The sequence below is a fragment of the Anser cygnoides genome, chromosome 2 (genome assembly GCF_040182565.1).
Source record: "Anser cygnoides isolate HZ-2024a breed goose chromosome 2, Taihu_goose_T2T_genome, whole genome shotgun sequence".
NCBI classification, from domain to species: Eukaryota; Metazoa; Chordata; class Aves; order Anseriformes; family Anatidae; genus Anser; species Anser cygnoides.
Window position 1 is genome coordinate 10,800,109 of NC_089874.1, and position 144,179 is coordinate 10,944,287.

Sequence of the window (144,179 nt, forward strand, 5' to 3'; positions counted from 1 at the left end):
ATCAAGGATGTACGTATTTGTATATATTTGCCAACTGACTATTTAAGGCCGAGAACTCAGGGTTAAATTTTATCTCTGAAGTCTAATGACAACAACTGTTGAACTTCAGGATTGTTTCTCACATGCCTTTCTCAAACGCCTTTTGCCCCCCCCTCGATAATCAGCTTTCTACAAATGTTAATAACAAATACTTCAGTAAACTCATTCCCCCCTTTCATGTAGTTACAATTTTATTTTTTTCCCCAATAAAAAGAAAAAAAAACACAAAAAACAAACTTCAAGCGCCCAGGGGAGTTCTCAGTCAGCCTGTTAAATCGCGCAGCACGTTAGCAGGGTGCAAATATTCGCCGTGCAAGCAGCGCCCGCCTTCCCCGCAGGCCGTCCCTTGCTCCCTGCTGCAGAAAATAGCTCCGATGCTATTTATGAGATTATTATTATTTTACATTTGCAGCTCTTTACACGTGTTGCTGAGGCGCCGCCGTTTCTCCTCACGCCGACGCCGGAGGCAGGGGAGCGCAGCCGCCCGCCATTTCACACCGCCCTCCCCTTCTCTTCCCTTCACGCCGTGCGGCCGCAGCACCGCCCGCTCCGGGGCGGGCTCCCCGCTTTCTCCCCGCCCGGCCCACCGCCGCCGGTCGCTAGGCGAGCCCAGACGCCCTCCCGCCGCCGTTTCGTGCCCTCCCGGTGGCGGCTCCCCGCCGCCCCCGACCATGGAGGGCGATAAGGTGAGGGGCCGGCCAGCGGCGGGCGGGGCTGCGGGAGAGGCGTGAGGGGACCGCGGTGGGGCCGGCCCGCCTCGCCCCCGTGCCCCTCAGGAGGGCCCGCAGCCGGAGGGGAGGAGGCGGGGCCGGCAGCCGGGCTCCTCCGCTGCTGGTCGAGGCCGCTCCTCGCCAGGCTCGGCCCTAGGCGTGAAGGGGCGCAGCCAGCTGGCGGCCCCAGCGCTTCTGCTGCTGCCCTGGGGCTCAAGTCTCACGATTTTGTCACTGCAACGATGAAACCCTCACCCACGTAGCATGAGGAAGCCCTTATTCCTTATATCCCCTAGAGGAATAAGGATTATTCCGCTAGAGGAGTAACTCTTCTCGTTGGTGTGGCTGCATCAGCTGCAGACCTCCCTGCTGAAGGGACGTGGTCGTTGATGAAAACACCCAAAGCTGTTCCTGATTCAGATCATAAATGAAAAGTCTTGGATAGTTGCTACTTCTGTAACGGCTGAGGCTTATTGCTTTAGGGACCCACATAACTTTTGCGTGGTGCTGTTGTGTTATGAAAAGTTCTTAGAGCTCCAAAATAAAGGGACAAAAAACATACTGCAACGTATCAGTGTGCAGTTATGTTACATCTTCACTTGGAAAAGGAATGGTATCATATCACTTTTTTGGAAAAATGATTTTTTTTGCCAAAATTTGTAAAAAAAAATATATATATATATATATATAAATCGTACTATAAGTTTTAGAAAAAATATTTTAGGAAAAACACTTATTATTACTATTTTTTTCAATCTGGATTTTACAATTAATTAGTGAATATAGAGAACAAAGTACTGTGAAAAAAAGTGTGGCAAGGTTTGTGATACTTCATTACATTAGATACACTCTAAAAGCTTTCATTTTGACACTGTTTCCCTACCTGTAGTGCATCACAAACCTCTTTATTGAAAAGAGATGGATGAGTGAATTGTGATGGAATGCTAAACTTTGATCTAATTTTATTCAGGTGTGCTGGCATGTTTTAAGGCTGTCAAAGATCCAGAGGCATTTGTACAGCTACAGTGTTTGAGAAAGCCTCCTTCTATTGTTTCTGTCAAATCAAGGCTCTCATTCATGCTGTTTGAGCTCTCAGATAGGTAACTGATACTGGAAATGAGAGAGAGAAATATTTACATGTAAATAATAAAGTACTTTTCTCTGGCTTTAAGACTGCAGAAATATATCATACTGCTTTTGTTTCTTTTTCTTTAGAATCACAGTTAAAGAGAATCATAAAATTCTTAACAACATTAAGAATAACATTTTAAACAGAATTTAAGATTAAGTTCTGAAAAACTCCAGTCTTTCTAGGTTATGAGTGAAGAGCCCCCTCTTGGTATCTTAAATAATTGTCTGAGGTAGCAAGGATACTTAGTTTGCGGACTTCATAAGGCAACAAACTTGACATTTAGTTTAGGGGACAGATGCTTAAAAGTCAAATTGTTTCACAGAACTTCTTGAGTTCAGTAAATTGTGGCACTTAATATCTTTTGACAGATCTTTTGACCCTGTGTTGTCAGGTGCATGAATTGAGTTAAACTCGAGTGTGGCTTAAATAACTAATCTTAATTTGGATTTAAATGAGTGTATAGGACTTTTAAATTAGTAGACAGGTGAGCAACTTAGATAAATCCTTTTAAAGTTTGTCCTAAACATTTATTTCTGTGTGTACAGCAATTCCTCTGACACTTTTGTACTCATTGATGGAGGGACGGTGCTCTCAAAAGTATTACATTTCATCAAGCTTTAAAAAGGGTCCCTCTCTATTTGTTAGTCTCCTGCAATAGCAGAGAATGAAGTGGGAAATCATCATATATAAAAAGCATCATATTCTGGTGGTGGTGGTGAGATGAAAACTGTTGACCTCAGAAAAGTGGCAGATGTACTTTTTTGGGCACTGGAAAATCAAGTCTAAATGTTGGCTACATTTTTTTTTTGTCTGTTTTAAAATAAATCTCAAACTACATTATCTAATATCTATTGACTATGCTCTTTTTAGGCTATTAGCATCATTAATGTTCTTACTTTGTTTTCTAATATGTACCTAAATTTTCTCTAAAAAAAATTAACAATCATGTATTATATGTTTGGGATTTTATATAGGATACTGTACTACTTGCCATACATAGCTTGATCCTTTCCTTTGAAAAAATATTCTTTGTTAAATGATTTCTTACTGCAAATTCATTACTGCCTTTTGCTGTCTTTTCTGTTCTAGAGAAGAACCAAAGAAGATACTTGGAAATCAGAAGAACTTCAGAAACATCTTAGGGTAATTTTATTTTATTTTTATTATTTTTGATACTAAGTTACCTTACAGAAATCACAGAATCATTAAGGCTGGAAAAGACCTCCAAGACCATCTGGTCTCACCATCACCCTACTACCAATGTCACCCACTAAACCATGCCCCTAAGCACCACGCACAACCTTTCCTTGATCACCCCCAGGGACAGTAGTGCCACCACCTCCCTGGGCAACCCATCCCAGTGCCTGACTGCTCTTTCTGAGAAGAAATGTCTCCTCATTTCCAACCTAAACCTCCCCTGGTGCAACTGTCATTTATTGACAGTCTAAACAGAGAAGATTGACTGCTTGTTCCACTAGACGCTATGCCTTGTCCATCCTCTTTAATATCTTTATTGATGATTTGGATGAGGGAATTGAGTGCACCCTCAGTAAGTTTGCAGATGACACCAAGATGGGGGGAAGTGTCGATCTGCTGGAGGGTAGGCCCCGCAGAGGGACCTGGATGGGTTGGGTTGGTGGGCAGAGGCCAATGGGCTGAGGTTCAACATGGCTAAGTGCCACGTCCTGCACTTTGGCCACAACAACCCCATGAAGCGCTACAGGCTTGGGGCAGAGTGGCTGGAGAGCTGTGCAGAGGAAAAGGATCTCGGGGTGCTGATTGATGCTCGCCTGAACATGAGCCAGCAGTGTGCCCAGGTGGCCAAGAAGGCCAACGGCATCCTGGCTGGTATCAGGAACAGTGTGGCCAGCAGGACCAGGGAGGTGATCGTCCCCCTGTACTCTGCACTGTCTGGTGAGGCCGCACCTCGAGTGCTGTGTTCAGCTTTGGGTCCCTCACTACAAGGACATCAAGGCCCTGGAGCGTGTCCAGAGCAGGGCTACGAAGCTGGTGAAGGGCCTGGAGCACAAGTCCTGTGAGGAGCGGCTGAGGGAACTGGGGTTGTTTAGTCTGGGGAAGAGGAGGCTCAGGGGAGACCTCATTGCTCTCTACAGCTACCTGAAAGGAAGCTGCGGGGAGCTGGGGGTCGGCCTCTTCTCACAGGTAACTAGTGATAGGACTAGAGGGAAGGGCCTCAAGTTGTGCCAGGGGAGGTTCGGGTTGGAAATGAGGAGACATTTCTTCTCAGAAAGAGTGGCCACATAAAACAATGGGATCTGATTTGCCTACTGCCCAAATCCAAGTTACAGCTCTACTTTATATATACTTACTCAGTTTCCTACATGCGTATTATATATTGTAATTGCTGTCATTATCTATTATGTTTGTCATGTGCTTTTAAGCTGGTTAATTACTTTCTCCAAAGGCATTTGGCCAAATGTGTATTCAGTCTCCAGTTAGTAACACCATTTATATTCATCTTGTGCTGTATTTTTTTAAGAGGTATTTTCCAATATGTGTATTTCTTTCTGTGTCTTGTGCAGATCCTCATTAATTCTTTGATAAAAGGTATCCTACTTGTTCATCTTGTCCACTTAGCTTTCTGCCAATTACATTTCAAAGCTCCCCATTGCTTTAATGCCAGTGCTACAGTATAAGTACTTTGTACTTTTTAGATACTCAGTAACATTTCCTCTACTTCCACATAGGCTAAAGCAAACAAATTTGAGACAAAATGTTTTGGTTCCAACAGAAGTAGTGTGGTTGGGCTTTCATTTCTGTGAAACAGATGGATAAAGTTTAATTCAGTGTACTCATTGACTGCAATCAAAGAAAGTTCTGTTTGTTCTGCATTAAATAAATAGCTAAAATCGTGGATGTAGTGAAACTAGTGGGAGTTTTGATACTTGATTCAAGAAGGTTCAAATATAATCTGTTATAATGTTAAAAATAAAAATAAAGATAGGAATAGTAGCATCATCATGGGATCTAGGCCAAAAATTTTCTTTCACAACTTTTATATGCTGTATTTTGCTTTCTCTTCAAGTAAAAGCAAATCTTCTATTCTAAAGGCAGTTACGGGATGCCCCAGTTATCTATCATTGCTCTTTGATTCTGTTACGTATTTTACAAGATGGCACATTTTCTGTCTACGTGAGCTAACAGCTTTAAGATGCTCTGATAATTTTTTGACCTAACTCTAAACAGGATGCGCAGTTCTACACTGTTTGTTCTACCAAATTCTTTCCACATACATTGAAAACGCAGCTTATGAATCTCACTTAACTAGTTCTCTTTACAATAAATACATGCATGGTGTTAGCTATTTTACATACAAAGTAAGCCTAGAGATATATCAGCATTTTAAGACAGCTAGGGAAATTAAATTCAGTTAGCAATCCTGAAATTGATTTTTTTTTCACGTGTATATACTATATCTAAATAGATTGCTAAATTAATTAATATATTACTATTATTATTTGTGCTCCAGGCATCACAACCAGAGGGTCAGAATGAAGACAAAAAGCACAGAGAAAAGAAACTGCGGAAAGAGAAGGCTGTTCATGACGCAGGCACTCATAAAGATGAACGCAAAGACAGAGGAAAGAGCAAGGAAAGAACAAGAGAGAGAGAGAGATTTAAATCTGTTGAAAGAGACAGAGATAAAATGAGAGAGAGAGAAAGGGGAAAAGAACATCACAGAGAACGTGACAGAGAGAGACACCAAGTTAAGCTTCGAGAGCAGAGTTTGGATAAGGAAAGATACAGTGTACCGAAAGATAAAGACAGGGAGAGTGATAGAGAACGTGATAAAAAGCATAAAAGACATGAGATAAAGCAAACAGACCTGCAAAATAATCTGAAACCATCTGAAGGAAGAGAGAAAGAACATTATAGAAAAAGAGAAAAAAGCCGACATCGTTTGGGTATGTTACTTTGTGTTGCTCTTTTACTTTGAAATATTTGATATTTAGGTAGAAGTACTGTGCAGCCATACAGAGAGGATGAACACAGGCAGGTTGGAGTAACTACTGAAATATAAATCTTTACAGAATCCTGTCATAACTTAGTTTTATTTTGGTGCTTTTTTGAATTTTGATGCTGGTTTCCTTTCCTCTGAAGAGATTTAATTGCTTTTGTTGGTCAGTTGACTTGGAAAGAAGTCCTGCCCTGGCACTCTGTACTGAGTGATCAGTTTGAATCCCGAAGTTGTAGGGTTATTGCCGAAGTTAGTAGCATGTGTCATTTCTCTTACCATTACAAAAGACAATTGAGAACAGATGGGTTCATCAGGAAGGAAACAGGAATAACCAGCTTTGGAGGGAGAATTTCAAATGAATGATCTGTTATTGTAGAAGGCTATTATGTTTTAGAAATCAATATCCTTGAAATGCTTTCTTCTAGTCTAGAGTTAATTACGTACAGAGTTTGAGTATAATAAAGTCTGCTCATCAATTTTTACATATATTTTTCAGAAGAGGAGAAAACAAGAGATGAAGAGCGAGAAAGAAGACATACAGGAAAGAAGGTAAAGAAAGAGAAAGGAATGAAGTGTTTTGTAATGAAGTAAGATAAAATTGCAAAATAATGAAGAAATCAGACCCCGCTCTCTAGAAATTCAAGAGTGCCATGTATAGTAAGGTTCTCACAGGCGTACGAAATACATAACAAAATATATCAGAACCATTCTGTTTTAAGGAAATACTTCACTTTTTTTTTTTTAAAGTAAAATGAAATTTGGATAGCAAACAGCTTTATTTTTGTACAGCTTCATCATTTTTTTTCTGTCTGCTATATATGCCTTTATTTCAAGCATATTGGTAAGTAGGCATCCTATTTTACAATAGATCACCTAGTAAATAAAGAATTAAATTATTGTGTAAAGATTACCTAACCCAAAGACGTTTCTGTAGCCAAGTACGCAATGTTTCTGAAGAACTATTCAGAATCTCAAGTTATGTGATAATTTGTCAGTTGCTTCGCCATCATATTTGATAAAAAATTTGGCTGGAAGATCCACGCTGGAAGAAAGAGATTTGGTACTTAACAAATCTGTCTATTTTTGACCATTAAAATGATGGATTTGTAAAATAAAACAGTTTTGTAGAACTTTCGAACTCTTAAATGTTATTTTTTCATTGCAGGATAACAATACCAAAAAGAGCATAGACAAATTTTTAGCAATCGAAGTTGAAGAAAGTGAACGGGGACACAAGTTACAGAAATATCAAGAGCTGGATAAAGAAGAAAAGAGGAGATACAGGGAAAAACAAGAACATTCTTTTAGGCCAGGAAAAGAGAGACTTTCAAAAGAGAGAAGTCATAAACCTTATGACAAGGAAGAGGAAGAAAAGCACAAGTCAAAGGGATATAAAGAGGCATCTTCCCATGGAGACAGACGACATCCAACAGAAGCTAATAAAAGAGTAAAAAGTGGAGAAAATGAAAGAAAGAAGCATGATCTTAGGGTTAGTTTTTAACATTTAAATTCATTAACTTATCACTCTAATTGTTGATATGTTGTTTTTAATGAAAATACTAGGATCATATGTCAACATTTTCTGAACTTTGAGGCTAAGGTTGTAGATTAACATACTACATATGCATTTAAGTGTCCTAAACCAGAGCCGATTCTACCCATGAAATCTAAATGGGAAACTTGTGTATGTTAGAAATTTCTTTTTTCATAAAATTCTTGATTGCTATGACTTTGAAAATTTTCATTAACACTGTGAAGTAGAGATTAGGCTAAAGGTCCATTAAAGTGTAGTGAATGCCTGAAAAAAATCAGGATTTTTTTAGAGGCTATTTTGATGTTTCTTATAAAGGGAGCGTGTCCATCTAACTCACAATTAGGCATATGAGTATAGATCCCTTTATGTTGTCTCTACTTCTGAAGCCATTAAATATGTTTTATATATAAATACAGAGCATGATGATGTATCATAGAGATTTAATCAGAAACTTGGAAATGTTACTGTTTTCTGTAAGTTCTCATTGTACTAGAATGAGAGAAGAAATCTGTAGCAATTTTTAACTCTTAAAATCTGAGATGAGTTTTATGGCACGAAGAACCACTCAGGTAGTCTAGGGTAGTTTCTTCTACTTATTAAAGAGTGAGTATGTACATGCTTCTCAAAGAAAAGGTCAGAAACATGTTCTAGTGAAAATACTAGGCATCTTCAATGTAGGGACCCACCACAAATAGTTCCTGTAACTGACTTTCTGCACCAGAATTCAAAAGTCTATCAGCAGCTTGCTTGGGGATTGACTTCCTTGGAAATTTACTAAAGTAGCTGTTACAAATAATAGTCGCCTATGCTGATGTTTCTCTTTCAAAGTTCCTTTTTTGATAAAAGCAACTTTATCTTGAATCACCTATTTAGTGCATTTCCAAACACAGACAAAGCCATCATAATATAGAGTTTAAGAGGCAAGTCATATACTGGGAATTAGAAGTGCATGAGACTATTCTTTGTCCTTGGATCCAACAGATGTGAATTTTTGCAGTCTCTACTGTTAAAATACCATTCTTTGAAGCAGTATAGCCACATTCAGATGCCTATGGAGGAGGATAGCCCTTTTCCCTACCAGTTTTTCAGCCATATCTGGGGATTATTTAGGAAAATGCTTAGGAAATTTGGCCTGTGGCAAAACAGGACCAATAACTGGGCTAACAATTCACGTGTAGACAAGCAGTTTACAGTGGGCCCAGAGCATTCTTTAGCCATTGTTACTAATATAGTGACACGAAGATATCCTATAAAAATTGTGAATGTGTGACTTCTTTTACAGAACAGTGACTACAAAAAAGAAGAGGAGAATCAACAAGAAGAAAAAATGAGCCATCAGCATGTAAGGTAAGTTCAGAGATTTAAAATAAATGTATATTATATGGCATCTACTAAGATACAGTCACAACCGAAACATTAAGCATGAGCTCTTGTTATCATAATATCTAGGGCTTTTCCTCCAAGATGATTTATTTAAAAATGTGTATATTTTTATTCCATTTAATTCTTTTTCTACACCAGGGTAATATTAGACATTTTGCAGTCCTTGCAAACCAGAGGTATGTTGATGTAGGCACTTAGTTTGGGAGATAGAAATGCTGTGCTCTACCACCTGAAATTCACTATGCAGTCATGTGGACAAACGTATGGTTCATGACAACCTATGTAGAACCTTCTTAAACTGTTTATTTCAATTTGAATATCTCTACTTAGCTGCTCCACTGGATGATATCTACAGTACTACTGTTGTTGTAAAAGGGAAAGGTCGAGGTTGTCCTGATTAGGAAGAGTAAAATTTCAGGGTAATATTTCCAAATTTTTTTATTAGCAAATGGAAAATCTCTTTTAGAAGTTTTCTATACATTCTAGTTCTCTTTGCATTCTTTAATGTTTCAGCCTTGTGAAATTCCTATACAGCTTTCTGGAGTATAACTCTCTGTGGATGTCATGTCACAATTCTCATTCCTGAATCCTAGTTTAGCTTCCTAGCTCAAAAGAAGACTGCCATGCTGGTGTCTAGGGACACCGACAGAGACACTGAAGTCCCTACTGCTGTTGGCTAAGTATAATAACAGTTTCTTAAGAATGGGACAAATCACTTCCGTATTAGTCAGTTTATCATTGTGGAAGTGTATTCCTGTAAAAAGAAAACCAAAATAAGCCCTGTATGTTCGGATGGTTCCTAGCAGCAGTACTCAGCTGTGTCAAGCAGCGCAGACTACAGAAGGTTGGATTTTGCAGCTGTTGCTGATGGGGTGTTGCGGGGTAGACATTGGTTGTGCATAGCTGGTAAAAAGGAGTTAGCTATTTCTGAATGGCAAGGAAAGCATTATAGCACATAGGAATGTCCCTAAATCCCAGTTCAGTGTCAAGCAAATTTTTGTTGTTGCCTTTTCATGTTCATCAGTACAATCATCTGTCCAACCACCAGTATATATGAACACTCACTCACTTCTTAAGAACTCAGAACGTTCCCTTCTTGAAGTCTGATACTCAGCTTCTGAAATAATCAAACAAATCACTACAGGGCAGATGTGGTTGCTGATTTACTCCTCCTCTCTGGCCCTGATTGCATTGTCCTCATAAATAAAACCCCTCAATGAAACACCAGGTTTGAATGTCAGTCCGATTTACAGCTTTAGAGCACATTACACCAATCTGATCTTGATCTACAGTTGGCTGCAGCTATTAATAAAACTCAAAGACGTGTAGGTTTCATATTTTTTTCTCTTTAATTTTTCTTTTGTATTGATGCAATTATAGGTGTTGAACAAGTTTTTTTGCAATTCTCGGCTAATTAATCACTTGCTTTTTCATTATCATTTTATATCGTAAACAGATCTATAAAAGTATTTGTAGAAATTTTTTTTTTGGAAAGTTTCATTTTTTTCATTTTCAGGAAGAAAGAGCAATTTTTTCTTAAAGCAAACAAACAAAATAACCCCAGTGCTTTCTTCTGAGTTAACAAATGAAATTGTCATTCTCTTTTTCAATAGGACTGCAAAAGATAAAGGAAAAATCAGTGAAAAAGAGAGAAGGGACACAAGACAAGAGGTAAAACTATTTAGTTTTGGATCTTAGAATGTTGTGATTTTCTTGCGATTAATGAATAAGAATTTCAATACAATGCTATTCCAAGATAAAATAATGTTTATGTATATTGATTGATCTTCAGATATTTATTACTCTCTCTTTTTGGATACAGCATTAGAAAATAGACTTATTCTGTATAAATTTGCCAAGCATTAAAAGTAGACATCTACTCAACTTTATTTCAGTATCTTCTACACATGAAAAGTAATTCTCAGTAGGTGGGAAAAGTTTACACATAAGTAATATAAAAGATGTACACATACTTATATCATTTCTTTTTATAAACAGCTGACATAGGCAGATAAAATGTAGTGCAAGCCAAATAAAATGCAGTTAGCAATGTAATTTGTATATGTTACTTAAAACAGTTGCCATAAGAGAGAGGAAAGTATTTTTATAAATGGACAGTTTTTAAAAATCATTACTTAACATAGGTTTTCGGCAAGTGTAGAATGCAAGCTGTTAGATTTGGGTTAATTTGGACCAGTCAGTGCAGATACAACCTAACTTTATCATAAAAAAAAAAAAAAAATTCTATATTTTGAACTGTTTGTAACCATCCTCAAAAATCTAAATTCTCTTTTGGAATATTGTAGGATTGTGGTCCTGATCTGAGAAAATGTGTTAGTACCGACTGAAGACATGCTTTTCTGTATTCTTGTGCTATGGGCAGATATTTATCTTTCATATATCCTTCAGCTGTATCTCTTTCAAAAACATACTATTAGTTTTCATGCCATGAATATGTCTGTTTCAAGGCTGTTCTAAGACCTCTGTTATCTGTTATTCTTTTCTTCTAATTTCCAATACATTTCTATTATTATTGCCTTAGGGTTAGCATTTAGTTCAAATACTTTTTTTGGGTTTTCTTCCCCTAACAAGTTTATACGAAGCAAGTTTTTTCTTTCTCTGACTTAATTTTGCTGACCTTTACAAGCCAAATTCTTCATTCCTCTCATCATCCTAGTATCTCTTTATTTCAGTTTGCATTGATTTTTCTTGAATATGGGTGGCCAGACTTGAACTCTGACTTTTCATCAGTGCTTCGCATGATACCGTACATGACATAAATACTTACATGTACTACTTCCTAAAAGAAGCCTTCCGATGTATTCTTTGACTTAATTTGTATGGCTCGGCTCTTATCCCTGTGGTGACTAATACATTCAAACTGTTCTCTTCCTCTATTGCTTCCAACTGCTGAGGCATCTCATCTTTAGGCATGAGTTGGCTGGTGAGAACCTAAATTGCCTCTGTAATTTGTGGGGAAAAAAAGCAGTTTGGATTTCTTTTCCATTAACTTCTCTTTCTTCACTGACAATGGGAGGCAAACTAGGAGGATGAGATCCTTACTTAGGAGCTAACTCAAAAGGAATAATTGTCAAATTCTATGGGTTTGCACTTTATGCTGTTTAATTTCGTCATATATTTGTTACTCCAAATGCCAGAGTCATTCAGGTAATCCAGCTTGTCTTCCTCATCTTGCTTTCTGTTGACAATATATTTTCCAGAGGCCTTTTAAAGTAGGAACCTAGCTGTGGTAGGGTGATTCTGATTTCCTATGAGAACTTAAGAGGCTCTTAGGAGGACAGTAGCATTTTGACAACTACTGACAGCTGGAGGTTTTTGCTGTTTAAAAACTACATGTGCATCTGTGCAATGTTATAAACGTACACATTAATAAAAATGAAAGTTCTGTATACAAAGATTCAGACATGTTAGTGTAACAAAGAGTATATTTATATGTGCATTACTACATTTATTTTCACTAAAAGGAATAAGGAAAAAAAACATTTCCATATGATCTAGTTACTGCTGGGTACCTGCAACCTTATAGGCAAAACAAATTGCGGAAATCTTGCCCAATTTTGGCCAGTTTTGCCCAGATGGCCAACCTGACTAATACAATCTATTCTTGATCCCAAGACTGATCTGGGAAATGACTCAAAGTGGCAGCCAGAATGACTGTATGAAGTACTGTAGTCCTAGGAGTCTGATATTAGACTCTGAAAAACAAGGTATCCGTGTAAGCTGCTTACGCCTGCATAATGTCTTTGCTACTTAGGAGAGGAAGGCACTACATTCTGTGAAATGGCTACTGATCATGCTGTAGTTGCAGTTGATAGGATGGGATTGCAGGTGTTGAGCTAGTCAAATTGCTGAAATACCCACAATGAATTTCATGAGTTTCCAATTTGTGGTCCTGGCAGGGAGTGGAAAGATAATGGGTTTTTAGACTGAAGCATATTATCTGAGACAGAAAGCTCTTGAACAGTCGTGAAAGTATCAAATGTGTGCCTAACTCGGTGTTTGACAACTAACTGCTATCCTTGGATTATAAATGAAGTAGGAAATAATAGGTGCTGCTGGAAAATTTTCATAAAAGCTTTCAAAACCTTTCTGTTTTGAAGTCTGCTGAAATCCCTTGCATGTAGATAATTTAATTTATTACTTGGAAGAGACTATTGAAGGAAAAGGCTGAGTAAGAATTTGATATATTGGTGTGTATTGTTTAAGCTCTTTATTTTTTGATCATGCTAGGGTAATTACTTGATGTTATTTTAATCAATAAGTTAGTGAAAGACAGCTTCTTTGAAGTTATTTCAGGGATGCCATAAATCTTACCACAAGAAAATATAGTAGAAAATTCAATGTTAACAAATTTATTTATGTATAAAACTTATTTTCTCATTGCATCCATGTATCTGTTTTCCTGGTTCCAACATCTGCACTCTTTTATTATCAGATAGGGTCCCTCAGTATTATTTAGGTATAGAGATATTTTGGTGTAATCCCCTAAAAAATTCAACAGTCTTATTTTGCTGTTACACCATCATGAAAGCTACTGTATACTATTGAATTTATAGGCAACACATCAGTTTTTGTGTCTTTTCTGGTAAAATTACAGGTGGGAAAATCAGGTGTTCCTCCCAATGTAGAGCTGAGTTCTCCTTTGTCATCTTAAATTGTTATTTTACATCAGTAATAATCACTGATACACCTTTCTTTGCATTTCTAAACTGAATTTGTTGCATATTTTTGTGAAAATGTAGAAATACTTGAATAGAACAACTATTAGTCTATCTTTATGCTAAGATTTAGCAGATTAAAAAACTAATTCTTGATAAGATTATATAACGGTTTCATTTATTACTTTTGTTTAGGAAATTAAAGATCCACACATCTATAATTCAGACACAGGGTTTGATAACTTTTCAGAAAATTATGAAGATGATTTTGAAGTAAGTAAAAACATACAATTGTCCTTTTTGAAATAATTCTCAGGTATCAAAATAACGGTTAATTTTATTAATAGAAATGAAAACTGTAGGTTGTTACATGGTTTTTACTTATACTTTCTGGGTAACAGTGACCTTAACTTGTCTAAATAATATGTAAATACACTGTTATGTTGAAACTCTCTGCTATATACTTAGATTTCATTGAAGGTTGGGAACTAACTTTCTCTTTTGTTGAAGTCTTCATAAAATTCTTTTTCTATCTTCCTGGATTTCAATTATTTAAATAGTTTACTGTGAAAAATGCTGAATATTTTAAATAATGGCATCAAATTATCAATTTAATGAGAGAGAAAAGGCCTCATTACTTTTCATTGAAAAAATACTTTGGAAAAGGTATTGATGCATGGCAATCCCTTCACTAATTTGTTTAATTGGATTCCCATTTTTAGCTCTCTTTTGTTTACTTTAAAGTTAAGATAGAAGAGTTTGCTGAGTGGGCTTTCATTGCTAGCTGAACCAACAACATTGTCCTCTTTGTTCAGCCAAGGTAGAATTCATCTCCACCTCGGTTATGTGTGGTGTCTGCCATTGAGACGTTAATTGCATTCCCTTTGCATTCAGTGGAGAGAAGAAAGCACTTTTAGGCTTCTTCATATCATTTGTTAGATGATTACTTCAGCATGAGAGGGATTGTTTTAGCTGTGCTCCAAAGAATTATTAAAGCATGTGTCTAAGCATGCACTTGCAAACAGGTAGAATGGAAGTTAGGTAAATTTGAGGGTGCCATTGAAGGGCAGCTTGAATTTAAACTAGCAAATAAACAACTTTCTATGTCTATGAATCATTTATGCTGCTGATCATTATGTTCTTTCTTTAAAGAACACATAACTCACCTGAGCATACAGTTCCTACTTTAGGATATTAAAAAAAAAAGTCTATTTTGGGCACTTGGGCACTGAAGGACAACACTGGGGTATTTTCTTCTCTCAGTTAAAAATGCTACGCAATCAACACGTCATTGTGTTTATATCAAATGGTTATTTTTAAGTGCCTTTCGGTCAGAGGATTTGTAGCCGTCTGTATGATACTTTTGTTTTACTGCTAGCGCATTTCATAATTTGTTAAAAAGATCCTGAAGAATACAATATCTGCAACCCATGTTTATTAGTACTATTACTTTTAAAGGATTATGAAGATGATTTTGATGATGATGATGAAGGCAAAAGTGGTGAAGAAGGAGATGAAAAAGAAAAACTAGGAGAGATTCCTTTTTCCAAAACATCAGAAATTGAAGAAATTCAAAGAGCAATTAATGCAGAAAATGATAGAATTTCTATTTCACTGCCAAAGAAAATCAAAAATGAAAAAGAGGAACCAATCATGGGTATGTGACTAGGCACCAGTCTTTTTTTTTACTAAATGTATGAGTAACACATACAACTTATGAGTAAACACGCCAGTTCTTCTGGAAGTCTGCTTAAAGGCAGAAATCTGGTCCTTTGGATGAGTCACTTGGGTTTGTGGGTAAGTGCTGTAACTTTTCACATTGCTAAAGAATGATTCAGAGGCATTACTAATCGTTTAAAATGTGAAGTATAAAAATTTACAGACTAACATTTCATATGTCTTATTTTCAGTAAAAGGAGAACGAGAGAATTTAGATTTTGAAAACTGGAGGAGTGCCAGGCAGTTTGGGTCTTCTAGTGATGTTAATTGGCCTTCTTTTAAGCAAGGTTGAAGCCACTGCTCTGGTTGTGAAAGTGAGAAAAATACATCTACTACTTAAATGTGTAGTTCTATGTCACTTCTAAGATGCAGGGTTTTTCTCTGAAAAGTGACTGTGGAATTGCAGTTTTACATTCAGTTGATCTGATACCTCTGAGTGCCCATCTGCTTATTTAACGAATTGCATCCTTTGCAATTCGTTAATCCCATTTGCTTATTTAATGAATTGTTCCCCTTTGCACTGTCTACTCATGTGAATGGCAGTACAGAATCATTGTGCAAAAGAATCTTAGACAGGTTTGTACTCCAGTTATCATGCAGTAAAGCAGAACTAACACAGTCACAGAAGAATATAGTATGGAGTTTCTCTAAGTCTTTACAGCATTAATACATATTCAGTTAAGTTGTCATTGCAAGTCAGAAACATTATATTGCAATATGGATTTCTTCTTGCAGAAGATTTATGCTATTCTTATTATTTTTCTAATAAAGAATATGGAATCAATAACAGAGTTGAAACTCTAGATCTAATAAACAGTATGGAATTTTAATAAATAATATATTAGAATATATAGAGAGAATATAAATTCTGAGCTATAGCCCTTACTGCTCTATTGTAAATTACACAACAATTTTTTTTGACAAAGTTTTGATTTGTTTTAGTGAAAATGTTTATTGATCATTCTAGTAATAATTTTTTGAAGGTTAGAGCACTTTAAAAATACTACCTAGTAAAAGCAATCTTCCTCAAAGGTAGTGAAACATCATCAATCCTAGCTGGAATTTAGATACTAAGGTCAATTGGCTACCGCCTGGCCAGGAAAGAGAGTAAAATCAAGATGACATCAGATACTTTACTTACTCTATTAACTGCTGCTTTTATAACAACAGTTTTCAATGTTTTGCTTATTCAACCAAGGGCATCGGTTATGTTTCTGTTGATGAGGTTCTCTGGTAGCTGTAGAGATGACTTCATATTTAGAGGTGTAGTATGTACCTGGTGTAGTGTGTGTGAATTTGATACGATTTTTAAATTGGTCATAGGGCATTTTACTGTATACAAGGTAACAAGGGACCTGCTAATGACAGAAGAAAGGAAGAGTCACTTTCTGCATCAAAGTCTTCTAAAAATGAAAATTACAATGGTCAGTCATCTTGATTGGCTGATAAAGGACCAAAATAAGGGAAAAAGACTGTCTCATCACTAAAGTTAAAAAGCTTACTGTACTGATAGTGTGCTAGAGGTTGTGTAATGTGCAAAGTAAATTTTTTGGTAGCTTTGTGGTAATAAATCTGTCGCTTTTTGTACTTGCTGCTTTACATTTTAGTGCAGTGTAAAGTGTGAATTATAACACTAACAACATTTTATAATATCACAGAAGGGCAATATCCTCCTGCCAGAAACTCGTTTTGTGGAATATTCATGGATTTTGAAAAGGCAAATCAGCGACAAAGTAGCAGAAGTGTGGCTAGTAAGCAAAAGTAAGTGTGTTTTAAATAATCCATATAAAATGTCACCTCAATATGTTAGATGCCATTTTTTTCATATTTGAAATACATGAAGTTTCCAAACTTGTGGGTTTTAGAGTCAAAATATAATTTTGCAACCTAAAAGCAATTAGTTAGTAGGCTTTGCTATATGTCATTTTACAATGGAAATTTATCTGTATATCAGTTTGTGTAGCATTTTATTACAGAGTGAGTTACCAGCATTGTCGTTTCTCTGTATGTTTCATCAGTCACTTAATTAGATACCAACTTGCAGTCCTAAAGAGCAAGCCTTTTAGCTGTTCTCAGGACTCTGCAGAACTATAATTTCTTGAAATATTCGACATGCTATACAGTACGTGCTGTTGCCAAAATAGCATATTCCCTTTTAGGGATAACACCAGTTGGTGTAAAAACATGTTATTACTGATTTAAAATTGATCTAGATTGGAGACTTCTAAGACATAAAAGAAACAAATTGATGCCTGTTTCTTCTGGAACTTGCCAGGAGTTCCTGATTTATATGAAGCTCTGTATGTCTCTCTGATTTTCAGTTAAATCACTTGGATGCATAAAACCAAGAACATTCAGTTTTATTGTTAATACTAGATTCCATTGCTTTTTGGCTGCTCATCAGTGGCTAATCTTCACATAAGGGAAATGTTATTGTCTAGGCTAGCTCATCTTGCTTAAATTTATATGTCCAGATTTTATACGAGTCCATTGCCTAGGCTTTCTCTCTCCGTAGTGGAGAAAGATTAGGAAATTCAGGAAGAGCTCTCTCGAAAAATTGCCTTCTGAAATATTTGTCACTCTCTCCTGATTATAGAGGGAATAGGGGCAAGCAGTTCAGATAAATAACTTCAGACAACTGAAGTTCAGTAGAGTGAATCTATCCATCATAGTCTGATTCAAACGCCTTTCACACAAATGTATACAGCACCACTGTATAGAACCTATATAGGTAACTATGTATATAACTTTGTGTACATGCTAACAACAGCTTGTGAAGGGTTTGTGGAGTTTAATACCATGCTAATACATTGCTGCCAATTAATAGACTGAAAAGATCCCTTAAATGAACTGTGGCACTCTGTACTCGTAACTATAATTATAAGGCTAATTCCTTTAATGTACGAATTTGTCTGAATGTGTCGTTAAGATTTGTAACTAGGAAGCAACTTGCATGAGTCTGAGTTATATCTCAGCAATCTGTTCCCACAGTGGTTGTGAAAAAGTAGTGTATGAAGTGTATGAATGGTGTGAAGGAGAATTAAAAATAATAACATAACATAATGACAGAGATTGATTGTTTTTTCATTATCCACACATCCATACAAGTGGAACAATAGGATTTCAGATAGATCAATGGATTTTTAAATATGCAGTACTGTACAAAATCAAGTTGTTTTTCCTGTGGAATAAAACATACTTGGTCTTAACTATTTTTGTGTTTCTTTCTTGTAATGCTTTCTAAAGAAAACGGATTGCAGAACTTCTGCCACTAATTGATCTGGACTTCTCGGTTACTTTTTCATTATTGGATTTGCCTCCTGTAAATGAGTATGACATGTATATTAGAAATTATGGTAAAATGAACACTAAACAGGTGAGTAACATAATAGTAATATTTAAATCCTATAAGTGCTTTTTATTGTTTTGGAAAACAGTTTTCTTTGCAAAACAAAGCTACTAACGCTAATAGGGTAGTTTATTAATAAATAGTTATGTTTCATGTGAAATCATTTCAATAAAGCAATAATATCAAAGTTTTTTTGGCCAGATACACCATTTCCTTTCTGTGTTAGAAAAGGAATTTCTTGTTTTCCTTCCCCATTTTATAAAGAACTTTCTGTATGTTTGTGGCTCACTGTCCCAGGTATCCTAGGTTTTGTCTTTACGTGTAATGGGAGAAGTTGTGTATTTTTTCAGTAGGGCTAGTACTCTTGTGCAAAATGTGGTTAAATGTGCATTCACAGAATGGTTACACTGTCTGTGTCAGTATGCTTAGGTCTGAATTTACAAATAGAAAAGGTTGAGCACATCAATTTTAAAATGAATATTTAAATTCTGTTCAATTACGTGCTGTCATTCTTCACCATGTTACCTATATCACTTTGTCTTTACCCATATCACTTTGTCTTTATACTTTAGGCATATGTTCAGTGTAATGAGGACAATCTTGAGAGAGATGTTCAGACTGAGGAAGTTGAGACATTGGAGAAGTGGACACAGCATCCAGGAGAAAGTGCCCTTGTATCTGGAGGTAAAGAATGATTTAATCTTAGTCAATTAGGGATGTATGCACATAAGCTTTCTCTTTTGAATCCTCCTAATGTCAGAATTCGTATCGTGGCAGGCTGCGTTGTAGCAACTTGCAGTTGACACTCTGAATCCCCTGATGGAGAGGGTGGGGAATAAGTGGCAGAAATAGTTTCTTCCTCCTGGATTGCTGTTTCTATTGGCAGTGGGTATCATTCCCCAACAGAACTTGTTATTCAGTACTGTAATTGCTGAGGAGAGGTTGATTCCTGCCGCTCTCCTCTTGTTTAAGAATTACATTTTTTTCATGGTTTTCTTGATTCCATTTTGAATCAAGCTTGAAGTTTGTTTTTTGTTGTTGTGTTTTTTTCATAGGTCCCATAAAAAGCGAGGAGATGTCAGCCAATGCAGCTCTAACACCTAAAATTGATTCACAAAGATTAGCAAATTTCCTCCGGTCTGCTGGCCAGGTACACTTATGTACTTGCTATCTTTTGTGAGTTGTGTGCAAGTATACTATACCATGTGGTAGATCACTCACAGTACTTGTTATGACTAATTTAAATAAATTACTTAAATAATACTCATTATCAGTGAGATTCATCTCTCTTCAAAGGCATGGAACCAGAGCTATGCATCTTTTACGTCTGTGTTAAGCTGTATTTGCAAAAGTATAAAATTAATAAAAAAGTTGATAAAGGTTTATTAAATTCATCCACATACTTTTGAAAGCTAGAAATAGCAAAGCTGAAAGATAAGACGACCCTTTTACTTCTGTAAATGTAATTATGTTTGAAAGGTGATTGCTGTTTTGCTAGAGGAAGATCAAGTTGCAACACAGCCCAGGTGGAAACTAAGATCTCGACAAACCAGTCTGTCTATTAGTGATAGCTGTTTCCAGTTAAATACTAACCAGCCATTCCTCCATGGTAAGGGAACTTTATTATACACCTTTTAGTATATAGTGTGAACTCTTCCTTAGACTAAGTACCATGCTCTTTGTCATAACTGAACTGCAAACAGCACATATCAGGATATAGGTGATGTAAAGCTCACTTTTGTTTTAATTGTTCTAATCTTGCTGTAACTCGGTACGGAATGGTTTCAAATGGGTTACATCAGAGCATCGTAGCTGCTGTGGAACCAGAAGTATAGCCAGTCATTCGCATGATATCAGGGTGTCCTGCATGTATTTTCTTGCCCCGGTTGCTGAAAAGCCATCCCACAAAGTGTCATTTCACCTAGGTTTCTTAGGCTGAAAGTAGGGCCAAAGTTACAAATAAAGCAAAGTCATTGAATGGGGATAATATAGCCTGATATATTTGAACTGCAGCTTCCCCATATAAACAGTGACAGTTCAGATGAAAAGAGAAATGAAAAATATCTGTAATTGTGTGAGGAAGACCTATTGTAATACAAAAACATACATATCCTAACATGAACACGTGAGATGAACCAGAAGCCTGGCCTGTGCTGTTTCCTGTTGGAGACTTAGCTTAATTTTCTGTGTATATACTAATATCAGATCAGACTCCTTTATTGGCTTGCTTATGCCCAGAATAATCATACTATTAACTTCCTGAATCTATTCCCTTTTGCTTTCTACTTTACTTCTAATTTTGTTGGATTCATTCTCCAGTCCTTCCTCTTTTCTTGTGTAGCTTCAAAAGCAATCTACTGTTAACAGAATTCATAATTATTCATAAGACATAATTATGTCTTAGGTTCTTTGGTTGTTGCTATAGCAGCTAATTATGCTTTTTCATCTGCAGTTAATTTACTTTTTATTTGTTTCTTTGCTTTCTTGATTTTTTTTTCAATGGTTTAGACCGGAAAATATCCTGCCTATATGTGTCTAACGTTCAGAGGCAGGCACTACTTTCAGTTCATGGATTACCTGAAAAAGCAGGTGTTGCTTTACTGGAAAGAAAGAGCATCATATGTGTTTGGAATGTCTGGCAGCCATCCAGTCCTCAGAAAGTTTTAATATGTGACTCAGAGGTATGTTTTAAAAACATTGTATAGTCACCCATTGAGTAAATGACTTTATTATGTGTGTGTGTATGTATGTATATATACATGGATATGTATTTGTCTTGCTGCAAGATATGTCATCTTCTAAAAACACATCTGAGCCTAGTGTGCAGAGTACTAACCTCATTCCATTTTATTCTCTAACAATAGAATTTAGAGAGAGTCTTTTTTTGTTGTTGTTGTTTTAATGTTGACTCCATTTCGTTGATCAGATGTTGTCGGAACTTCTTGCTACTCTTTTAAGTAAATCATCCTTCTGCAGCAAACATCTGTAATCTGTTTTTTCTGGGTTTGCATGCCTAGTAAGAACATATTTCAAGCTTATCAAACATTAGTCTATTTCATAATATCAACTATGTATATTTTTCCTACTCAACAGGTGTTATGTTGCTGCTTTAGTCCCAGTAAAACAACCTTAGTTTTTGCTGGAACAACAGATGGTTCGTTGTTGGTGTGGGATCTTCGAGAAGACTCAAGAATGCACCCTCGTATGACATTCGGTGAAACTGACTGGACATTTAGACTTCCGACTTTTTCCACTGGTTAGTATCATTCTGATACTGAATGTATTCTGATTAGTCACTTTGTGGGCAGTGAAACAATTCCACTACAAATTCTACTAACACTGATTCTCAGTAATCTAGTTTAGACAGTTCAGAGATGATATTTAGTCTAGTAAAAGATACTAATCAATAATAGCTGTAAAGAAATGTAAGCCAGTTAAACTATGCATCAAGCAATGAGAATTGGGAGATGAACCAGATGTAGAACCTAAGGATTGCTGTAATGTTAAAATGGAATACTCATCTACTAACTTATCTGAAACCACTAGATTAACCAATTTTCATCATTATCTGCCTTAATATGTTTCTTTTTTTATCTACATTTAAACCTACGTATTAATTTTGATTTTAAAAAAAATCAAAGTAATGTAAGACAAGCACACAGTTTTTTCAAACACCACTTAAAGGTCACAATCTATGCAAATTGTCACCTTGATGTTGATGTTTCTTCATGTGAGGTATGTAAAGCATATACATGCATAACTTCTGTTAAAATCAGTGCAATGCTACTCCATAGGATCTAGAAAGCTATTCATCTCATCCTAATTTAGATATCTGTGCATGGTTAACTGGATAGATTGTATAGATTAGATTTAGTTCACTTACAGATCTTCTACAGCTGATTTGTACGTAGATACTGTTATCTCAATCTTTGCTTTGAATCTCACCCTTATGCATTTCTGAAAATTACCCCTGTGTAACTTTATCATTTCTGAATTCAATGTAGATAATCTAAATGTTGAATCAGGTTTATGCTTGTTTATTGGCAATTTATCAATTATTGCAGCAATGTATAACCTAGTATTTGTTTAGGATATATGAGTAATTTTGGGGAATCATGTAATTGCAAACAAGTAGTGCATGAAGGCTGGGTGTCAGAGGTAACTTATGGAATGGACTACGTTGAATTCTAACTTCTATAGCCAAAAGTCCGTTACTTTCAGTCTTCTGTTGAAGGGATTCTGAAGCTGTGACTAAACTTTGTGGCCCAGTAGCTCTCTGGTATTAATCTCATGTTGGGCCAAAACCTTGCCATATGCTTTTCTGTCATCTGACTTGTCATATGAGTAAAATCTCTAACATTGGTGCCAATTGAGAGTCATGGCATGCTCCTTCAAGGTTCCTAATATACCACCACAGGAAGAAAAAATAATGTGGTAGTCATTTGTTCCATTATTTAGATACAACCTAAGTTAGCGTTACTTACATATTGGGAAGCCAGAAGAAAGTTTATTTTTCAAATTTTTTATTTTCAAGAAGTGTTTGTGGGTGACCTTTCATCCGTTGACATTTTCTTGTCATTGTATTTCTCTTTTTCTACACCTCTGGTCCCTTGGTCTATGATCCAAAATCTTTTCTAAACTTTTTCTTTATAATCCATAGGTGGCAAATTCAAAAGCTACAGAACTTTATTTACAGCATGTGACTGACATACTGACAGTCAGACAGTCAGTACAGACTGACATACTAGACCCAATCCTAAATACTTAACTCTGCATTTGAATTGGTGTATGAGATCCTCAGAGTTTATGAATCTGTTGGAAATAAATGGGTCTTTATGCCTATTATCATTGCTTTTCAGTTCAAATTTAAATAGAGGAGCAAGTCATTAATCTTAATGAAGTTTTCAGTATACGTAGTTGTATGTTGAGAGACTGGGAATGAGATGTACATTCCAGCAGTTTGACCCTTGATCCATCTCAATCTCATTTGTAAATTGGTGCCATTTTACTTGTGCCCTAGAATGAAGAATAACACACAACAATAAAGGTGTGTTTTTTCTCTCTTTTTCTTTTTTTTTTCTTTTTATAATGTTATTATTGCAAAATGAGACCCTCTATTTAATTTTCCTTTTCTTTGGTGCAGGAGACAAAAGAACACACATGGGACACAAGGATACACAAACACATACATGCCCAAAACTTGTTCACAAGCATATTTAATTGTAGTAGCCATGTTAAAGCAAACATTAGCTGGTTGTTGATGGACATTAAATTTCTTTCAGTAGATTGAAGACATTTGGTCTTGTGTTGCACAGCAGGCTAGTTGTCATATACATGTTTACAATTTCATGTAGTTGCTTAAGTGAGCAAGCAGATTTTAATGCTGTTTTCTTAAGAAGTGTTATGCCTTTAGTCTTAAATGAGATTAACTTCAGTGTGCAAATCCAGAAATCAGGAGTATCTGACAAAGAACACATATTGAAATAGCTCTAAATACACATTTATTTTAAAATGTTATTCAAGGGTAAATGCATACTTTTTCATGGTGAAATGTTTGTTTCAGGATAACTACTGTCTATTAAACAACACTTTATAAAAGCCATTTTCCTTCAATTTTGTCTTTCCTGTTTATTAAGCAGTGATTTATTTTTTCCTCTGTTACTGGTGGAGCATGAAATTAACATAGCTGTCTTCATGCTAGCTCTGAAATGGCAAATTTTAATGAAATGCATTGTACAGTGGCATAAATGATGCAGCAGTAATTTGGAAAATAAAAAGTAGAAACAGAAAGTGAAACATTGATTTGTCTAGTAGTGGTTTATTAATTTAGGAAAGAGTTTGCAATATGTACTTGAGACTTTTACAAACAAACTCATGAAGTTCATTATTTGCACATAGCTTTGTAATCATCATTCTTCTATAAGCTAGTAAGTGAGTAAGGTTTTGTTGTTTTTGATGAAAATAGTATAGTGTTTACTTTTAATTATTCTTAATTACAGATGGTGTTCTAAACTCAGTAAACCACACCTCTCCTATAGTAGCAGTGGAACCTGTCTCAACCTCTCTCTGCACTGATCAGAAATATGGGCTCTCAAGCTTCTCTTATCAGGAGGGTATGTAAACTGCTGTGCAAGGGATCAGTCTCAATCTCGGTCTTTAGGTACCCACTAAAACAACTATGTCATAGCCAAATTCCAGTTTATAATTGCATTCTGGCTTCTAAGTTCTATGTAGTATCAATTACAAATAACATTCACATTTACTTGCTGTTCTCATTTTCATGTAATGTTCATTCAGTGCAGTTTCATATCCGATGAGTGTTCTTGTCTGTTAAAATGTCTCTTTTTAAGATATTTTCTTCTTCCATGATAAAACAAGTTACCACCCAAAAACCGCCTTTAGAAAGCTCCTAGTCCTCCTGTAATGTCCAGAAATCCCTATCTATATCAGTGCAGCAATTTATGTGTATCTGACAGCACTGAAAATGTGTGACTGACATCTTCCTGTGTCTTTTGCCTAAATTTTCTTATGACCAACCTTTGCAAAGAAACTTTAATACTCATGCCTCCAAATTCTTAGGCAGCGTGCTAGAGGAGAGGTCATTAATGCCATTACAGATTTTCATTTTGAAAACCATAATTGTCCAAAGAAATGTTCTACACATTGCAGGTTTTACTAGATTTCATCTATTAACAGTTTAGGTTCTGTTCCAAAGTCCATGCAAAATCTAGACACTTTAAAAGATGTAGACAGAGATCATCTGCCTTTCCCGTAGGTGAAATTGAACACACTAGTTTCATGCCTTTTTCTCATTTGGTAGAATTAGGGTGCTTTATGTAGCTAAGAGAATATATTAATCTAGAAAATGTTTAAAATCCTTTGACATCATTCAGGATGAAGGTCAGTGTATGAATATGAATTGTTACTATTCCTTCCATAGAAATGTCAGGCCCTCCATTTCAGATAGCTTCAATGGATGAAAATGGAATCCTTAATATGTGGGTGAGTAATATATGTAGGAAAAAACGGAGTGTTACATGTTGGAATAATAAAATACTTCTTGAAATACAGCAACACAAATCTTGGATTTCTGATTAGAATTTCCGCCCTGAAAAGTACAGCAAAACTAGCCATGCTATTGGAATTCTCTTCAAAATCTTTGACCTGACTCCCTAATGCCAGGATGTTATCTTTAGGTGAAACTGTTAACAGGTGCATGAATTCATGAAAACATGCAAACGGTAGTTCAGCTTCACAGGAATATGTTCAAATATTTCTAATAATTGAATAACGGACTATGGTCCTCTTTCACCCATCTACTTTGTTTTATTTGAATCACAGTGGTTTCAGAGACTGTACTGAATGTATGTGAGAAGTCATATTTGTAATTATATTAAATAAATGTTCAAGAGGCAAAATGTGGAAATCTGTGGATAAGATAACCCTGCCTAAAATATGAGAGGCAGGTAAGCACCAGGTCTGTTGCTCTTAAATACTGTCCTGACAGCTCTTCTTTCTATCAGATGTTTTCAGTCTTCTGTTTTTCTGATGCAGCTTTGGCCCAGGTACCCCTGAACCTGTTGTTCACATATGAATTATCTTGCTTGAGGAACTGAATAGCTATGTGAATAATAAGGGGATAAAAGTATTTCCCTTCTGTAGCATTAGTTAAGTCCCTTAAAGCTCTAAGTAACTTCAGTAGCAGTGGGTTTGAGCCAAATGGACTTTCCTTTGGAGTTCATGGAAAGGTTGTAAGAAACACAGGAAATGTGTTAAATCCTTACTTGGGGGATTTACGCTGGTTTTTTTTTTGGTTGCCAATCAAATCAACATGATGCCAGCGAGCAATTAAGTGTAGGAAGTGACTTCCCATTTTCTGCCTTCCAGTAGGGAATTTCCAGCAGGCACATGCAGGTGTTTTTAGCATTGCAGACATTGACAGAGGATAATCTACCTGTAATCATTGTAACGTTAGACTTAACTCTAAAGGAATGTTTAGATGGGCATGTCATACGTTATTACAGATAATTAAAAAACTTTAAAGTCTGGTAAATACTTATTTTTTAATTAATGTTGAATATTGACTTTTCAGGTAGTTGTAGAATTAAAGAAAGTGGATTTGTCTGGTTCGCAAACTGATTTAGGTAAGTACTGTATAGTAGAGGTAGGATAAAGTGCATGGGTTTTGAGATGGTGAAGTTCCTAAGGAGGAAGAAGAATCAGTGGTGATATCAAACGGTCTAGAAGAGGGAAAAATTGTTGAGGGAAAAAGATCCATCCTGAATAGGACATATATCTCCTATTTTGGGTTGTAGGTTAGGTATCCCGAGCCTTATCTTCACTGCGAACTGAATCTCATCTGCTAATTCTGCACTGGCAATTGCTACCACGGACAACCACACTTCTTAGAACATCAAAGCAGATACCTGTGTCCTCAACAGCTTTTTTTTTTTTTTTTTTCCCAAGGAGTATAAGATTTTTGTCTTTCTTGGTACTCCTTTCTTTAGTTTTAACCAAATTTCTTATAATGTTTTTGTTGTTGCCTGCATCTCCATTTTGATAATTATCCTGGAAATCCTCTTTTGATTAAGATACTTAATTCATTGTGAGAAAAAAGATTCTGTAAAAATGGTAAGAAGCAAGTCCACTCAGTCCTTGTTGAGTCATCTGAATAACTTTTGTTCTTTTTTGTTCTTGGAACAAACTTAGACTTATTTAGCTGGAAAAGGCTGTCAATAAAATCCTGATCCATTTTTGAATGCAAATATAAACAATGAAGCAATGCTAACAAACTAGAAATATTGATCAGTTTTATAGTTTTTAGTCTCCTGTGCCTTGTCTGCCTATGTTGAGTTGCCAGATTTGGATATGTATGTCTGTAGAGAGGTGTATTTTAAAGCTAGGCTGTGCTGATGATTATCAAGTTTGCTTCTGCCAGCACTCATTTTCTTTTCATCTGCAAGAAGTTCTTTGGTTTGAATAATTTTAATCATTACGCTATTCTCTACTAACAAGTAGTATGGAATAGCTTTATGGAAGCATTATTACCATTTCTTATTACCGTAGTTCATGGTAAGGATCCAAGTGACATTAAATGTGCATTTTCACCATTGATAGAGTTAGGTTTTATATAGTGATATCGCATGATCTTATGTGCATACTGTAGAACTGAAACACATAATTGAGTTCACATATTTCACTTTATCTGTCCTCTTTCTTTGATTTCTGTCAAAGATTTCAAGTCTTTAGATTTGAATTCTGAAATAAAGAGTTCAAATGATTTAAGATTCTTAAGTACCAAAAGCTATTTCTGCAAGAAACAAATTTACTATGAAGTATCCTTACATTTATTAGCTTAGGTTTTAATTTCCTGATAGCACTTTCTTAATGTAAAGTTCTTGAATCAGTTTAAATAATTATTTTATATAATTTTAGGTTTAATTCCTGGAGGGAAAGTGAAGTTAGTACATAGTTCTACTATGGAATTGACTAGCAGGTAAGAAAACAAACCTTTGGGCTTGTGTATCTCATTAAGCTAATTTTTATTTTACACATGTGATACATGTGTATCTCATAAAGCTAATTTTTCCTATATTTTGCTAAATTACTGTTATCTGATCTATTTAACGATATTTTCATGTTTTGTTTTTTTTTAGTGCACACTTTTCCTAGAGCTATTCATAAAAATCTTAGATCAAGAGTTTCTGTAATGTACTTGCATGTCTTTAGGAGAAAATTCCTGTACATTTTTGTCTTCTTTTACCTGTATGTTTTTCATAGCCTTTTCCCAAAAGATGTGCGCCTGAGAACACCCCAAACACTGACTATTAAATTTCTGTCTTCTGATCCTAATCATTTCATTGTTGGAACAAACATTGTGAGTAATGTGCTACAATTCATCTTGTTATTTTTTTTTTGAATAGAGACCCATTTACTTGGGTTTTTACCAGAAGACTGTATGTAAAATTTGTAATTTGAGAATATTACTACAGTCTTTTATTAGCTGTTAAGGACCTTTTAAGGTAGCTGCTCTATGAAATATTTAAGTTTTAAGTTTTGAATTATGAACTTCTAATATTGATAATGTAGTTTTTTGTTTGTTTGTTTTTGCTTTAATTCTTTTTCCTTGTGTTTTTTTGTAGGGTCTGATAGGCCATGGTACAAGACATGATTTAAAAGTTCTTCCAAAGCTATTCAGACCGCAGGAGAGTGGAATAAGATCAACACGTGTCAATGCAATTGATTTCTTCCCTTTTGGAAAGTCACTTTTTTTGGTATGAAAATAATTTAATGCAAGTTTCATTTTTAATTACCTATGGAGGGAAGTTTTCCAATTTGATGTATTTAACTAGATGTGATCGTTGATTTACTTCACTAATTCCAACCTGAAATGAAGGGTAACAAACATATGATGTCCTGATGTGACTTTGGATATGTGAAAGATGGAGGATCTGGGTCACAGAAACAAATGTCAGTCTCGCTGCAGCCATTAACTTGGTAACTTACTCTGATTTACTGAAATTCAGCATGGCTAGCAGGTCTTCTGCTGTGAGTGAAACTTCAGCTGTTTCTCACTGTTATCACATATCTCTTAGTGACGTAATTATTTTGGAGACAAGATGTCTGTGAAAGAAAACTCTGTGGAGCAGCTGTGGGTATTCCATGTCATACTTTCCTCTCCACTTCATGGCTTTGCAGCTAGCCTGCTGACAAGCTCTTGGGGTATGCCTGGCAGCATATGCATCCTACATGTGGATAGTTATCTTCAAATCTGGCCCCTGCAGTTCAAATTGACACACAATACTTTAATTATCTGCCTTTTCAAAGTTTATTCAATATAAATTGCCTCTAGCTCTGGTAGGATTTCCTAAATACCTAGACCTGCATATTCTTGTACTTGATCCTCTCTTAAATGATGTATTATGTCTAAATATGCTATGGTTTACATTGGGATTGCCTGAGGTATAAAATGAATGTGTTTGGCTACTGTGTATGTATTTTGTGTCACCATGTGCCGAGTCAGAACTTTCACTTACCACTGTGGAAGTTCTTTCCTTTTTCCCAAATGCATTTATTTAGAGTGATACTGACTTCTACAAGTTTGTATTTGCAGAATCCTTTTGAATCTAAGTACAATTTGCAGAGTCATCTTTAAAAGTCATTGTAATTTGAAAACCCTAGAAAGTCCTCCTTATGTGTTGATGGCCCAGGGTAACATGAAAAAGTTCTTTTATGTTTTCATGAAATAGTTTCTTTTGTACCTAGATTGCAGCAAACTTGCAAACGTTATACTAGGTAAGACAAAAGGTTATAACAGAATATCTGGAAGCAGTGATATCTGCCTGTCTTTGGATCTAGCTGTTCACTATGAATCAGTTTAATATCATCATACTTTTAAGTACAGTCTGTCCTACTGAAAGTTGTTCTTGGTTTTACAGATTACGTGTTAATTAAGTAGCCTTCTGAATTAGCCTCTAGGCTATGACCTCACCCCAGGTCAGACTACTATTGTGTTGTGCTGATCATAGTTTGATAGTTTGAGAAGGTTTTTTTTTGTTGTTTGTTTGTTTTTTTAAGGGAAATTTGGGGCTTCTTCCCAAGATCAGTGTATTAAATTACTCTGTATACTCAGTGGGACTTAATGATTTTGAACTCAAGGTCATATTAAAAGGTAAAATCTGGATAATCTTTGCAGTAAAATGTGGTAGATATGTATCATTTAAGTCAGTTAACTATTTATATTTATCTGCCTGGAGTTTTCAAGAATTGATTTGTAGTTTCTATCCTGCTTAGTTTGTTTTCCTCCCAGGTAAGATTTTGGTTTTGCTGATGATACAGGTTGGCTGTTCAGATGGAAGCATTAGATTACACCAAATGACATCAGAGTATCCCCTCATGCAGTGGAATGACAGCACAAATGGCCAGCCAATTATTGCTCTGCAGTGGGCTTTAACAAGACCTGCAGTGTTTTTTGTCCTGGATGCATCGTCTAATATTTACATTTGGGATCTCCTGGAAAATGATCTGTTGCCTGTGGCAAAGCAAACTGTTCCATCAGAGAAGTAAGTACATTACATTACTGTATTTTTAACAAAATATTAATAATAATGTCATCTACATTTTGGTTAGCATTTGGGGTGAGGATTTTTTTTGCTTAACATAAAATCTTATTTAGAATTTGCTTTTCTAACTGTATTTTTAAAACTGCTTGAAAGAGACACCACAGCAAGTGTAATTTCAGATTATATTTATGTATTATTTATATAATCTGACAAGAAATTCTGTTAGTATAAATCAAATTCAGAAACGATGTTATCAGCGGGATGGATGGATGTCTATATGTGGATGACTTGCTGTTTATATGCAGAGAAAAATTTTGTTACCACTAAAATCACTGGGCTGCTTAAGCTCAAAGATAACTTTTCTGAATCAGGATCAACCCCATAAATATGCAAGATATGTTGGGGAATATTTTAAAATGCCTATATTACCATACGTTTACCAATATAAATAAATATATTATGTTTATTGTCACAAAGTAAACAACATTTTTGGCTAGCATATATTCACCAAAACTAATACCAGGGCAGTCACACAATGCTGTTCCTGTAGTCAGTGTAGAAAACTGGGTATCCTGTAGATCGATTCAGAATTGAAGTTTAATTTAACCTTTCTGACTTGAGGATTTTCCTTTCTCCCTGCTGGGTGCCCTGCTAGGAGCATCTGTCTTCCCTAGGCTTAAGTTAGTCTTGGTGACGATCCTTCTAACTAAAAATTTTCCTTGTAGTTTTCCAAGCTGTAATGAAGTGCTGCTAGTTTTGGGAGAAAGTAATACATTTTTTTAAGTTGTTATACTGTACAGTTTAGGAAATACAATAAAAAGTATCCAGTTCATTTTTACAAGCTTGAAATAACTTTAAATCACGATAAGAAATTGATGATGGAATCTGTGAACAGGGGCAGAACTTCCTCTTATTAAAACATTAAATGGTTGTGACTGGTTAAAAGCTAAATGCTGGGACTTGAAAGGGAAAAGCATTACACTGTGATAAGCAGAAAAGAAAGAATCATTTAACGATAAGTAACTTGCTAAAAACACGTTTGAAATGATCAATTTCTATTCAATTTGTCTCAACCCACTTCCCCTCCTCCCTTCTTTTGATTTCAGAGTTGTAACTATGGCTCTCCTTGGAGAACCAGAAAAAACGAATGGATTGTTAGGAGTTGTGCTGGCCAAGGACTCCGGACAGATAGATGTTCAATGTGTAAAGAAGAAGTGGGCATTACCTCAGCCTGAGGAATCTGAAAAACTAAATTTGATTTTGTTGCAGTCCTTTTAGAAGCAGGACACCTGTGTGGGTTTATTACTGCAAAATATTTATATGTTTTTTTACCGCAATTAAAAGATTTGTAGTGTAGTTTTGTATTTGTATATAACTTGTATATATTTTAAAGAAAATCGATACATTGTTTCAGATGAAAAGATATATTTTATCTTAAAAAACGATAGAACCAAATTTTGCTTATTGTGCTCAAAAAGGTGATGAACTGTATTTCCTTATTGAAAGAATTATAAATACGTTTATTTTAAAAAAATATTGAAAATATATTCCTATAAATTACACTACAGTTTTTCATTATTCTACTCAGAAATAAATAATAGTAAACCTTTGTCTGGTGAGCATAAAACTGTGCTCCTGTGTAAGCAACATGAATGTATTGCAACTTGTATCTCTGGGACTTTACAACACTAACGCTTGGTAAAGATTTCTTATATCTACCTTGAAACATCATGCAAACAAATTTCCATTTCACGATACATTACTTCTGATTTTGTCCCTGAAGCATAGCAAAAGCTCAGGTTGTCCTGATATATAGAGTTTGGATCAAACACTGGAAATAATGAGCTTGTGACACTTACTGAAATTCTAAATCCTTTGTGATTTCTGATGTAAAACAGAAAACACTGACCTGTTTAATCCTGTAAATCATTTCAAAGCTCTTGTAGTGAGGCAGAGGATAGTTGTCTCTAACATTATTCTGTTTTGAACATTATTGGTAAAATTTGGAACAAAATTAACCACAGAAAATACCTTTAACTTTTGTAGCCTAACAACTTCAAATTTAAAGATCATGAAGGAAAACATGGTCAACCAGAGCAGAGATCTGGGGGGAAAAAAGGACAATTTGAAAAAAAATGTTCTAATGCATTCAGAATTTAGAGTATGTATGTTTAAGCTATGTACTTTCTACTTCTAAAGTAGATTGAAATCATTTGTAAATTTTAATTAATTCATAGCAAAGTGTTTTCTATCTAAACTATTACTTAAAGTGAGCAGACTCAGAGTGGCCACATGATGGTGCCAAGTCACTGCAGTAAAGGAAGAGTGCCTTACACAGTGTACATCACTTGGGGAATTAACTCGTGTTCTTTTGCACATTCCCCTCTCAAAAGCAGCAGCCACAGTCCAGCGGGCCGGATGAAGTACTGCTTCATCAACCTCTAAAATATATTGGAGAATATATTTAAATGCCTGTACATAGTATGTTTATATTGCTTCCTTTCAAATATCTTATTGAAGCAAGTAACCTCAACAGTTGCAGTGTGAAAGGTATCATGTTCTCAGTTTTAGGTTAGGTGCTTCCAGGTGGACAGCTGTCTTCTTCACATCTGCAGTATATGTGTGGATCGGGGCACTAGAATAACTTCAGTAATTCAGGTAGAGAACAAATGGCAGGTACTTTTTGTACTAAGGTAGCGGAACATGACCACTAGGACCCATAGGAAAAAACAAACAAAAAGAGACCACAAATCTCTCTCCCTGTCTCTCACACTCACATGCAAGGAACCATCACCCTTCTCCTGCCCACCCAATTTAAGGTCAAAATAAAGTGTTGAAATTATACTGGTCTTCTGAGAGAAACTGTTACTTGTTATTGTTTCATCACTTTCAGTGCTTACCATCCTGAATTTTCATACTGAAGAGTCTTGTGCATGGAAAATGTAAACAATGGGTTGTTTTTTTTCTGTCTTGTGCTGTATGCAGTCATCCTCTCCCTCTTCCTTCTCTGGTATGCAAAAAGGAAAGAACAGTGATTACCTTCATGCAGAAGTACCTGTCGCTATCTCTGAATGGTTCATAGGTATGCTCGAATTCAAAGATCCAAATATTTTAGTCCAGTTATTTTGTACTGCCTGGAGACTTGAGTGCAAGTCAGTTCTCATACTGAGCCAATGTTTCTTGCCTAAAAGACCAGGTTTCTCCCTTAAACTTCAAACTGAAGTAATAATATGACTGTATCTTGGGCTGGCAATGCCTATCTTGAGAACATGAGAAAAATGTATGGAAGTTGCTGCTTTTTTGCTCATTTTCCCACTGGGTAAATGCAGACCACTAGAGTGGCACTGTGTTGTAACCTAGCAATGGGGCTTATTGACGTAAGCATTTTGACCATGAATATGATCAGAAAAGTAGGAAGTACTGGTATGCCGTAGTACAAAGAAAGTATTCCATGCGTAAGCACTTACTAATTTTTTCAAACAACAAAAAAAATACTTAATTTTCCATCACCTACTTCGAATGATTGAGAAATTAAAATAGTTAACATAAGGTATTGGATTTTTCTCATGTTTCAGAGACATGCAAAAATATGATTAATTAAAAATGAAAAGCTGTGTGTGAAAGAAAACACATCCACTGTTGATTCCAAAGTGTTTTCACATTTACAGCATTTTTCCTGGCAGCTCTGATATGTGTACATATGTGTACACATTCTACTGAATGATTCAAGCTCAGATCCAGGCTGGGCAGAGAATGGATTGACAGCAGCCCTGAGGAGAAGGATCTGGGGGTGGTGGTTGATGAGAAGCCGAACGTGAGCTGGCAATGTGTGCCTGCAGCCCAGAAAGCCAGCCGTGTCCTGGGCTGCACCAAAAGCAGCGTGGGCAGCAGGGCAGGGCCTGGATTGTCTCCCTTTGTTCTGCTCTTGTAAGACCCCACCTGGAGCCTGCGCTCAGCTCTGGGCCCCAGCACAAGAAGGACAGGGGCCTGGTGGATTGAGTCCAGAGGAGGGCCACGAGGATGATCAGAGGGCTGGAGCACCTCTGCTATGAAGACATCCTGAGGGAGTTGAGGTTCAGCCTGGAGAGGAGAAGGCTCTAAGGAGACCTTGCAGCGGCCTGCCAGTACCTAAAGGGACCTACAGGAAAGCTGGGGTGGGACTCTTTGTCAGGGAGTGGAGTGGTAGGACACAGAGTGATGGCTTTAAACTAAAAGGTGAAAGATTTAGATTAGACACTGGGAATAAATTCTTCACTCAGAGGGCGGTGAGGCCCTGTCCCAGGCTGCCCAGAGGAGCTGTGGCTGCCCCATCCCTGGCAGTGCCCAAGGCCAGGCTGGATGGGGCTGGGGGCAGCCTGGGCTGGTGGGAGGGGGCCCTGCCCATGGCAGGGGGCTGGGACTGCGTGGTCCTTAAGGTCCCTTCCAACCCAAACCGTTCTGTGATTCTATGATCTTAATTTAGGTGGTAAAAATTGGTATTGTGAAACATTTAAAATAGTCTCAATAATATATATATATATATCACCTTTGGGCAATTTTGGAATATGTGTTTTTTACAGAATCAAGCGTGGTTAAAATTAACTGACCCATATAATAGAATCTTACCATTTAAATGATATAAAAGCTGAATCACTATCCACCCATATTAATAACTTTTATAAAATATCACATCTTGATCTTAAGCCAGCAAATCCTGGCAGCAGGGCTGAAAAATTTTAAATATGCAAGATGCCAGAAAGTTTTGGATAAACTTCTGCTTTTATTTTCCACTTTATGAACATGCTTTGAAAGCCCTTTCTATTTAGAACATAAATATTAATATTGTTTTCATTGGATTTTGTCATCTCACAGATGGGAAAATGAAGTTTTCAGTAGCTAAATAAGAAGTTAGCTGAGGAACAAAATTCCTGAATCAGATGGCTGATTTTTTACAACTGTTTAGAAATGCTTTTATTAATCTGTCAGCCTATATTTGCAGTAGAGCTTGGGAGAACAGAAATAGCATGGCTCTTCTTTTGTACCAGAACACTTATTTTTAATTGCGCTGAAGGTGACCATCCTACCAAATGCAATTTTGCTTTAATTAATCGTGGCTGTCATTTAGCTGAGATGTGTTGAAAGTCACAGGAGCATTGCAGCTTCCATAGCAAAGGCAAAATATTCTAATAGCTAGAAAATTTTCAGCAGAACACAGATAAATCATAAAAATAGTTATTCTTTTTAAAGACAGATTTATTATTTTTATTTTATTTTTTTTTTCCGGAGGGAGATGGAAATCTATGTTTATTCTAGGTGTAGAAATTGCCTGGAATAAAGCAGGCAAACCTAAAGTTTCATTGAATGACACAGGCTGTTGGAATAGGCCTATCTGTAGGATTCACATAGTCAGGAAGTGACCAGAGTTTGGCCATCACTAGCACATGCAGTGGCATGCAAACAAGGGAAATTTACCATGATACTGGGACAGGAAAATAGCTAATGAGACATATTTTCATTGCTAACTTAATTTCCAATCAACCTTGTCAGTTGTCTATTTACAAACGAATGCTTCTTTATCCGCATGTTTCTGAGCCTGCTCAGTCATGGAAAGGAAGAAGGCAAATCCATTTATAGCTCCCCTTAAAAAAAAATAAAAAATCAGTCAGCTTCTCTTTCACCAGTGGTTCCTAAATGTTTCAGAAAGTATATCGATAGAAAATAAATCACCATAAATCCTGATGTTATATTATTCAAACTGGTATGAGAGGGCCTACATCTGGATGTTACAACATGGTAGGTGGTGGTTTGGGTGCCGTGAAAACTGAGTAGCATGCGGAATTATTCATCCTTTTCTTTATTTACTACTACATGAAATGTCCCACCGGAGCTACTTAAATATGAGTCCTGTCCAGCAGTAGCTATTTTTTAAGTCAGCAAATGCATTTATGCAAATAGCAATTGACTGTAGTTGGGGAGAGGAAGAGATGTCCCCTTCCTTTCTTGTAGGGTTTTCCACAGCCTTTCCCTCCCCACAAATGCTGTGATTCATCCAGCCTTTCCTTTCTATGTTCTGCAGCCACTGGTAATACACACACTGTACCGGTGATGAAAAGATGCCCATCAATCAGATCACCTGAGATCTTGGACTGTTGGAAGGGTTTTAATAGCTGGTGCCAGGAGCCGGGGATTTTTACCTCCCGAGCAGATAGTTCATTGGCAGCTGCAATGCAGACTTCCTCTGTGTCTGACAATGTGCACTAGTGAACCAGTCCATAATGAATTTATTCATTTATTTTTATATACCACATAGACGGAATTGAAGCCAATAGAAATCAATGGAAAATTTTACATACATAGCTGATGTTTCTTCTATAAAGACCGTGGAAAGTAATACGAAGTAAATTTCTCCCGGTAGGTCTTCATTTTTCCTGTTTTCATATACATGTGTTTATAGCACTGATCGCCCTCCTGCATTCCCAGACACACGCTCTTTCCTCTGTGTTTGCTTTCAGAAACTAGATTGTTTTCTCCTGGACAGCCAACACTAATATGGTTGGATGCTGGCGACTACAACACTTGAGAGAGGTAAAAGCACTCGATCATTTTTCTGTAATTTAAAGGTGTTTTAGGCAGAAAAAAATTCTCTGAACAAGTGTTGAAGAAAATAGTTTGTAAATCCAGTAAAATGCTCAGAATGAATTGAGCTGCACACCAAGAAAAGAACTGGTGTGTGTGAGGTCGGTCTTGGCTAAGAACGATCAGACCTGGCCTCCCCACCTTGCTGCTGAGGTGCCGCATCTGCCCCCGGAGATCCTTCTCTGCCCCGGCTGCGAGGGGGTTATGGTAAACACCGAGAACTGTCACATATGTTATTAAGATATTTAACGAGTATGAGGCATGAGGAGGTCTGAGAGATCTGGATTTCATTTCCACCCCTCAGCATTTCCCATGTTCGGAGGAGCACTGGCCCCAGCCAGGGAGGGAAGAGGTTATCCGCAGCTGCTCCTGCCTGGCTGCCGCTCAGCGCGACCTCGGTGCGCCCGAGCGTTTGCAGCAAGATAAGGCCAGCTCCGGGTGTCCTGCGTTCCATCAGATCCGCTTTTGGGATGACAAGGGAACATATGAAACACAGATGTAATTGTGCCTTCTGTGATGATGCTAATTCAGGCACTCCGGGGCCTGCGCTGTGTACACGTTTTCCATTTGTAATCAGAAACATATTTTCTTCTCAAAATATGGTTTATCAATCTCAGTGGCTTAGTGCAACATGGTTTTGAGTTAAACTGGCTTTAGGTAGACATGACGGCATCGGACCAGATGGAGAGAGGTATTCTTCAGGGTGATTCTTCAGTAAAGTCAAGGGGCTTCATTTGGAGTGCAAAGAAGCCTGAACCTTTTGTCTTCATATGGGTTATTGACAGTGTCACGTGCAGACTAATAAAAGCACCAACACTTGTACGTGGTTAGAAAAATCTATATGGGTCGTAGATCTAGTTGAAACTTTTTGATATTGTGCCTTTAAACTGATTGAATCTGAGCTCCAAATAATTTATATCATATTTATAAATTAAAGAGGCCTAAGTGCTCTCTTTGCATTTTATGCTGGTGCAACCCAATTGAAAAAAAATGATGATATCCTAGTAAAAGCAGGAATAAAGAAATTTTGTAATAGTCCATACTACCCATTGACATTTATAGCATGATTATTTTTCACCTTTAGCTGAACCCTTACTTCTATTGGATTCATTACATTTTGTAATATATTTGTTGCCTTTTTCCTCCCAGATGTCAAGTGGTTTTCGCTTTTCGGAGCCTGAAATATAACAGCCTCATTGGAAACTAATCCCATGCACAGGTCAGACAATCTGTTGCTGCTGACTCGGTTTAATACAATAAATTAAGAGCAGTTAGAATATATTATTAGTTTTCTAACGCAGGATGGCTACAGTTTTCTTAAGAGGTCTTTCCTCATAGCCAGGAGTTCTGCCAGGAGCTCACCAGCTGATAATTTCACCGCCATTTCTCTTTTCTGTTGCCTGTCTTGCGACTAGGCGAAACCATTCAGCCTGTCCAAACCACAGTTGTTGCACATCGGGGATTTCATAACCTGCCTCAGACTCAAACTGCAGTGTTTTTGGTTTTTTTTTTTGTGTGTGTGTGTCTGTTAGAGAAAAAAGACGTACCACAGCAGCTGGTTAGATGTGTATTTTAAAAGCCACATTTTTAATTCACTTGGGTCTTCCAGGAGACAGAAAAATGGAAGCCTGGGTAAAATGCCTGTGTTCACAGAGAAGCTCTTCCAGAGGCTTAGAGAAAGGATAGTCCATAATCAGGTCTTTAAAGAGCAAAGTCAGACAATGAACTCTTACATTGAGCTACTTCAAGACTTGAATTACCGTGACCCTGCTTGGTACTGCAGACTTCAAATGCTGTACCTTAAAGGCAAAGAATTAAGAGAAAAAGTGAATAAACTTTCCTCATCTAAAATCGTCTTTGACAACCAGTCAGGAGTCAAGTTCTGTTGTGCTGTTGAAATAAGTGACCAGGAAAACACCCTGTCCCACAGAGCTTATATGATTTAGGTGGAAGGGATTTTTGTTGATTGCTGCATTTATTTGCAAGGGTAACACGATACTCTTCAAGCCCATGCAGTTGAGCCAAAGGGCAGACTGATTAATTCCAGAGAAGTAGAATAATGACAAAAAATAGATGTGAAACCACCCTTCGAACCTTCACTTGGAAGATTAATGATTACTAAGGTTACTTTAGATATCCAACTATTTTTCACATCAGAGGACAGTGTCAAAGGGCTTCATTTAAAGATTAATTCATCCAAAATGATGGAATTTGCACCGAGTATAATGAAATTCCTTTGCTGGAATTGTTGGGGTTTGAGCCTAGAACCTAGGTTACAGAAAGACTCTGCGTTACTGTGTATTCCCTGAGTTTCCTCGGGCTTTCAGTTTACCTGCTCAATACTTAGCATTTTGGCTGGTCAAAGAGGTCATTTCATTAAACAAAGACATAGTTACTAACATCAGGACTGTATAGAGTCCCTGTTGTGCAAACAGAAATGAAAACCACCTACCCACAATTTCAAAGACTAGTAGTTTACATTTGTTAAAGCTCCAATTCACATTCTTTTCATATTTTACAAAGATAGGGATTGCACAATGTTCTACATTTCATATCCTTTCATCCCTGTCTTAAAAAAAAAGAAAACAAAACAAAACACAAAATCAACCAAACACTCCAGCTGTTCAGTGTCTTCATTGGTCCATGAAGTTTAAGGTCTTTTTAAAACCTATCTATATATGAAAGTTGCCATATTTAGACAACAGATCAGTCTCATCCCATCCACATGTGCCAATAGCAAGTGCTGAAGAAAGAAATACAGAATAACACAGGAAGCACACTATGATATTTTTCTTCCAAGTATGGTATGTCTTCCAAGCTTCTGGCAATCTGTGGCATAGGAATTTTCTGACTCAGATGGTAACAGTTCACAGTGTTTAAGCGAAAGGAAGGCATTTTTTCCCATTAATTCATCTAATAGCTTTTTTAAAACTTTTTTTTTTCTCCTTTTTTTTGCCTCCAAAAACGTTGTGGTAATATATTCCACCAAATAATCACACTGCACAAATAAATACCACTCTTTTAAGCCTACTGGCTGATCATTTCATTCATTGTGTCCTAGACCTTGTATGATCTGAAATGGGAAACTAGCTGGCAGGTAAATAGAGAAAGGTTTATTTCCCATACTGTCCCTGTGTATTAATGACTCCTCATAGAGAAACTGTTCCAAATCCTCATCATCCATCTTTATGTTGAGATGAGTTGTATTTAGAGCAGGATTTAGGCTCAAACGTTGGCTCGCTTTCAACTTGTCCAGTAGTACAATGGTGCTTTCTGTGATAGTCACACCTGGGAATACCAACGAATTGCATCTGACCTGCTGCAATGACACTTGTTTAGACAAGGAAGACAGATGTGTGTAGAAATTAGCCTCAAGCAGAGCCTGAGAGTTTCGACACTGGCACAGTGTCCTTGTAGTCTATTTGACTCCAGGAAAGGTCTGTAAGGAATATGTTGTTACCCTTTAAAATACAGAATCCATATTTTGGTGTAGAATAAAGACAGTGATGTGGTAGGTCAGCCAGGCTGTAGCTGACATGGCAATAGCAACCCATGTTTGATCTTGCCAGAGACATGAGGAAGGTAGCTTTCCTTTAGAACTGAAGATTTCCAAAGCAGAGCAGTAACAAAGGAGCGTTACAGGTGGGACAGGACAAGCTGAGGTGAGCGAAGGGGTTACCATCCTTACAGAGAACCTGAAAAAGAGCAAATGCCCAGTAATCCAGTGGAAACTATGGGCTTGCAAGTTACAGGATCCAAATCCGCGCAAACCTCAGGAAGAGGCAAGCTCCAGGTTCTTGTGACTCCTGTCACTCCTTTGGCATAGCTGTTGGCGTACCCGGTAAGCCTCATCTGTCAGAGGATGGGCTGTCTTTGAGCTGCTGGCTGCTTGACTGACTTTACACAGATTTGTCATTTTGACAACAATAAGTGTGTGCCCTTTTAGTGTTTTGGTTTTGAATGTCTCCAGAGAGATGTTCCATTTCAAAGTGCAAAAATAAAAACAAACGGATATCCAAGCCTGAGCTAGTTACAGGAGGCTTGGTAGAGCCTGTGATGGGAATCAGTCCTCTGCATTATGCAGTGGAAAAGCTGTGATACTGTGGAAAGGAACAGATTATTTTTGACTTTATAGAAGACAGTAATTCAGTTTTTATTAATCATGCCTCAGTAGGCATCTTTTTCATGTAAATGATATTTATTTATTCCATAATAGGACAATTTTGAATCTTTTCAGATGGAAATTACAATATCAGAGCAAGTAAAAGTAATACTTTAGCAGCTGGCAACTATTGGATTAAACTGGCACTTAGTTACTGGGAAATTGTTGGAAAAAACACAGTTTATTGATTGGTATTGATCAGCATTGATCTTTGAAGGTGAAAATAATGAAGAACAGTGATATCGTTCAATTCCTATGAGAGAACCAAAGACAAGATATAGTTGTCTTCTTTTTAAGACTCACTTTCAGATATTCTGCTGAAATATTGAAGTGAGAAAGGAATATGGGAAATACTGATCAATGGAAGTTTTAAATATAAATGGTAACTAAATAATATGTTATATATATACACACACACACACTTCCCTGTATCTAAAACTTAGATAGCTTATATCTAAATTTAGGTAATTTGGAGATAAAATTTAGAGTTCTAAAACCTCTGTACCTTCACTCCACCTTTATGGTGATGTATTTCAAAAAGGGAGAAAAAATGTTCCTCCGTGATATTTCTTAGAGCTTTTTATGACATGATACAATTGACATGCTTCAATTGTAATGAAGAGATACCGAAGGAAGATTAGCCTCTGTAAATCTCATAAATGCCTTCATCTATGTCAATGCAGATTTAGAATTCTCTCTCCCAAACCCATCATCAGTGTGACAGACTAGGATTCTCATTATAGCTATATTTTATCTCCAGCTCTCAAATGACAGATGCAAGGTACCAGCTTCGCAATAAAAAGTTAGTTGTGGAAAGCTGCAGAGCACAATTAGAGACAAAATATGTAATCCTGCAGTGCAGCATGGTTAGCACTGCCTCAGAAAGGGCTGTACAACTCTCCACTGCTCTGCCCTTCAGCCATACTCCAGTTTGTGCTGAAACTGGTACCAAAACTCTATGAGCATATCTAGCAAATAGGTCTTTATTGTGTTGAAAAGGCTGGCAGATGACAGAGGAAAAATCTGCAGTGTCAGGCTTCTGAAGTTCTTGATATTGGAGTTATTTGCAATATTCCTATAACTTGCATCTTTCAGCAACTGAGTGAGGATCTAGTGTGTGCTCTCCCTGAGGATCGTTAATGTCTGATCTTCAAGAATGGCTGGGTAAAATTTTGGCTAAAAGTGACACGATCCAAATGAAATGAAACAGTAAGTCAAGACTAGGAGGTACATATATTTCATAAAGATCTTCCTTTGTGTGAGTGTATTTGAAATCTTTTTTACCTTACCTCCATCAAGCCTCTGACAGACTGCATTAAAATACATGGATTCTGTTGGGTGTGAGAGGGGAGGGAAGTGGTGCTACTGTGTCCCAGGAGCAGAATGAAAAGACACAGATTTAGGGTGTTTGCATCAAAATCTCCCTGGAAGACACTTTAACTGGTGGCCTGGGGATTGCACCTTGGGGGAGCCGAGGCTGAGCATCTCCATTCAGACAGCCAGTAAAACTCTCCTGTGACAGCACTACCCAAAATGCTGCTCCTTTCTCAGGGGAAATCTCAGGATGGCAGCCTGCTGGGGCTGCCTGTGGTATAATGGCAACGGCTGCTGAGAAAGGAGATGAAGACCACAAAAATGTAATGGGGGTGTACCTACAACCTGTATCCTAAGGCATCTGTTCTGCCTCTTTTCTCTTCCATCCCATAGTAAAGGTGAAGACTGAAGATGCCATCTGGCATGGGAGGAGGTGGCACCCACATAGATAGGTAGAGGAAAGTGTTGCTGTAGAAGTGGATCAGGACTGTGGGGACTTTCTCCTCCTCCTCAGGGGATATTAATAAATAAAGCAAGGACCGTGGGGACCTGCCAGTGAAGGAGGAAGGGCATGAAGGTGGGGAGCTCACCCACATGCTGGTGAGGAGGAAGGCACAGCAAGGCAAGCCACTGCTGTATGGGGAGGGTATGTTTGTGCTGCACGTTCCCTTCTCTCCCACCAGACATTTCTGCATCTCGCCCATACGCTCTCAGCTGCCCGAACCAGAACCCACAAGTGGTTACCTGGTGAAGCTTTCCAAACATCAGATTTTTTCCTCTGCAGAAGTGATGCCTCCCAACTGGATCCTGTAGAAGAGAAATCAAAATATACTAAAAAGAATACAATTCTTATAGTTAAATGACTTTTTACAGTATCAGACTGAGTGATCAAAGGACAGGCCTTTTACTTGAAATGCTGTTATATACTTCAGCATCTTCTAATGCATCATCACACCATCTTCCAGCGTTTGCATTCACAAGAGTAGAGGGAGAAAGAAAAACCAAAAAGGGCCTAATAATTACAGCAACAGGACTTCAGTACAGATTGGCCCTGAATTGGCCCTGAAACATAGTTATAATAGCTGGGACACTTAGAGATACTGGATTAAAAAAAAAAAAAAAAAGAAAAAAGAAAAAAAAAAGCACTGAACAACTAGAAATAGACACTGATCTTAGACTTATAATGGGATTTTTTAAAATATATTTTGTTTATGTGTCTCTTTGCTGTCATTCTGTAACTAGAAATCTGATTACTCATCCAGCTGAAATGAATCATTGCAATGTTTTGCCCTTGCTTAGTGAGTGTTAATGGCGACTCTAAAGGAGAAGCTCATGAATGCGTTGAACACTGTCATACTGGACACATAGAGCTGAGCGAAACAACAGTCCCCAAAGGATCAGCAAGCCCTGGCAAGTATTTAGGAGCCCTTAGGGCCAAGAAGGTTTGAGAAGGAGTTTACTTATGGATATCCAGCACTGCTACCTTTGCCCTGAGCTCCAGGTAAGCCTTGAGCAGTTACTTTGTGCCTTAACAACCCTGAGGTTTACGCTCTGATGTTAAGGTGGATGCAGTAATTTACTTGGGGCGTACAGAAAAGGCTCTCTACCCCTTGAACACTAGCTCTCCAAGACTTTTCCATAACCTCTTCCCTTTCCATTTAGGTACATACTAACTACTAATGCAATTTTCAAGTACAGAAGTCCATGTTTGGTAAGTTATTTTTGGTTATTCCATCTACTGAAATTCATCCAGAATCCAATCTACTATGCCAGCAATGTAAGACATGATGGGAATAGTGCTTAAGCATTGCATTTCTGCTCAGCTCGTATTTCAGAGTCTCAGGTTAAATTCTACTATAGTTTTTGTTGTTGTTGTTGTTGTTTTTATAATACATTTTTTGTGTGTGTATTCTAAAATTCCAAGGTATCTGTAACTCCTTTAGAGACAATGGGTCTCTGTCTTCTTTCAAAATTAACTCATTTCAAAAGTTCAAAAGAAGTTCAAAATTAACTTCTTTCAAAATTAACTCGTTTCACCCCTTCATCAGCTTAGCACTAGCTGATACCCATGGTTGTTCCCATTACAAAAACATTAATGACTTTGATTTAAAGCACTTTTGTATTTTGGCTTAAATGTCCTCAGTGATTATTTTGTCAGTCTGTCACATCCATTGTATTTGGGTCACAGCAATACCCAGTGAACCAGGTTTGTGGGTAAACTGTCACAAAGTTTGATGCTTGACTTAAGACGATGCCTCATACAGCTCTGCTATCCTAAAAGAATTAACTGCTGAAATCACTTTAAAGTAATTTTCTGTTCCAAATTAAAGTGCATCTTTGCAGCATAATCGAGTAATTTAATTTACAGACATAGTCATTATTTATGGCTTATCATTCATATCTTATAAGTAGTTTGCTGCAAACTACATTTGTAACTTTGATAGGTACATTAACATACATAATTTAAATCAATAAATTCTTAAAACTTGAACATCCATAATGGCCTACTTAGCAATCACTGTGACACCTTTAAAATGTAGTCAAAAGTACCATGATTGTCACACAGGCTGTTTGCATTATAGCACGTTTATATATTAATTTGCAATAGTAGCAATAGCATCACCTAACATTTCATTTAAAAATATGTTTCTAATATAGAATAAAAAAAAAAAAAAGGAAGGAAGGAAGGAAGGAAGGAAGGAAGGAAGGAAGGAAGGAAGGAAGGAAGGAAGGAAGGAAGGAAGGAAGGAAGGAAGGAAGAAAAGGGTAAATATTTGATGCCAGTTACATAAAGGATAGGAAAATATATCCAAATGTGAAAAACTGCCCACAGAGAGCTTTGGAGTGTACTGAAATGTGCCTTGACATATGCGTAGACTAAACAGACTGCACTGGTGGTTCATGCATTAAAAAACACAGATTTACTAGCATTTGTTTTCCATTTGTCTTGTAAAGTATTGAGCGTTGTCTGAATGAAAGTACTAATTATGTTTTCAACCCCTAACTCCCATGACTGCTCAGCAGACTTGCAAGGGGCTGCTGAAATTTCATGTACTGTATTTAATGCTCAAATAGCACAGAAACAGCTGCCTTAAAAACACTTTATACAGAACAGCACAGTCATCCCTGCTGATTGAATCAACATTTTAATGTTGACCACCCAGTTATGATCCTGTGAAAATAATTAACTACATGTTTCAGAGCAACACTGCTATGCCGCTGCATGGATGTACACCAGTGGTGTAAATACTTGTGTACCTACAGAAAATAACTATAAAATACTTACAGATAAATGAAGATAAATATAAAATTCTAGCAGCTCTATCCTGCTCTAGTTCTGTATGAATGCTGGGGATGAATCAAAGTGTGAGGCATTGACACATCAGGAGGTATGGATGGATGTTGGTAGCCTTGAAAAGGCAGGAGCTCAGGAAGGGGCTGGGATCTGGGCAAGATTTGTCTCTATAGGCAGTGTGTAAGATGAGGGACACAGCAAAAGAAGGCAAGACGAGGGACACAGCAAAAGAAGGCAAGACGAGGGACACAGCAAAAGAAGAAACCTCTTACATCATCACATTAACCTTTCCTGACCTCTCTTTCTGCAGGCAGACTGGCTGTTCACCTTTCCTCTCTGGAGCACCTATAGGACACTGTAATTTCATATATTTGTTTGTGCCAGCAGCATGGGAAATTATGTCTAATTCCTCAGCATATCATTTTGGGCTATCATGCTCTCAACTGGACAGCAGTCTTCATTGTTCACACTCATAGTTTTACCATATTTTTTTCAGTTTCCTCCTACCATTCTCTCCCCTGCCACCTCCTTGTGCCAGCACCTAGGGTACCACCACCCTGCCCATCAGGCTGGCCCAAAATCTGGCCGGTGCCTTTCCACAGCATCCTCCAAACAGGCTCACAAGCAGGCTTTCTGAAACGCTCTAAAAAAAGGGTGTTAGAGGGCTTCTTCTCCCATACAGCAACAGTGACAATAATCTATGCTGGTACTATTTTGGATCTTGGTTATTTCAATGCCTGTTTCTTTGGCCTCAATAAAAATATATAAATAAATATATATATGTTGTCCAGAGAAAGTATTACCGAGAATCCGGATGATGCAACATTTCTGAGGTAAAAATTTTATGATGATATAAAAAGAGACAAATAAAGCAATCCCTCTCTGAGCTTGCATTTCTGATTTGCCAGTGACACATGGAGAGTTTTGTGGGTTTTGTCCACCTAGATGTAAAGCTGGTGCTTTCAGCCTGCTGCCAAATTCCACAACAGAAAATCAGTATTTTTTCAATACTCAACTCCAAAGATAACAAATCCATGTCTCACTGTGAATCACCATCAATTCCAGAATTTTCTAAATGTTAGACTGACGATGCCCAATATTTTTTTGTGTGTGTTTTTTAGTTTTCTGACATTTTCACATTCCCAAGTACAATATCTCATAGTCTTCTTCCCAGCACTGATAATGTAATGCATGTTAGCCATGGAGACATCAGCGATGTCTCAAGACAACAGCCTTTATTCCAGTTAGTAGAGTGTGGTTGATTCTCACATCTCCCTGAAATCAGGCCATAAAACACATTTTTATTTTTAAAGAGAGTCAGTTCCTAAGAAAATAAAATAAAATCCCTGGCAGAGACAGTGTTTGTAAAGCTTTGAGGTCTCCAGCATTTTATTAGAGCTCAGTCTAAAAGTGTTGGCTACAAAGATTTATGCTGAGGGTGCTGAAAACAATCTTCAGAGAAGAATAATAGTGTCATAAATGACAGCGCTGTAACAGTCTGCCTGCTACGTTCGCTGGGTAGTTGGCAGTAGTTAGAAAAGTAACGGCGATAAGAATTGTGCTGTTCATCAAAGTGACACTTGTTTACCTGGACATAAGTGGTGACAAGAGAAGGACCAGTGATGAGGTGTGATCCTCGTGTAGTGGGCTGGCAGGGAAGGCAGGCAGGCTGGAGTGGAAATCAGGAGCTTTCTCGCTGTGTGAAGCACATGGGATGTTTCATCCCTATGAGTTTTAGCTGTGATGCTGATGAACTTACCAACAAATTAGGATCCAGAGATAGCACTAGTCCTTTGGTCAGGAGACAAAATATTTGGAGTTTGAGCCTCACCTACATCCCTCCTGGGGTTTGATATCACACAAAGGTCTCTTTCAGGCCCCCTGGGCCTGCCTGCTTTTCCTGCAGGCTGCAGGACCTGACTTTATAGGCCTGACTTTACAGGCCCTAGCGGCATTGCATGAATCACAGAATCACAGAATCATCTAGGTTGGAAGAGACCTCCAAGATCACCGAGTCCAACCTCTGATCTAACACTAACAAGTCCTCCACTAAACCATATCACTAAGCTCAACATCTAAACATCTTTTAAAGCCCTCCAGGGATGGTGACTCAACCACTTCCCTGGGCAGCCTATTCCAATGCCTAACAACCCTTTCAGTAAAGAAGTTTTTCCTCATATCCAACCTAAACCTCCCCTGGCGTAACTTTAGCCCATTCCCCCTCGTCCTGTCACCAGGCACGTGGGAGAATAGACCAACCCCCACCTCGCTACAGCCTCCTTTAAGGTACCTGTGGAGTGCGATAAGGTTGCCCCTGAGCCTCCTCTTCTCCAGGCTGAACAACCCCAGCTCCCTCAGCCGCTCCTCATAAGACTTGTTCTCCAGACCCCTCACCAGCTTCGTTGCCCTTCTCTGGACTCGCTCGAGCACATCGATGTCCTTCTTGTAGCGAGGGGCCCAAAACTGAACACAGTACTCGAGGTGTGGCCTCACCAGAGCCGAGTACAGGGGCACAATCACTCCCTTAGCCCTGCGGGCCACACTGTTTCTTATGCAAGCCAGGATGCTGTTGGCCTTCTTGGCCACCTGAGCACACTGCTGGCTCATATTCAGCTGCCTATCAACCAGTACTCCCAGGTCCTTCTCTGCCAGACAGCTTTCTAACCACTCATCTCCCAGCCTGTAGCGCTGCTTGGGGTTGTTGTGCCCCAGGTGCAGGACCCGGCACTTGGCCTTGTTGAACTTCATACAGTTGGCCTCAGCCCATCAGCCCAGCCTATCCAGATCCTCCTGCAGAGCCTTCCTACCCTCGAGGACTGCTGATGGGCCACAGGAACGCTCCTGCCATGCTCCTTTCAGCTCGAACAGATGCAGTAAGCACCTCATGTGAGAGACTGGATGTTGTCCACTCAGCCCCACAGCCTCAGGAGATGCGTACATTACGGAGATGACACAGATATCAGACCTAGGCACTTAATGGGATTAAGGAATAATCCTGGCGGCTGAGGGAACTGGGGTTGTTTGGTCTGGAGAAGAGGAGGCTCAGGGCAGACCTTATCTCTCTCTACAACTGCCAGAAAGGAAGGTGCGGGGAGCTGGGGGTCGGCCTCTTCTCACGGGTAACCAGTGATAGGACTAGAGGGAATGGCCTCAAGTTGTGTCAGGGGAGGTTCAGGTTGGAAATGAGGAGACATTTCTTCTCAGAAAGAGCAGTCAGGCATTGGGACGGGTTGCCCAGGGAGGTGGTGGAGTCATCATCCCTGGGGGTGTTCAAGGAGAGGTTGGACGTGGTGCTTAGGGACATGGCTTAGTGGGCGACATTGGTGGTAGGGGGATGGTTGGACCAGGTGATCTTGATTTGATCTTTTCCAAATTTAACGATTCTATGATTTAATGATTTCTATGAAAGAGTTTCTATTTAATGATTTCTGTGAAAGAATGCAGATATCCAAGTCCCAGCTCCTGTGAATTTGGCTCTGTTTGTTTATTCCCATTTGTTAAAATGTTGATAAAAGATCAAAAGCATTGAGATAGCTGTAAAAATGTAATGCAGAGCCCGAATCCAATGGCTATCAGTACTGCAGATCTTACAGACCTTTTCTCATTCAATCCACATGGAAGGTACCCTCTGGTGCTACACTGTCCTGTGAGGCATCCTTGGATTTTGGACAGCACTAGCTCTGCCTGTGTGTCTTCGCTGCTGGAAAGGATGTGAGGCTTTCCAGGGTAGTGCCCTTCCTGAGGAGGAGGTGGAAATCATTATTAACTATATTAACTAGACCTGGCGAGGAGGAATTATGAAAAATACAGGAAAAATGCATGCATAAGTGGTAATATTCTTCAATAAATAATAATATTCTAAAATATATGTTGCTGATATTCTGATGAGGTAAAAATTACTGATCTCCTTATAATGCACTGCTCCCCCGGCTAAGTAAATAGAACAAACTAAGCATCGCTTGCCTGCCATCCAATATAGAATAGGAAGGGGTCAGGACCTGAGAGGAGAATTTTAGTTGTTTGGAAAATATACAGATTGAAATGCTCTAGCTCTTCTATTTTTTTTTTTATCTTATTCTTTTAATAACAAGCCAGTCTCTTTATGGCTTTTTCTAAAAATAAATGTGTTCAGGCAAACAGTGCCGGGCGTAAGCTGGAGGTATGCCTGGCTCCCAGTCTGTGTGAGGTGTGAGTCCCAGATGAGGATGCTGGACTGCTGCCAGGCTACTGCAAGTCGTGCTTGAGTGATGGTGACTGCCTCCAGCACCGGCTCTTTCCAGTAACAACGGCATTATTTACAGCTATGCACACATTTCCAGATGGGTCCGGAGGGTGAAAAGCAGTAGCAGTTACACTTGCATTGACTGAAACAGTCCTTTTTAGCTTATGATCCTTGCAAAGCATCTGGTGTCTCTGTTGGATTTGGCAGGGGAAGGGATCATTTTGGGAGAGGGGTCCAAGGTCCCTGGCCCCTGAGGAGAGGTGTGCTGAGGCTGCAGCTCATCTCTCTGCATGCAGGAAAAGACTATTCTCTTTTTTCCCCTTTTTAGCAAGGCTAAAATCAGCTCACAGCTTTCCAAAGTTTTGCAGAAGAGTGAAGTAAATTCATATCTACACAATAAAATTTAAAGCCTTGCTTTGCGTTATTAGTTCTATAAATCTCTCCCTTTTAAAAACACTGCTTCAGGGAAGACACACAGGACTAGACAGCTGGCTTCTAACTTCATCTGTCAGCAAAAAAGCCTATTTTTTTGGTAATATTAGAGTAGCATAACACAATTCCCTTGGTTTCTCTCACTTGCTCATAGGTGGAACCCTGCCACTTGGAGCCATTCCTCTCCCAGGTGGAACAAAGCACTGCAAAAATGATCTTTGCAGAAGACAAATCCTGATCCTATTAAATGGAGCAAGGAAGAAGGAGGTATCTTCAACACCTCTTTTAAGAGAGGATGAACTGTCCCCTCAAGTCTCTCCACTATGGAAAGCTCTCTCATCTTAGGATGGGTAAAATCACAGTCCCCAATCCAGAGGCCAGGTTGCATTTGTGAAGCTCTAATAAATATGGACAATATTTTAATAACAAATTACATTTATTTCATTTTTCAATATCTTCATGGAAACCAAAAGGTCAGGATAACACCAAGAATAATGAAGATGTGGCCCTAAGTTGCCAGAATGCTACTTAACAGCTTTGGACAGGCTGGAAAACGGAGGTTATAACTGTCTCAGTGAACATCAACATGGAGAGAAACTAAAGGCTGGGACTAGCATATGGCTGCTGCACAGAGGTTAATGTACCCTCTACTCCACAAAGCTCCTAGGAAATATGAGTTATCCCAAATTCAGACCAATTTGGGTACAAGATTTCTGAGAGCTGGATGAAAGGGAGTCTTTTTTTAGTTTTTCTGCAAATGCAGCAAACAGGGTGACTGTATAAGTCACACTAGAAAGACTTCTGAAATCCAAAAGTACAATTTGAAGTCAATTCCAAAGATTTTCATCTACATCAGTGAGATCATGATTTATTCCTTTCTCTAAAACTTATGTGTAAGGGACAGAGAGTGGTGTCCCACGGAGACAGGGCCTGCACTTGGTGATTGCTGATGGGGGAACATTTCCAGAGCTGATCAAGGAAAATGAAGTCACTTTTACAGAGCGGTTGCTAAATTTCAGCTAGCCTCACTTCTCACATACAAATCCTGGTCATCTGGGTTACTCGTGTGCGGGTCAGAATTCAGGCCCATCAAAATTCAGAAATGTTTTTTCCTTTGGGAAAATGAGGTTAAATGGAGTGAGTGCTTTGTAAGTTCAGCTGGCATGTATATGATTTGCTGCCGGTGAACGTGCCATTTGCTCATCTCTCTGGGGATGGTACTTGCTGACAGCCTGAAGTCATAAATGAAATGATTTTGCTCATGTCATCATCATCCCTCCTGGCCACGGTTTTGCTGCACCTACCTATCACACAGCCCTGATGATGCATGATATGCTGCTGAGAGCTGAAATTCTTCCCTCTGCAGAAAATAAGGCATAGACCAGCCCACTCCTTTCAGCTCTGTCTCTTTAACCACCCTGCAGTACAAGCTGAAATGAAGCATCCTTTTAAATGTCTTTTGACACTTTCTATTACAAACACAGTATGGTGCTTCTGCTTCTCACTGGTGTCTGCACAACCTGCCCATCTTCTTCCTCCATCATACAGACTCTCAGGGACCAGGTAACTGGCACATGATGCTGTGTGCTCCTATGGAAGAACAGAAATAGCCAAAATATGCAAGCAAAGATCATCATCCCATCAGCTGTCTTTGGAGACTAGCAATACTACAGGAGGAAGAAAAACTGAAGGAGCTCAACACAAACTATTGAGGATGAAATCACTGTAGAGTCAGGGAGTGAATTTAAGCCTCATTTGCTTTGGCTGTCGGTTCTGTGTATGGTTTGCACACAATAGATACACATACACATTCACAAATATAAATATATATATGTACAATGATGTCCACTGTGCAAATGCCAAATTGAACACAAATACAATTTCAGGTATTTTTGTTGTCGTTGTTGTTGGTAACAACTGATTATCATTACAATTTGAAAAATTACTAAATCCTGAATGTCTGCACATTAGTACTGGGGTGTCACAATCAGTGCTTGGCTAGGCCTGCTCCACGCTGCACTTCAGTCACTTTTTTAAAGTAGAGTGCATCAGTCTGCATAAACCTTCGCTTGGGTAGAAGGAAGGCAGAAAACATGTTTCTCCAACTCCTTCTGAGCCCTCAGAGGCAAGCTGTCTCTCTTGGCATGAATCCAGATAAAAATTCAGCAAACCCTTGGTAAACGTAAACTTAGTTGACTTAGGGTGGATTTAAGCATACGCTTGAAAACAAATCTGTGCTGCAGGGCATGGCCGAATGGTTGCTTGTTCTCCACTGCTCAAGAGCTGCTCTCCAGGATCTCTGCTAGATGGCTTTGGTTGTTCTCTCCCCTCAAGAGAGTATAGCTGCTTTTGTACATTGGTCACTGATCATATCCATCCGACAGGTAGAGCAGGAATTGCTGACAGCTCCAGCCTCCAGTTCCAGCTGCGTTTCCCCGCCTTGAGCTCTCTGGCCTGTGCCAGAGAGGAGCCTGAGCATGAGCCAGAAGACATGGATGGTAAGGAGACCACAGCCTTAATGCAAAGCTGTCTCTTTCAGCATGACAGAACAGACCAGGGACAGCAAAGCTGTGTAATTTTGACCAAGCTAAAGTCTTCTGATAAGCTTCCTCTCATTGTACTACTGCTGGGAGTTGTGGTGGCAGTTTGTGTGGACTGTTCCCAGAAGAAACAATACTGCCCCGCTCTCACAGATGGGCAGTACTCAGGGTTAAAAATACAATTTAAAAACAAAGCAGCTTACGGATGAAAAATAACCTAAGCATTTGTCTCTTTTCAAACAAGTACAACTAGTCATAAATACTGAGCATGTGGGCGTCCTTGCATCAGAGGAACTGTTCACATTACATCCTCGACTGCAAGCAGCAAAGCAAGTTTCAGCTTCTTTAACTGGTTGTTTACATACTCTTGGACTGTCCCAAATGTGCTGAGACAAGTCAGGTGGTTTCAGCTAACTCATTTTATTTTGCAATTAACGTAAGCAAAAAGCAAGTGCTGGCTCAGCAGCTCTTTGGAGATGGAGCAGCACGAAGTGGTTGTAGCCCAGTTTCTGATGATTACAGGACATCCCAGAGGAAAATACAGCAAGGTCGAGCAGAGAAATGTGAAACCTTGGGGTGTACAGTTGCAATAAATTTTCCTTTTGCCAATTCTATTTTTTTCTTTTTACAGCAAAGAGAGAGGGAGGCTAGCTTAAATTTTACTGTGTAGGTTTGCATTTTTTTTCAGGTCTTCTCAGCTTTTGATTAAGAACCAGGTGACCTCATACTTTGTATATGTCCTGAAAGATATCAAGATATTTCTTTAGGACATTTTTATTTTATTTTTATTTTTTCCTTTACAATTCAAAAGTGCAGTAATCGTTTTTTAAATTAAAAATCCATTCTGTAGTATTCTATTGTGTCTGGCTATTTTCAAAATACTTTTATCAAGGTTTCTTACATTTATTGTTGCTAACTGGCATCAGCAGACATACTTCCTATTAAATTTGCTCAATTTCTGCTCCTGCTATGTTGTTCCAGCATTGGAATATCTACTAGAGCCCTCGATAGTTGTTTTTGTCTGTCAAAGTGATGTTTACAATTTCACCTTAATTTGCTTCACTTGATTTCATGTATTACTTTTAGCGATTTCCATCATCTAGGCGCTATCTTGCCAAGCTGACCTCTGAAGACTTATAATATTTAATTACAAAAATAGCATCTCATACCTCATAAACAATGTCTGTGCCTCAAATTTTTAAAACAGTAATTTAGAAAAAGCATATGGGGACTCCAACTATATAACTCTTGTTAAATTTTCTGTAGCAATTGAAGTGGAGATAAACTAACCTCTTGAACATCTCTCTTTAAAGTCTAAAGGCTATGAAGATCTTAATACATGAGGGTAAGTAGTGGAAAAGGAGAATGATTAAGGTTTGTATCACTGTATGTAGGCATACCTGTTAAGGCAGAAGTCAAGAGCTCGAACAGTGTAGAAGACATGGTTGAAAGGCAGTTTGGTTAAGCTGCAAATTTTGGAAATCGCACCTGTTTCCAAGCTCTGGGACAATTGGTAAGAAAGGGAAATGCCATGTGAAATCCTGAAAAGGCAGCCTGGTAAAGAATTAAAGGATAATGGCATACTTAGTGCCAGGCAGCATGTTTTGCATTGAGGGTTGATCAAACATCATATCTGAGGGAAACTGCCTTATGCATGAACCATCGGTTCACATATATAAGGCAGACAGTTGTGTGGTGATGTAAGTGTGGTACCTTGCATTACTATTTCAGCAGATGCATCTTTGCTGGATATAGGGGTGGATAAGCCTCAGGTTGAGTGTTTTGGCAGTAGTGATCCAACAGTGCAGAGCTGCAGGTGCTAAAAAGGGGAGGGGATGTGAGAAGTACATAAACCTGCATGGAGCTACTGCATAATTTTCATGAGCACATGACAGGATAATAATGGAGCTAAGGCAGATCTCCAGGGCTTTTTAGCTCTTGCTAACTTCCTGAAGTTATTCCAAATGCATTCACTGCCTCCAAAAGTTGGTAACTTGTTTATGTTCAGAACAGGAACCTGGTGGTGTGGTGTAAGGGCCCAGTATTGTTTTTCTTAAGCAATGAGGGTACTTCATAACTGCCGTGTCTGGTCAGATAAGCTTTTACAGACTCCAAAGTTTCAGATTTTCCAATTAGTTTAAAGCCAGGTTGTGTTCCCACAGCTGAAAGTGTTGGAGTTACTGCAGACAGTTCACAACTAAACATCCTCCATTCTGAAAGGTATCCAACCCAGATGTGAGAGAAAAACCTTGTTTCTGCTGAAGACAGTGGAAAATTTCCCATCAAGGCCAATAAAGGTAAGATTTCAATTTGAAATTTGTGAGATAACCTCTCACAATCTAAAGAGTCATTACCCTGGAGGTGCATTTCTACTCCATGACATGACCAGTGCTGTCCAAGCTGGCGTCTTCAGCTGGGAAACCAAAGGATGCGTAAGTCCCATCAGCTTAGGAAGAGCAACCTGCCCCTCTCAACCTTCCATCAGCACTAATTTCATAGGAACTGAGGGAGTGGGTTCTGATTAGACTAAATGTTAGTTACAGGGAGGTACAGAATAGGCAGCCTTTTCGTGTCTACATAAACTTGCGTGAAGAACAGCAAGCAGATTTCTCAACATCTGTCTAGACACTGGTACAGCTAGAGAGTGAAAGCTAGTGATCTCCCCTAGAGGTTTTACAATTTACTTATCATGTTACCTGCTGAGTGGGCTGGACTCTCTTCTGAGATACCCTGTTATAAATTCAAATAAATTATGGAAAGCAGGAATGGGAAAGGCCTGCTCTTCCATTACCCCACTCTGCTTCTGTAAGAACAGCACATCTTTAGCAGATGTATATCTAAAAGATACACATAACATATAATCCAAGACATATATCTTAATGTATATTCATGTGTTGGAGATTCTTTCATCTCCCTTGGTGATCTACTCTAGGCTTTATCAGTTCCTGCAGCACACATGCTTTCTTAACCCAATCTTCTCTGACTGCAAATGAAGTTGATTCCATCTGGTTTTACATTGTTGGAAATGGGAAACCGTGAATTATCTTACTCTGTAACAACCCCTGCATGTATATGAAGACTATTACTCTACAATGAATAAAGGTAATTTTTCCAGCTTTTTCTAAGACGTTGAGGAATGTTATATATTTTGTTATTTTATTTCTTTCCTCTAAACATTTTCCCATTTTTCTAGGGCATTAAGTGAAATGTCCAGAACAAAGTGCTGTTCTACAGCAACAAATCCATTACATAAATTAAGCTGTATAAAGGGAATGAAAAGCAGAATGACTTGCACTGAAAATAAAATTATTTTAAAATGCCATTATTTATTGCCATCACTACTCTCACTGAGTACAGACCAAAGCAAATCTGTCACAGATACATCCACTGCCAGTACCACTTAATTTATTATAATTTAAAAGATGATTAATAAAATAGTTATCCTGTTTTTTTCCTTTGTCTTCTTACTGTTCCAGTCCAGCAAGAAGCTTCCCTGGCATTAGTTTGGACCAGTGGTATTATTCAGCTCCTGCTGTGGAAAAAGGACCAGTCTCGTTGGCGACCATTTAATCCTGATTTATTTTCTACCCTAAGTATCTTTCAGGTATCACAGCCTTGCAAAGACAGACTGAAATGCAACGTCTCTCCATTTTAATATCTGAATGTCTTCCAATAGTCCACAGGGTGACTGGGTTCACGTCTGCACCTAGCTTCACTGGGCAGCTGGGGGCTGATGTGACACCTGGTATAACAAAGCAGCGAGGAAAATTGAACACAGTAACACAGTGTCCTCCCAAAGAGTAATTGCTGTTCAAGATGAGGGCAAATTTTCTCTGATTATTAGAATATGTAACTGGAGCAAGAGATATATCCTTCCCTCTCTGGGCTAGCACTTACTCTCCACAGCTTCCTGCCAAGAAAGACATTTAGTTTGAGATTGCTGATAGCATGAAGGAAATTTTCATTTCCCTTTAAGTACAGAAATTCTGCTGTAGGACTGAGACTTTGAAATATGCGAAAGAGGCTTACGTGCAATGGGACAGAAGCACTCTCCAGCTGTGGAATTGGCTGAAGTTATGAAATAGGAAGTGCTTGTTTTAAAGTGTGTGAGACATTGTGCTGGCTTGCAGCATAAAATATGCATCTTCCCCTTCCTGCAGGCCTGCACTGTGTGCTCATGACTGAACACAGTCACTGAACACACAGTCCTTGGCCACAGTGGAAAGAAGCTGTCTGGATAACAAAGGAAATGGAAGATTTGCTACTAGGCAGAACAGTCACTTCTTGCTCAGCCAGTTGTCCTTAATGACACCGGAGCGTGCTGTTAGGATGGATGCCGCAATGTTCACGAGGAAGGAGCACTCTAAAAAAGTCAGTGCTCAACTTTTGATAGCCCTTCCCAAGTAATTATCGTGTCAGTGGATGAAGGGCAAATAAAATTTAAAACTTTTCAGGGAAAGGAGGATAATTCTGGAAAAGCTTTCTTTAATGCCGTCTCGTTCCAAACTGAATAAATCTGGTGGACATCACATTCAAATTTAATCAGACCTCTATGCTCCTCTTTCTATCTCATATACTTACAACATTGGTTAAAAGTATGGTTGAAAAGCCGGTTTAAAATTCAGCTTCATTTGCCATTCACACTATTACCATGCAAAAACACAATCAGTTTCAGAGCCAGGGCCCTGGGCACCTGAGACCCAGGGCATCCTGAAGGACACTTCTGCATGTTCTCCTTGCCAGGTTGGGCCTGGGTTTGTGCACTCAGAGCTGGAAGGAAAAGCTCACAGCTGAGTTTGCCAAAACCACCGGGACCGAACCTGAGTATGGAGCAAAGTGACCCCAGCTGGACCCTGCATCAGGGGGAGCAGCCAGCAACACAAGGGGACAGTGGCTGGAGACAGCACGGAAATCTGCTCTGTTCTCGCCAGTAATGCAGAAGCACCTTAGTGCTCTTTGGTGTGCAGAATACATAAGCTTGAATTTCTCACTGCTTTCTACCACCAACAATGAAAAATGTTGGAAACTAACATCTCCTCAAAAGCATTTTAAATGCTTTTTCTTTTTCCTGTACCATCTCTTTAAGTAAGTATATGACAGAAAAAGCAGAGAAAGAGTGCAATACAGAAATTAATGTTTAACATTACGATTCTGTGATTCTGTGATTCTGTGAAATGACAGTGAATGTTACACAATGGAGCATCTCCTTACAAAAGAGTATAATCTGCTGACTTCATAATCAACATGGCTGCAAACAATCTCCACATGAGCATGAAAGAGCAAATGCACGGAGTATCTTTGGAGCAGAGGAGAAGCCAGTGCATGGGCTGGTGGTGCTGAGCTCTAACGCAGAAGAGAAATCCTCCAAAGTCAGTAAAGCAAGCAAAAGACAGAATGTGTCCCCATCTCACGGCTACAGAGCTGTATACTTTGCATCGTGTGCTCTGGAAGACTGTCTGTTAAGTGTTGTATTACTTCAACTGCGCTGGGAGATATATGCTATGTTTGCTACATCCAAGAGCAAGCTATAAAGTATAACAAATAGAGAACAGCCATTAACAAGGCACTGACACTAGCTTAGTTTAAATTAGGGAGTAGTCAAGTTATGGCAGTGATACAGAACATATTCCTAGAAAAGATGAGGCTATCTCTCTGACTGCAGCAGGGCTATCCTTTTACATGTCTTTGTGAGAAAAGCATACTAATGCAAAATAGTGCTTGGCCCTCATAAAACAGTACTCCATCTCTGAGTGCTTTATTTATGGGATATGAAGTTCAATGACATTTTAAATGCTTTTTCTTTGGATGGTAATAATGATCTAATGATTATTTAACCATTTTTCTCGAACAGTCCTTTATTTAGGAAACTGAAATATGTGAAAAATATTGCCATGTAAATGTCAGTGAAAGTAATTAAGCAGAGAGGAATTTAAGATTATATCACTTGTTCTCTTTTTTCCTCTCTTAGTAAGATGTTAAAAAGCAAGTAGAACTCTGATGTCCTTGGAAATATTATAAGATGAGAATATGGTATGATTTAAGAAGTATTTTCCATTTCTTCTACTGCAATTGCCGCATGGTATTTCTATAAAAATTCAGAATGCAGAACAAATGAACTGTTCACTGGAGTCTTTAAATGTAATTTAATGGCAAATAGACATGTCTGAGTGTAAACTCCTATCTCCATTATAGCAGAAAATAGTTTATCAGGGGACCGATAGTCTGAAAGATCTTGACCACCACCAAATAAAAATAAAAATTTTCTAGCTGCTAAGCATGTTGCTAGATGACTGTGTGAACCTCTGATAATGGAAGATTTTTAATAGAGATGAGGTAATATGCCTCAAAAAAATGTTTTATCAAGGTTTATCAGGAAAGGTCCTTCAGTCTTCCTGCCACAACAGTGCTGAAGTAACGGTTTAGATTCAGATAATCCTTGAGGACAGAGGTTGCAAGGCAGTAGATTTCTTGAGGTTTCTTACAGCAGGCTGGGTTCTCTTCTGTGATGCCATGATTCTATGATTTATTTACAAAAACAGTCAAATTAAGTAGGGCAAATTAAGATTAAAATATGACAAGGTAGTACCCTCTAGAACTAGAACAAAAGTCCTGATCTTCCCGGTTTGTTCATTTTGTTTTGTTTTGTTTAAAGTTCAGTGTGGCTATCACCGAAAAAATCTCTTTCTCTTCCTGTATATTTATGCTAATTCCAACATCACGGTGTTGATGTATCTGTATGCTGACTCATTTTTATATACACCGTGTTCTCTTCTCGATGAATTATCTCACTGGTTAATTTTCTGTACAGCAGCATATATTTCATTAGATGTTTTTCCCTCCTGCAGAGATAGATATCTCTAAAGAAACATTTATCACTGATTACTGCAGAAAACATTCTTGAACTGTGAGCTGTATGCTGAGTTTCCCTTTCCTTTGATTTCTTTATTTTTCCTCTTTTCTACGTAAAAGTCCAAGGTAAAATCTCCTATGTGGCCCTTCACTCAAGTACAATTAATTATTAGTTTCAATTCTTTTCCAGCTATTAAAGGTGCTGCATTATTTTATGAATATTTCCATAACTGAGACTATGCTGCAACTTGTTTTTATCTTGAATAAATTACAGCTAAATAGGCTTTAAATAGATATTTTACCAAACAAAAAGAAATCAAGAAACGAGCTGTTGCATGTAGTCTTTTTCCAAGGCAGCGTATGTATGTATATTTTGAATACACATATATACTATACATACACATACATATGAATACATATGTATATACACATATGTAACTAGAAGTAGAACAACATTCTGCATCAGGAACTTAAAGGTTGGTACTTCTGTGGCTGTTCATGGAAATGATATTTGAAATATTGTTACTTTACTTGGGTGCAGAGATATTTGGATGGCCTCAGCGGATAAGACTTTATCACATCACTCCAGCATGTGGGCTACAACTTCCTTGCAAAATGTGGAGCATCCTGAATCATGGAGAGCATGAGCTGGCTTTTCGTTGACCTTTGGGAAAAAGGTGCCAGGGTTTGGAGTGGCACAACCCACCGTACACACAGACTGGAGTCCAGTGAAACAAAGTCATTGAGGATATGCTGCAAGTAACATTCCATCAGATTTTTATTTATTTATTTATTTTTGTGATTTAGTATACATCTTCTCAGATGCTCTCTTCTTTGAAGTGTCTTTGTGTCATCAGTGATACCTATGTATCCGTAAGGATGAGATTTTCTCTGGGGTTCCAGTCACCCTCTGGCATCTGATAACATATTTATGTCTCTCCAGGGTCACAGTGCCAGACTCCTTGCCTTGACAAAGGGCTTGATCACCAAAGTTGCTGAGAAGCCACACTTATTCACCAGCAGACATGACTTGCTCGGTAGTGACGAAACTCAATTGTCATTTTCAGGATATTAAGAATCATATCTTCATCTTCAGCAAGGACCTGGTACATAATGAGCCACTCAGGACCAGTGAAAAGTTCTATGAGCTTCAGAATAAACAAACTATTCATCTCCTCGCTCTGTATCCTAGCCATGACTCTGGACAGCCCACTCCCACACTGCTGAAATGTTCACCTCCTGCCTTCGCTACAGTAGGAGTGTCTCTCACCCTGTGTTTTATTTTGACTGCCAAAAACCTATAAGGCCAAGGACAAAAGGTCTTCTTTCTGTATGATTTTCTGTGAGTGTATTTTGTTCAGTAGTTTCAAAACTCTACATATTTTATAAACATTAGCTGGATTTATCGCCTATGACTTCATGCTTCTTCCAGGAATTAGCTCTTTGAAGTGCTTTCCCAGAGAATATTGCAACTGAGATATGTCTGTTCCATTGTAAACTTACTGACACTACTCTGTCTTTTCACATAGATAATTTGACCATTTCCCAGGCTGCTAGGATTTAAACACATCCCTTAAGCATGTACCAGATTGGTATAACGAATAGGTATCCCTGACCTTTGTCCATGCTTTGGAGACTCCAAAGCCTAAGGTTTCTAGGAAAGAAAGCAAATGTGTCAAGCTAGTACCTACTCTAAATCCAGTGACTTGTTCCAGTGGCTATTCTATCCAACTGCAGATGTCATTTATGAAGAACATGTTGGTCCTCTGCGTAGAAGTACCCAACAAAATTGTAGGATGGAATTGTCCAAGGAACTGATAAACACAGAATTTCTTGAAGATCTATAATATCACATGAAAATAAAGATAGGCCCATGGCTTCCTGTTTTCATTAGGACAACAAAAAGGAGACAGTCCTGCAGCCATAATATTCCTGTCATTCCTGTCCCTGGCCAACTACAACTATTTTGTACAGCACTGACTTGTTTTCATTTAAAAAAATTATTTAGACAATTCAGTCACATACATAAATGCTATCATTCTCTTGCATAAAGGTTAATGCCAGACTACAAATTGAGGCAACCCTTCATCCTTCCAAGTGGAGCTGAGCCATTAGACTGAAATGGAAAGGGAGGGTCTTGAACCAGTGTTTCTTGTTGATGAGTAGTCTCTCTGGGGTATGGTGACAACCACCCACCTATGTATTTTACTCAGTGGTCTTTAGCATGAAAAACATGAGTACCAGTGGGAATTGGGACTGGAGACTGGATTAAATAATTAATAACAGTCAATAATAAATTATTTCATTAATAATTTTAATTATTTTGCTAATGCCTTGCAAAAGGAAATGACAAAATTCCCTTGTACAGAACAAGAAAAGCTGATTCTCCCTGTCTCTAGATGGCTCTTTGAAAGTAGTTGTTCAGAAGGTGATTGACACCCCATTCTGTAGTTTAGGTTAAAGAATAAAGGGAATATTGACCTATCTTCATGATTATGACCTTAAGAACTAAATTAACAACACAGGTTCTTGTGCTGTCAGTCACTATCTTGGTATACCTTCTGCTTCTCTTGGTGCCTGCGGTTTTTGTGTGCTTGGTCTGCCTCTGTAGAGATAATCACAGAACACTGTACCCAACTGCAAGAAATACTGAAAAGACAAAACCAAAAAACAAAGTACTAGATTTTAACCTACTTTGTCAGAACTAGGTTAAAGGTCGGCCTAGATTATCTCAGAGGTCTTTTCCAACCTGAATGATTCTACAGTTCTATGATTGGTGGTATGATATTGAGATGTGCTTCTGGGACTGAACAGTTGAGTAAGATGGCAAGCTCAATAAAATTATTCAAACACAGTCACCTTGCAGGGCAAAACCACTCCTTTAATGAGAGAATGAATATCACTAAAATGTTAAAGAAATTAGGTTTCAGAGTCAGTAGATGTTCTTTTTACTTCAAGACACTTTCACAGAAGATAGAAAACTGAAAAACGTTCACAGTTTTGAAAACTGTTAGGAATTCAGTGTTGAATTTTATCCCAAATGCAATTTAGCACGGATTTGTTACTTGTGTATGTGCCCTTTGTGTTGTTCTTACTGATAGCACCATTGTTCCCACAAAATATATTACATTTTGTCCTTCTTTAGAAATTAATCACTCCACTTTCCTATTAACAAAAGCAGCAAGTGGGATATTAGGTTTCTTTCCCCCCTGATGATCAGAACATTTTAAGCAGTTTCCTTACAATAGACAATATGTAGAAATAGAGACTGGTTACTGTGAATTGCTGCTATGGATACAAGATTCTTATCTCTGTCCCTGTTTTAAGGCTACATGGAGTGCTTGTTAGCACATTAACCAAAAGGCATTTAACATTACGTATAGCTACAGTGCATTAAACTATACTGCCCATCTTATTTGGTTGAAGTCCATTCTGCAGAAACAAATGTCAAAGGTCTGTTTTCCCCCAAAATTATAAATTATATAAAATTATAAATTATATAAAATTATAATAAATAATAAAACTAAGATATACAAAACCACTAGTGTATATGTTAATATAAGCTGACAAATAGCCTCAGAGGGTGGATAAAAATGAACAGAACTGAATAAAGAATAATTTCTCATACATATAAACCCTTACCCACAATATATCAAATATTTTCAAATACCTCATTAAACAAAACTTGGAGGAAATGAGCTTCTGATATTCTTTGTATGGCAATCCTTATGATATATATGTAGGTCAGTGCTATTTTATCACAGAACACTCAATGGCACATCTCACCTCTCTCTGTTATGGCAAAAACCTCAAACATAAAAGCACAAAAATGAACAGACAAATAAACAAAATCAATTGAATTCAGCAGCAATAGCATGTGGGTTATATTTCTTACTGAGATTAAATAAAAGGACACTTAAATGACTGTTGTGTGAAATGATTTTGTTTCTTTCACACATATATTTGGTATTGTGTGAGCAATATATCTTATACGAAGAATAATAAAGGAAATAACTCTTGCATTTGTTATTTGACTGTAGTAGTAACATGAGAGCACAGCTGCTATTAGTGAAAAGTTCTAGATGCTACTCTGTAGCTCACTGAATTTTCTTTTATTTTAGGCTCCCTGAAGGTGACATTCTCAAAGGCCCTCAACTTTGAGTCATGTAAACTATGCAAGTGGATATTTGCATATGTAAACTGTGCACTAGCACGCACTTGAGTGTGTATTATAGCTATGAGCTGACTTAGTCTGCTTGTAAAAATCACAGCTTGAGTGACATGTACACTGAACATTTGTACCCAAAGAAATTTCACATGGTTTTTGAGTATTGCTTTTAGTATCAAGCTGTGAGCCCAAAGAAGTGGTAAAGAGAATCAATAGACAATAACATTTTTAGTAATATAATATTTTGCAGGACCAGGAAGTAACCCAATAATATTTAACGTGTTGTATGCCCTCCCTTCACTCTGTTGAATAACATAGTGCTTATAAAATAAAGTTTCAGAACCTTCTCGGGTTCTTATCGGTTAAGGGAGTGTTCTATGGATCTAGACCACTGCAGTCTGGGACTTGATCCAAAGTCTATTTAAATCTCATGAAAAACAGGTGATGACCGGTCATACTGTATCTCAGGCACATGCTGCATCTGTATGGGATTCTTAATTGAATATAAATGTTTTGCCAGAGAAGCAGGCAAATAAGTGATTTGCTTAGTCAAGGCCTATGAAAAAAATAAGACTATCCTGTCAGCACATGATGGTAATTATCTTATGCTGCTTGGCTTCTGAGGCACTTCCTTGTAACTTGAACTAATTCAATACTAATTCACTGAAAACACTGAACCAGGGATATTGGGCCATTAAATTAACTTAAAGAGGTTTGTAGCAACCCGGCAGCAACTCAGCTGGCATTGCATAGATCATCATCATTGGTTATCGCTGGTGTCCCTACAGACTGATATGTTTCACGTGGACTTTTATTGCTGAGGATGCATCAGTTTAAGTATGAGCTACTGAATGTGAGATTAACAATCCATATATTCTTGTTGTTTTCCTCAGGCAGCTGATTAAATAATTTTGAAAAAATTATGTTGTTGTTTTTTTTTTTTCCCTTGGTGTTTGACCTCACAGTAATTTTATTAATGCTGAGATATGAAATGATCATAAAACCAAGCTTTGTTTGAAACTCATTGGGCAGATTTTGAGACTCCATGAAGCAATTTAATTGCCTACTCTACAAATGGTTCACGCCAAGCAAAACCACAGACTGCAAGACACTGCACAAATACAGGCTTTGTTTAAAAATTGTCAGAGCAGGCAGATTTGGATTTATCTGAATGGATTTATTTACTGTGACAATTTATGCCTTGACTCAGTTCACTGAAGTACTTAGCAGATGAGGCATTTCATAGATTTGTTTTGGAGTAACCGCATACTAATGTTCATAGACAAGCCTCTGCTGAGAATACATTCACAAACTTGTTGCATTTTGATGGAAACCTTCATCAAGCAAACCCGTGCATGGGAACTGTTGCTCTGTGCATAATGCGTGATTAACGGGCAAGTGAGAATGGGCCTTGAATGATGTGAGTGGTTCTTAATGAAGAAAGCTACAAATAATTTATATTAAGAGTGAAATTTATTATCTGGCATTGTTCAAGAGTAATCCTTTACTAAATCCTGTAAAAACAGGCTGTCATGGCCCTGAGGGTGTCCCCATGTTAATGTTTTGGCCGCCACGGCCTGGTGCTGCAGGCAGCCCTCTCCCTGGGCTGGGGAGAGAGGCTCCCAGCCCTCCCTGTCCCTAGGGAGGTGCTCAATGTCTGAAGCTGGGGCTGCCCCTGGTGCCCCCTGGCTGCCTTGCTCCTGGATGGGGGCCCTGGCTTCCAGGCTGGGCCCTGCTGCCCCGTGGACATCCCCCATGGCCTACAGCCCAAAGGGGAGCCGCCATTCCGCACTGCCCTGGCCCTGCCTGCAGCCCGGGCCTGCAGGGGCAGGTGGGAAGAGGCAGTTTGCTTCAGTGACATTTTTCAAGATTTAGAGACTTTTTTTTTTTTTTTTTTTTTTTTAAGAATTAAACATGAACAAGACTGTTAAGTGTGCCAGATAAATTCCAGACAACCACATTTTATCTAAGACATCTGTGCAACAGTCAGATTTGTTTCACAAATAAGTCAGCCACTGCAAAACCCCACAGGAATGGAAGAAGTAGCTCAGAAAGTCAAGTGACTAAAAGAGAAATTAAATCTGCCATTTTCAAGTTGCTTTGAGGATTTTCTATCATTCCGGAAAAGGCAGAATAAAATCATCTAGTGTGGAGAAAATCACAAACGTGCATCATGGATAGAAGCAAATCATTTATTTTTGAGATGAACCTAATAACAAAACAATTCCATGAAAATAGTGTGATATAAACTCAGATCCTTCAGGGAGTGCATAGAAGATATACTGCCTATGAGAGATGCTGGCCCAAGTGCCATACATACTGTCTTTAAGAAGCATGTTAACTCATTATTGTACATCATTTGCCTTTCTTAATAAAGGTTTTATCTTGGATTCAACCTTCCTTGTAAAAAACCATTACAAGTTATTGAAGACCCAGTGAAAATAGAGCAGTGTAGCTATTGCCATGATGTGGTGCAAATAACCTTCTCCCTCTCTCACACCTGGGGGAAGTGCTTTACAATCAAGGAATGGATTGAGTTAAAGATCTGAATTATAATGAAATTTGTAAAAGAAATTAGACTGGGGAATGTGCAAAAGAAACCTTTAGTCATTACACTGGCAGGAAGACAAATTCTGTGTATGCACAGCATTTTGCATGACTATAGACTGGGGAATACTCTAGAGAAAAACAACCCATTATCTTCTTAAATTGTGGCTTTTAAAAGAAATGTTTATTGTAAGAACACAGAAAATGAAATAGAATGTTTTGTGTCAGAGAACTTGGAGTCATTTGAGTATATAGTATATACTAAAATCTTGTCTTGTTAAAAGTCAGATTGTTCTAGGTGCAATGGCAAAATAGGGAGCAAAAATTTGAACACAAGCAAAAAATGATGGAAGTGCCCCCAAATAAGATTCTATGAACTCTTAAACCAACTGTATAATAAGGTGAAAGTAAAATTTGTATTCCCTCTCCCTTCAGTGCTCCTGCTGAAAAAAAATAGCATTTCTATCCTTCCAGGTTTGTTTTTCATGAGTTGTGAAAATATAAAGCATCACAATTATAAGTGCACAGCAATTATGAAAAAGCCAAAGTCAGAGTAGCCATATGAAATACATGTTGGAGTGACCATCAAATCAATATTAGATACAGGAAAAAATAGCAAAGAAAGAACCTGTAACATGGAAGAAAAGGCAAAGAAAGCCTTTATAAAAAAGAATAGAAAGAACACATGGACAAGCTAGATAAGTGAGCCCATGTGAGCCTAAAGAGTTTCAACAAGCCCAAGTGCAAGGTGCTGCACCTGGGTCAGGGCAATCCCAGACATGAGTACAGACTGGGAGAACTCATTGTGAGCAGCCCTGCAGAGAAGGACTTGGGGGTTCTGGTAGATGATAAGCTTGACATGAGCCAACAGTGTGCATTTGCAGCCCACCAGGCCAACTGCATTCTGAGGAGTGGGCAGGAGGTCAAGGGAGGTGATTGTCCCCCTCTGCTCTGCCCTTGTGAGGCCCCACTTGGAGTCCTGCTTCCAGGTCTGGGGCCCCCAGCACAAGAAGGATGTGGGGCTGTTAGAGAGGTTCCAGAGGAGAGCCATGAGGATGATCAAAGGGCTAAAGCACCTTTGATATGAAGACAGGCTGATAGAGATGGGGATGTTCAGCCTGGAGAAGAGAAGGCTCTGGGGAGACCTCACTGAAGCCTTTCAATACTTAAAGGGGGGTTATAAAATAGATGGAGAGCAACTTTTTGCTCAATCAGAGAATGGCAGAACAAGGGACAATGGTTTTAAACTAAAAGAGAGGAGATTTAGATTAGAAGTTAGGAGGAAATTCTTCACTCAGAAGGTGGTGAGGCACTGGAACAGGTAGCCCAGAGAAGCTGTGGATGCACCCTTGGAGGTGTCGAAGCCCAGGCTGGATGAGGCCCTGAGCAACCTGATCTAGTGGATAGCATCCCTGCCCATGGCAGGGGGTTAGAAATGAATAGTCTTTAAGGTCCCTTCCAACCTGAGCTATTCTATAATTCTATGAACACATTTTCATTATTAGAGAAGACATGGGGAGGACTTGGCAAGATGGATACTGGCTAGTGAAGACAGTGATTAAAGAGGTATCTCCTCACCCACATCTGTGCTGGCTCTTGCAGTTCAATGGCTCCAAAGGTAGCTACTGCCCAGAACGCCCCAGGACTTGGCAGAGAAGGGAAGCAACTGTGCTATTCAATTATGTTAAGACGGGGAAAACTTGACTGAGGCTCTGATATGTTCCTGAAAAGAAGACATATATTAACCTCCTGTTATTACCTATTGTTAATAATCGCATATTTGTAAAGAGGAAAGTAGTAGTATTTCAGTTAGGTTTTAAATACCTAACCATTTAATATGCATCTCTCTAAAAAATTCCTTCCTTAGATTATTTTTATTCATCTAATTTAATTAATTAACTTAAATTCCATGATGTTGTTCACCTTTTCCCATTTTATAAACAGTTTAGATATTGCATGATAAACTAATAAGAAGGTCATGCTTTTAACTGAAATTCCTCTCACTATCCCTCAACCGTTTCTGATCCTGACAGTTAGTGAAAAGAACTTAAGGCTAATATTTGAGAATTAATATTTATGTGGTTTTATTCATTTAGAGAAAAACATTTCTCCTGAAGGAAGAGACATTCTGTTACAAGCTTTCCAAGTACAGCCATACCAAAAATTTGAAGTAACTTTTTAGTTACTGGGTTTTATTTTTTCAATTCCTTAGGTATCAAATTAGTCTAATTAAGGGCTGCCTTGATTTTACTTGAGTGTAATTGCAGTATTTTCTAAGACAGGTAAAACCATATGAGGAAAAAAAGCTAGAGGCTCATCTACAGATAGAAATGGGAAGAAATGGATATTAAATTCATTTTTTTTAATGTTCTGTTTTCAACTGATTATAATCAACTCAAAACACTCCTGCTGTGCCATATGAGGAAAAGAGAGACTAAAAGTTACAGGAAATAAAATTCTGCTAAGAGAAGTATTCATGTTCATGTTCAGCAATTCTTTTTGCTCAAATATTTCAGGTAAATCCATAGGACTTCTGTGATATGAGGCTTTCAAGGTAGAATATTCTGAAAAAAAGAAATCAAATAGATTGCAGATGGGATTCAGAAATTTATTTTTTGAGCTTCATTTTGTTTTAAGTCAGTTTTGTTTGGGAAATGATTTCTGTCAGCTACTCCTGAAAAAGTAATGCAGACGGAGAATAAAACCCATAGGTGTATGTATACATAGCTATAGCCACATGAATATGAGTTATATCCACTCAGAAAGGTTCCTTTATATGGCTTTGTGGAAATGCTGGCTTGGTTCTCAAAGGTAGTCAAAAGTAAAAGAATATTAAGTGAGGGTCTTTAAGATCCATTTATATGTATTTCTTAACATATCGTCACACTGTAGAAATCAATGGTACAACCACTTCTTTATTGCTATGTGCAGCTCTGTGTAGCAAAGACAGAAGATAAAATATTAAAAGAGAGAAGAACATGATCAGAGGGACAAAACATTTTTCATATGAGGACAGATTAAACAGCCTAGCACTTTCTCATTTAGAATAGTGATGTCTGTAGAGAGGTATCAGAGTCAACTCACAAATGAGAAAACAAAGGAAGCATTATTCATAATTTCTTTGTAATAGTAAACTTAAGGGACACTGAATTAAATTATTTGGTTACAACAGTAAAATAAAAAGAATTTATTTTCAGACATATAAACAAATTGTAGAACTTGATCTTAGAGGATGCTGTGGAAATCAAAAGAATATAGTTGTGTTGAGACAAATTCATGGAGGACAGACCTAGCAATGAGTATTAAGTTGTGACTCAGAATATTGCCAGGTTACTAATAGTTGCAAACTGTGAGAACGCAAGCAGGAAAGAGTCATTTTATCTATAGTTTTTTTTTCTCTTTCCTATCACTGTCCCCCTGCAGCCACCACAAATTCCTGCCAGACAGACTAATCACGTAGACTTATCTCTGGACTGATAGATAATGGCATTTATGTTCTTATTCTCAAAGAAATTATTTCCATGTGAGCATAGACTAAGGTTGAAGAAGTGAAAGTCATCAGGCCTAACATGAGCAGGTAAATACCTGTAAAAATATTGCCATCCAGGATATTAGGAAATTTAGTTCACATTGCACATTCATAGCATCTTTATGAATAAATTGAAATGCATCTGTAAAAATAAAGCCCTTACAAGACGTGAATTAAACAGTTTCACATTGACAAACAAATATTTAAAAGAATGGAAAAAACCTCTCAACCCTGTCCACACATTTATATAAGCAGTAAACGCAGTCATAGCCTATTCTTACAATCAGTTTGCTGTTTTCTGCAATTGTCAGGGCAAAACATTTCTGTAAGAACATAAAGATAATGGCATAGTTAAATTTAGTTGACTATTTTAATCTTAAAACTCAGCCTCTAAACACATGTAATTGATAGTATATGAATGAGTCATGGAAACTTGCTTTTTATGAAGAAAATTACTAATGTTCATTTCTGGCTTTTCTCATTACTTTTTATATCACCAGTTTCCTTCCAGTATGCAGTTTAGTTATCATCGACCCACAACATTTACAGGAATTTAAATGTACTTCAGATGCCGGGTAACCTGGCTCCTGCTATTTCAAAGCACTCATGAATTTTCAAGCTATTCTGCTTCCATCCTTGTTCTTTATTAATAGGCCATTATTTACCAAGTATTTAATGATGAACTCCTGCTTTCCCTAGGCTGCAACACATCACTTTCACAGACAGCTTGCCAGGTCTTCTTCACTATGCTTCCAGTCCAGCACAACTGCAAAGGTCAGCTGTGGCCAACAGGAAAAAAGGCACTAGGTCCAGAAAGACAAAGGAGGTCCTGGGAGATGGGTCCCATGGGACTGCCTAGATGGCTGGTAGATAAACCGAGTGACTTTGGGGTGAAAATGAGCCAGCTGCAGCCAGTGGACTCATCTTGATGTTGCACAGGACCCTGAAGGAAGAACCCCGTGGCTTCAGGGGAAGCCATGGAGGATCCTATCATCTATATCCCTGTTATATATAATTTTTGAGATCACCTTCTTTTTAGTTATCCAGCATATGTGGAATATTATTCATGGCTCTTGACCACATGAAATAACTGGTGCACAGCTCACAGGGTCAGGTGTATTGACACACTTCAAGTATTCCAGCAAAATGCTCCTGTTGCCATAGCTGCATGGGAAATGATAAAACAACTCTGCTCTCATTTACAATAATACATTTCAGGGACTTGTCTGCTGGTTTCTATAAACAATAATTTGGGGCTATAAATCCCCCAAACGGCTCCTTTCCTTCTGGCCAGAAAAGAAACTCAGAAATTAATTTCCAGTCATTTAAATAGTTACCAGCACGTAGGACACAAGTTTCTGAGAAATAGATTTGAACTGCGTTAAACTGGTTGCACAGGAGTCAGTTCACTGTCAGGGTGTCACGTGCCATTAAAGATGCCAGCTACCAATTCATATCACTCGCTGGCACTCAGGACTCTAAGTCCTCTAACAAGATGTCAATAGTCCTTAGCACCAAATCTGTCTCATATGTCTGGAGAATAGCTTTAAAACAATTTATTATTTTTTTTTTTTTAAGAAAAAAAGTGGACTAAATAGAAAATGGGAGGAAATCAGATATGAGTTTGTCACAGTTAACTGTGTTGTAAAATCTCTTATCCCTGTTTGATAAGAGCTGATCTCTTAGGCAAAGAAAGAGCTATATATACTTCAATTAATGCAAAACATTTGGTATGTGACCCTTTAAAAATGTTAGTTAGGCAGAGAAAAAGGAAAGATGAGGATTAGTGTAAGCCGTGTAGAAAACAAGATGAAATGTCAGGCAATACTTTTTGGGGTAGAGGGAGATATCAGAGGAATTCCTCAGTAATCATTCTTGAGACTGATCTTTTTAGCAGTGAGAGATGAGACCTTTGTCCAAAAATATAGGATTTTACTGATGGAACCTGCTGATGGCACAAATTCAAGAAAAAACATCCTTATACAGAGATTTGTTGTGTAATGGAAATATACTTACAGGGCCCTTGGGCACTGAAATGTTAGAAATGAGTTAAGTGTAATGATGTGAAATGGAAGCCTGTTGAGCAAAGGGCTGCTATCAAATATTTTGCCTTCCTTGGAGGCTTCAAAGCTTGGCTGGACAAAGCTAAAGCTGTCATCAGCGAGGGTGGCGACAGTTTACCCCTGAGAGGAACACTGGACCAGTAGCACAGAGATCTTTTCCAACCAGTTTTCTATGTTTGTATGAAAATGAAGCAGTAAGAAAAAATGCTGCAATAGTCACGCCACAGACTATGAACTGCCATTGTTACTCTGAGGAAGAACCTGCAGTCCCAGAAAGTGTGTGATAACGTATTTCTGGTAGAAATAAGAGGTGATTATACAACTGTAGTAACCTGTTCTCAAGAAAGTTTAATTTTAACTTGAAAAGGTGTTAACAAAGCATGGTAGGACAATGAGTCAGCCAGGATTTGGGATGCATCTGCCTAGACCTTTTATTTATAAGAACCATGTTGTGAAAATATTAGGATTTTAAACACAAAATCAAGCTTTAGTAGAAGATAAGCTAGACCAATTAACATTCTAAAAATAAATAAGTAAAATAAAATATAAATATCAAGAAACCTAATATGGAGAATATCCTGGAGTGGCTGCTGTCTGGACTGCAGGATACATATCAAGTTACTGTCATACATTTTTTTCCAAGCTCTGAATAATGCAGGGTTTGAGATACTCAGTCATACTGATACTCTGATAGCAAATAAGGAGGAAACAGAGAATAAGAGGTTTTAACTCAAGAAAATCACATTGCAAAGACTATCTTCTCCAGAGTGATTTCATAGGAATAGCCCAGGGCAGTCTCCAAAGTGTCTAGTAAACTTGCACATATTTCTAAAAGAGGAGAGAATTGGCAGAAAAATGGCTGGTTTGACTTTGTTGTGATGCAGAAAGACAGTAGATTGTGTTAGTGACAGTCTGATTCATTCTAGGGCACTTTACGTTCAACCCTACAACATGACGACTTCAAACTTTCCAGAATGTCTGTTCTTGAAGTTTTTGTGTTCTCTCTTCTTTATCAGTGCCAATCCAGGATATCTGCTGGTAAATTTGAGGGTTGTCTCAGTGTAAATTTTCACCAAAAGTGCCTAAATGCACCCCAAAATCATACCCTTTATCTTTTTTGGATTAAAGCTCTTTTGGAGGGAGGGGAGGGACAGGGACATTTTTTCAGACTAAGAGATGTGACCCAGAGGAAGCCGAGTCTAAGGAAAGCTGAATTCATAGCTAAATAGCAGGGCTGGGATTCAGAAGGTCTGGATTATATCCTGGACTGCCACAGACTTCCTGTATCAACTGAGCATACTTGAAATATTCAATTTTCTTCCCAGGAAAAACACAATTTGTTCTATCAAGCTAATAAACTGGGAGAATTTATTAACTGAAATCTTTCAAGGACTTTGACACATTTATTTGAGATAGTATAGAGCTGCAAAAGATTAATATAAATTATATTTCATTGCTGTGTGTAGCAGGGTGTCTACACTTGGAGCTTAATCTGTTTCTTGGTAGGAGTCTAAATGATTCATGGACTGCAGATTTTAAACATGAAATATTGGCATAATCTTATCTTTCACCTGGTAAAATTAATTTTATTTGAGTTCTCTTTTCATTCACTCTTCGGTCCTAAAATTTCCCTACGTTCATTTCGGGAAAAGTGACCAAAATGGCCGAGCCTAGAGGGTGAGGATCGGTGGCACAAAATGTAGTTGGAAGCCAGTAACCAGCAGTGTACCCGAGGGGTCAGTACTGGGTCCAGTCCTGTTTAACATCTTCATTAACGATGTGAACAGTAGAACAGAGCGTACTCTCAGCAAGGCCGCAGATGACACAAGACTGGGAGGAGTGGCTGAAACACCAGAGTGTTGTGATGGCATCCAGAGGGACCTGGGCAGGCTGGACAAATGGGCTGACAGGAACCTCATGAACTTCAGCAAGGGGAAGGGCAAAGTCCTGCACCTGGGGAGGAAAGCACCATGCTCCAGTACAGGCCGGGGACCTCCCGGGTAGAAAGCAGCCTGGCAGAAAAGAACCTGCGGTTCCTGGTGGGCACGAAGTTGAACCACAAAGAAGGCCACTGGTATCCTAGACTGTGTTAGGCAAAGCATGGCCAGAAGGTCAAAAGAGGTGATCCTTCCCCTCTGCTCAGCACTGCTGAGGCAGCACATGCAGTCCTATGTCCAGTTCTGGGCCCCCCAGTACGAGAGAGACCTGGACACACTGGAGAGAGTCCAACAAAGGGTCACAAAGATGGTGTAGGGGCTGGAGCATCTCTCCTGTGGGGAAAGGCTGAGAGAGCTGGGACTGTTCAGGCTGGACAAGAGGAGGCTTAGGAAAGATCTTAACAATGTCTATAAATACTTGAAAGGAGGATGCAGAGAGGATGGAGCCAGGCTCTTTTCAGTGGTGCCCAGAGCCAGGGCAAAACACAGTATGCACAACCTGGAACACAGAAGGTTCCATCTGAGCATCAGAAAGCTGTGTGGCACAGGTCACCCAGAGATGTTGTGGAGTCTCCTTCCTTGGAGACACTCAGATGCCATCTGGACATGGACGTGAGCACCTTGCTCTAGGTGGCCTTGCTGGAACTGATGGTTTGGACCAAATGGCCTCCAGAGGTCCCTTCCAACCTCAGTCTGTGATTCTATGATTCACATTTTACTCATTGCTCCTGCTGTAATAAAACTCAACCTGTAACTTCTCTGAAAGGCTTTCCCACTTCCATCCCTATTTCTTTGCCTACACCAACTCTCAGTGTGCCAAAATAACCATTTGTGGGGTGGCATGGTGAAACAGAGCTGGGAAACTTCTCTAAGCTAAAAATAACCATATTTTGCAGGCTGATTTTCTTAGGGATAATTATGCAGGGAGGCAGAAGATCAGAGACAGAAGGTCAGACCACTTAACCAGCACACCTTGTGTCTATGCTAAAATACGTAGATTCCCTTCCCTTGCCTGCAGGACCAGGAACTGAAAAATAAGATTGCTCTGCACCAGTTAGCTGCTGCTGGTTTCCAGGAGAGAGAAAGAAACCAATCCTTTAGCTGTAAGCCGCACTTCAGTGAAAATAATCTAGCAAATTATGTGAATTGACAACCTCTGAAGTATCAAAATTTAAAGTTTGATTGCTTAATTTACTGCCTGATCACAACTTTCCAACAAAAACAGTTCAGTTGCTCTTTCCAGATACATCCAGAAACAAGTTGCACTTCTTTACACAAAATCATGCAGAATTAAACTGCTCTTCCTTGTACAAAGTCACGCAGAGCTTGCTATACAAGGTACGTGCTGCATTATTTAAATTCTGCAAATCACCCTCAGAAGTAAATACTGTGAATTGGAAACCACAAGTACTGCCAATATGCTTGATGGTTTATTAATGACTGGAATGGGCTATGAATGGAATGGGCTCCTAAACACTGTGTATTAGGGACAGGGATATTAGTCAAATTAAGTAGCTTTGTTCCACTTCCACCACCTTAGATCTTTTCACAGACTCACAGGGAGAACAGGGAGAAAAATGCTTTGAATCTGGGAAAACAACAAAAAAAAGCATTTAAAATTGTTCACAAGATGATGCATAAGGTTTTACTAGAGCTTGTTCAGAAGGACCTGACAGATGAAAGCAGAAATATGTGAATAAAGGTATAAAACAGGTAATATTACACAATTACAAGAGAATTTGTAAGAATTTGTATTACACAATTACAAGAGAATTTTTCCCTTACAGAAAAAGAAGTATCATAAGGTGTTCATGTGCAACTGCAAGAAACACAAAAGCAAGGTTCTGTAGCAGACAAATGGGCACAGCAAGGCTTTCCATTTTGGGTGGGCAACCGAGGAGAATATTTGCTTTGGTGTTCAGTCCTTTGGTGTTCAGTCCTTTGGTGTTCAGTGTTTCAGAAGGAAACTTCATCCTAACACCACAGAGTTAATTCCACTTTGGTGGAAAGTGGGATGAAAACAGCAAAGGAAGATTATTATTATTAAACAATGTCTACTGTTATTTTGTAATTCTGTCTGTTTTTGCTAATCTGTAATGTTTATGAAACGGTAGAGTCTGAGAAATTTGATGTGCGAGGAAGCTTTCCATTCCTCTGGCACTGGAAATCCTGGGGAAAAAAAAAAAAAAAAAAAAAAAAGCACATTGGTGTATCACAGTGCTTTCATCTGCATAAGCTGCCTGGAAATTGCTACCTTAGGGGTTGGGGGAGGGTAAGAATCATCCTCCAATGATCAGCAACAGCAAGAAAATCTCTTGGTGTGCAGCAAAGCAGCATGGAGCAATGCTGAGACCAGAAGCCAGCAAGGAGATGCAATGTGTTGGTTTGAAAACTTTAGACTACTGGAGGTATTGTGCTATATAACATGGAAACATTGCACTTAGGAAATGCACTGGTCCAAGAAGGAAAAAAAAAAAAGTAAAAAAAAAAAAGTAAAAAAAAAAAAAGTAAAAAAAAAAAAAAGTAGAGACCATTCAGTAACAATGTTTAGATTTTTTCCTGATGCTTTTGGTATAGGCAATTGTAAGATCATTGATGTGATCTAATATGCCATGCTGTACTATCTATAATACATCACTGCATGTAGAAATGTTTATAAATAGGTTAAAAAGAAAATAAAAAATCTTGAAAACTAGCAGGCATATACATGGTAACTCAGTTTATAATAGATATTTGCAGTCTTTATTATCACTTTATATTGATTATTTCCCTTTGCAGGGTCATCTCATAGAATCCAATTGAATGATTCTTGGAGTCAGAGGGTATTTGAAGTAAGTTTATGAGAATCTGACATTATGCAGACAAATAGAATGTCAGCCCTATCATGTAAATCCACATAACTGTCTTTTTGTCTATTTCTGGAACATTAATTTTTTTGTAGGCAACCTCTGTATTTCAATCATTGTTACTGTAGCTGAGTTTGGAAAAGTCCAAGTTCTAGCTTTTTTACTTTTCCCAGTCAGTGACATGAATTTAACAACAATTATCTCATTTGGATGGTGTGAGATGTACTAGAAATCCTTAAGTACTTTAAATATGCTTTACAATTCTCAAGTATAACCATTAATTGCTCAGAAACTTCTGTGCTAATTCTGTAACAGAGATCACCATCCTATCTTTTTTAAAGTCCAGTCATCATCTCTGTGTTTCATTAATCTGCTATTAAAACAGCGTGTAATAAATCACAAACAATATTGCAGTGTGGGGGAGAAAAGATGAAAGAAAGTGTGTATGAAAAACAAGGCTGTAGGAAGAAACAGGAATCACTGTAAATGTCATTCAGAATTACTCAGCTGTTCAAGTGGTTATATAGTCTGCTGTTCTTATAATCCATTCAGAACACATAACATTTTTAAAAATAGGATTGCATTTGGGGTTAGAAGGAAAAACCTAGTGGGCTCATGTCTCCACTTGCTTGAATTCTTTGTCTACATTACAATGGATGAATTTTAGAGAAAGGTAATGGACCTAGATGGGTAAAGGCGGGACCTAAATGGGTAAAAGTGGACCTAGATGGGACCTAGAAAGGTAAAGACCTAGATGGACTTTCATAATGGTTTCCTTGTTCAATTTCAGTTGAATTTCAGTTAGAAGCAAATGCTGAGTTATTTTTCATGAAGAAAAGGAGAAACAAAATCTGGCCTACTGGCCCCTGTGCAATTTGGCTACTCATTCTTATGTCTCATGAGTAGTACTGCATCCTATATCTTCAACATCTGACACTGTTAGTTTACTCAAGCTTTCTCCTTCCACTGAAACATGATTTATAGGCCTGCTAGAATCTATTTCCATCTATTTCAAACTATTCCAAGTAGTGCTACAGCAAATGTCTCAAGTTCTTACTAATTAACTATGATAAAAGCTATCTCGATTTAAGTAACTCCCATCATATTCTCAAAACATACATCAGATCCATAATTAACAGTGACCTCAGTACTTGACACACCATGTCAGGAGTCAAAACAAACATTTGCAAGAAGATATCTGAAATTATAAACAGAAATCTTGAGCTATGATAGTGAGACCTTCTGATGTATGAGCCAGAGACCCCGCTGGAATCCACACTGGAGGTCATCCTGCAAGGTCAGAGCTGTCTGCACTGCTGTACAACGGCCCCAGATAATATTGCTGTCCCTTAAACTCATCCACTGAAATAAGTAAACTGAAGCCTACAAAAGAACTCCCTTAGACAACACTGGTGTAGCTGATCCAAGCTGTCTCCTTATGTTCTTTTAGTGGGGTGTCGATTTATGTCAACACCAAGATCATTGGGAATGGGTTTCAGACCCATTTTTATATATATATATTTATATTTATTTATATAAAGCGCCTATCACCGTATTGATAAACACTCTTTGCTTATATCTGCCTGTCTCTGGCCATGGCCATGTGGGCGCTCAAGGCTCTTCCCAGCAGCATGGCTATAGGTGTTGGTCTTCCAGCCTTGGTATTGGACCTCCAGCTTAATGTTCGTCTGCTTCCTTCTCTGAGGGGTCTCATGACTGTGTCATCTCAGCTGTAGCTCTGTTCTTGTTCTCCTGCCATAATGATTCTGAAAAGTGTGTCCAGAGACAGTAACAAGGTAGAAACTAACGCTAGCAAATAACTAACGTATGTATAAGTTCAAGGGAAATATGTAAAATTTCATAAAGTAGTCATAGTATTGCAAAAGAATAAACTGTGTCATGTGGAAGTGCAAAAACAGAATTACAAACATGCTGTACGATAGGTTACTATCAGCAAAGGATTCTCAAGATCATATATAATTTGTATAGCTGAAACCATGAAGCTGTATTTATGATCAACAATACCCCAGATGAGCTCCTTAAGATCCTCTTATGTGTTGGGACTTAAATGTAGGTTTAAAGCTAGAAATATGCTAAGCTAGATATTTGAATGGTTCTAAGAAAATGTTCTTTTATAGGAGATGGGCACAAATTCCTAACTGGTACCATGCTGTCACCTATACACCTCCAGCAGATACAGTGGAGCAGTAGTTCAAAATTGAATACTTAAAGTGATAAAACCTTACAGTAATCAAATAGCCATATGCTTCTTACCTTTTTTTTTTTTTTTCCCAGAGTTAAATTGATTGTAATGAAGGACAGGTTAGCCTAGGGTCAGCCAGGCTTAAATTAATAGGATTGCGAGCCATGGGGCACGTGTTCTTATGGTTTCATTCCAATTGGTAATTTATTAAAAGTCTTTAAGTTAGCCAAACTGGCTATAGATGGGATTCACAGTAAACATAATCCTTCAGCTGATATAGTCAATATCCCAGTGTTTGATTTTGGTGATGAGACCAAGAATCATGATTTATATTAAGTGCCTCACCAAAAAAACTTATTACCTTATTTGCTTATTGGTGTAAAAATGCTTTATTGGTCTGTTGGTGCTTTTTTGCCTTTTCTACCTTAGCAGATGAATCAGTGTTTCCTGACTTTATTCTTTACTCAGAAAATTTTTTGTCATATGTGGAGAGCCAAAAAAAGGACCTTCATACCACCTAAAATTTGTAAAAATTCTATTCCAGAGGAGAGAAATATAGATTGTCAGTTTATAGGTGGATTGTACCTAAATTCCTGAACTATTCAGCCTTAGCTGTGAACTGGAGCAAAACAGTTCAGGTTTTATATGCAGTGCACATTTGTTAAAATATAGCTTCTAGTTCAGCTTCGTGTATATAGAGCAGAAAATGCTCTGGAAGACCATTCGGAGTTCCCCATGAAAATTGTCCCTAAGGAGTGGTCGACTCAAATAGGTTCTTCAGCAAAACTCTTCCTATCACAACCCTTTTTCCATCCACCTCCTACTACATGCGGTCCCCCAAACCAGGCTTCCTTTAGTTCTTCTATCTTCCTGCCATAAAATCTTATTGCCATTAAGTAAGAACCTAGTTTTGACCCCATTCATTCCACATATTCATACCTTTTTTTTTTCTTTCTCAAACTCTCCAACCCAATCTGTATGTTTTTCTTTTAATTTATTATTTTGAGTTAATCTGAATTTTAAAAATGTCCTTAAGCAGTCAACTGCAAGTTAGTTTTGAAGGTCAGAAGCCCCTTTCCAACTTATAAGCCAACCAAACACTCAAGTATCCAGATTGTTCAGAGAAACCACTATTTATTTTTTTTTAATTTTAAACCTGATGACACATTAGATGAGAAAAGTTAAAAACTACTCAAAAACATTGCCAAATGCTGAGAGGAATAACTGCAACTCAGAGGAAATAAACTATTCATCAGACATTTTGGGAACACATATAGAAGTGCAGTTGTACTATTCATGGATCAGTATATGAATAGGTAATTGGAAGAACTTTTCTAGGCTAGGGATGAATATAGAACACAATAGAGGGAGAAGATGATCTAAGACTAAAAATCTCTTTATAGTACTCACATTTTCTTCCAAATTATCTACGTCAACAGTGCTGTCTGTTCACCCAGGCACGATGGAGCCATGTCACACTGAATCTACAGCTGAAACCAGTGTCTGAAATAGCATTGTTAGAGTATCTGACAAAACTGACAAAGTATAAAAACGTTAAGCTTTTTTTTTTTTTGTGATTTGGAAAAGTTTGTAACTTTTTTCTAACTTCTTTGATTTCTTTCCAAAACATCACACAAATTCATGCAGTTAAGATCCTGTAGTCATATAAGGGGAGTATATGTGCATGGGTCATGAGGTTGAATGCTCCACCATTTTAGACTCATACCACATTATTCCTCTAAGCCATATAAATAGGGATCTAAAAGTGGAATTTTTCTTAGATGCCACTAGGCTTTTTCAAAACCTGTCTTCTGGTGATTTCAAATATTTTTTCTAATTTCTAACCCCAGTTTATGGGATGCCAGTCAACACCTGACTTTCTATGGAAATTTGCATAGGTAGCAGAACCAAAAACAAACAAAAAAGATCCTCCTGCATTTGTACATCCAAGAACAGTTACTCAATATTAATCCCTTTAAATAAAACCCTCCCCCTTCTCATTGAGCTGTTTCAAAGCATTGCTGTAAATTCAATATTTCACTGCAATGAAGCTAGAGAGGGTTGTAAAGTAAATAACTGAATGTCATGGGAGTATGACAATAAAACTAGTGATCACTCCGTTTAAATTAAAACTCAGATTTCACAAGCAGCTGGAAGAATTGGAAAACCTCAGCATATCTATAGCACAGCCCTGTCAGACTGCCAGCGAAAGGGAAACGTGTGTTTGAGGGGCAGCAGCAGTGCCAGGGTTTGCTGAACACACCATGGGGACAGGGCTCTTCCCCCTGCAGCCCCTTGCAGGCATCAGGCAGGTCCTACGTGCAGCCCTGCCTTGGGGCAAGACCTGAGCTATCCCAGAGGTGGGATCACTGGATATTTGGCTTTGTATTCAGCCAAAAAGGAGATTTATAAATAAAATGCTTAACTGAGATATTTAAAGTTAGATAGAAACAAATCAGACCTACATGATAAAAAGTCAGCACTGCCTGTGTCTTTCAAGCTGGAGTCAGCTCGTATTTGGGGCACCAGGACAAGTCACCAGAGCTACAGACTGAACAAGGTATATGTTGGGTTTTTAAAAGATCATTTTGAATTTATTTTAACAATATCAATTCCATATGTTACAACTCAAAAGGGTATGTTCAAGCATCTAAGTTGATAAATTGTTGTCCCTATTCAAGAAACAGGATGTTATGGTCTTTAGAGGCAAAATCATGAAAATGATTCTTTAAAGATGTTGCGTTTTTGAGGAAAACAGTATTTTTCTTCATGTTCTTATTGTTGAGTAATAAGGTCAAGTTAAGTGTTTTTTAACAGAGGCCATATGGTTTGGATACTTACCTGAATAACAGAAGCTAGAATCTGCAGGAATGATTAAAATGTCTAATTCATCACCTGGCTAAGACACAATCATTCTCTACAGCACCATTTTCTATAACACTTAGATTATATTTTAATTTTCAAATTGCTTCTCATGAATATGGCTCTACATAACAAAATATACCCCGTAGTCACAATCCATTTTTAATTATATTGTTATAAACTTGATTATTGATTCCTTCATTATTTGTGAAATATTTTTCATATCCCACAGAGACAGGCAGCCAAAGCCCAAGGCACTAATTAAGAGCAGGTGAAGAGTGTAAGCAGGAAACCAGGGATAAGCAGTGGCTGGGGGCTATTGCTAAATAAAGCCTTTATGAACAGAGAATTTCACAGCTCAGCGGGCTTCAGTTGAAAAGCAGTCTCAATTACAAAGGCACCAGCTCAGAAAGGCAGAAGGACTTCAACACAGAGCTTGGCTCTTCATTTCAATTTTCTTTTCCAAATCCAATATCCATATTTAATTGAATAACCCAGGGCATTGATTATATTCTCTAGGATATCTCTAGAAGAAATATTTATTTTGCCTGTGTGAAAAATCTGTAACTAGTTTGATACAATATATACTTCCCTACTATGATTTGAGATGATTGTTCAACTTGAATTGCATGCCAGCTAGCTCACTACACATCCCAGCCTACATTATTTGGGGGAGATGAGGGTATTAAAATGCATAATAGAACTTAATTAATAGAAAGCATTTTATTTTATTCCCCCTTGGACACCGGGATGACCTCTCCTCTGCCAGGAAGTCCCCCCCGGACTCCACTCAGAGCACAGCGTTGTAGGGGGGTTTTACAGGAGCCCTGCCCTTGTACGGCAACCTGCAGCTTGTGGGGTAGACTGCTGTTTTTCCTGAGCACAGACTGTCAGGGCTCACGGGGCTGTTTGCTGTGGTTCTGAGGTTCAGCAGCCTGATGGAGGAGAGGGGAAGGCAGCCAGACTTTCTTACTGCTTCACCATCCCAGGCACTGATCTCCTCTAGCTCTTCAAATGCCCCAGTTAGAAGCTGCTTGGTACAATCAGAGGAAAAGTGGGAGCTCTGTGCTTTATCCAAGCCTGCCTGCAAGACAGTGGTTGGTTACAAAACTGGTAAGGACTCCTGCAGCTAGTACTGCCTTTCATGACCATGTAGAAGTTGTAACAGCAGTGCTTGCTTCTTGGAGTGGCTTCTTGAGTGCAGTCTCCCTTATTCTCTCCTTTCCTCAATATGCACATTTCCTTTTATTCTGGGGACATCCATTTCTCTAGCTATGGGGGTCTGACAGCATCAAAAGTGTTAAAACTTTTAGGTTTTGCATCTGACAGGACTCAGGCCTGCCATGGAAACCTTGCCAGCACTGATAGGAAAATGATGTCTGGTTGCTGGCCCCTCTGCTCACCAGCACCCTGGCTCTCCTGCCCATCCAGGCTCATCAGCCCTAAAAGCAGCACACCCGTGGACATCAAGGTGACCTGGCTCTGGGGCCACCTGATTAGCAATGGGGGAAAGAGGACGTGTGTGTGAGCAAGGGCACCAAAGTACTTTGCAGGCACGTAACTGAATGTAAAAAGGTTCAGAGTGACACTCAGCTCATAAAGGCACACGCGTGAGCTGTGAGAGGGAGATCTCAGCTCTCTCAAAGGGTTGGAAGACCCCTCCTGGTGACATAACTTCTGTGGTGCCTACAGATACACACGGAAGGAGCCAGACTCCCTTGTCCATTAGGAACAGCAAAACAGCCCTCCACCATTTATCCCTGCTGGGTGTTGCTGCCCTGAGGGACGCACTGTCCCTTGGGGCACCTTGCTACTGTCACATCACAGCTTCTCTGGTGTGTGCTCACCTCCCTTGCTGGCCCGCACCACTGTGAGCCTCGCTCCTGTGAACCCCCTTCTGTGCGTCTCATTCCCATGGCAGGAGCTGCCTTGGCATTTCATTTCCCATGCAATAAAATTCAGTTTCAAACATATTGCTGAGGATCCCTTGGCTGCCAACGGCCAAAGATCATTTTCAACTGTGAAAACCTGGTTTCTGAGCACATCTAGTTTCCAGAAAAATACCCATTTAGGGACATGTATCTTTAGGGATATAGGGACATGTATCTTCTAGGGAAGAAATACATAATTATACAGCATTCCTGTAGAAGAAATTCCATAGCTTTATTTTTGTTCTAGGTCCATTATGCTGTACTTCTGAAAGGTACCTGGACAACGCATTTAAGCAAGATGGAGTAAGGTAAGAATAGCTGCCAGCCCTCCACGTATTGGCATACACCTGTGCTCTGTGTATGTGCATTTCTTACATCCATGTAAGCACACCTATGTTCCATGAAGCTATGTATTCTTCAGTGCTGTGACTTGGGTAGGGACTGGTTTTCTTGAACATGCACATCTTACAGCTGTTGAATTACAAAGTGAAGTATTAAGCTAGCCACACCTTTCAGCATGGCCCTGACCCTCTGAATCAGTAAGAAAACTGCATCGTTATATGCCTTGAAAGAAATAAAAGAAGTTCTGTGCAAAACCTTTAAAATTTTTATTCTCTGATTCCTCTTCAGTCCATTATGGTGTTATTAACTACTATTATCACTGATAGCATAAAGATGTAAACGCTTATTTGTTCACAGCTTTATATACAACATCACAGAAAAGGCTGTTAGGTATGTGACATTAAAAACTGAAAACAAAAAAGAACAAAAAAAGAAAAACCAGAGGAAATGTATGGTGAATTACAGTATGAAAAGGAAATCTATTTACACACATTAATCTATACAACATCATAGTCTGTACAATTTGTAAAAAATAATCACATTCATTTACATCATCTTTAATTTTTACTGAACTTGACAGATAAAAAGTTATGAAGACAACAAAAGAGAATTTCAAAACAATGCTCATATCAATGCTCCAGGAGAAAAAAGCTGCAGGTTATAAGAAATTTACTACAGTGCCTTGGGAAATAAAGGAGTTTGGGACATTTCAGCCACTGGTTTAGCTGGCAATGGAAATGTTACCAACGTAGATTTAACTACATGCTGTTATCGTTGGGCAGAACCAGGTTCAACACAATAGTTAAACCATATAAAAAAAAATGCTCTTTTAAATGTTATGTTGATGTAACCTTGTAGCACGCCAGAATTTATTATTATCATCATTAGTTCAATACTTTTTTCTTTTTTTTTTTTTTCCATCAACAGAATAGCACTGTATTTTAACTTCTGCTATTTGGTTATGTCAGGGTAGTACTGACAGCCCACAGCTTATATAGGCACTCATGGTAGTGTGAAGGTACTTCGTTAGTAAAAGGTCTTCCTGTATCACAGACAGCAATTGCGCAGGCAATAACCCTTACATACACAGGAGCCTTCTCTGCAGGTTACTTGCCAGTTGTATTTTTTATCAGGCATATTTAATACTTAGTTTTTATTAAAGATGTCTGAACAAAACCCATGGAAAGTGAGTTTGGACTTTACTCATAATCACTTTGCTGAAATGGACATATTCAAAGTCAACAGGAAAAGTTTTTTAGGACTCACAAAAATAGAAGACAAATAATGTCAGTGACTCATCTCAGTCCTAACACTTGGAGTGTGAGACCCGTGCACTTGGCAATGCCTTATTTCATAAGCAGTCAGACAGATTCTCCAGTTTGCTGAGGCTCTGACTTGCTTTCCCCTTCATCATGTTAAAGGCAGAGGGAAGCCTGTCTTGGGGTGTATCAGAGTGTGAAGTCGATGCTACAGATGGGCAGGCTGCCTCTGACTTGACTCTAGAATGATTTTTGTAAAGCGTTTTGTCACCTTTTGCCACCAGTAAGTTATTGCCACTAAAGTACAGTTCCAACATGATTAAACTGAGCAGTTCCTCAGCTGGCTACGTGCAGCACCCATCACCATCCTGGTCGGGTGCAATCTGTTGGGCTCAGGAGCACTCCAGAATGGTGTGCATGGAGTACTTACTTAAATACGTCTAACTCAAAATGTCATGAATGCCATCATGGCTCTCAATGGCTAAAAGGATGCTTTCCACAATCCTAAGGTTATTTTGCAAAGCACATTAATGCACCTAAGCCAGACTCCAAGGTCAACATATTTTAAACAAGTTATTAGTATATACAGTAAAAAAACAGGCCAGTAATGTTTTCACTTTATGCCATTAACCAGTTCCTGGTGAGCAGCTGATATGACTATGCACAGATTTTAATGGTATGACTAGGTGAGCTGCAACTGGGAGGGAGAAATGTGGTCAATGGTGTGTGCACTCCTGAAGGGATATACCGGAATACTTCCACCTTCTTGTGTCTGAAACCATTACAAACTGAATGGGGCATAGAAGAGAAACAGGAAAAAATTGAGAAAATGCCTTGCAGTCGGGGTTTTAGAGATTTTATATGTTTAGTTTCTTGGGAAATTAAGATTTGATTTCAATAGTGATTCAAGAGACTTCACTTAAAGAAAATTTCTGGTATTCAAGAGCACTTTGTTTTGGTGTATGACCCCTCTACAAAAGACAAAAAGCCAAACACCTAACATAATACAAGAAACAACTGAAAGTTGAAGCCAGGCAAATCAAAACAAGACAGAAGGCCATTGGTTTTATCATGGAAGGCAGTCAACCACAGGGACACCCCACCAAATGAACTGAGGGATCCTCCATTGCTTGAACTTTAGAATTACACTTCTGATGGATAACTTTGACCAACCAAGTTATTTAGCTTAAAAGTTAGTATTTAGGTATCATCTACTAGCAACGTAACTGAATGGCCTCTTCTGGAGAGCTCCATTTAACCTAACTGTAAATGTGAAGTGAGAAATATAAGTTCTTTTTCTTTTCTTTTTTCTTTTCTTTTCTTTTCTTTTCCTTTTTTCCTTTTCTTTTTTCCTTTCCTTTCCTTTCCTTTCCTTTCCTTTCCTTTCCTTTCCTTTTTCCTTTCCTTTCCTTTCCTTTCCTTTCCTTTCCTTTCCTTTCCTTTCCTTTCCTTTCCTTTCCTTTCCTTTCCTTTCCTTTCCTTTCCTTTCCTTTCCTTTCCTTTCCTTTCCTTTCCTTTCCTTTCCTTTCCTTTCCTTTCCTTTCCTTTCCTTTCCTTTCCTTTCCTTTCCTTTCCTTTCCTTTCCTTTCCTTTCCTTTCCTTTCCTTTCCTTTCCTTTCCTTTCCTTTCCTTTCCTTTCCTTTCCTTTCCTTTCCTTTCCTTTCCTTTCCTTTCCTTTCCTTTTCTTTTCTTTTTATATTCTATTCTATTCTAGGCTCATTGTATAGTAAGTACAGAGAAAAAGGTGGTTTAATTTACATGCTTGAGCAACTGAACATAGGATGAATCATTTACAACTACTGCCTATTTCTCTATGATGACTACTGAAGGCACTTAAAAAGAGTCTTTAGCTCAGAAAAAGACATCTAGCTTTTAGATACCTAAACCAGGACCAATGAATTTCATCTGAGTTTATCAAGCACCTAGAATCGTCGATTCTGAAAAGGAAAATTTAAGTCAACTCTATATATTTGGATTTTGGTCATGATTAGCAACTGGAGGGTAATCTGTCACTGTCCCTCAGGCATCAGCAGCAGATAATGCTGATACAAATCACTTAGAATGAATGGTGCCACCATTCAAAGCCATTCGATGGCTTATCAATGGGCACAAAAGAAACGAACAGGTTTCCTGCTCTGAAGACTTTATGATGCAGTTTGGACCCTTTCACCAAAGGGAGAAAGGCAGTAAAGGAATAAAGATGAGCAGGAGAACTAAGTGACAAGGCCATGTGAGCAAAAGAGATGTCTGCCTAAGAATTATGTTTAGCGATGACAGAGGACTGAGAGATGTTTTCTTGTATTGTCCTTTTGACCGTCAAGAGTTACCGCAGCGCAGAGCAGGACCATTTAACTCCAGTTTTGTGCAACATCTAATGCAAAACGAAGCCATAAGAATCTATCTTGTTTCTGTGCATTGTAAAGATGCAAAACACTGATCAAGTACTAGATTCATCAACTGGCTTTCAGTTTGTGCACGCATTTTAATATACTGTATACCTGTGTGTGAAAAGGCAGCTGAAAGTCAAGCAGATCCCATGATGATGGGGTTGATGCTGGAACATTGCATAAGGTTATCTGAAGATCAGAATTTTCTGGAAGTAAAATGAAGTAAGAACAGCGCCTTCTGGGTTTTTATGAAGATAGTTCTGTCTAGGATACAATGAATTCTAAATACATACAGTTGATGATGCATCTTGCAGAATAGACTGATGGAACTGATTGCTTGAAATCTCCATTTCTATAACGTGTTTTTTTTCTCTGTCAACTCAAAGAATCTCCTTTGAACATAAAGATAAGTGTGGTTGAATGCTTGTCAAGTATGCCTGTCCACTCTAGAAATTCCAGAAAAGAAAAAAAAAGTACATCGTACATTTCAAATCTCAGGGAGCTGAGCAGTCCCAATGACACTTCAGGCAAAAAAGCCTAAAGTGCACAGATGCATTGAGGTACAGGAGCAGCCCCTGGGGATCAAATGTGTCTTCATATATTTGTGGAGTTTGTTGATAAGGTTGTTTAGAGATCCAGGAAGAAAGCCTAAAGGTTAGTAGCTGTTTCTGAGACTAAAGCCTTTGGGAATATGAATATATATGGTTTAAATACAGGTGAAGGGGTTTATCTTTTGACCCTGCATGACTGCCATTAGGCAGCCTACTTCACTCCAGAATGTCATAGCTCACCAAGCAACAGTCTATAACACTCTGAATAACTGGAGGTGATTGCTAGCTTCTTTAAAGTCAAATCTGGCAAAGTAACAATTCATCAACTGATTATTGTTTAACTCAAACAATATCTACTACATGGAGGTTGGTGTCATGCAACACTCACGAGTGTAGCCCATGGGGCAGTCACGGAGCATTTTCTCTCTTTGATCTAACATAACAATGTATCACTCCAGGGTAACCCCCTCAAAAATAAATTGTGTTTGACAGATAAATAGCTACATTAAATCAGAACAAGAGGTGTACAGACATTTTAATGGCTGCCAACAATATTCCCAGTCTTGTTAATATGTTCAGGAGTGTACATGTATGCCTGCCAAGACATGCCCTTGCTGCTATTCTTCACTTTCCCTGGCAATATTATTGACCTTGGATTCTGCTGGCTTCCTATGATCTATTATCTGAAATATCAGTGCAATTGCTTTTATCAATCAGAGGTACTCATGCAAATATACATTAGTCCCACTTGTTATTTAGAGTGGACATGGTGAAGCGTGACATGAGAAGTAAACATCACTGGGTTTATTTCTTTTAAGACTGCAAATATTCCATGTGTTTTTATAAGAACTTATCAGTTCTACATCTTCTTTGAGAAAGTGGCTACATAAGAGACCTGGTGTTGTTGAGAATTCCTTCTGTTTATGCCTTTTATAGTAATTTTTAGGGATTGTAAATTTTTTTTTATTTTTTTTTTTTGCTGGAGTCATGGGCAGGACTGAATATTAAATCAGCTTAGATAGATAAGGAATAGAATTAAGCTTAAAAAACTTTTATTATTCCTTAAATGGGAATTGCATCTTTATTGCAATATTCCTTGTTTTAGCTGCCAAGTAAGTAGTTCTAGATATACTTCAATGAAACTATTATATAAAAATGATATTTTCAATGGGTAATGTGATCCAAGGCTATTTATCCTATGCCAGACTGCTCTAGCAATAAAGCACCTCTTCAGAAAATTGTTTAATAAAAGATCAACACAAATCTCTTTGATTTTAAACAGAAGAGTACAACTGGTGATTACAACAGCACTATTGGCAAATGCTGACGTTTTAATCAAAACTATTACAGTAGCCATTTCTGTGTGGACTGCAAAGGCAGTCCTACTTTGTGCACCAAAACATAAAAACCAGGCACTTTCAAAGGGGACAACAGGATAGGAATCAAACTTTGTGGAACATCATCTTTGAAATTCATACAGTTAGCCAAGAAGCACTACTTTTTTTTTTTTTTACTTTTTTTTTTTTCCTGTGTGATGTTAATGATTTCCTGGATTAGCACATTAAACTCCCAGTGTAGTTAATTATAGCCTTACATTTTTCTTTTGTTTTCCATAATTAGGAAGGAATTTCCTGGTCCTTAAGGAAATAAATGCTACCTGAAGTATAAATATAATGTAAGAAATTTTCCTGCTTCCCATCATAACCTTTTCAACATTTACCAAAGCAGTCTGCACTGAACGGGATCCCACACATCTATCTCATAGACTGGTTGGAGGGGAAAGGGACCATTACAGCAAATGAGTTTTGAATAGTTACGGCTAGTAAATGGCAAGAGAACATCAGAATTAATGTGAATGTCATTAAAAAAAAAAGCAGAAAGCATCCATGGGGCAGGTGTTTCTGTTATTACCTGTTTGGCTGCACTAACTAATTTCCCAAATACCAACATGTAGAAAAGCAAAGCACTAAATTTTACATTTTAGAAAATACCACATCAAGCTGCATATAACGAATGATATATCCCACAGTTTTTGCATGTTTTGGGGGACATAGCTGACTTAGATCATGGTGGTCTCTGTCTGCATAAATGACTGAGCCCTTGAATTCCGGTGGAGCTGAGAAACACTTTCTGATCCATTTCGAGAAATTGAAGAGCTGTGGAGTCTGTAATCTCTGCCTGCTGTCTGCTTCCAGCACAAACTCCGCCATTTTCTTTTCAGCTCTCCTTGCACCTGTGTTAAAAAGTAAATGCACAAGATGGGCTGAAAACATCCTTTCTATGTGAGGAACTTTTCCACATTTATTGGCTATCAGATGGGGAGCTCTGGGAACAGCTTCTAAACAGGTTTTACAAAATTGAGGAGAAGACTGTACCTATGCTGTCTGTGAGGAGAAGCCCCAGGGGCACGTTCAAAATCAGATCTGCATCACTTGTGCTGCCACAGTGGTGTTTATTAAAATACTAGCTAGTTATTAATCACTTGTACTTAAAACCAAATCAAGTTATTAGGCCCAAATCAGGCATCTCATGAATACCAAAGACCAAACTAGCACTCAGGAGACCTGTATGTCAATTCCCTGTGCAAGCAAGCGTCTTCTTCAGACAGATTCCTCCTGTCATACACTGAATGCTGTTTAATATATATTGTACCTTAAAAAGTGGCTGGAACAAGGAAGGAATCAACAGGAATTCCTTCCATCTTCCTTAGTCAAGATGAGAAAAGCTGCTACATGCCGAGCACTTCTGAAAACCTGCTGCTGTGCTGGTGTTAGATTCTCTCGAATTACCCCTAAATACCTACTAAAAGATGCTTCAGGTTTTGGATGAATTTCTAGTCTTGTTGCACCTCACTTGCACAATACACATTGATTGTACAAAGGCTAGAATTAGTTCACACCAAATAAAGATGCCCTTACTAACACCTCAGTTACCAAGGAATTAGATTTCAAATGGGTCTTAAGTCTTCACCCAAGTACACTAATTTCTCCTGTTGCACAGAAAAGTATATTCTATAAGCAGGAATGCAAACATCTGCTAAATCTACTAAATTAGCTTCATGTTACATAGAATATTGGGACACATACATTTATTGAAAACAATAGCTAACGCCCTCAGTAGGAAAGGTGAGACTTACCTCACTGTTCAAAAAACAATACAAGACTGCAACAATCAATCCCTGGAAACAGACAATATTCATTAGTTAGTATGCAGCATTAACCCAAGTCAATAAAGCTTGAATAAAAACCTTAAAATTTACCTGAAAAGATCCCAAACACAACTCAAAGATTATTTTGTAAGTGTTGGAAGTGTGGTCAGGAAACAGAGCAAACACTGTGTAGTGAACTCCAAATAATGGAATAAGCAACAATGTGGATTTTGCAAGTCTCCTGGGTAAATAAAACAGAAAAATAAAGAAAACAAGTTTAATGATAAATTGTTATTTTACTAAGATAAGAACCTGATGCAATGTCGTTTTGATAAACCTCATATAACTTTAGTTTTATAAACAGTTAGTAAGTGTCATTTATTGAAAATTGTTTTCCTTTCAAGCTTGCTATGAGATTAGCCACACAGTAACATTATAAATTAATGTGTGCAGTTACATGCTGTATTTGATCTTCTGGATCTTGCAGTCTTCCAAAAGCTGGTAAAAAGCTGCAAGGCCTCTCTAAACCAAAAGATCCTTTTTCTGTTGACCTCTGGACAGCCTCTGGGGTTGGAATTAGATGGTCTTTAAGGTCCCTTCCAACCCAAACCATTCTATGACTCTGTGATTCTATGATTCTATTCCACAGGACCATGTTCGATAAAGCATCATGAGCTGTGATCAGGCCTTTTGGGACATTTTTTACTTGGCATAAAGGGTTAATAGTGGAAAGAAATATTTCCTTCCTGCAAAAGCATACAGACATTTCCTCTTGTGTGGAAGGTAAGGTCTATGTCCTGAAATTAATATTTTCATTTCCTTTACATTTGCAACCATAAGGTTTGCCCGTACGTTTCATATGCACAGTATGGAAACAGTACCTCAAAGATGCAATCCAGAATAATCTCAGCTGTAAAATTTTCATCAGAAATTTCAGATTTATCCCCAATTCCTAAAACCTCATAACTATACTGATGATATGAAGCATATACCCATGAATCATTGTAATGTCATCAATTCTGTAATACAATTTAGCATGAGACACTACTGAAGTTAAGAAGACCTTTAAATTATTAAACCGGGCAGTTTTGACAAACTGCCTGTGAATCCACTGAGATGCTGAATTGCTAATTATCCCTAATCTGTCACTCAATTCACTCTAATAACATCAGTTTTATAGATTATACAGGACCAGTCATGCATGATTATGGATGTCATCCGATGAAATTCAAGAAATTGTAATGTTGAGTCCTAGAATTCATCACTGTTTTGATGAATATAACTGGAGTCAACAAAGAAAGGAAGCTGCTGTGATTTCACCTATTTTAACAGAAAAAGGTCACAGTATTACAAGCAGTTTTACTTTTTCTTGTGTCAGTCCTCATGGCCTTCCTTTGCATATAGTGTCGCAGAGGCTGCATCTGTCTATGTGGAAATAATCAGTTCTGACAGCGAAGTTTCTCAAGAATAGTAAAACCCTCACACTTAAAGGAGATACCAGTAAGTGGGACCAATAGGGTTTCTATGGCAGAAGAAATTCACTTACAACTGAAGATGATGATGTCAGCAAATTTCCTGTTTTCCCAAGTGAAGTGGAAAACTGATTTTATTTCAACATAACCCTTCCCACTGCAGAAGTAAAATAAGCAATAAAAAGGACAGAACCAGGTACATGCAAATGGGACACACAGGAAGGGAAGAAAAACAGGCCTTGAAATGAGTAGTATTTGTTTTAAACTTATCTTTCACTTCCAATTCATTCTTGTTTAAATAATTTTTGTCTAGGTGATATAATTTCTGTATACTTCATTTACATTTTAGTGAAGGAAAGAGCCAGACAAAAATAGCCTTATTCTTCCCTATATTTTAGAAAGTGCATTTGCATTTTGAAAAATGAGCCTCCTAGACCTTTAATTTGATCTGCAGAAGCACTATTTCTTGAGGAGGTTAATCTACTGTTCCCATGGGTATCTGCTGAAGACCATCCAATCCAAACTTAATCAGGCAATCAATTGCTAAAAGCAAAGAATTCACAGGCCTAACAATGAAGGACAAGGTTGCTATTACAAGCACTACAGTAAACTGTCAAAAATAATGGGACGCAATGATAATGATAATGATAGCTGGAGAATGCCTCATTTTCATAAAATATGTAAATACCACAGGGAAACAAAGAAAAGTTTGTGTCACAAGAAGTAAACTTGAGCAGATTTCATGCCAGTATATATATATGTGTATGTATATATGTATATATGTCATTGTGTTAAATAATACTGTGGTGACTGCATAATTTCTTATAGGTTGATTTAACTCTCCCAGATGTTCAATTAAATCAATCAAAAAAACACACAAAAAAGGAACTGTACGTCTATGAAGCACAGCCTTCTGCCTATCTAGTAGTATCTTCTTGATGCATCAAAATTCTTTTTGCATTTAAACATGTCACACATTGTAAAACACAAAATGTCCTCTTGGCTTTAAAGTTATCCTTTACTGTAGCACACTATGATCTTAGCTGTTTTAGAACAGGAATTCAGTATTTTTTAACTAAAGAGGTATTATCCAGGAGCCCATTTCCAATTGACACTTGCGTGGTTTTGAATTTTCAGCGTTCATTTTACTTTTTGTCATTGAAACATCATATTAGTGTCAAAAAGTGCCAATTCGGTGTCTTTATCTGGGCTTTCAAATAAGACATAGTACAACAGAATCTCGACTCTAGGTTACCGTATTCAGCAGCTACTATAATAAATAATAATAACTGATATGGTAATATAACAAAGAATAAATCCAATTTTAGCAATGTATTTAAACTACCCCCCAAAATTCTGTGATTCTAAAGCTGTGGAAATAACAGATGTTAGGATTAAATGATGAAATCGCAACACAAAAAAAGAAAGCCTAAACAGAAATTATGTTGATCTAAAATCAGAAACTTTTTTTTTTTTTCCTTTGGAAAAACAAAGGCGCTATTTTAAACCAAAGATGCTATTTCTTTTTAATTTCTGAGAACAACATAACTTCCTTCCAGCTCTTAAAATATATGTAAATATTAAAATGTATTTTGGAAATGGAAAAAAAAAAGTTTTAAATTAGGTTGAAGCAATAAATTCTGACCTTCCAAAAACTTTTTTTAATCTTGAAATGTAATAACTATACATTAAATGAAAGACAGTAGTCCTCTTATTTTTTGCATAAGCATATTCATTCATGGAATTAAACTCAAATTCAAGAGTAGTTTGTTGGCCTTTATGAAATTGTTTATTGTTTGCTGAATTTGGTATTTGAAAAAAAGTTAATCTCTATTTCAACACAATGTTAAGATCTTTATTAAACCACATTTAAAAGTAGGTACTCCTGAATTAAATGTAGTTATAGTATCATAGCAATGGCTGCTAACAGGTTTCAGCACTGTAAATCTTACCGAGATTATTTTGGTTCTGTATGTAATGTCTAAAAATATGACTCACTTGTACTGTGACTGGTCATTTCCTCCAACATCTGGAGATCTTAACTTCTGCAGTAAGATTCTTATAATACTAATGAAAAGTATAAAATTCAACTGCAAAGAAAACAAACAGAACAGTTATTTCTGACTTCTCCATTCCATACGCAGCACAAAGAAATGCTTATCAAGTCAGACTCATCAACTCAGCAGTGAGTGTTGTGTACCTCCTGCCAGAACATGTTAAGCTCTACACTGTCAAACCTATTGTCTGTTTTCTGCCTCACTAGCTTTGTTACGTCCAGTGCACCTCTACATGGCTACCAGTTCCAGTCTGGCTGGCAAAAGCCTTTCAAAGCCCCAGTTGTCAGCAATGACCTTCCAAAATCTCAACTGAAGACAGATTTCTTGGCAGGATGGGACATGGGATGTGATTTGGTGCCATCAAGCGTTGCCCTAAATTTTCATGTGGATTCACAACTGGAAGCCCAAAGGACAACATGAGTCCCATATAGTTTTGACCCTCTCTTGCCTCTCATCTTGACTTTTATTATTTTCTGTCTGGATTAGGGGAAGAGAAGGTTGTTGCATGGGTGATCTGCCCACTGCCATCAAGCATGGAGAGGGCCTCTCACATATCTGTCTGCCTTGGGTACTGATGAATACTGATGAATGAAGCAACTGAATCCTTGCAGTTGAAGATTTTATCCTCATAACAGTTCTCTGAGATGGAACAGTAGTATTGTCTTCTTTCATAGAAGGAGAATGGAGGCATTTCATTATAATCATTATGATCAGGTCCTGATCAGTCTAGAACATTCAAGATAAAAATTCAGTAGATCCTAAATCTCATTCCCATAGTATCTTTGTTGGCTTCTGGCATCTTGTGTTCACCAAGTTTTCAAGTTGAATGACTTTTTGTGTCTTCTTTGAAATACCCAGTACAATTTGTGATGTTAATAAATGAACTGTGGTTGTAACAACTGCATATCCCTCTGTACTTTATACTTTGTTTGAAATGACAGGTAGTGTGAAGTGACAGAAACTGAGAGGGATTAAATAAAAAGCTGGGAAATTTCAGTATTTTTGAAAAAGAAAAATAAAAAAGAAGTTGTTAGAAAATATAGGCCTTTAATGAAGGCCTTTAATGAAGTAAACACACCTTTTTCAGGAGGAAGACAAATTTCAAGTTTTACTTGATTAAAGTCTCCTATAAAAGTAATAGGTAGCAGCCAGTATTCTTGCTGATTTTATCTACAGAATTACGTATCACAGCATAGTGTACAGATCAATGGAGATTCATTTGGTATGGCACATGCACTGGAGCTATTATTTGTGAACAAGGAGAGAGCTTCCACTTCATTGTATATTTGTTAGCCACAAAATAGGAGAAAATAGAAAAAAAAATCTTTACTCTGCATTTGCACAGAAGCAGAATAACTTATTGTTCTTGACAGGTCTCCCTATTTTCTACTGCAATAGTCATTCTACTACAACTGTTATCCTTTTGGTTTCTGAGGCATCATATCAGCTGCCAAACTAGACACAGGTGACTCACATTCTTGACTGTCATTCAAGTACTACCTTTACATCTGTTTTCAAACAAGTCTCTTTCTCTCTGTAAGCACGATTTTGGATTAATGAAAAAAAGGAGTTCTTGTTTGGAGTTTGTAACACTCCTTGACACTACTGACCTTGTAAATCCAGCCAGAGGAAACTGGGTATTGGGATCTAAAAGTGGCAACTGCCACTGCCTTACTGCAGTGCAGCAATTTCATTTCTGTAAGATTATCATTGAATAAATCATTTGTTAAAATCCTTTAAAATATACATCTGATCTAGAATAATACGTTTCAAATGAACTATGAAACAAGCAGTGCCCTGAAATTTCACTTTTAGTATTGCGGCTTTTCAGTCCTGTAAAACGACAGGACAAGAGACAGTGGGTACAAACTGAAACACAAGAGGTTCCTCTTGAGTATCTGAAAACATGTTTTTACTGAGGGTACCCAAGCACTGAAATGAGTTTCCCAGAGAGATCTTCAAAAGCCACCTGGACATGGTCCTGGGCAAGCAGCTCTGGGTGGCCCTGCTTGAGCGGAGGGTTGGACCAGAGGATTTCCAGAGGTCCCTTCCAACCTCAGCCATTCTGTGATTTTGTGAAGATCCTTTGAACATGATCTCTTTAAATAGAATATAATATATATATTGTTAAATGAGTATCTAAGAACAGTAAAATAAGAAAATTAAGTGAATGCAGAGAAACTGCAAGAGTGATGACAAATGATGCCTCTTTGCTGGAATAAAACCAAGATGCTGCTGATACCCTGTTTTAGTTGCTGACTTCTGAGTTTTTGAGTCTAAACACATGGCCCGAGCATGCATCATTTAAACTATCTTCATATTGCTTCTCTCTTGCTATTTAGTCTATCACACTAGCTGCAATGTGAGATAACAAGATGAACATTTTTCAGATACTTTGAAGTAAGGTAAGTACTATTTCCACCTGAAAACCTTTCACCACTCTTTCTCAAATGAAAGCAGTTTATTGTAGTGGAAGTATGGAGAAGGCAGCTGTGGAAGCATTTGCCAAATGGGTGGTACTCCAAATTAACTGTCTGGAATAGTCATCTCCAATTAAACAACTTTGAAATGTGTACAGCATGAAGCATGGAAACCTGCCAGTTAACTTTTCTCAAGCCAATATTATCAAAATGAGATGCCAGGGAAGGCTTCTGACACACTGCATTAACTGAAGCCATTCCCACTTTGAGAAGTGACTTCAGAACTTGCTCTCACCAGACTATTTATTGTTGGATGATAACAATATAGATAATACAGTCTTCTAACCAGTGAAAATGTTGGGAGGTAACAGAGAAGTCTGGAAAATGGAAAAAAGTGAATATGGCATGAAGACAAAGTGGACTTCCAGATAAATCAAATGCAGTTAAACTACTGCTCCCTAAGTACTATTTGATTTCCTCCTTCTTTCGAAAGTATATTCATGGCATCATCTTCACAAAAAGGCTCTGTTTTAATCTTTTTTCTTTTCTCTTCTTCCTGATCTTAAAGATTTTCAGTGTCACCCATTCTCTGTGTTTTTCTTCCGTGCCATTACGTAAGACAGTCTGTAACGGTTTTCAACTCCTGTGTTCTACTCTCCTTTATTTTCCTGAAATCTAGCTTCTCTCAGAATCCTGCTTTGTCCATCTAATTGACTAATATAAGTCTTTGTCCTTCCTAATAATGAAACCATTTGTTACTCATCATTGTTTTCACTATTCTAAGTTTTCCAGTCCTTCTACATTCTCAAGAACTGACTGAAGGCTCTGTGTGAGCATGACGTTGGCACATCATAATTTCATTCAGAAATGTCATGACTTTCACAAATCCTATTCAAAGAAGTTGCAATGATCTATTTTCATCTCTGAATGGGAGGCAGCACCGACCTCATTATTCAAAGACTTCAAATTTTCAAATCTTCAAATTTTATTTTTTTCTTAAAGGTAACTGAAAATACTTATATATATTGAAAACGATTTTCCCATGAATGCAGTATTTTCACTCATCAATGACTGATTTTACATGACATTTCACTAGCTACTTTTACTCTTTGAATGCATTCTGCACAGCAGTAAACTTGTATGGCATCCTAGATGCCATAACGAATGTGATGTCTGCAGGCTGATGCTCCAACAAGATACGTTACTTATCCAGCAGGAAAGGGTGAGTATCACTGCTTTATATAACTCCTTGTACTTCTGAATTCTCCTTTCACAGCTTTACTTCCTAAACGCAAAATGTGAAAATGATCAAATCTTCTGGAGACTCATCTAATCAGAGAACACAGTACATCATGTTGCAGAATCACTTGGCCATCTTTAGCTGCTCTCATCCCTAAAACACGCCGCTTAAGACAAGAGACGTCTCTGGAAGGCAACAGCAGATTCTAAACATGTGCACCTGGCAAACCAGAAAAGGTCATCTGCAAAATGTTTCTGCATGTCGTACAATCCCGTCGTATGATAGCAGTAATAGAACCAGTATAAAAATGGAGCAAGGTTGTTCCTTCACCTCCATGATCACGGTCCATGTTTCATGATACATTGGACTTTTGCTGACTGACGAGTTAGTACTCCATTTTCTTAATGCCCGATGCGTTTACTAGTCTATGCTAAGAGCCAGCTGGAGTTCAAGCCTGCCAATGAACACTTGGATAACTTATGTCTCCTGGTCTAGGATTTCTTTGGAGATGCACTGCTTTCTGGCACATGAAGTCTCATCTGTCTACCAGATAGCTGTTTAAATAGAACCTCCAGAGAACAGGCTTTTATCTTTCTGTAAACACCAGGTGGTTTGTTTTGCTTTCATCTTTGAGTATATTTTCTTTTCTCTGCACCGTCCCCCATCCTCCATCTCCTCTGAGGTACACGTATCCTCTTCATGCTGTAGTTCTGTTGCACACCTATTACTTTGTATAATAAAACATCTTTTCTGGGATGATCTTTTCCTTACCTCATGTCATTTCACACATATATGTACTCTGTTTCTCTTTAAACACTGTAGAATTCACTCTGATGAAAATGATAGGAAGTTCTCTCAAAATGATTTTCAGTAGGCACAGATTGAAAGGAAAGCCCAAGTGTACATACTGGACTAGTCTGGACTCTTGAAATCTTGTGTAATCTAATAATGCCTTAACTTTTCTGACTGAAATGTTAAAAACAAAGCACGTGTATCTGAAATGAATTAATTTGCACTGTGACTATTTTCAGAAATGGACATGGACAATAGATTATTATGCCCAAATTTAATTACACTATCATCACAATGAACAGGAATTTTATTATGCTACTCCAGTAATTCTAATGAGCTCCATACACGAAAAGCTCCATGAAACATTCTCAAATTGTATTCTTTTGCAAATATTTCGTGTTCATTATGTATTTCAGTACACTACCAATTAAAGAAAGATATACACAGCTATATTTTTTATGGCTACAATAATATCAGATTCTTAGTTGCAGGGCTATCTATTTACAAGCAAAATCAAATCTGCATTTCATTGAAAAGTGTAATTAGATTTTTGCTTCCCCCAGGCTCATAAACAGAAGGGATGTTAAAGAAAGAACAACATACAAATAAAAGCAACTGTTCATTTAATAGGAGGCAGATAAATTTTGAAGGCAACAAATTTTAATGGCCCTGGCATCTGTTTAACATGTCTCCTACAGTGCAATTTCTTTTCATTAAAACAGAATTCTGGCCTGTCTGTAACTAGCAGTAAAGAATAATGGCTATATGTACTGCACAATGCTGAACTGATATATAATTCATGCTTCAAAGTTTACTTACTATAATAGAAATTAAAATTGGTATTCGTATAACCCACCAGGGACCACCATGCTCATTTGTATCCCAGCAACTACAAAAAAAAAGAAGAGGGAAAATGGTGTTGACACTAATAGCATCTGGCAAGCATGACCTATGAAGAGAAGTATTTGGTATATACAAGTCAAAGAGCACTAAAATAATGTTCTAGCCTAGAATTTGGTATTTATTTCTTTCCATGTTTACTTTTTGTTTCCCTGTTTTCAAAATGCATATTCAAATCAGCTGAAACACCATGCGCTGGACCATGCCATTAGAAATTATGGAGATCATTGGCCTTTAGGGAAAGTAAGCTTAGTTTCACTTTGAGTCAGGATACTTCTACAGTAAGCACTTAACAATAGCCTCTAGGTAGCAGGAAGATCTAAAGCAACTGACAGATACAATTTAAATGACATAATTTCCTTGTGGGATATTTAGGTTGCGGATGGCTGGAACTGGTTTAGGAAAATATGAGACTGAACCTGAAACTTTGTCTGAAAAAATGAAAATTTAATTTTCACTGTCAGCTCAACAATTCTGGTCTGAGTACTCTGAGAATAAATGCTTTGAAAGACTAATTAGAAGCAACAGCAATACCCTTCAGAGTTCCTCTAACTGTGATAGTAACAATGAAGGAGAAAGGAGTTAGCCTTCAGTCTACGTGTTAGAGGTCTTGCAAGGAAAACTTAGAAATTATTTAGGACATGATTTTTCAGTTTAAAAACAGAGTCAATTGAAAAATATAAGACAAATCCAAAAATTGGGAGTGTGAAAACCATTTGCCCCACTAACTAGGAATGCTCTCCCATTCCTTGGGGCTAGCAGAAGGAAGTTTGATCTTCCTGCAAAATTCTTACCTCAGCTCCCCTTCCCATGCCAGGAGCCAGGCTTAGCTCTAGTTAGTGACAGTTTTACCTGAACACATGCATCTTACATATGTTTACATTACATTGCTTCTTTTCTGGGAATGTATTTTAGATATACCAAAAAAAAAATCTAGATTTCAATCTTTTGCATTTTTAGTTAGCAAATTAGGATGCCCAGCAACTTACAACCACCGTATGGCAGCACTGAACACAAGGACCCCCACTCCTATTTTAATAGTTTGTCTTCCAAGGCAGATAGCTCTACATGTGGGTTTCAAGGGCTAACATTAGTAATAACCTGTCTCTGCCCACTCCTGCCCTTAGCATTTCCAAATAAACAGGAAGTATAGGCTGCATGCCAAAGAGCTCCTAAACACCTGTCCCTTTACTGCCATTTCTGAAATTTTAAGTTCTGTGTTTGTCTCCTTCAGAACAGCAAACTACCTTTGGATGAACAGCACCAGATCCAAGACAAGACTAGCATGGGCACAGATGGAGGCTGTAAGCTTTCCCTCCCTGACATACTTACCCAGTGTCCTCTAAAATAATCCGTGTCACTGTCCATGTAATAATGAATATGGTAGGAATTCCTAAAAAAAAAAAATAAAATAAAGAGGTTTAGAGAATGATCATAAGAAAGTAAGTCCAGCCTGCTAGTAAGCATCTATTTCCCAAATATGCAGCATATAGAAAACAGTTTAGTGAATGGAGGGAGAGGCCCATGTGATGAGCTATATGATGTAAGCAATGTGTTTCAAATACTGTAGAGAAGTGAGCATATTTCTTATAAAAATGTAGCTATAACCACCAATACACAAAACATGTATCTTAGATTTCTTGCAAGCTGTCACAATGACCTATAAGGGTATAGATACAAATTAGGCATTCCCAATCTATTTGCAAGGACTACAATATAAAACCGAAGAGTAAATCATTTCATACGGAACCATTCCCACAGTGGTTTATTCTCATTTCCAAGCAATACCTAATGTTTTATGACCACTTATTACCGGAAGCTTTAAACTGCTCCAAATATATATATCATTGCACTTTCTGTAAGTGAATGGAATGTGTATTTAGAAACAGATGGAAAATATCATTGTGCTTTTGTAAAAGGCAAGTAGCCTGTTGCTGTGCAGCTAAATTTCCTCTCCCCCCCGCTAAATTAGGACAGCCTGAATTATGTTTTGTGGTGGCAGTCCCACACCATCCCATCCCTGAACAACCCATGAGTGTTGTCAGGGAGTGCAGATTGGCAGAGGTCGGAGCCAGCCAAGAAGCAAGCTAGCATTTACAGGTCTGCAGGAACTAGAGGGACGAGCATGGAGGTTTTGTGCCCACTCTCCTCCATGCCACAGTGGCTGTACCTACACTGGAGCTGAACAGAAGAACTAATGTGCCCAAGGGCTCATGCCCACCGACCAAAGTCATCCAACAGAAACTGCATGAATGCTTGGTATGAAATACTGAATTTGACTAATACACACATTAAATATATATATATGTATGTATATATATATATTATTGGAAGATGCTTAAGTTCTTACCCCATCCAATCAGCAAATAGACTGTGAAGTGTCTGTTGGGGGAGAATATTAGCACAAGGAGGATGTGGAGGTAAAGTCCTTCAACTAATAGCCAGTAAAAGTTTGCCATAACACCATACTGAAAAAACACCAAAATAGCCTTGCAGCCCACCTGAAATGCGAGAACAGGGGTCAAAGTTATTGCAAGAAAGATGGTGTATAATTCTGTTACTAATATATCCTACACATTTTAACTCTCCATGTAATGCTAGCCCCAGGTTCAGTAGAAATTATTTTCCCTCAGTCAAGCAAATTGAGACATTTAAAATGTTACAGTATATATATATAAAAAGAAATTGAATTCTAAGAAAAAAAAAGCACACATTTTCAATAGTTAGTTAATGAATGGCTATTAGATTAAGTGATCGTCCACTAGGTGGCTGATAAATACATTAAAATTTCATCTGTCTTCCTAACAGTAAAAATTAACAAAGCAATTGCTTTATTAGTTTTTAAAGGCTAAACTGGAAACTGAGTGAAAAGAATAATTTCATATGCTGAATCCTCTAAGCAGACTTAGAAAAAAAATTCTGAATGGACTTTTAAAAATGTTTTCCCTTTATAAAATTCTTTAGTGTTTCTTAATTAACAAGACACATAAACATGTATCATAAAATGAAGTCCCACCATACTTATAGTCTCCGTGCTGCTCTTCAGAATTAATTTTCAGATTTCTGCTCTGCTGATGTTCCACAGTGCTGGCTGCTGCTACTTTGGCACTCCCCAGCAGGAATCTGGGATGTGTGAATTGAACATAAAAATGCTCCTGCTGAGACTGAGCTGAGAAATGTGATGATACGGTGAATGTAACAGACTAAACAAAATGGGCTAAATAAAACTTCTAGTTTCTGCCTGCTTTATTCTTTTCCCCACTTTAAATACCCTTCATACCTGCACTGTTTCTGTTAAAATTCCAAGTACATCAAATACCTAAGTAAGTAACTTACTCGTTTAGTGATTGATTCCGCTGTCTAAACAGGTGTCTGTTAGGTGAAACGCTCCCAGGTACCCCAGCCTCCAGCTGCTGGTCCACAATGACATGGGTCTCCCAGAGATACTTCTTTGTATCCATCATGTGTGTTGGATAACTCACTGCATCCCCAGTAACACTACATGCCTGTATACATGTCTACATTCAGACAACTAGAGGAGTCCAAAGTCTCAAATTCATTTCACCCAATGTTAGCTGCCTAAAGGTAAGGTTTCTGGTGTAAGCTGGACACCTACTTGCCCCTTCTACAGCTCATAAAGATAGACAGGCATGTCCTGAGAAAGCTCTGCAGCAGATGACATAAGCCATCCAGTGAGAAAGACAGAAACCCAGAGAAACAGCTTAGTTCAGTCATCTTGTTTGGTAAAATTAACCTTGCCTCTGGACTTCGTACGCGTGGAAGGGATATCCACTGCAGACCAGTACTGGGCCAGAAAATATAACACAGAGAACATTAAGTATTTTAAAATGAAAGTTAAAATTTGTTTTGATGTTTATGGCTGCTCGCAAACAGATTGGCAGTGAATGTCTAAATTTATTGTAAATCCCTTCAGAATTCCACTACAGATTTACCACACATACTCCCCTGTATTATATACTTGACTTACATACCAGAAACCTGCATTAAAATATTTTCCCTTCCTCCTGCAGCTAATCCTGTATCGGGCACATTTCCAGATGCTGAACGGTCTATCTCTCATTAAAGAGTCAGCCAAAATTACGGATCTGTGTTATTCAGATCTAATTACCCTGCATTTTGAAGTGTGCACTTTTAAACATCTTTGTGTGCAGCAGAACTGTGGAACATCACACCCATGATGAAAGGGGTCACTCCTGTGTGCTGTTATGTAAGGAAGGTAGGATCCAGCCAGAGCAAGGCAAAACAGCCTTACCCATCTGGTGTCAGATCATCCCACGTACAATGCAACAGAAATTATTCAACAGTCCACAAAACTGGACAAATTCAAACAGGAAAGTATGAGGCTTTGCAGCCAAGAATAACTGGAGGATAAAAGAAATTGCAAAAAGCAAATGGTATTTGAGGGTCCTTTGACCAACCTTTGAAGCACTTAACAATGGTTTACTCCCCCTGGCAGTCTGCCTGACTACATTGCCTACTTTGGGCCTACTAATCCAAAACAGTTACTTCTTCATTGGAAAGCTCTCAGATTACTGAGTCATACATACAGCTTGGTAGTCACTGCTAAGGACTTTACTCTTTGGGATAATGTGGCTTCATCTGTATAAAAACATCTTCCATCCATTTTATTTTCAAAAGCTTAAACTCTAGTAAATTACTTCTGAGGGTATTCAGCAATATTTGTAGGGTTCTTTTGCTGAAACAAAAGAGGTAAAGAATGGGGAATATTATATGGTCGCCAGTCTTTTAGCAGCAAGACTTGGTGTTTTTCTAACCCTTGTGCATGAAAATCTAGTAAACACACTAGCGTGCTGCTGTGGTTTAACACTGACAAGCAGCTCAGCACCACACAGACACTCTCCTGCAAATAAAGGATAAAGAAAACTCCTCCTTCCTTATTTCTTTCCCTCCACTGGTATCTGCCCGGTCCCTGGACCCCTGAAAGAGTTGTTGGAAAACTTCCAGACAAGCTGCCTTTCACCCTTCCCATCTGATGGCACTCCTCTTAATCTTAAAATCTCCCAGGATTAATGCAGTGGCTATATTTATTCTCATCTATAGCTGTTTGTGATTTGTTTTGGCAGATTGATCTGCTGTCCGTACATGGACATGCAAACCAACAATAACTTCTCTTACTTCTTCTCTGCTTACTTCTAATAGACCTCTTGACCGGTCATTATATTCTCCGCAGAACTGTGTACACTGACAACTCGGTATTTCTGAATATTTACAAGGACCCAGGAGGACAATTTAGTGACACAACAGTATTATGCCAGGTAGTAAATGAGGTTTATTACCCATGAGGTTTGATCCTCTTCACAGGGAGCAGTGTTCGAGCTGGAATAGAGAATATCATCCTTGACTAAAACAGAGATTGCTCTTAGAATGAAGGAGAGGAACAGGTTCAGATGGATGTAGTTCCGAGTACAGTGAAGTTTTCTAAAAAATTAAAAAACAGGCATTTTAGATTTCAGGACAGAAAGGCTCTTGAACAGGCTTGTTTTACTCTCTGGTTGTTTCTTAGTAATAGGAACCTTAAGAGCCTACCCTTTCTTTCTCTGTCATATTGTCAGTACTGCCTTGTTGTTTTCTTTTGTCATCATCACCATCATCATTATTATGTGCTGTCCAAAATATACAAATAAAGTTTCTCTTACACCTTTTCAATATCAAAGACCAAAAGATCACAGTGGTGTTTTAACATAAGTTGACAGTAAACATAGGTTATCATATCCTTTTGTGTGTGCACTCATTTTCTAGCAAATAAAACGTTGATTAGCCTGGAAATATTTCAGAAATGCTACCTTCTATTTTTTTCTGGTTTCATTTTTTACTTCTTTAACTCCTTTATTTTGCTAAATAATGCTTTTTTTATCCTACTATGTGAGTCTATGCAAGAACAATTAAAAATGCTTGCAGAGCATGCAGAGCCTATCCTTTCTGTACAGTGAGACGTAAAGCTTTGCTTCTTTAGTCCAGCAGTCACGCAAAAGCCTTACAAACAAATGACAAATTAAATCTTCCAAGTAAGTGAATGAGCGTTCGGGAGGAGTGAGTTAGAAGCCGAGGGCATTTCACTTAAGACACACTCCTTTGAAGATCTTCCCATTTTGCAGATATTTGTTTTAGCAAATGGCCAGAAACCAAACTGTTAAGGTTTTTTTTGGTCAAAAACAGAACCTTGAACTACATCAGGATATAAACCAGAAGCCAGGGCATTTTAGCAAGTATGAACAATGAAAGAATGAAGATACAATAGAATACTATGGCTAGTCATTGTGGTGTGCGATGTCAGCTTCCAAGCAGTCTTCAGGTTTTGATTTTTACAGAACACTGAATAATGCAATGACTAAAGTAAGCACAGTTGCAGTGAGCATTGGGAAATAAATAATAGATCCATTTTGCTAGCCTATGGTTTGGCAAAGGACATAATACCAGGCTAAATTTATATCAGTTGTTAAAAAATCAGTGATTTCTGTGGCTGTATGTGTCCTTTGCTGAAAATGCTTCTGAGAAAAACTGAAATACCACTATTACTCTGGACTGCATCACATGTTCCTATAGGACTCAGAGATACGTGCAAGAAGCGAGTGGGAGAAAATATTTTTCATGAGTGACTAACTTAGATTATTAGTTCTTCATCCCTTTCAGTAGAGGAAATTATAAATGTTAGATCTACAAAAGGCTGTCAAACCAACATTTTGGAGGTGGTGGGCAAGAAAGTCTCTTTAATTAGGGTTAGGTACTATGATTCAGAATAACAAAAAAATGCTGTTTTTTAACAGTGAAACAAAAGGTGCTATCCTTTTTTCCTGTGATAAGGCTAAGTTATGATAGAAAAATGTCATGTGAGGAATGTTGACAGTTAATGCATGGGAGCACATCTTATAAAAATGATTGAGATTCATATTTTTCTCCTTGTTAATAAACACATATTAGAAAAACTGACATGTTTTTGGTAAGGTTTGCAATACAGGAGTTACCCTGAAGAAAGTATATTAAGGTAACTAGAATTTCAGTGTTAAGCAGAAATATGCTGTTCTACAATTTGTTTTCACTCTGAGTTGAAACAAACCAATATGTTTTAAAATATCTGAAAAATACTTCTTTTCAAATCAATTGTTTTGTTTCCACTTTTCTAAAACTTTATGACATTAAAATTCAGACATTCAAAATGAAGAAACATGCATTCTAAGAATGGTAAAGGCACTTCTCTTGACTAAATCAAAATTATTACTTTTGATGTTCATAAAACGTTTATAGAAATGAGAGTGTGCCTGACAAATTGGCAACCTCTAAGAGAAAAGTATTGTGCCAGAAAATTTACAGTTAGCTTTAATCACAGTAAGTACATAGAGTATTATGTGGGGAGTGACACTGTAGTAACTTGAAAAATGCTGCCAGCTTAGTCTAGCAAGGTATTTTGAGATATTCACATTCTATGTCTTTGTTCTGAGATTAGAAGATCAGCCAGAGACAAGATCCTTTTGTTTTACAATGCTTCTAAACCTGTCGTTTATATTAATGATGGGAGCTTATGTACTATTTCTATAAAAATTAAAATCTGGTAAAGTGGCAACCATCTTTTGAAGAAATGTAAAACAGAATATTGCAACTGCACAGAAACTTCCACCAAAACCAAACCAAACCAAAACACTTTTCAACACCCAACAGTTCTGCCTTTCATGTGCTTAAAACAGCTGATACTTTAAGCTGATACTCTAAACAACTGCAAAGCCCTGAGGCTGAATCTGCTCTGCCAGACAACACTAACAATTTACAGTGGAGTGCAGAAGTAAAGCAGTAATACCTAAAAAAGGATTTCCACTTCTTTGTCATGAACACACGGCCTACACTTAAATTCCACATCACTCCATGTTCTTTCAGAAAATAATACTGCACATATTTGGGATTACAAGCAGTATAATTTGAAGCATACATATACAAATCCAGCAATGCACAATTTTAATTATCTCTGGGTTTAGTAATATCCGGAGTTCAAAACTTAATCCTGCTGGAAAAAGTCAGGATTTTGACAACCCCACTGCTTTAGTAACTTCTGATTCATAACTCACTGCCTAACTACCAAATCTCCTTGAGATAGTTTCACTTAGAGAAGTTATTTGCTCTGCTTTTTAAACACAGCAAGGTGGAAGTTTGCAGGTTACATTCAGAGGTGAATATACCTCAGGGGTGAGTGAATGATCTTTACAAATACAATAATTGACATTGTCTATAAAGAACACTGGGACCTTTCAGGGCAAAGTATGCTTCTTGGGTAAGAGGTGTAAATAGCTGAGTAGTAAAAAGTTAAATCTGAGAGAAACATTCAACTTTTCCAGTCTCTGTCCTTAGAAAATAACCAGAATGTATGGGATGACCTAAAATGTGTCAGCGACATGCACAGACATACACACATAGCCCCTTGCTTTACAATTGCTTCAGCTGCAGCCTTACACAAGAACTGTCTCTTTGCTACTTGCTTGGGAAACCAAAACAGGGGTATTTTTACAGTTTATTTGGGTTCCTAATTTATATAATTATGTTAGGAGTCTAATACCCCTAGATTCCCTGTAGGTAATCAAAAGAAACAGACTACTTCAGGGTAAGACTTAGAAGACCTTATGAACACCTGAAAAAACTCTGTGTCTTTCCACTGAACCAACAGCGAGACTGGGAGATCTCAGCTTGGATATTTAAATCGTTTGTAAAGTTGCAGGACTTAAGTGAACCTCTGAAATTCTTGATCTGTTTGTTACAACTGACTTCTGGATATGGACAACATTCATAGGTCTATAATATAATGTCTTCAATGTGTTAGTAGGTTTTAGCAGTTTTGATGCATGATTTGTCTGTAGTGTTTGGTAGTAGAAACCAAAGATAACTATGAATGACTCCTTTTTTTTATTTTTTTAAAGATATTCCAAAAGACAATCATAGGTCATGTATCTGCTCTTAATCATCTCTGAATATTTAATTATTGAGAAAATTTTATGTTAGTCTGAAAGATTTACAGAATGTGGCATAGGAACAGTTCATCAGAGGACTGAGGCTCTGTCAAACAAACATGCAGCCCTCTACAAATTGCATGTACTTTTTTTTCCTGCTAATCTGAGAGATGTATTTGCTTGTTCTTCTTGGTGCAGAGTGGAACTGAAAAGTTGTATGAGGTTAATAATGGAGAATATAAAAGTTATTCTATTAGACAGTAGTGAAACTTAAAGGCATGAAGGTGGAGAAAGTGAGAAAAGCTATGACATCAATAATAAGATTTTGCTCTTTATTTTGCCACTTGGGGATTCCTTTCCATCTCAGAAAACTCCCAGAAATAAGGCAAAAACAATACACAGTACTGCCTTTCCCAACACTGCCTAAGGAAAACTTTGTCCACTCAACACTATCCTTCAGCACAATCACCCACACCCTTGCAGCTTCTCTTGGACAAATTAATGATTTCCTTCAATTATAGTACCCCTGGAGACAACTCAGAAGCTTCTGAAAAGGATGGCTGCCCACTTGTCTGGTGTTAAGACCAGCATCCTCCTCATTTTCAAGACCAATTTGTGGTATAAATTTTTAAAATCAAAGAAAAAATACTTTATAAGTCCATTCCTAAATGACTATTCTTTTTTACATAGGCTGTGATGTCTGTACATTTGTTAAGTGCTTTGACATTTTTAATATGATTGGTGCTAGCAAAAATCATGTTAGCATCACATTACTGTCAGCTGTTTGAGAAAAAATGTAAAAATTATGCATTTTCTAAAAATCAGAGCAATGAGTTATCAAACAACAATTAAAACTGCCTTACCATTGTTCATATTTACTCATGAAAAATACATACCTGAAAAGGCAAAGGATTATACTTCCTGTTGTAAGAGCAATCAGAGATACGCTGTGTCCAAGGGTATAAATTGCCTTCACCCTTACATAGAAGTTGACCTGCACAGAAATATGTATATGCAGAAAGCACTTACTGACATGCAGAATTGACTGAAATTACATAATTTTCCATTAAATAGACCTGGAGACTAAATAAATAGCATTATTTTCATTCTTTGCTCTACAGAATGTGACGAGAATGTCTTACATCCTTATTCCATCATATTTTTGCAATCCAACATAACAAGCCAATTGACATCTGCAGAAAATTCAGCCTCAGGAACTCAGATGCACAAACTGGTGCAATTTCAGCTGATTATTCCATGTCAGTGAGGTCAAAGAAAGTATGAGATTTAAAAACTTCCATAAACAATTGAAATAAAGAATGAGCCACAGTTTGAAGGAATGTATCATCTCCGAAAAAGACAGTCTCTCTGTCCTTCTGCTCCAGTGTGCTTAGCAATGCATTTATACATGAGTCTAATTTTAATGATGTCTAAATCCCATTAATTTTGTAATCTATGTGTTCAAATACTTGCCACCCAAACAACCCTTTCCTTATTTAGTTAAGTTCTTTGCTATAACTTGGAAAGGAATTTTTTCAGTAGAGGAAAAGCAGACTGAAGCACACAGTCTGTTCGTTAACTGCAGTTATGTGTAAATTTACCAGCTACGTATTACATTAAATCCCATTCTAAATGACAACATCGAGTAATGCTAAATACCTTAGAATTAAGCAGCTTCTTCATTTGTGCTTACAACGAAGACATTAGATTGAGATTATTTTCAACCGAAGCTAAATAAAATATTAAAAATGTTGAGTTTTTTAATATTCTGAAATTGTTTTTCATAGCAGTGTAGAATGTGCTATGTAAAAGAGACAGAATTTCAATTTATTGCACAGTTATAACACCTAGCTTCTAAAGCCGTGTCTGTAAAAAGTAGCGAGAAAGCAATACCTTTAAATAAACCAAGTTAGCAGAAAGAAAAGTAAATCACTTAATATATTTATTTTTATAAAATTTAAACGGCCAAGTGAAGAGGCAATTTCAACAACTAATTTCAAATGCTGAAATTAGCTGGACATTCATTTAACACATATTATACAGATCATGAACAAGACTAAATGAAATGTGTTAAATGAAATTAAGAATCTTGGAACTACAAGCTGTGGTTAAAGGGGAAAAACGAGGAAAACAGATTAACTGCAGTAGTTCTTAAGACTATTCATTGCAACTGTCATGCTTGTTAGGAGCTAAAAGTGGTATGCAAGGTATCACAGAAAACAAAAATCTCTTTTTTTAATTAGAGAAGGAAGACGTGATGACCTTTTTGACAGCAGTCCTGACATTATAACGCTTTGTAAGCTTAACATAATATTCATGTACTGCAGACTAAATACAAAAATATAGACTTACTGAAGTTTCCAGTGTGACTAGAATGACCAAAAGAAAGTTTTTCAGTTAAAATCCTGAAGAATAAATATTACTATAAAAAAAAAAGGGGGGGGGGGTGCATCCCTGACTGATTAAAATAGTAAAAGATAAAGTATTATTTTATTGCTCTCTCCAAGACTTGACTCTATAACAAGTCTGCAGCATATTTGGAGAACCCTACTGCCTTCCTAGGGACTCTGCAAGCATAAATTATAGGCTCTATTTCACCTAGCATTAGGTGTCAATACTGCAAATATTAACATTTAAGACAATGTAGGGTCTCTATAAGGACTTCTGGGAAGCACTTCATGTAACTATGTAAGCAGTCAATATGGACTTCACTGGATATATTTCTACTGAGAAGCCTCACAAGGACTAATTCTAGTGTAGCTACCCAGAGACTACCAGCTTGCACTTCAATGGATGCCTGACAAAGATCATTTTTTTCCACAAGAATCCCATGTTTGTTAAATAGGACTCTAAATAGTTCAGTGTTTCTTGAAGTTATTTCTAAAATAGTTTTCTAGGATAATTCTAAATTAATTTTTTTTCAAAATCAACATAATTTCATAAAAAATCAGTTCTGAACTGCCCTTCAATTCCCTGCTAGAATGGCAGAATTATATTCTCCAATTTGGCTCATTTTTGGACAGCTCTAAAAACTATGCCTGGAGACAACTACTTATGAGCACCCCTGTGCTTCTTTAATTTGACTTTTGTCATAGCAAAAGGAACATCAGACAATCTCCAGGCAATTTTATGGTAATATTGTGATAGTTTCTCAGCAGCAATTACTACAGATCATGGCAGCAGGAATGCTACAAATACATTGGGCACCCTATTTCACCTATTCAACCTGACCTGCTCTGCAAAATCATGAAGAAAGGATGTTCCAATAAATGACTTGGCAGCCTTATACACCCGTCATGAGTATTCTGGGAAAAAATAAAAAAATAAAAAAATCCTGATCTTGTGCAGATCAGGAGTTGCAAATGTAGGCTGTAAAGTTTGGAAACAATGCACAGCAGAACCACAGTATGTTCAATTTGTTATCATCTTGTTGGTATTTGGAGGCCCCATTAAAACACATTTCTACAGAACGTACAAACAGAAATCAGAAGGGTCTCTAAATCAAAACTTCTTAACATCCACTATGTAAATATTGTAAATTTGAGGGAGATAAATGTCATTTGCAAAAGAAGTTGCAATGACAATAAATCTGTGTTGTTTAAATACTGACTGGAAATTTTTATTGTTCTCTTTCTCAGAAAAAAAAAAAAAAGATTAGCAGAGATACCCTTTTACTAACAATGATGTTCAGCTAAACAGAAGTCATCACATTGTAACAGAGTAGAGGCAGGGTCTCTCCAGGTATGCTAAAGGCATGCATGAAAAATCTGGTAAGAGAGGACGTAGGGAGAACTTTAAAATGCTCTCATCTTGTACTGGGAACTACCAAGTAGCTTAACCAAAGCTTAACCAAGTAGCTTTAAAACAAACAAACAAACAAACATTGTCTTCTTGTAAATTGTATTTGCTAATAGTCTTCAAAAGGTAATCATGTAAACCAGGACTTTTGATGTAAATTGTGTCCTGGCCCAGTGGAAATGTCTTCTTCCCTCTCATTCAGGTTTCTCACTGTGCTAGAAAATCTTAAAAAAGCTGTAAGGACCCTTTCTGCTGCACAGTAGTGGAGTAGTTCTATGAATTGGTTATAAGAACTGCTCCAAAGACAGTCTTAGGTCTGCCTGGCTAAGCAGCAGAAATAACTCCAAGATGAGTTTGTGAGTTTGGCACGTGCAAGCTCATGCATTTGCTGCTAAACAGATGACTCAGCTGACTCAAATGTACACCTAAGTACCATGGTCTCTATTCTTCAGACTTAAGATTAGTTCTCTCTGCCTAGAACCTTCCTTTACTTCCTCACTTCATTCAAAAACTCGTGTTGACTTTCTTACTGCTGATATTTATATTAGGCCTTGAACCCCTTTTCTGCAGATTCTGTGAACAACTCTGGAAATATATAGAATCCTAGAATAATTCAGGTTGGCAAAGACCTCTAAGATCATCAAGTCCAACCGTTAACCCAGCACTGCCAAGTCTACTACGGAACCATGTCCCTAAGCACCAGATGTACACGTCTTTTGAATAGCTCCAAGGATTGCGACTCAACTACTTCCCTGGGCAACCTGTCCCAATGCTTCACAACTCTCAGTGCAGAATTTTTCACTCATATCCAATCTAAACCTCCCTTGGCACAACTCAAAGCCACTTCCTCTTGTCCTATCACTTGCTGCTTGAGAGAAGAGACCAACTCCACCCCACTACAACCTCCTTTGAGGTAGTTGTAGAGGGCAATAAGGTCTCTCCTGAGCCTCCTTTTCTCTAGGCTAATAAATGACCCCAGTTCCCTCATCTGCCCCTTGTAAGACTTGTTCTCTAGACCCTTCATAAGCTTCATTGTCCTACTTTGGACATGCTCCAGCACCTCAGTGTCTTGTTGAGCCTCATAAAATTGGCCTTGGTCCATTGATCCATCCTATCCAGATCTCTCTGTAGAGCCTTGGAGAGAACTGGGCCCAATACTGAGGCTTGGGGGACACCGCTTGTGACAGATCTGCAACTAGATTTAACTCCATTCACTCTGTGGGCCTGGCCAAAGTTCTTTACCCAGCAAAGTATACGCCTGTCCAAGCCATGAGCAGCCAGTTACTCTGGGAGAATGATGTGAGAAACTGTCAAAAGCTTTACTAAAGCCTAGGTAGACAGCATGCACTTTTCATTGCTATTTTGATGTAAGAAACCATAAGAATATTTGAATTAATAAAATACATGTACTTACAATAAAGATACTAGCAATTCTGTTTATATAATTCTGTTGCTAATGACTAGTTATCCAACATTTACTTGAGAGATCAAATCGTCCAGCAACTATGAGAAGTAATTTCAGTTTACACACTTCCTTTCAACGGTAGGAAGTAGCTATTCTTGAACATTTCACGTTTTTGAGAACCCATTACTCAAGTATTTGACTTCTGCCTGACACTGAATATAACATTAATTTCTCAAAAATGAGTCATAAAATCTTTTACTATTAATTGACACAAAGGATTATCACATCTGATAATATCACACATGGAGATCTAATCTCACACATGGAGATCAGTCTCATCTGCAACAGTCCCACTTGCAATGTTTAATGTTGTCATCATGTTTACCCAGCTTTTCTGACTTTCATAGCAACACACATACTAGCTCTCCTTCTGCAGCCAGAGATACTGATTACAGAAACAAGTCCTGAAAAAAAAAATGCAGTCAAGAGAGACATTCAGTTCATTCTTAAGTAGACACTACCTTTTGGTCAGCACAATCCCACCAATGTAATTAAGTACGTACTTGCCTAAATGTAGTCAACTAGTACTTCTTGAGATGCCCCATGGCATCTAAGATACCTGCATGGCAGATATGACAAAGGGCCTCTTAGCTGGAATTGGAGTGGTGTATAAAATGATGCTAGATGTCTATGTTTAGGCAAACACATCAAGCCCTGTTTCCACACACCAGTGATTAGTCAGCTACGTCTCAAATAAATATCTAACTTTAGGAATTCTGATTTGCAAGTTGAATTTCAGCCTTCCAGGTTTTAAAATACGTGGTAAGTAAGCTTATGTAAATGACTGGAAAGAATTCAATGTGGTTAACTGTGCAGATATGGACAAGACTGAAAGACATAAGAAACTTGTTCCAGGACAAGGTCTGATGTTCTGAACATAGTCAGTTTCCACCAGATTAAAAAAAAAAAAAAAAAAAAAAAAGCTACCGTGTACAGTGAAAGTTTTCACATTTGAGTTCTATTTTGAATGGAAAAGAACATATCTCTTGTCTTCGGACCACTTCTTCTGACGCAATATTTGCTATTCAACAAGTCCATTGCTTATAAAACAGACACCACTTGTGTCATCATCTAATTCTCATCTATGTAGTGCATTTTTATGATGTTAATAACATTTTAAAAGTCCTAAGCATACCAGATCTAGAGAGAGATAGTATATTCTCCTTAGTTTTTGTCTTGGCTTGGAAGTATTTGCTTGGGAAATATGTAAATTGTTTGGTGCCAAGTATATCACATGTATATCTATGTTTAGTCTGCATTGCCTTTGCTCACTTTTTCCATATCTTTGCCCATCTTCACTTCAGAATGACTTGCATTGGTCCTACATTCGTTTCTTCCCTTCATTGCTGCTCTAGACAGAGAACCTTGTACACTTGCATAAATAAAGAACACAGAATCAACTGATTTACAGACACGAATGACCCACGGTCACTCCACTCCTTAGATGGCATGCACCAAGACGTTTATAGGAATGATTCTGGACCAGAACTTATTATTGGGAAATTGCAGTCAGACCACTGTTCCCATGGGAAACCCTCAATTCTGCTTATATGTTCTGAATTACTCCATGTCAAGAACAATTTGAACTCAATGTATCTTTTCCTTTCCCTGTTCTTGGAATCATAAGGGATTCCATTACACTGAGTAAAAACACTGAAATTTCTCTGCTTTATGCAATTCAACTTAGTTTTTTTTTTATGGCATAATTTTTTTTTGGAGATCCCTGTAAAGTCGATCTTAGGAAAAGCAATTTCACTTCCCTGTAAATGTTTTCCATGCCCAGAAATGTACAGTTTCTGTTTACTTCCTCAAAATAAGTTAGAATAAAGTGCAGGATAGTACAGTGAAGTAACAGATGCACTAATTCATCTGTTAATGTTACATCTGTTGAATGCAACAGATGCACTTAAGCTGCTGAATTTTGCAGAGGTGAGTTCATCTGAACTAGGTACCAATTTTCTTATTATAACCTTGGAATAGAAGCAGCAGTGTTATTCATCTTGTCCTACAAGAGACATCTAAAATAATTTGGAGGGACAGTGAAGTAAAAACACCTACTTCTTCATTAAGTACAAAGGGAACCTAGAAAGACTAGAGCAGATGCAGATGATAGGTGTCTACATTTAGCCAATATGACTCTATCTCAGGAGTTTCTCCACTGACTTTGTTGGCCTTCCATCAGGCAGTAAAAGTATTACACAGCTTTGGCTCTTTATTTAAGATTTTTTTCCTTTATTCTTTTTTTTTTTTTTTCTCCTATCTTGTTTTAAAGGCCATCATATGAAGTTTAGCACTTGTTTTTGCCTCTGTTTGGTAGTTTTTGCAACTGAGGTTCAACTCCCACAGAATTTCAGATATCACGTTTTCTCAGTAATAATATCATGAAAGCGACAACCCTAATATATTTTAAAAAAAAAATTCAAGTAACTACCAGTGACTAGGTGAAATCAATAATGTAGGTCTCCTTTAGCTTAATCCATATAATGATGGTATCTAATCCTTCTAAAAGGTAATCAGCTCAACAGAACTAGTCATTCTCTCTCCTGAGAGAGAGGGAGTCAGTGGAGGAGAACAGACTCTTCTATGCTATGATTCATGTTCTTCACTGTGCTCATGATGATTCAAAGAAATTAGGAGGAAATTATTTGCATCCAGGCTCCAAAGACTTGGTCTACTTTGATAGTACAGAAGGCATGGGCTGTCTGGAATATATGCAGGTGCGTACATTGTGCAATGTAGTCAGATGAAGTTTGTCAGAGTTTTAAATCTTAGCCACATAAAAGCGTGTATTTTTTTGCTTACTATTCAGAAATATCAGTTTTGTGATGTGTCCTTATGTTACCAGCCATTATATTATTATTTTTGGTAACTACAGACAATCCTATAGCGATGCCAGCATGTAACAAAACGAGCATGTATCTCAAAGTTACTGAAATAATGAAAAAGAAAGCAGTAGTTTTTGGTACACAGATATCACAGAGAAGTGAGAGAGGAGACATTTTTGAAAGGAAATTTACCTAAAGATCAGGTGTCAGAAGCTACTGATTATGGTATGCTTTAAATAATCTTTTGAAATAGAAATATATAAAAATTATGGATTTTAATATTCTGTTGCACCATTCTTACAATATATAGGAACTTTAATATGTATATACAGCTGTGTGCACATATATTATGTATATTTTATAAATCAGTTAGATACTAAGGTAGTTCAAGTAAACCTGATTTAAATCAAATTAAAGACAATGTTCTTCAATTCAGCTTAGTTCAAAACTACAGTTTAACTGATGAAAGCATAGCCAGAGTTTGAGACTCCATCTTTTTAATTCCTTTCTTCTGTTACTATTTACATTTATTCAGAGTAAGACATCGGTGAAAGGACTTGTCATTCTCAACAGATCTAAAATGAGCAGAGTTCTTCACACAGAGAACATGAACACATTCCAGTTCTAGATATGATAATCTGCAGATGTTATTTTTGTTCAGCATATCCTGTCCTTTTCTCTTAAAGTGCATCTTGCAGAAGACAATACTGCAGAATGATTTTAGAGCATGTCAAAAAAAACACAGGATGTCCATTTCAAATTTGTTCCTCCTTAATAGCATCCCTATGTTACATTTGTGCAAAGAAAAGTTTTGATAAAAACTTTAACAAAAGTTAAAATCCCTTCTCTAACATATTTTGTATCTTACAATCAATGTCTTACAGCTATGTTGCCTCTTATTAACTCATCATATAACTTGCCTTTCTGACTTGTGCCCTCTATTTTCTGAGATGTGAATCTAAACTTAAATAGGTAGATAGTGAGAGAATGATATCATTGAAAGGTTTTTTTTGCCTCATGGCCTCCTTACCTTAGGAATAAAATTCTATCTTCTGTCTTTACCAATGAAGTAAACACCACTGTATTGAGTTCTTGACTGAGCTGTCCACAGTAATATTTCCATAATTTCCTGGAGAGTTGATACCTAATTCATAACCTCTGGGTGCTCTTGGTTAAATGTACAAATTGTTCCTTTCAGGTCTGCTCTCAGCTGGCTGGTCCAGACTATGATCTGCTATCATGTTGCCATGTTACCCAACTTTGGCTGCTGTAATTTTGCAAAGGCATTAAATGAATGGGCAAAAGCAATAATATAGTAAGAAAAAAATGAAGGATGTTCCTATTAAAATTGTTTATGAACACTGAAAGAGAATGAAAGCAATTTAAATGGATTTACAGGCTGTCTCAGAATTCAATACAAATGTGTCCATTTCTGACATTACTGTCATTTAAATAGTGAATTTCCAAAGTCAGTAGTAAATAATCTGCTAAAGCAAATGGTGAATGGTCCACAAAACCCCTGAAGGCAAAACGGGATTCCCATGTCCTTTACTCCAGTTCTCTTCTGATTCAGCTATTATCAACTTGTTACTGAGGTGATTTCCTTAGAAATTTCATGGAAAATCGGTAGGGGGGAGGGAGAATACCTTGGGAGGCACTCCTGAAGGGCAGAGGAGTCCAGGAAAGCTGGACACTCTTAAAGAAGGAACCCCTAAATGCACAGGAGAAGGCTGTCCCCATGTACTGAAAGATGAGCCAGAAGGGAAGAAGACCGGCCTGGCTGAACAGAGAGCTTAGGCTAAAGCTCGGAAAGAAAAAAAAAAAAAAAGTTTTTGAAATTGGAAGAAGGGGAGGGCTACTCAGGAGGACCACAAAGACGTCATCAGGCTGTGCAGGGAGAAAATTAAAAGGACCAAAGCCCAGCTTAAGCTCAATCTGACTTCTGCTGTTAAGGACAATAAGAAACATTTTTATAAATAGATAAATGAGAAAAGGAGGACTAAGGATAATCTCAAGCAATTATTGGATGTGGGGGGAAACACAGTGACAAGAGATGAGGAAAAGGCTGAGCTTCTTAATGCCTTCTTTGCCTCAGACTTTAGTAGTAAGACCAGTTGTTCTCTTGTTACCCAGTCCCCTGAACTGGAAGATAGGGATAGGTTTGCAGATGAAATAGTGTTGATCTGCTTGAGGGCAGGAAGGCTCTACAAAGGGATCTGGATAGGATGGGTCAATGGGCCGAGGCCAACTGTATGAGGTTCAACATGGCTAAGTGCACTTGGGACACAACAACCCCATGCAATGCTGCAGGCTGGGACAGAGTGTCTGGAAAGCTGCCTCAAAGAAAGGGACCTGGGGGTATTGGTTGATAGCCACCAGTGTGCTCAGGTGGCCAAGAGGGCCAACAGCATCCTAGCTTGTATCAGAAATGGTGTGGCCAGCAGCAGCACTCAGGAAGAAATTGTCCCCCTGCACTCAGCTCTGGTGAGGCCACACCGTGAATACTGTGTTCAGTTTTGGGCCCCTCACTACACAAAGGACATCAAGGTGCTGGAGCATGTCCAAAGAAAGGCAAGGAAGCTAACGATGGGTCTAGAGAATAAGTCTTATGAGGAGCGGATGAGGGAACTGGAGTTGTTTAGCCTAGAGAAAGGAGGCTCAGAGGAGACCTTATTGCCCTCTACAACTACCTCAAAGGAGGTTGTAATGGGGTGGGGCTGGTCTCTTCTTCCAGGCAACAAGTGATAGGACAAGAAGAAATGTCCCTGAGTTGTGCCAAGGGAGGTTTAGATTGGATATTAGTAAAAATGTCTGCACTGAAAGAGTTGTGAGGCACTGTGACAGGTTGCCCAGTTGAGTTGCAATCCTTGGAGCTATTCAAAAGACGTGTACATCTGGTGCTTAGGGACGTGGTTCTGTGGTAGACTTGGCAGTGCTGGGTTAACAGCTGGACTTGATGATCTTAGAGGTCTTTTCCAAAGTAAATGATTCTTTGATTCTATGAAATTTGGTAGATTATTCTACAACAAGAGATATCTGAGCCATTATATTGACATTCTCCCCACGCCCTCCATTTATACACTACAAGTCACCTATCGAAGCAGATGTAACTATATCAGCTATATTCACTGTATTCATATGATTTGAAAATTGAAAGGTCCTTCATCTTGTCAGATTTTGAAGGCATAGTAAAACCCCATAATTCAAGCTGGGAGTTGGACTATTGTGTAATAACACCAATTGTGGATGTTTGTATATAAATTGCATTCAGCTGCATAAGCTTAGAAAAGTCTTTGCAGTCAATGAACAAACTTACATGACAGGTGTTGAGAATACAGAACTGAAAACGTTACTTTAAATATTTTTCAGCCATTAGACTATAATAAGAGAGTGGTTTTTAATTTGGTGTAAAGAAAATATCTGTTGCTCTAATCATAGAATCTAAGAGTCTTAGAATGGTTTAGTTTGGAGGGGACCTTAAAAATCACCTAGTCCAACTCCCTTTCCATGGGCACAAACATCTTTCACTAAAACAGGTTTCTCAACGCTGAAAACCATCCAACCTGACCTTGAACACTTCCCATGATGGGTCATCCACAACTTCTCTGGGCAGCCTGTTCCCATGTCTCACCACTCTTGTGGTAAAGGATTTCTTCCTTCTATCCAATCTAAATAGTGTTGGGTTGATTGAAACATGCCCAAAGATAAAGCTGGACTTGTTTCATTCTTCTATCCGAATTTCTCTGACAGAAGTTACCTCTGTACTGTCTTGAAAAATCTGCATATATTTTATTTCAGAGAAACTCCTTTGACCAAATCTTTTGAAATGGGACTTATCTTACTTGTATCTGAGTTCAGAATTATTAAATGAAGAAAGGATGAAACCCCACATGAACTTTCTAACAAAACATCAGTTGTCCAACCGCACTGATGTAATTGTGCCTCTAATTTAGCCTCTAGCTACATACTCTGAGCTTGACAGTAACTGTCAGGCAGCTTGGATGTAAAATGACTCCTGTCTCTTCTACCCAGTAGGAAGAGGATGTCTTCCTGCAGTAGAAAAAAACACACATTATTTAAAATAATGTTTCTGGAATTCTGTACACACACATGACCCCTACAACAAAAAGTCTGACTAAAACTAAAACAAGAATCCTGTGTACTTTTAGTTTAGCTTTCAGTGCCAGTAGGACTGAGTCTATCTGCTGGCCATCCACCTGCCAAATGAGCAAACACGAAATAGCTACATGGAGGTATAAGTCAACATTGAAGGAGCAGACAGCTAATCAGCCAAGAGTACTTTGACATTGCCATAACACTGACCATGCCATTTTGTTCAAACTAAGTACAAGCAAATAAGGAACAATTACACAATCAAAATGATTTTATCATACAACACACTAGCACACAACGCACAGATTTTTAGGTAAATCTATTCCAAGCTTGAAAATGTGGTGAATAAGCACATTCCTTCTTTCAGGCCATTTTACTGGTCAAGTATTATATGATTTTCTACTGATCAGAAGATAACCCTGCTTCTCAAAGTATTGCAAAGCTAAGTTGATGCTAATAGATCTTGAATCCATTATTTCAAAATTTATAATTATTTCAATTTGTGTGTTAAGATTTGCAAAAACAACCAAAATACTTAGCTGATTAGCATGAAGTACTTTACCAGATTCACTATCAGAATGGATGTAATCATACTCCTTAAATTTTATGTATGAGAGTAAATAGAAGTGTCTTACTACGCCTGTAAGACCTATATAACTCTTACAGACTCAGCAATAAATAAAGAAATAAGGCAAATGATGTTCTGAAATTATGTATTTAATAAATATTAAAAAAAAAAAGGATGAAATTCCACAGTGTGTTGTGGCAGTTGAAATACAGAAAAATAAATTACTTTAGATTAATACTGACCTAGATATAGCTATTAAATATTTGTCACTACTCTGTATTTTATGTTGTACAATTTAGAAACAGATTATTCATATTGTATTACTGCAAAACAGGCAAAATAATACAAAATCCGATAACACATGAAAATTAATCTCTTTTATGTAATCTGGGCATATTTTATTCCTTATTTACTATTTTGTGACAACCATAGTCTGCCATAGTTAAACCTCAGCTTAACCTCTAGACTTAATAAAAAAATTAGACTGACAGGAGTAAAATGAGTACAAAGAAGGTATAGACTGACCAAAGCAGAATTTAAAACTAAATTATATATATATTTTTTAAAGATATTAACAAAGAGAAAATATCAATCCCCCTTTAGAATTTGTAACTCTATTCAAATCATAAACTGATTTAAAGCATGCATATGAATTTGAAATGACAATTATGAAATTGAAATGACATGAAAATTTCTGCATGTGTAACAAAAATGGTATTTTTGCAACGTGATTAAGAATAGGTGGCCTTGCAAAATATTCACATGGTTATTTGAGCAATACCGATTCCAAAACTGAAATTCAACAATTTACTCTTCATGTTTTGAGGAAAACACTCAAATTACAACCAGTAAACCAACTCAGTTGGTGGTTAGGCACTACAAAAATCAGTAGCTTATGATTTTCACAATTGTATGGAAACATTTACATTATGTCTGTTTTCTAGACAATAAGGACCTAATGCTAAAAAGTTTAAACTTTTTTTTTTTTTTGGCTAACTAATTTTAATAGGTTTTACAAGTATATGAAAACACTACACATAAAAATAAATTGTTTTATTACAAATTTGTGTAATTTGTGTAACTTTCGATACATTTTTGCTAAGATTTGTTCTTATGTACTGTTTTGTTTTGTTTACTTAGAATGGACAACTTTTTCTGCTAATGCTTCCTTTAAAGTTAGTTTCATGTTATTTTTATTAAGTTTAGGAGACAGAAGTATTCTGTTTGCTTATAGAAGACACAGTGCAGAAACTTCCTGGGAAAGGTTACATTTACCCAGGGGTTCTTTCCACGTCAGCCTTGGTTTGGAAGGACCTCTAGGGGTGAGAGGGTAATTCTGTGCTAAAGGACAAAACACGTCGAATAAAGTATAGGACTGGATTCTTTGTCCAAAGGAGTTTTGCTATTGACCAGATATTACCCTTGACATAAAAGATGAACACAAACCTCCCTACTTATTTCATCAAAAAATGTAACTACTAAAAAATATAACTACTAAAATATCACTATTAAAGTATGATCATTATCATCACAGATGACACTATTTTGTTTATTCTGGGGTCCAGTATATTCCTGTAATACTGTACGTAAGAGTTTAGTATTCACAGATGTGATATTTGCAATTTTATTAAAATATGAGCTCTCATATTTTTATAATATAGATGTCAGAGTACATTCCATAATATTCAAATATTGATATTGGAAGAATGTATCAGAAAACCTTAAATTGCACAATCAATATAAAATTGTTTGGTCCTAGTAAATTAGTTCAGTGCATTAGAAATACTGAAATCAGCAAATGTAAATGTGAATATTATATAAAAAAAAAAGCTCATTTCTTTTGTAAAATTAACTTCAACAACATAGTAGCCATTTCTAAACACTTGTAGCACTTAATATAAGAGTGCAAATATATACTGAACTAAAGAAATGGATGATATGTTATGTACAATTTGCTTATTTCTTATTAGGCACACATTTTTTGATGGCATGGCACAGAACAGAATTTACTAAAAATATATCTAACAAAATTTGTATTCCTCAGTATTCAACAATCTTTATATAACAAATTAATGATATTCCTTTTTCAACATGGTTCTCTTTCAGTTCACTTTAAGCCTAAATATCATCCAAGAAAAGAAGAAACCAGCAATGCTTAAAGTACCTACTAAAAATAGAGATTAATTTTAGCTGTTTAATAAGAATATCATCTTATTCAAAGTTCAAATCATGAAGGAGAGATGACAATTTTAACAACGCAAAAACCTCATTACTTTCCTGTGTAAACATATACCAGTATATGTGTACCTGTGAATGTGAACTTTCTCAGTATGTACAGACATTTTGCAGAGTCTGTGGGCAATCTGCAATCAATAAATTAAATTCCCACTGTACTCCCACAGGAGAGAATATCAGATTATATTCAAGCCCAGTCCTTCTCACTTGAAGCCAATGGAAGAAGATTTTGTATTTATTTTAAGGAATACTGATCTCTTAATTACATCTTATGAAAAAGTAATAAAAAATGCAGAATGTAATGTAAATAACAATAGCATGACTCACAGGCACACAAAATAGCATTGGTAGACAGCAACCTGCATTACATTTTCTTGAGAGGGAAGCATTCAATTTAGATTCGGGACAAATGATCTAGAGCAATGATCCACTTCATGGACAGTAGTAATTAATCTGTTTTCTAAAGGTAGCTATAGAAATTCAAGACAGAGTTTGTCCGAGTCAGACAAACCTGACCTTGCTGCCATGACTCCAACTGTCTTGGGTTGTGTACCTGGAGGAGCACACCTAGGATATTATGACAGCAGCCTAAGAGTGGTTGCTTCAGGAAACTTGCCAAACAGGAGGATATTTCTTTCACCAACAATGCTTCCACTTATGCACAAGCAGCAACAGTATCCTCATGTATAATAGCACTGAGGATCTTTCTCTTCATGAATATGTCTTCATATGACCCAAGTATTCAAATCACATAGCCTGTGACTTGTATTTATTGTACGGTGTGTGATTTAATAAACCTTGGGCCAATTCAGACTAAGATTAGATAAAGCTGTGTTGGCTGACCCAGTCATTACTTTTAAATAAAGTGTACATATTGCAGTCCTTTACATTCACCATGCATCTTGCCTTGTGTTAGTAATGCAGACAGAGATTCTAATAACCTATGAGGACAGCTAATACTCATCAGTCTAGATAAAAGATGTCAAAATATGTCCACGTGAAAGAAAAGGTTGCAGCAAGACTTGGGTTGGGTTAACACACCTTGACATATTTTTCTAGCACGGTCAAATCAATTCACTCATTTTGCCATTGTGGTGCCATGAGCTCAACAAATACACACGGAAAAAAAAAAAAAAGATACTTATTTGAACGACTGGGATGAAGCTAAAACATGATCTTGAAGGTTAGCAGCGTTTAATTTTCTTATAGGAACGAGATTGGAAGTATATAATAAAGGTTTAAATACGCAATTTGATGTGAGGACAACAATTGTTCAGTCACACTCGTCAAAGTAGTCTATAAATACAGACAAGCACTGCAGACTACTAAACCAAGATCTAATATCAAATAAAACATTCTATTTAAGGATTCTGTATCAGCAACTTATTGTTAATTTCAAAATGTTACGCAAAAATTTTATTTTTATAAAACCTGCTAAAATAACATTTGACATGGAATAAAAATTGAATGTTTTAACTCTGAGTAAAATCAATGAAAGCTGTGGAAACAGTGAAATTTTTCATACCCTGAACAGTATCAGTGAACTTGGCAGAGAAACAATGGGTGACCTGCTTTCAGTGTCTTATTTAAACTTTCTCATTTCAGTACATTTTCAGTCTAAAAATTTGGTACCTATGAATTAATCACCTCTTCAATATTTGTTTGCCAATGTCTTTCTCTCAACCTCTTCCATAATATTCAAAATTGCTCCAAACAGGAGCATATCTGGAGATACATATACATGTGTGTGTGCGTACATACACACATATTTAAATAAATATAAAATATGTATGGAAATATACATACTTTACACACATATGTATAGAAATATACATATATCTTTTGAAGTTAGAGATATAAGTCCATATCCTAAAAGACCATAAAAATACAGAATAAATACTTAAAGATACGTAAAAGACCAGAATAAATACTTAATTGGATATTTAGTGGAAACTCATTCAGCAGTGAAGTTACAGGCAGCAAACTGCAAAGAGAGTTTCTACCTCCTCTGCAAACATTTTCTTCAGAGAAAGCATACAAAAGAAAATTTAAGACAATTAATACAATAATTAAATAAAACAATAAGAAAAGTATTTTGTCACCTTTCCTAAAATATTATGTCCTTAGTTACTGTAACTCTGAGAGTAACCTCATACATTGCCTGCAAATCATATTGTCACATGAAATTTTTGTGTCCAAAGTATTTATTACCTGAAGACTTAGGATTTCATTTTTAACTCTTTTTGTTGAAATTCTAGGTCAAATGTAAATGTACTATGCTGACTAATATTGAGGAAAAACGTTTTGTTTTGAGGTGCTACTACTGAGCTCTAAGGCTCAAATAGAAGAAAACATCCCCTTTCTGTGTAACAGATGGCATTTAAATGCCTCCTGAAATCTCTGAAATCTACTGAAAGATATTTTCATTATTTATATTTTCTCCCACAAAGAGGTGGATTTAAACACATGCTTTCCTGTTTCCCTTTTCAGATTATTCTGATAATTTCATCCTTTCTTTAGCTACCAAAACCAACCAAACAACCCTAAGACAATTGCATATTTGCATTAAAATATAGTATTTGCACAGGAACAACTTACCATGTGGCAAGCCAGCACTATTGTATAAATTTTTATTTTTGACTTGTCAAATTGAGGTTAAAAAAGAGTTGTTGCCATGTCTCACCAAAATAACCAACTTATGATATTCAGGCAAAGAACATTCTCAGAGCAATGACACCGGTACGTGAAAAAAGAGGACAAGGACCCTCAGGCCATGTTGCTTGAAATGTATTTTCCACTTTCCATCCCTGCAACTTGCTATGCACTCATGTCATATAGTAGCTATGGTAGATGTCTAGGATATTCTCTCTATTATGCTGTTAATATTTTTTTCTGTACCTGCTTTCCATATTTCTTCTGATTTTTATCCTTTTTGGTTTATTATTTGCTCTTTATCACGCTTATTCAAATGTCACTACTACTTCTTATTTCCAGTTTCTCTAGGTTAATTCCTGCAAGTACAGTCAACTTGCATTTCAAATTACTACTTCAAATTACTAATAAATACATCAAACAAGAACTGTTTCTATTTATACTACTTCCTTCTTCTGTTAATTAAGTACATCTCACTACTTGAAATAATATCATCTGTTAATTTGATTTAAGTCTTGACCAATTTTGCCACTATGTGACAATATTTCAGTTGATGATAGTGTTTAAAACAGCTGTTTTAGCAGTAGCGTGTGTGTGTTCCCAAGCAATCAGATGACACCGATATTTTGGAATGTGTATACAGAAAGGATGGTAAAGCCATCCATAACCATTTTCTTTATTACCTGTTTTCAACTATAGTAATGGAAGGGCTTTTAAATACAGAAAGTGATGACAAGAACTTCATGTCTTAGCTAGAAACCAGCACACCTCTGCAAAACAGCTGGAAGAGGTCTGCTAGAGTTGTTCCGCACATACAGTTCAGGAAAAAAACAGCAAAGTATTCATGAGATGACTTCATCTGTTCATGATAACAAAAGTTCTACTGACACTGTGAGCTCATGCCTGTGAACAAAATCCTGCACTGCTAGTCTCAGCAGACAAACTGATAGACAGTAGGTAAAATGTCATGGAAAAAGCACTACCCTCAACAACAGAAAACAAGGAATAGTTTTGCAAACTGAACAAATTAAGGTTTCCATTTTTGCTATATTTATGACATCTCAATAGCTTTTTGAACCATTTCTGCTCGCTAATGCAATTTGAAGTCCAATGCAAATCTGATAGCTTAAACACACACAAGTGATCAAGTGGTACATATATTATCAACAGATTATTACTGTATTAGGGTGTGTTTTAATAGAAATATCTAGAAATAACACAATGCAAAATACACTGTGCACAAGCCCAGTAACACTGCTGTATCAGAAATACAGACCCATTACTGAAATTAACACCTGCTTATAGTCTTGAGTTTCAAGAGGTTAATGAGTTCTACACTTCTGTTTTTGTCTTATATGACCTTTGCAATCCAAGCATATGGCAATTGATGTTACCAAAAACATCTACAGATTTCCATTAATTCTGATTGAGCAAAATGTGAATTATTTGGAAGCAGACCATGTTTCATAGCTCTTTTGAACCCCAGCATCTAAATGAATAGAAAGAATGTTTTTCCTACCTTATACTCATCCTCATAGTCATTATATCCACAAGTACTTAAGATGTCAGGAAAAATATCTGACCATCCATTACTCGTACAATTTTTGCTAATATTTCCTGTAAAGCAAAATTTGAGAGTTTAAATCAGAAGGATTCAAAAATCTACTCATCAATGAACTGTTAACCAATCTAACGTCATCTTCTGTAAATATGCTGTTAACGTGCTCTGTTTCCTAGCTCTCCTGCATACTCAGCCATTTCCTCTCATGTGCTCTTCATTAATTTTACTTTGGCTTTTAATGTTGTTCTGAGTTGCCTTTGCACTGAAGAAAAACAAAAACAATTCCAAGCTGTGATTGCAGGCTTCTGTTCTGGTATAATAGCTGTTTCTGTGACATCTGCAAAAGTCTGAAATTTATCTTGTCTAAAGTATACTGGATGGAGGCTTTCAGCTCGCTCTATAAAAGGGCTAATTTGTAGATAAGGTAATCTGATAGGAAAGAAATTCAAGTGAGAGTTGTTCTAAACTCCTATTTAAGCTTTCTTGAGAAGGCAGTAACAAATGAACTTATGAGTTATTAAAGTTCTTAAATATTAAGGTGAAAAATTACTGCTACAGCAAATTTTGGTAGGATTGGTAATCCATTCTAAAGGCCAAATTTGCTGATAGGTTGAAGAACAATGAAATAAATACATATCTCATCCTTTGAACCAAGCACTGAAACAATGTAGTTATGGAAGGTACAGGAAATGTGCAAGTATAGTTGGAAAGTAATTTTGAACAGTTTATTTCAAAATAAGCTTTTGATGGGAACTGAGAAGTTGACTCTTTTCCCTTGCAAAGTCACTCAAATGAAATTGGGGCAACCCATGATACTACTCCTTATTCTAACGAATATGTACTAATGTGTATATAATATGGAACAGCTTCAATAGAAAACTGAAGAGTCCGATGTCAAAGTAAAGAACAGTCATTAAAATTATTATAACGTCCTTACAATGTTAAATCTTGAGCTACTTCCCTTCACCTTTCCTAGAGCAATTTTTATATCTATGATGCTTGAATTTATAACAACATATTGCTGTGATTTGGAGGTTACTACTGGTCTTTAAATGATATGGAGATGTCTGTTTTCCATCACCCAGGAACAATTTTACGTGTCACAGATCAGCTTTGTCCAAAAATAACTAAATGTGTTTATATACACTCCAAACTAAAACCTTTGTGATTTTTATCTTGCTCATTGGTTACTGGAATTTCTTCTTTGTATAAAGTCTTCAGCTGAAAGTTGTAAATATCCTACAAAGGGTTGACCGGCAAACTGCAACTTGTAACTAGACTTTGACCTCAACCCACAGTATCTTCTCAAACTACAGAACCACTTCTGTAGTTTGGCATAGGTATGACATTTTTTAAAGTAAATGTAACCTATTTATACATTCTGAAGAGTCTTCACTTTAAAAGTACATGAAGATTCTCTGATCAGGCAGAGCAGAGGAACATGTTAACAGAACCACAAACTATGTCAAAGCCATTTTTGCAAGAAAAAGACTATGTACGCAATATGCTATAGTATTTTCTTCTCTAAGTATTGTAAGGCCATCTAACTTAAACACAGTTAGGCCATGTTCTATGGAAGGCATTGGTTATTTCTGTACCATCTTTCTATGCAATTAGTATTTCAGATAACAACCTCACTTAAAACCTATAATGTTACTTGACACATACATTTTAATATGAAACTTCACTGATTAACTACCTGATATTCATATATGTACATTGTCATGTAATACAGAAGCACTATAGGATAATATGACTGCTTTTATAGCAGTCATTTAAGATGAAGTCATTAAATGTTCAGCAGAGAATTGTGTGGTATGCTTAAGCTATAATTCTGATCATCACAGAAGAAATTAAGAGCCAGTTCTCCAAAAGCTGTAAAGATGAGATGACAACTACTTTTTTAAATTCCCAGTTTAAATTAAGAAATCATTTAAAGAATTGTTGGTATTAAAAATGTCTAAACGTGACTTGGAAGAATTCTATGAATAATAAAGTACTCCAGATATTCTTGTAGAAGAATTTAAATTTCCTCCCAGGAAAAAAAAAATAAAAATAAAAAAAAATCTCACTAGTTTGGATAAATAAAAAGATTTAGATTTCTCATTTAAAGATATTTTGATAATTTCCTGCCATAAGAATCAAGTGAAGTTGCAATGTTCTGTATAGAAATTAAATAAACAATATATTGTGGAACATAAACAAGTCATAAAGGTGCTGAGATACTTAATTAGGCCATAATTGAATCACCCATGCAAGATGTTTGCTGTCTTCCTTCTCTGAAATTACAGAATGACAAGATTTTAAAAGACCTCTTAACTGAACAGGCACCTCTAAAAAAATCCCCCTATTAGCTCCACAAGCAAACAGTAAACAGGTGGCTATGAAAAAAGCTCTGTATAAGACAAATTATGGCAAATGATAAAAAGGAAATGACCTTTCTGTCCTGATGCCCAAGTGAGATAGAGTTTAAAATATTGGGAAGAGTTCAGATAGGAAAAAGAAAATGTTACTGTAATATAAGATACTAAGAGTTGTTAAATATCAAATGTCCAAACTTTGCATAGAGAGTAAGCATGCTCTAGCTTTTGGCTAAGAGAAGCAGTGTGATTTAATTCACATTAAGAATTTTTGATATTTATTAGTTTGCCTTGTCTTATGCCAACATAGCATTTTCTATTGAGTAATTTGAATACTTTTATAGATTTCACAAGATTTTGTCAAGATTACACATACTTGCTCCTTTATAAACTGTTTAGACTGTCCGTGATAAACTAATCAAGATTCACCAGCTCCAGGAATGAAAACCTTTGCTCATCTGTAAATTGCTTTATTTGTCTGCTTTTTACTGGAAAAAGACTTAATCAGCAGTTTTCAGAATAAAGACATTTTATTCATATCCCAAGTTAGTCTTTCTGTACAAAGTTTTATTTTTAGAAAAGGGCTCCACAGGCAGATTTAGAAGACATAATTAAATTACTGTGGTAAGTTTTGCATAGTTCATCATGACAAAGATTTCTCACCTGGGCAACAAGGGTAAGAATTTTCCTACTGCATTTTGAGATACGTATATGAAAAGCTGTAATTCCATGATCTATTTTTAAAAACCCAGTGACAAGGCAAAGTGCAAAATTAAACTGCAATATGGCATGATATATCAACAAGATTGTGCAGAAGATCGTGGACTTAAAACAGGTCTCAGCAATCTGAGGAGACAACTGAGGAGCTCCTTTCAAGTTTCACTAAAAAACAGTATAAAAGGAGCATAAAAAGCACAAAAGGAACAACCTGTATGTGACCCGTTGGCAACTGTTAAAGAGGTCTGTTAGGCTCAGCTGCATTAATAATTAACATAAACAGGTCAGAAAAAGCAAGCAATGTCTTCAGCCTTGATGAGCAGTATCAGAATGTATGTTTAGCTCCTCAAGGAATACCATATGGACCACAAAGACAATTATTTGTTGTTTTTTTTCACAATGTATCATGAATAGCTTTGTTAAAAATTTACTATTTTAACTCTTTACAAAAGTAAAACCTGTAAACTGCAAGTAAACATTTTAAACATATTATTTTATCAAATACTAAAGTGCAGGCAGCAAAAATAATCCTTAAAATAAAATACCTGGTTTGCCAGAAAAAAGACTAAATACTTTTGGGCAAGGGACAGTGACAGTCTCTCCAATCTTTGCAGGACGCCAACAGGTGATGTTATCCCAAACTCCAACACATCCTGTAACAAAAACATTAATAACAGACATGAAAGCTCAGTTTGGCTCTAACCACCCTGCTACATATATCTTGTAAATAGGTAAGACTTGGTAGAAGCTTTGGATGAGTAGTTCAAGAAAGTTTAGACTATTTTAAGAAATAGGCAAAGATAATATTTTCTATGAAAATTTTAAGGGAATCATAAGTCTGCTGATTAACCAGCTTCTTTTAAGTCAGTTAATATACTTGTTTGCAATATGTCTCATCACAACTATGTCATTTTGATGGCATAATGCTAAGATACAATAAAAAATGTAATAAGCAACTTATGAGTATTAATATAGATTAGAGGCAACTCCAAAATTTTGAGAATCTCTTAATCACTGTTTAATGAACTATTCAATTTGCATTAACAGACAAACTGATAACAACAAAGAAATATTTATGTAGTTTGTTGAACTCAGCAACACAGATATCATGAGTGCATCATGACTGGAGAATTCTTGGAACAATGTGTCTGGACTTACAAAATCATCTCTCCTAAACTAAGTAACAGAGAATCAAACAAAGAAAGCTTTTGTGTATTTATTTCAGCTGGGGGTCCAGAAACCCAGGTAAATTTCCATTCTAAGTTAGGTCCTCCCCTACATCCTGCCACTGTCACCTTTTATGCAATTTGTAATAAAGAAGACGCTATTTATCTCTTTTATAATGCATAAGTACTTGCCACAGTCTAATAGCTTTATGGACTAAGTGTTGCTAGTGGCAGCTGATGGGCAGGTAAGAGGAGGGGGAAGACGTTTTGGAGTTGAACTTGATGATCCTTATGGGTCCCTTCCAACTCGGGATATTCTATTATTCTAAGTGTTTCTCGATTATGCCACCTCCCATCTTCTGTATTGCCTCACTGCTACAGACTACTTGTAGGCAGCTTTACTGCGTGTTTTTGCTTATGCAGTAGGCTGCAGGATGGCACTGAGCAGCCAGGATGTCCTCCAGTAGTATATGGAGATCAGCATGCAGATTCATTCACTGTCCTTAGAGCAGGCCTGGTCCTGAAATATATTCTACTGGCCAGACATGCCCGTTGTTCTTCCTGGAAGTACATGCTCCTTCTCTCTCTCCACCTCTTCCTCTCCATGACTTTATTTTCTATTTTATTAGATTGGAGAAACTGTCCTGATAGAAGACCTCTGTTAAATATAGGAGGTGGAAAGAGGTGAAGAAACAATCCTTGTCCTTGTTAGCTAACAGGAGGAATCCTTGTATTGATGCAACCTCAGAAATAGCAAAGCTTTTCTCAACATCCCATATACCCATGTTAGTAAGACCAGAAGATCCAAGCAATGACAATTGCTTAGGCCAGGGCCTTCCATGTCTCTATGTATTATGCATGAATATTTATGCAGTGAGCTCCAGGAGACGGGGCTATTTTTTGAGGCAAGCTGTGGGTAAATATCCCTTGGGCAGGTCCACTAAACTTTGCTTCTTCCTTACAGTTACAAGAGCAAGAAAACTCTTCATAGTTTGGAGAAAAAAAAAAAAAAAAAAAAAAAAAGGAGTTTGGGTTATCCTCATTCTTCATTATTAAAAGAAAATGTAGTAGTAGAAGATTAGTAGTATACTCTACTAAATTAAGCTGTGGTTGTCAAAAGGCATCACAATATTTGAGAAAGGCCTTCCACAGTCATGCAGTTCCCACTGGCTGTGTTTCACACAACTGACACTTTTGCACTGTTCTTCCCACATTACTTATAACTGGTGAACAAAACCACTTGAGGCTTCCTGCTCAATATCGCACTTTCTCTTCTAGGTGTGGACACAAATTTCCATATGATTATCCTCAACTTATTAACCAAACACAATGACTTATACTGCCACTTGGACATTTGGGCCCCTATGCAAAAGCAGTTTTGCCATTTGTCAGCACATTGAACATTAAGATTTACTTCACTAAATGCAGACATCTGCACGACACTAGCCACCCCAGGCTCTCTTTATTATTAGTGGTGATTCAGTGAATATAATTAGTGGAACCTAAAGTATAATTCATTGAAACACAGAATATTGACCTTTAGTCAAAGTCAGTTTAAAAGAGGGCTAACTTTAAAGTTGTATCAGATTAGTCAGTGGCGTTTCCAGTTAAGTGTCAAAAATCTCCAAAGATGGAGATATCGCAACCCGTCTGGGTAACCCAGCTCAGTGTTTGACTACTCTGTGAAGAATTCTGCCATGCATCTAACCAGGATTTCCCTTGCTACAGACTGCTTTCATTGATGCTCGGGCTTCTTTTCTTTTCTGTGCACCTCCAAGAAGAATCTGGTTCCATATTCCCTTTAAGACCATTATGTAGATGAAGACAGCAATCAGATCACTCTTCTCCAAGCTGAACAAACCCAGCTTTCAGTCAGTCCTCATATGCCATATATTTCAGTGTCATCTGCGTGCCCTCTGCTGAACCAATTAATGTCTTTTCTGTACACAGGAGCTCAGAAATGGAGCCCAGATGTAGCCTCAAAAGTGTCAAATAGCTGCTTCCCTTGATCTACCAGGTTGCTAATGCAGCACCATATACAGGTAAACCTCATCTCCATAAGGGTGCACTGCTGCCCCACGTTTAAATTCACATATTTCTAAAGCAGACACCTAACAGAGTTCAGAGGAATTTAATCCTAAAAATGTTTATTTCTTCCCAAGAGAGTCTGAAGTTATTAATTCAGTTGCAAAATCTAGACCACAAGTATTTGCATTTGTTCTAATTGATCCCTTGTCTGCTTAGTACTTTGTGTCTAACCTTGGTTTGTCACTTTTTCCAGTTACTTCAAAATGGACTAATTACTTTGGTTCCTTTAGTGACTCTTGACTCCTAGACCAATATATCTGACTTCTTTTAGCCTTACCTTAGGGTAAGGGACACTTACTTAGGAGTAGGAACTATGAGAGTAGCATTCTTTCCAGCTGTATCCCACAGCCTGCTGAGAAGTGCCTCTTCCTGCACACAACTTACTCTTATCAAGTTTTTCATCCTTACCCCTTGAATGAGTGTTTTTAGCAACTGACTGACAGTGCAACTTTACTCCTTAAACTCGATAATCACTTTTTTTTTTTCCCCTCATAATCACAAAGCATGTGTCCTTTTCAGTGTTTCTGCCCCTACAGTTCATTCATGCATTTCATTAAGAACTGGCTCATGAGTTTTATCTATCCCGTGTTTTATCTGTTTACCTTACACTCCCTCTGGCACTTGTAGCTTTTTTTTTTTTTTTTTTTTTTAGTGTTAGTAATACTACCTTTGAAGCCATGCTGACTTGGCCATCTGTACGTAATTTAAAATACAAACTTTAAATCTGAGCAAGTCATCTTTATACCCTTTGAAGTCAATGGAACTTAAATGTGCTTAGGTGCTTTCTGAGTTTAAAATTAAGTCGTACTCTATGATGTAACACCAGGGCTTATGCAAAGTAAAAGAATGCTAACCCTAGCCAATTCAGGTCATGCTTCCTTTCCAATTGGTTTTAAGCCAGAAACAATGTCGACAACATCACATAGAAGTAATCAGAAAGACAAAGAAACTATTTTCTTCATCCACCAGCACTCAGAACTATAGTGGCAAAACGAAACTCGTTTGGCTTGGATGGATGCACTGCTTGAGCCAGCATAAACAAATCCTGGAGTACACAAGAATAATTAGCATCTTGTGCGACTTCAGACCTTTTTAGTTCATCCCCATTTTCAGTAACAAGTGAGAGCTGAGATGAGTCATGGAAGTGTTCATGCACGCCTGTAAGAGCTGTTGACTTTCACAAATTTTCTCTTTTATTTAACACATACTCTGTAAGATGGTGGACTTGCTACAGCAAGCCACAAACTGTTCAGAAGCCTTTACAAATTTGTGCCATGCAACTATATGGACTGGGCTAAGGCTTTGCTAAAAAAGCAGCTGATCAGTATCTGCCCTGCACCCCAATTCTTATTCAAGCATCACTTACATAAAATATCATATAGAAATATGGAGGTCCAAGTCCTATTCCAACCAAAATCATCAATACAATTTGCAACAGTTCTTGAAGCTAGCTTGTAGAAAGTAAAACAGTATACAAGTTCTTGTTGTTCAAAACATTACAAGTCACAAATGATTTCCAGGGAATATACTCTTTACCCCAGTTTTTCCGCAGTATCTTAGGACTTTACAGGTATATACCCCAGAGAAAAGAAAGACACTTTTTCATACTCCTTAAATCAAATAGATGAAATAACACAAAAGATGTATTTCTATAAAAAAAGACTACATTCAAATGCATCAGCAATCATGGAAGTGAAACCTGAGTGGCTGTCATCAGAATTCCAAAAACATTAGGTCTCGATTTATGCATATTTACTGGCTTATTTATTATTGTACAGGAAATCTGAGAAAACTGCTGAAATGTCCTGGAGGCATTTATATTCACTGAATGATACAGTGTGTTTCTGAAAACCGGTCTATGGATGAAAGCTGAAATTCTGGTGTTACCGAACACTGTGCTCATAAAGACTGCTGGAAGTACAACTGTTAAACAATATGCACTTTTCTGGTCTCTCAGCTTACACTTTTCCTCATTTCCCCCTCCTATTACTACATAGTTTTGACAAGATTGCAGTCATATATCATTTTCTTCTCTTAGCAAAATGTACCTGTTCTGCAGAAGTGGGATACGATTAACAAGTTCATACACTTGCATCAGTTTGTCTCTTCCACCCCAACAACATCCTTCTATTGTACAGCATAAGCTTAACTATGCACAACTGAAAATAGCAATTAGTTTCCCACTGATCTTGGAAATTCAAGATGTGTCACACCTGGAGACCTAGGTGGGATTCACAGGACTTCAAGTAGATACTGCTCTTTAGCCACCATAGTCTCATTTTACAGTTAACACAAAAACACAAAATATTGTCAGAGGGTGACAGAACACAATTCACCCCATTCTGAGACACATGAAAATAGGCCAGATTGATTGCTCCCTACAATTGACTGGTTTTCCCCAGTGGCTGTAGAGCTCCCTAGAGCGCTGCGAATATCTATACTGCTGGAAAATGAAGGCGAGATAAGGGCTAGGTTTAATGTGCCTCTGCACATTGAATATCTAGCTTGATTGATTGCTTTCTATACTCACTCTCTACTACTCTGTCAAGCCATTTATTCAGTCAGTGTTAGGATTTCTGGATTGTTATTCATCACTTCCACATTTCAGAAAATCATTTTGTATGCTCATTCTCTGGAAGTTTCACCCATCTCCCACATACATAAACCTGATTCCTACTGCCTCGAAAGGATATTAAGTAATTCCGATATAAAACATTTGAAGTAACATCTTTAAATAAGGTTTTATGTTTTAGTTATAATAAGTATTCTATCAATACTTGCAGTAATATTTTTAAAAGTTTATTAGAAAATGTCAAAAAAAGTAAAATGTTCCAATGTTTATTTCATATAGTCTCTGCAGTTTTCTATATTTATCACATTTAACCAAAACAGTTTCTTTTATTCTAAGTATCCAAAAGTATATCTATGTTCATTTTTTTTTTTTAATTTCATGGATTTAGTCTCTGTGTTTGTATACAGCTCTAATAAATTCTCAAGCCTTGAGTGTTTTTGTACTTTCACCCTGATATTTACACTATAAGATCAGCTCAGCTGCTGCTCTGCCTTGGCTGCCTAACTTTTCTGAGTATCTCTACTGCCTTTCTCTTTGCTTCCTACTTTACCTATTAATAAGGCTAGCAAAGGGGAAAAAAAAAAAAAAAAAGGTAAAAAAGGGTTCTTTTCTGCGATGCCTAGAAGAACTCTCCTGCACCCTACACATAACAAACTCTTTTCATCCTCTTCATTTCCATCAGTTACTTCCCTGGTGAGTCACTCAGATTATCCAAGCAAACAATCCATCTTCCCAGAAAACCTTTTTTCAATGACTCTCTCATCAGCTTGGCTACCGTGTCACTACTCTGATGCTCCCCCCTGTTCCTCCAGATGATACTACTGATGATATTCTTAGTTGAAAAGAGATTACTTACTTGATTTGAATGTTTGGTCTTTAGTGCTTGTAATGCATTTGCAGATAATATATTTGTAGATAATTCATAATGAAAGGAAAAAGACAGCAAAATTTTGTTTCTTTTTTTTTTTTCAGCTTACGTATTTTTTTCAGCTTACCACATTCATCATCCTGCTGTCTGACATCCAGTCTTTGAGCGACAAGTTTGCTTACCTATGCGTGCTTCTTCACTTGTAAAAATTTGTAACAGTGGCTTTGTACAGGAAAGCTTTGTTTATACACACATTTTACCCATATATTGACCACTAGGTGGCACTTTGCATTTGTATTTAAAAATTGCCGATTCAAGGAGAAGTTTACAATTTTTTTTAAACTAAGTGTGCATGATACATGAAACAAAATGAAAGAAAATCTGCCAGGAAGTTGTCAGCTAGTCTATAGTTTATTTTTCAAACAGGGAAACATTTTGATTTTTGTACTTAACTTGACAAAGCAAAAGCAAACTCACCTCTTACGGGCAATCTTTTCTAGACTGTAGGTCTGAACACTGCAACATGTACTTTAGGCTGCATGAGAATTTACGAACATATAGAAACTGAAAGACTGAAACATTATGAACATATAGAAACTACAGACTGATTATTTTTTTTCTGCAATTTCAAACAAGTAATAATAAAGAAAGGAAAAAGAGGGGATCAAGAAAAAGTGAGTTGGCAAATTGGAAGCAAAGAAAACACAGCAGAACTGCTTAAAGTGGTAATAATAAGAAGACAGTAGCAAAAGCACCACTGCTCCAAGGTACTTTGCTGAAGTTATTTGCATCTATGTAGGTCTGGACCCTGAACACTCCAATAGGCCTTAATGTCCCTGACCAGCATTACCTGGGGGCTGCCCCGCTCCCCCTGCCCAGCTAAGCTCAGGTCTGGGCTCACCTTCAGCTGTGCTGGGGGTGAACCTGTCTTCAGCTTCATCACCGACGCCTGTGCCTGCCTTGGCCTGGGCTCCGATCCACCCCTATGGTCCTGCCCAGCCATCCCAGGGCTATGCCCAACCCTGGTACTCTGCACCAGGCTCGATCCTGACCCTCACCCAAGGGCTGATGCCGCCAAGGAGGTGCCTGATGGCCCCGGCCTGCTCTGCTCCCTGGCTGTGGGTGGGACAGGCCCTGGGAGCTGGTGGCCTTCGCTCCCGTGTACATGAGGTCACGAGCTGCAAAACTGTCCAAAAGCAGTTCCACAATGCCTATGCTGAACTATAGCACTGTTGTGAAACCTTGCAGAATGTATACAGGCTCTGATCAGGCACAAATGCTGAGGAAACGTGAATATAAACATTTTTTAATTACTGATCAACTAAAATGACACCCACACAACGAGAAGAATTTAGGGACGTTACACAATATACACCAGATTTAACTAGTCAAACAAAATGAAAAATACAATAGGCTTTATCTCATATCCATCTAAAATGTTTTCTGTTTATAGATTTTTAAAAGCCAGTCCTATTACTAGGAATGGCAAAAATGCTGTTATTGAGGCTTCTGGGGGATTACTGGGTTTCACTAAATTAAGAAATTTCAGAAATACTGTATTTCCTTTCTGAAGAACAGTTTCCCACCAGAATATCAAAAATATGTAGGTCAATTTCATTTTTAAGGTAATTTATATATTAGAGCACTGTAATGAAATATGGAAGTTTTGAGCTAAACATTAAAAAAAAAAAAAAGCTCTGAAAAAGAAAACACATTTCCATTCAAATTTTCTACCAAATAAATCTTGCTTTCTAATTACTTAAAATGTTTCTTGGAGACAACAGAATGTGTTCTTGTATGAATAGACAGCACTCTTATCTTACCATAAGAACATAATTTTGTCTTATACTGGAAAAATACGTGTTTATAGGCAAAGCCGTAAGAGCTATGTTCACCTTTGGCTTGCCCCAGTTTAGACATGCTGTCCATTCTTCATAAAATACCATTAAATATCAATCTCCTTTTCATATAAAATTCACCCACACACACACACAAAAAAAAAGTCCATGTAAGGTACTGGGACTATAAATTTCTGTTACTTTGGATTATTTCTCACCTATGTGCTATTTGATTTATTAATTGGAATTTTTTTAGTGCATTCAGGACTGTTTCTTCATGGCATCTGAACTTTGGATGTCGTGGAGAGTAGACTGTCAAGGTCAAAGTTGTCTCTATCAAGACTCAAATTCAAAACTGTGTGTTTCTGTGAATTTCTTTCAGAATCTTCCAAAAACTACACTATGTAGTTTCTGTTCACAGAAACACACAGTTTTGAATTTGAGTCTTGATAGAGACAACTTTGAATATTCCTTTATGGTTGTACAATTACTTTCTTCAGGGTACCAAATGCCATTTGTTAATATCCACTGATGAATTTCTACTTACCTTCTGGGGGCGTAGAAATTTTAGACCTTCAAAACTGTAGAATAGAACCACATGTTGCTTCTTTTCCTTTCAGAAAAGCTTCATTCGGTCACTCTTAGTAACTTCATGGTGTGAGATTTGGAATGAGGCTGACCAGGACATTTTTTTGTTCTTCTCCACTTTTTTTCATGTTGATTAGTTTTCCATAGGCTACTACACTTCCCATACCTCCTTTCATTCAAGGTGCTTTCTCACCTATGGCCCAGCTCCTTAAAAGACTAGCCAGCTCACTCTGTCTTCCGCTCTCAAATAATTAAGTATAGCTTACACCAAAGCCCAGATGTTGACAGTTTTATGTGGTTTCATTAACAATGACACTCCAATTAATGAAAGCCACAAATAACCAAACATTCAAAACAGTCCCCTCAGCTTCTTAAATATTTGGAAAAAAATGCATGAACCAAAAAGTAGCAGCATGCCTGTTCTGCAGCTAGAAAAGCAGCAACTCAGCTCAGAAAAGTTGTCCTGACATGAGTTACTGGTGCTGTGTGAAAGGAAGTTCCATGGTCCCCCTATCTTTAAACTCTACTTTTAACGCCACCTCAGATAACTCTTTAAGCAGTGCTGCAGTCTAAACTACTGATTCATCTTACAGAGAAAGCTGCAAAAACAAACATTAACTGATTAAAGACCTTGATGAGATTGAGAGGATTAAGAAAGAGAGAACCTTGAGAAGGTTTCTTTTCATGCAGCAAAAGAAAGACCTCATCCAGCTTTGTGTACGTCTCTTATTTACTGATATGGAGAATAGAGTGATCTTCAGGTTGGTATACTTAGAGTCAGTCCTTCATTTGTGTGATACAGAGATATGTATGTGTGTATATGTGTGGGTATGGAATGCACGACAGGCACCTAACTGTAGAAGTAACCTTAAGAGCAAAGATTTGTCAGACAAACTAACTTTTCAACCAATATTAGATTCCCATCATTGTGAACAGCTTTCAGAGAAATTTGGTGCTGCAGTCACTGAGGGAAATTCTGGCAGTGTAGTTCAGGAGATTAGATTATACAGTAACATTGCTTCCTCTTGCTTTAAATTTATGAATAAGTGAGCATATCGTTTTGGTAGTCCTGTCCATTTTAATTTCCCATTACTACGGGCATTAAGAAGCTGCTCTTTGAAAGGTTTACGAAATTCTTTCCAAAGCCATTTTTCTTTCCATCTACATCCTTTCCTCAAAGTTAAGATGTCATATGTAAAAATAAATACATTGTTGGTCATATGGGTCTCACAAAAAAAACATTTTGGAAAGCAAGAACTCAAAAGATTTATTTAACTGTGTAGCCACTCAGGCCAATTTTTTTTTTTTTTAAATTGACTTCATTTTTTCATACGGAAATTGTTTTAGAACTTTTTGTTGTAGAACCCTGTTAAAAAGCCTATTAACTGAGTTTCAACATTGTTGATTATAAGATTTCCCTTTTCATTTAAAGGTGAACAGAAATTAATCAGTTGCTCTATAAGGTAAAATTCTCAATACTGAGCAAAGACGGAAACTGGTGGTGTATTTTTGTGTATTTGCAATCATTTGAATTGGGACCTTTTTTTTGTGTGTTTGTGTGAGAACACAGGTCATAGGTAGAATGTAAAGTATGAAATAGTGTTTTCTCATATGAACCTCAAAGCCCATAAGTTATGGGCAACTTAGAATGGAATTAATCTGCCCGCCAAAAACAAGACAACAGCCAGAGGTCTCTTGGGCTTCTAGCTCAGGTACATCCATACCTTACATGTCAAATTATAGAAGGAGAAAACAAATGTGGATGGAAGCTAATGCTGTCTACATAAAATAAACAACTAGATCTGCTAAGATCACGATCACTACACAAATGAAGGCACTGCCATGGATCTTTGGAGAGTGTCTTTTTCATTAAATATAGTGTAATACTCTCCACTATGGAAGAAAGGCTAATGCTTGAAATTCCCCCAAAGGGTGCAAATCAGAAAGTCATGTGCTTTTAATATACCCTTAACATTGTTCAGAGGATGTTTACACAGTATTTATACAGTGTTTCCTTGCAAAACCCACTATTGCTTTATTAAACCATGAAGCAAGCAGGTCCTTCATGGACTTCATAGCCAATAATTTTAGGCACACTACAGAAATTATGCAGTGAAGTAACTCTTCAGCACTTTATAAAGCAGCTAATGATGACTATAACATCATTTTATGATGTCAGAAAAAACCAACCCACAGTCATCGTTAAATCTTTCCTTTATATATTCCTAGCACAGAGATGAGAAGTATTAGTACACATACGGTATTCCACACATAGTTGCTATTTAGGCCAAAGGGACAAACTGCCTGTCCTATGAAATTTGGACCCTCCAAAACTCATTAACTGTGTATGACAGTCAAATTCTGGAGCATGTTACACAGAGATGTGAAGGCTTCCCAGATGCTTAAGAAGTTAATGGAAAAATTCCCACTGATTTTGATAATGGGGACCCAAGCCTCCAGTGAACCTTCATTTCCAAATTCTAGACAGGACCTTGTATTTCATTGTAACTTTTGTGAGGCAGGTATCATATACTGAAGTCAGAAAAGCATGACAAGGGTTGTATAACTGTCCTTCTCATTCAGGAAAAAGTGAAGTGGGTTTTGTGAATTTATTGTAATGAATTATGCTTCACGAGCAATACAAGTTTTAGGTGTGGAGCTAGGGCTTGGACTAGTTCCAGCTTGCCCATTTTCATTAGTAACTCTTCTTTATTAGCAGCCAGAGTATTGCTGTGAAAATCTGCATGTCTCTGTTCAAAATACTCCTTACATCTTAGTATGAATTCAGAGATTTTATTTGGAAAATAAGGACACATTAATATTTTAGTAAATACAAACAGATATTTTTAACACAGGCTCTTCTGGACAGGTTGTTGGTAAAGGTATCTGTAACGTGAAGCATAGGATAAATTCTCCTGTAACATTAAACATAAAGTTACTACTGGTTCATTACCATAGGGGCTTTATTACAGTCTCCTACAAAATTGAATATTCCATTTGTTTCAGCCAGGCATTCAATTAAATTCATAAATCCTTCCACCGCTCTTGTATCTCTACCTGCACGGCTAAATCAACAGCATCAGAGATACTGTCTGCTTCGAGGTTATAAAGTTCTTACACAGCATTT

At 37.5% G+C, this 144,179-nt stretch overlaps 2 protein-coding genes and 1 long non-coding RNA gene across 4 annotated transcripts in view; 2 read left to right on the forward strand and 1 right to left on the reverse strand.

Annotated features, from left to right (window-relative positions):
- The first annotated feature begins 497 nt into the window (after positions 1-497).
- Positions 498-32,146, forward strand: DYNC2I1 (dynein 2 intermediate chain 1). Its single transcript, XM_048050547.2, has 24 exons — positions 498-725; positions 2,971-3,024; positions 5,372-5,807; positions 6,357-6,409; positions 7,026-7,349; positions 8,677-8,741; positions 10,391-10,448; positions 13,652-13,729; positions 14,915-15,113; positions 16,834-16,936; positions 18,422-18,551; positions 19,097-19,208; positions 19,580-19,674; positions 20,004-20,133; positions 21,033-21,205; positions 21,618-21,780; positions 24,524-24,637; positions 25,465-25,526; positions 26,617-26,668; positions 27,960-28,020; positions 28,305-28,401; positions 28,667-28,798; positions 30,363-30,586; positions 31,693-32,146. The coding sequence occupies exons 1-24, from the start codon at positions 711-713 to the stop codon at positions 31,862-31,864; spliced, it is 3,102 nt and encodes a 1,033-aa protein (XP_047906504.2). The 5' UTR covers positions 498-710; the 3' UTR covers positions 31,865-32,146.
- An 11,741-nt stretch (positions 32,147-43,887) lies between these two features.
- Positions 43,888-57,070, forward strand: LOC136790003 (uncharacterized). The gene is made up of 4 exons (XR_010829065.1): positions 43,888-44,178; positions 44,340-44,388; positions 53,011-55,463; positions 56,099-57,070. It is a non-coding gene; the product is annotated as an uncharacterized lncRNA (long non-coding RNA).
- Positions 57,071-89,867: 32,797 nt separating this feature from the next.
- The window catches only part of VIPR2 (vasoactive intestinal peptide receptor 2), a 59,721-nt gene continuing 5,409 nt past the window's right edge, over positions 89,868-144,179 (reverse strand). For both annotated transcript variants that reach the window (XM_048050545.2, XM_048050544.2), the window contains 11 exons: positions 132,478-132,585; positions 128,814-128,911; positions 110,535-110,632; positions 105,988-106,129; positions 103,020-103,170; positions 102,002-102,062; positions 100,589-100,658; positions 95,259-95,350; positions 91,900-92,029; positions 91,777-91,818; positions 89,868-90,873 (listed from right to left, as the gene is read on the reverse strand). In XM_048050545.2, coding sequence (XP_047906502.1) covers positions 90,700-90,873; positions 91,777-91,818; positions 91,900-92,029; positions 95,259-95,350; positions 100,589-100,658; positions 102,002-102,062; positions 103,020-103,170; positions 105,988-106,129; positions 110,535-110,632; positions 128,814-128,911; positions 132,478-132,585 — 1,166 coding nt within the window. In that variant the 3' untranslated portion in view covers positions 89,868-90,699. The remainder of the gene's footprint in view (positions 90,874-91,776; positions 91,819-91,899; positions 92,030-95,258; positions 95,351-100,588; positions 100,659-102,001; positions 102,063-103,019; positions 103,171-105,987; positions 106,130-110,534; positions 110,633-128,813; positions 128,912-132,477; positions 132,586-144,179) is intronic.

Bases quoted from the DNA above. Each gene is read 5' to 3' on its own strand.
- DYNC2I1 (XM_048050547.2), top strand. The intron at 21,781-24,523 runs GTTAGTATCATT...TCTTAATTACAG, and splicing joins ACTTCCGACTTTTTCCACTG to ATGGTGTTCTAAACTCAGTA. The intron at 28,799-30,362 runs GTATGAAAATAA...CTGATGATACAG, and splicing joins TTGGAAAGTCACTTTTTTTG to GTTGGCTGTTCAGATGGAAG.